The 121,896-nt window shown below is 40.5% G+C and overlaps 2 protein-coding genes across 2 annotated transcripts; both read right to left on the bottom strand.

Moving 5' to 3' along the window:
• Positions 1-1,603: 1,603 nt before the first annotated feature.
• On the bottom strand, positions 1,604-74,472 carry TYRO3 (TYRO3 protein tyrosine kinase). The gene is made up of 19 exons (XM_081313497.1): positions 74,268-74,472; positions 59,050-59,233; positions 54,102-54,202; positions 45,867-46,037; positions 41,899-41,985; positions 33,761-33,876; positions 27,323-27,500; positions 25,865-26,007; positions 23,506-23,650; positions 22,701-22,830; positions 21,729-21,826; positions 20,503-20,598; positions 19,002-19,082; positions 18,208-18,300; positions 17,397-17,518; positions 9,355-9,464; positions 5,417-5,576; positions 3,696-3,832; positions 1,604-2,386 (listed from the first exon to the last, which is right to left on the bottom strand). Exons 1-19 carry the CDS (start codon positions 74,359-74,361, stop codon positions 2,023-2,025), a joined length of 2,610 nt encoding a protein of 869 aa, XP_081169623.1. The 5' UTR covers positions 74,362-74,472; the 3' UTR covers positions 1,604-2,022.
• A 19,860-nt stretch (positions 74,473-94,332) lies between these two features.
• LOC308660483 (transmembrane protein 151B-like) lies at positions 94,333-115,660 on the bottom strand (the record flags this gene model as incomplete). Its single annotated transcript, XM_081314878.1, has 2 exons — positions 94,333-95,754; positions 115,565-115,660. The coding sequence occupies 2 exons, from the start codon at positions 115,658-115,660 to the stop codon at positions 94,333-94,335; spliced, it is 1,518 nt and encodes a 505-aa protein (XP_081171004.1).
• Between the last annotated feature and the right edge of the window lie 6,236 nt (positions 115,661-121,896).

Genomic DNA, 121,896 nt, shown 5'->3' with positions numbered 1-121,896 from the left:
CAATGCAGGTCTTTTTATTAGTTTTGCATTATTCCCATAAATTCTAACACTCCGTACATGGTCATTTTTGTTATAAACGGGAAAAAAAAATCTGTATGATTCAAATCAGAAGGGAAAAAAGTAGGCAAATAAGAACCTGTGCGGAAAGATGGAAATCAGAACACCCTTGCTCAATCTTCTTATCTTTCCAGGAGTGCTTTCCTCTGCCAACTAAACACCACTCTGGGAAAAAGCCCATTGTTTCTTCATTATAGAGAAGCCGCAATATAGAACCCAGTCTGAGGATCACTGAGGCAGTGGCGTAGCGTGGGGGGTGCAGGGGGGGCTGGCCGCACCGGGTGCAACATCTGGGGGGGCGCCCATTAAGCTCGCCGTAGGGGGACGATTCTGCTTCGCCGAGGGTCGGAGGAGCGAGCGAGTGGGCGGAGCATAGAAAGCAACCGCATTCGCTGCGCCCAGCCAGAGCGGGATCCCGTCCTCTCGCGGCTGCGGTTCGCCTCCTTTCTCGGGTGGGGGTGGGGAGGCTTGGCGGCGTCTCGCCTCCCTCTCTTTCTCCCGCCGCGGCTCTCCTCCGCTTGGCTCTCAACCTGCAAGCCCGCCCCCCCCGACCCAGCTCCCGCCCCCGTCTCCTCCTTTCCCGGAGGTAAAGGTAACAACTGCAGCCGCCGCACCTGCGGCTGCTTGCTGCTCCTCCTCCTCCTCCTCCTCCTCCTCCTGCCGTATTGACTCTCTGCGGCCACTCGGTTCCCCCTGCAGGAGGCGATCAGGACGCCCCCCCGACACACGTCGCCAGCAGCGAGAGTTTCCAGCCAGTCCGGCGAATCTTTGGGGCGAGGTGCCAAAGAGAAGGAGGCGGCTTGGCTTGGATAAGCAGCGTCTGAGCAGAAAATAGGTCAGGTGCCACAGCAAGTATGAACTCCTGGGGTTCAGCCTAAGCAGGCAAAGCTGCAGGGTGGGTTGGTTGGCTTTTCCGGCTTTGGAATAACCTTGGGAAGCTGAGGCATTGTAAGTTGGAAGTCATTGTTTGTTGCCTAACATGTTGGGTCACCCCACACCACATGCTAAGCCATAAACCGTGGTTGGTATCCAGGGTTTAGGACAAGATGGAGAAAACTAGCCAATTGTGGGATCATAAATCTTGATGAAGCCCATCATCGCTCCATGTGATGTATGCACTCAATCTACAAACGTAGTCCAAGCCTATTCACATCTGTTGTAAGGTCATTCTCTCGTGGGGTTTATCTTGACATCCACTAAGAGTGGAACAAACATGCCCCATTAACCATTTTCAATGCCATGTCCTCTCTTTGTCTCATCCTAAATCACAGCTGAGGCACCTTAAAGTTGCCTTGTTTCAGTTTTAAACTAGCATTTTCCCTCTTCTCCAGAGACCCTTTTTTGCCTTGAACCTAACTCAAGGGTAGGCAACCTTGGCTCTTTTATGACTCATGGACTTCAACTCCCAGAATTCCTGAGCTAGTGGAAGAGACTCGAGTGCTAAAATCCACGGGTTAGGGGGCGCAAATTACTTGCCTTGCCCCGGGTGCTGACAACCCACGCTACGCCACTGCACTGAGGTAGCTACTGCTAAATTAGGCTCTTTGTTTCTCATGCTCTGAAAGATAGTATCCGCTGTTTGGAGTATGCGGCACACGGCTCTTCTCTCATATCTGTTAGGGGGCAAAAAAACACCCTCACCCCAAAATATGCAGAGTACTTAACCCCAATTCCCAGGGAGAATACTGTGACTCAGCAGGCTGTCCAGAGGCCACTCCTACTCCTGCATTTCACAGACAATTGCAGGGTTTCCTTTGGAAGGCCAGGAGGTGATTCTATCAATTTGAGATGTTAGCTCCAAAACAGCTGTCAGAAGCCACAGATGCAGCTGACATTAATTATTACAACTTCTGTTGGTTAAAAGCAGCTTCCAACTGTCTCTGTTTGGTGATACCATAAGAGATACAATAAGATACACACATCTTATTGGAGGAAAAAGTAAAGTTTTTTGTTTGTTTGTTTAGGCTAACATAGTTTTGCTCCCATCTCCAGATCGTAAAGGAGGCTCTGAGCTTCTCCACCAGATAAATCCAGATGTCTTTCACTTTCTGCATCATTTCCAAGGCACAATGGGTTCATGATATAACGGTAGTCACTAGTCACAGCCGCAATTGCTCCTGTTTCCCCATTCAAGGTTCCAAAGGGACAATTCATGGCGACTTCGCTCCTGCAAGCTTCTTGGGATCTCCCAACATTGACATAAAGAGGGTCCTGACTGTTTGAAAGCAACGACAGTCTTGCCAAAATCATTTCAAGCTGCAGTTTCAGAGCTCCAAAGCTTGGACGTAGCCTGGGTTCCGAATGCCAGCATCTGCCCATGAGATCGTAGCTGCAAGGCAAGTCAGAGGACAGTGCTGAGACAAAACAAGCAGAGCCATCTGCAGTCCCTTCCCTCTTGAAAAATGGCTACTGATAATGAGCTCCATCATAGGGATGGGTATGGAGGCTAATGAATAATAGAAATGCATATTCTGTCCACTGGATGATTTCTCAAGATACTTAAAACTGAATGTACACCATTAATATTTTTGCATCTTTAATTTTCATTTACGTTATAATTCCATCATTGTTGTATTTAAGTTATCTACTCTTGTGTGTTTATTAAGCAGAAATCTATTTTTGGGGAATGCGGTATTTTTTTTTCTTCCTAGCATTTCCCCACAAGTGCAAGATCTGCTTTTTTTCAAATTAATCGAGTGCTGTATATAAATAAATATGACTGTGAAACAATCACACATACTTTAGGTGGAATTATCTATGGCAATAATAAATAAATATTAAAATAATGCAACAAGGATAACCTGCAATCTACATAGTTTTCAAATCATTATTTTTGATTCCTGGAATCCCTCTGATGGTGAATTTCATCGTAAATTTGTGAATTTTAGTCATTTGGAAAATATATTGCAATGCTATATTAAATCCTAGAATAGGCTTATCCTGTTTTAAAATTTCCAGAACTGGGAACTTTCAAAACTTGAGAACAAAAGAAAATTTTAGTCCTATGTATATATGAGGAAATAAGACTTCTGGACACTAAAATGCTGAACATCTTTGACATACTGGAACTCATTCCCAATAAATATCCATTATATATGCTCTAAAAGGAAATCAACCCTGACTGTTCTTTGGAATGACAGATACGGAAGCTAAGGCTCAAATACTTTGGCCACCAAATGAGATGAGAGGAGTCAAAGGAAAAGCCCCCAATGCTGGAAAAGATTGATGGTAAAAGGAGAAGGGGATGGCAGAGAATGAGATGGTTAGACATTGTAGGCATGGGCTTGGGACTGTGGAGATGGGGGGCTGGCATACTCTAGTCCATGGGGCCACAGAGACATGACTTTGTGATTGTACAACACAACATGTGCTGAGCATAGAGCATTTGTATAGTGGGGTACCTCCATGTCTGTCTAGGTTATAAATACTTGTTTAAAATAATTTAGAAACATTTCCTTGAAGCACACCAGATTTTTTTTCCAAATTAAAAGTGTGTGGATGCAATCACTCCTATAGGCATAATGCATTGGTAGGTAGGTAGGTTTTCAAAGAGTACTGAAATGTATGTGAACACTTGTTCAAAACATGACAATTTTTGCCAAGGCCTGGGTAAGAAAATAAGCAGGTCAGCCACTCACAGGTCTTCAAGGCACTCTGGCGGCTGCTTCAGTCTGTTCCCACCGATGAGGTAGTTGTAAATTTCTGCATTTTCAATGCCTGCATACGGAGTTTGTCCTCGGGTCACAATTTCCCACATAGTCACACCAAATGCCCACTGAAATGGAATTGAAACAGGTGGGGAAGAAAAGGAGTTACACATACAGCAAAAAAAGCATTTTCAACTGTGTCTGGTAATCAGTAGTGATTTGCATGAACAGGTTATTTTTTAGAACTCTTCAGCTTACATATATATACTCAGCTTACATGTACATGTACATAATAACCAAAGGAATACATGTGGAATAACAAAAGAGAGGCTTTACTTTCCTGTACAAACCACCTGGGTCATGGTTATACTTATGTTGACCACCAGAAGGCAGTATGTGGCAGTTTTCATTTTATTTGGAACAGTGGAATTCACACTCCTGGGAACTGAACTCCCAAAGACTTGTACTTTTAAGTGATTGTGTATAGCGCATTAGAAGCATCCAAGTCTTGATACTCATCACCACTGCAAGAAAGGACCTACAGAGACTTCAGATTAGGATATTGTATACAGTCCACCTTCCTTTTCATGTGAAGTCAGAGAAGTGTAGATGTTACATTTTAGGTAATTCTTGCTTTACGGCCATTTGTTCAGCGACTGATTGAAATTACAATGGAGATGAATGCATGTTTGGAACTCAAAGTTACAGCCATTGCAGCATTGCATTCCTGCAGTCACATGCTCAAAATTTAGCTAGGTATACGTCAGCAGGAGGAAGAAGAATGAACATCAGCTGGGGTTAGCAGAGGATGACAGAGGGTGGGGGGGCAGCAAATGAGCAGAGATTGGGGAAACATAAGAGGGGCGGAGAAAATTGAAGTGGAGGCAAGCATGGTAGGACAGGAGAAGTGTGAGGCCCTCACTTAATGGCCACAACTGTGACTACCGGAGTTGATGTCGCTAAGTGGTACAGTCACATGTTTCACATAATGACCGCTTCACTTAGAAATGTAATTCTTCTCTCAATTAGGGATTTAAACCTGTATTTCCTGTCCTGCTTTTACAAGATTTTGCATGATCAATATGATATAATTCATCATATTTGTGATTGTCTATATAGGACCCTTGATACCTATCAAGTTTAATGCTCTGTGTTTTTTAAAAAACTTTTAAATTTATATATATATATGTATGTGTGTGTATATATATATGTGTGTGTGTATGTATATGTATACATGTACATGTACGTACATACATATATACATATGTACACACACACACATATAGTTAAAAGTTTTTTTAAAAATGCAGAGCATTAAACTTGATAGGTATCAAGGGTCCTATATAAACAATCACAAATGCCATGTTAAAGATCTAAAATCTATTCTACCAATAAAACCTTTAATGCGCTGACTGGAGAAGATCCAGATCTCATTTCTGCCTATGTGTTTCAAAGGAAGGTGTGAATTCAGGTCAAAAACTAGCACATTCACTTTACATGATCTGGTTCATGATTATATGGCAGAATAAATCTGGTTGGTTTGTACTCTGACCTGTATCAGCACCTATAACAATTATGGTGCAAAGATCATCAAAAATAAACATGACTGTGATGACTGAATACCTAGCCAGCAAAATAGAATAATATATTTCTTCATCTCACTGATAAATATGAAAACAAAAGCAAAAGGACAAAAAAAAATCTTCACTCACCACATCACTATGAGTTGTATAGAGATTGTCCGCCAGGCTTTCCAATGCAAGCCACTTCACTGGCAGCTTTGAGGCAGAGCCCTGACGGTAATAATCTCCACTATAGATTTTCTTTGAAAGCCCAAAATCAGCAACACAGACATTCATGCTTTCATCCAGCCTAACAGAAACCAAAAAAGAAGGGGTGGGGGAAGATGTAGAAGAATGCACGTCAATTGAAAGAACATAGGAATAGTAGGTTTAGATTCTCTCCTTCAGACTAGAGCTCTTTGTGCCAACACAGCATGCTTGTCAGGAACAGTCAGAGAGATAAAAGTTGCTCAGGCTGTTGCTGAGCCAAAGTCTTCAGTGTTTAATGGCTGCCTGCTAGTGCTCAAAAGCTATGGCACTTTCCAGAGGGATTCTGGGGTTGGATCCTTGCCTTCAAGGGAGTGGCATTATGTATTTCTCATGCACAGTCTCAAAGAATTTGGTTATTCAATAATCTATCTATCTATCTATCTATCTATCTATCTATCTATCTATCTATCTATCTATCTATCTATCTATCTATCATCTATCTATCTTATCTGATTATTATCCCACTTTTATTATTTTATAAGTAATTCAGGGCAGCAAACATACATAGTACTTCCTAATTTCCAACTCCTAAGGTCCAACCCTGAATCAAGCAATATTCTTCCCTGGAACAGTCCAGTCTTTATCCAATGACTGGCTCAGTTTGAAAGAAATACTAAATCGAAACCTTCATGTTAAGAATAGAACAAAGCTGGGAGCAAGCATGCATCTATCAGCCCTTCAAAGTCATCGAAACAAGAAATGCAAGTACTAACTTATGTACTGGGCTCTTAAAGAATACCACGTGGCTTGCTGGAGCAGCTAACGGCTCTCCAGCAACCCAGACTACAAGTCTCCTGTGCTGCAGTTGGCTATCTCCAGGCGGCAATGGTTGATTCAAACCTATTGGCTGGAGTGAGTCCCTCCTCCTGAGATGTGGTTCTCGGGTTCAGATGAGCTTGTTGCTTACATACCTGGCGCCCAGCTGTGTGGCAACAGCTCTGCCCGAGCTGCTTGACACCCTCTCAGGGTTGGCGGTGGAGTTCCCCAAGCTCATAGTGCTGGGTGACTTCAACCTGCCTTCCCTGGGAGGGTCATCGGAGCTAGCCCGGGAGTTCATGGCCTCCATGACGGCCATGGACCTGACTCAGGTAATTCAAGGCCCGACTGTCTGGACAGTGTTTGGATGATTTGGGAGGGGGTTTACCAGTTGTTACTCCCCTGTCATGGTCCGACCATCATCTCCTGCGGCTGGTCTTCCGTTATGCCACCCCCCACTGCTGGGCGGCGGAACCAACTAGATGGTTCCGCCCCAGGCACCTAATGGACCCTGAATGGTTCCAGATGGCGCTTGGGTCTATACCTATCGCCCTCACTCACAGCCCAGCTGATGCCTTGGTGGATGCCTGGGAAAGGGCGGCCACTGAGGCACTCAACTGTGTTGTACCCTTGCGACCTCTGACCTGGCGCAGATCCCGTTGGGCTCCATGGTTTTCTGTGGAGCTCCGGGAGATGAAACGTCGGAGATGGGGTCTAGAGAGCAGTTGGAGGTCCAGCCGTTCCGAATCTGACCGATTGCAGTTAAGAACCTTTATAAGGTCTTATCTTGCTGCGATGAGGACGGCGAGGGCTAATTACTTCACCGCCCTCATCACGTCCGCAGATAATCGCCCAGCCGCCCTGTTTAGGGTGACTCGCTCCCTTCTTAACCAGGAGGTGAGGGAGGATCCCTTGCAGGGATGGGCCGAGGAATTTAGTCATCATCTGACGGACAAAATCGCTCAGATCTGGGCCGGTTTGGACTCTGACTGGGCGGAGTCTGATGTGGAGGAATTGGACGGTCTTGAGCATTTTATCTGGACTGAGTTCGATCCTGTTTCCCCTGATGATGTGGACAGGATCATGGGGAGGCTGAGCTCCACCACTTGTTTGTTGGATCCGTGCCCCTCCTGGCTGGTTTATGCGGCTCGGGAGGGGACACGAGGCTGGTTCCAGGCAGTAATAACTGCTTCTTTGAAGGAGGGTGTCTTCCCCGTCGCCTTGAAGGAGGCGGTGGTGAGACCCCTCCTCAAAAAGCCTGCCCTGGACCCGGCTGTTTTAAATAACTATCGTCCAGTCTCCAACGTTCACTTTCTGGCAAAGGTTGTTGAGAGCGTGGTGGCGCATCAGCTTCCTCTGTTCCTGGAGGAAACTGATTACCTGGACCCGTACCAATCGGGTTTCAGGCCCGGGCACAGCACGGAGATGGCATTGGTCGCGCTGGTGAATGATCTCTGGCGGGCTCGGGACAGGGGTTGCTCCTCTGTCCTAGCCCTATTAGATCTCTCAGCGGCTTTCGATACCATCGACCATGGTATCCTACTGCAGCGTCTCAGGGGGCTGGGTGTGGGAGGCACCGTTTTACGGTGGTTCTCCTATCTCCTGGGCCGCTCGCAGTCGGTGTTGATGGGAGGGCAGAGATCCACCCTGAGGCCTCTCGTTTGTGGAGTTCCTCAGGGGTCGGTTCTCTTTCCCCTCCTGTTCAACATCTATATGAAGCCGCTGGGCGAGGTCATTCGTGGTTTCGGGGTGGGGTATCATCAGTACGCTGATGATACCCAACTTTTTTTCTCCACCCCGAACCAACCCAGCGATGCCCTCGCCGTGATGTCCCGTTGCCTGAAGGCGGTCCAGGTCTGGATGGGGAGAAACAGGCTTCATCTCAATCCTGCCAAGACTGAGTGGCTGTGCGTATCGGCATCTCGGGCTAACCAAACTATTCCACCTTTAACGATGGGGGGTGAGGTGTTACTCCCCGTTGATAGGGCTCACAACCTGGGCGTCCTCCTGGACTGACGGATCAATTTTGAAGATCATATAGGAGCCGTGACCAGGGGGGCTTTTGCCCAGGTTCGCCTGGTGCGCCAGTTGCGACCCTACCTGGACCGAGATGCCCTACGCACACTCATGCGCTCGTGACCTCCCGTTTAGACTACTGCAACACTCTCTACATGGGGCTGCCCTTGAGGACCACTCGGAGGCTTCAACTGGTGCAGAATGCAGCCACGCGAGTTGTGATGGGGGTTTCCCGATACTCCCATGTAACACCTCTACTCCGTGAGCTACATTGGCTTCCATTTGCCCTCCGGGTGAGATTCAAGGTGCTGGTGATGACCTATAAAGCCCTGAATGGCTTGGGTCCGGGATATTTGAGGGAACACCTGCTGCCAGCATCAAGTTCCCTTCGTCCAGTGCGCTCGCACAGGGAGGGTCTTCTCTGGGTGCTGCCGGTAACAGATTGCCGGCGGATAACACCCAGGGGGAGGGCCTTCTCTGTGGGTGTGCCTGCCCTCTGGAACCAGCTGCCCATGGAGCTTAGGACTGCCCCTGACCTGCGTTCATTCCGCCGGGACCTGAAGACTTGGCTCTTTGAGCTCTCTGGCTCAGGCTGAGAATTTTAACTGGGGTTTTATTTTCAGGGATAATTTAATCTTTTTAATTGTCTTTTAACTTTTGTATTTTGTATTGGTGTGATTTTAAAATGCCCTGTAAACCGCCCTGAGTCCTTCGGGAAAGGGCGGTATATAAATCTAATTAAATTAAATTAAATTAAATTAAATTAACCATTGTAGTGATTCCCTTAACAACTGTGGAAAGAAAAGTTGTAAAATGGGGCAAAATTCACTTAAACTGTCTCACTTAACAACAGAAATGTTGGGCTCAATTGTGGTCATAACTCGAGGACTACCTGTATTTTAGAATAAGATTTCAAGTATTTTATTTTAACCTCAGCCCCAGTTCTTCCCCAAACAAGTACAGTTAGGCCTTCCCAATCCAGCGTCTCTAAATTTATTTATTTTTATGAACACTTTAACTCTTCTAAAAGGATGTTGTGGACTTACATGCAGTTCCGAGCAGCTAAATCCCTATGGATAAAGTTTTTGGAGCTCAGGTATTCCATGCCACTAGCAATGTGAATCATAAACTTTAAGAGGGTCTGAAGTGGCAAACTCTGTAAAAAAAAGAGAGAGAAGTACAGTGGAAGGTAGATTATTAGGGGGGGGAAAGCCATTATGAGTTCCAGAAATGATAAAAACAAAATTAGCATACTATAGTACAGCACTTAGAAAATAAAAAAGATCTTACATCTTAAATCCTACTGTGGAAAGAAGCAATTTTGGTCTTTCACTAAATGAATCAATATCACGTGGAAAGCAGAGAGGCTCTCTCCATTAGTAATTTTATAGGCCAAATGACAACAATTTCCCTGCACATAAGCAGCTGGACATCAGGAGAAGGAGCTTCTTTTCACTCTGTGCTGTATGCTTTCTCTACTGAGCAAAACGTGAATAGGAACCCTGCTCCTGGAAGAGCAAATAGCGTAATGTAGGAAAAGCCACCCAACAACTTTCTTCATTTAAATGATATCCATGTTTTTCTCCTAAAAAGAATTGCAGCTCTAAGAATCCATAAGCTGTTAATGTACAAATATGAATCTCAATTTTCAATTCAATTTACTGCAGTCAAAGACCCTTGCAAAGAAATAAAATTTAAGAGAGAATTAAAATTTAAAAGAGAGTTAGAATACATTTTAAAAATGACCTAACTAGCATCTAGTATGTTAAATCAAGGATATAGCCTATTATAATGTAAACATAAGGGGACGCGGTGGCTCAGTGGGTTAGGACGCTGAGCTTGTCGATCGGAAGGTCGGCAGTTTGGCGGGTCGAATCCCTAGTGCCGCGTAGCAGAGTGAGCGCCTGTTACTCGTCCCAGCTCCTGCCCACCTAGCAGTTCGAAAGCACGTAAAAATGCAAGTAGAAAAATAGGGACCACTCCGGTGGGAAGGTAACAGCGTTCCGTGCGCCTTTGGCGTCTAGTCATGCCGGCCACATGACCACGGAGATGTCCTCGGACAAGCGCTGGCTCTTCGGCTATGAAACGGAGATGAGCACCGGCCCCTAGAGTCGGAAACGACTAGCACACACATGTGCGGGGGAACCTTTACCTTTACCTTTAATGTAAACATTAAAATTATATGAGTATGATATCTAAAATTACAAGAAAATAAAGATATCTATTAATATCAGTGAAGTGGTAGCATGCATGTAACAAGGGGTATTTTGTCTATAAGTAGCATCCGGGTATAGGCCAAATCTGGGCGACCAGATATCTATAATGTCTCCGTAAAGAGAGCAGTGAAGAAGGACATATTCTGTAGTTTCTACCTCTCTGGAGTCACGGGGCCAAATGCTTTCAGCCAATGAAACTTTTTTATATTTAGCATCTAATACTGCAGAGGGGGAAACATGGCATCAGCAAGAGAGAAAGCTTTCCAATGGCTAGGTCCGTGGTGGCGAACCTATGGCACAGGTGCCACAGGTGGCATGCAGAGCCCTCTCTGTGGGCATGCATGCCGTCGCCCCAGTCTTAGGCAGTGCTTCTTTTTGTAAAAGAAAAAGGTGCCGGAACTCACACATGTCATACAATCCGCCTTGCCTACCCTACAAGGTTCCATCCAAAAAAGGTGCCAGAACTCCGTTCTGAGCATTCTATGAGGAAAAAAGCCCTGGTCTTAGGCCTTCAGCTGGGTTTTATAAAACCTTTTCGCTTTAGGCCTCTGCCGCCATGTACTAAAAAAAAAAAAAGGTTCAATTAATCAATTTCAACTTCTCTTGAGGAAAAAAAAGTTTTTGCAAAGTTGGAATTGATTGACTGAACTTTTTAGTCCCACCCAGTCTGCAGCTACTACTGCAGCCACGCTCACCCAAAGGGCCAAGCCCACCCAGCAATCGATGATACATAAGTGGGTTTTGGGTTGCAGTTTGGGCACTCGGTCTCTAAAAGGTTCGCCATCACTGGGCTTGGTGTTTCTAGCTGTGTAAGATAGCTGGCAACAGTGACAATATATTGGTTATGTACTGGTGACAGGTAGATTACAAATATCAATGAATGTGTTTTTTGTTTTTTAAAAAAAATCCTTTCCTGTATGTCCTTTAAAATCTTCCCAGTAAATATCTTACAGCCGAACCTTGTCCTTACAACTGTTCTAAGGGCCTGACTAAGCAAATCCAAGCATTGCATATGCTCTAACCTGGCTGAGAAAAATACTTCAATAAAAAACCCAAACAACACTACTGCAGCATTATCAGTCTGAGTGCAAAGACTTTGCAAAGGTCAATGCTAGCAAGTAACATTTTTTTTTCATCCTAGACCAAGCTAAGTCTGTGAATATTAAAGAATTCCTGGAAGCCTGACATGATGGATGACAAATCAGCAATCAAAACGTGTTGTTGTTGTTAGCTGTGAAGTCGTGTCCGACCCATCACGACCCTATGGACAATGTTCCTCCAGGCTTTCCTGTCCTCTACCATCTTCTGGAGTCCATTTAAGCTCACGCCTACTGCTTCAGTGACTCCATCCAGCCACCTCATTCTCTGTCGTCCTCTTCTTCTCTTGCCCTCAATCTTTCCCAGCATTAGGCTCTTCTCCAATGAGTCCTTCCTTCTCATTAGGTGGCCAAAGTATTTGAATTTCAACTTCAGGATCTGGCCTTCTAAAGAGCAGTCAGGGTTGATCTCCTCTAGGACTGACCGGTTTGATCGCCTTGCAGTCCAAGGGACTCGCAGGAGTCTTCTCCTGCACCATAGCTCAAAGGCCTCAATTCTTTGGTGCTCAGCCTTTCTTATGGTCCAACTTTCACAGCCATACATTGCAACTGGGAAGACCATAGCCTTGACTATACACACTTTTGTTGACAGGGTGATGTCTCTGCTTTTTAGTGTGCTGTCTAGATTTGTCATGGCTTTCCTCCCGAGGAGCAAGCGTCTTTTAATTTCTTGGCTACAGTCTCCATCTGCAGTGATCTTGGAGCCCAGGAAAATAAAATCTGTCACTACCTCCATTTCTTCCCCATCTATTTACCAGGAATTGAGAGGGCCGGATGCCATGATCATAGTTTTCTTAATGTTTAGTTTCAACCCAACCTTTGCACTCTCCTTCTTCACCCACAACAAGAGGCTCTTTAGTTCTTCTTCACTTTCTGCCATTAGAGTGGTATCATCTGCATATCTTAGGTTGTTGATATTTCTTCCGGCAATCTTAATTCCAACTTTTGATTCATCTAGCCCTGCTTTTCTCATGATGTGCTCTGCATATAAGTTAAATAGGCAGGGCGACAGTATACAGCCTTGCCGGACTCCTTCCCAATTTTGAACCAATCAGTGGTTCCGTGTCCAGTTCTCACTGTTGCTTCTTGGCCCGCATATAGGTTTCTCAAGAGACAAATAAGATGGTCTGGTACGGCCATGTCTTTAAGAACTTGCCACAGTTTGTTATGATCCACACAATCAAAGGCTTTAGCATAGTCAATGAAGCAGAAGTAGATGTTTTTCTGGAACTCTCTTTCTCCATGATCCAGCATATGTTGGCAATTTGATCTCTAGTTCCTCTGCCTCTTCAAAATCCTGCCTGTACTTCTGGTAGTTCTTGATCCACATACTGCTGGAGTCTAGCTTGTAGGAGTTTAAGCATAACTTTACTAGCATGAGAAATGGGTGCAATGGTGCGATAGTTTGAACATTCCTTGGCACTGCCTTTTTTTGGAATTGGAATGTAAACTGATCTTTTCCAATCCTGTGGCCACTGTTGAGTTTTCCAAATTTGCTGGCAAATTGAGTGTAGCACTTTTACTGCATTGTCTTTTAAGATTTTGAATAGCTCAGCTAGAATACTGTCACCTCCACTAGCTTTGTTGTTGCTCAGCTTTTCTAAGGCCCACTTCACTTCACATTCTAGGATGTCTGGCTTGAGGTCAGTGACCACCTCATTGTGATTATCAGGGACATTAAGCTCATTCTTGTATAGTTCTTCTGTGTAATTTTGCCACCTCTTCTTAATCTCTTCTGCCTCTGTTAGGTCCCTGCTGTTTTGGTCCTTTATCATACCCATTTTTGCATTAAACATTCCCTTTATCTCTCCAATTTTCTTGAAAAGATCTCTGGTCCTCCCTATTCTATTGTTTTCTTCTATTTCTTTGCACTGTTCATTTAAGAAGGCATTCTTATCTCTTCTAGCTATTCTCTGGAATTCTGCATTCAATTGGGTGTATCTTTCTTTTTCTCCCTTGCCTTTCACTTTCCTCCTTTCCTCAGCTATTTGCAAAGCTTCCTCAGACAGCCATTTTGCTTTCTTGCATTTCTTTTTCTTTGGGATGGTTTTGGATGCTACCTGTTGTACAATGTTGCGAACCTCTGTCCATAGTTCTTCAGGCACTCTGTCTATCAAATCTAATTCCTTAAATCTATTTGTCACCTCTACTGTATATTCAACAGGGATATGATTTAATTCATACCTGAGTGGCCTAGTGCTTTTCCCTACTTTCTTCAGTTTAAGCCTAAACTTTGCAAGGAGAAGCTCATGGTCTGAGTCACAGTCAGCTCCTGGTCTTGTTTTTACTGACTGTATAGAGGTTCTCCATCTTTGGCTGCAGAGCACATAGTCAATCTGATTTCTATGTTGACCGTCTGGTGATGTCCATGTGTAGAGCCGTCTCTTGGGTTGTTGGAAAAGAGTGTTTGCTATGACCATCGTATTCTCTTGACAAAATTCTATCAACCTGTGCCCTGCTTCATTTTGTACTCCAAGGCCAAACTTGCCTGTTATTCCGCTTATCTTTTGGCTTCCTACTTTAGCATTCCAATCCCCCATGATGATAAGGACATCATTTTTTGGTGTTAGTTCTATAAGGTGCTGTAGGGCTTCATAGAACCGGTCAATTTCATCCTCTTCAGCACCGGTGGTTGGGGCATAGACTTGGACTACTGTGATATTGAATGGTTTGCCTTGGATTCGAACTGAGATCATTCTGTCATTTTGAGGATTGTATCCCAGTATTGCTTTTCCTACTCTTTTATTGACTATGAAGGCTACTCCATTTCTTCTGAGGGATTCTTGCCCGCAGTAGTATACCTGATGGTCATCTGAATTAAATTCACCCACTCCTGTCCATTTTAGTTCGCCGATACCTAAGATGTCGATGTTCAGTCTTGTCATCTCTTGTTTGACTACGTCCAGCTTGCCTTGATTCATGGATCTTACATTACAGGTTCCTATGGAGAAAAAATCTTTACAGCATCGGACTTTCCTTTCACCACCAGACACATCCACAGCTGAGCGTCCTTTCGGCTTTGGCCCAGTCGCTTCATTCTTTCTGGCGCTACAAATACTAGCCCTCTGCTCTTCCCCAGTAGCATATTGGACGCCTTCCGACCTGAGGGGCTCATCTTCCAGCATCATATCATTTTGCCTTTTGGTACTGTCCATAGGGTTTTCATGGCAAAGATACTGGAGTGGGTTGCCATTTCCTTCTCCAGTGGATCACGTTTTGTCAGAACTCTCTGCTATGACCTGTCCGTCTTGGGTGGCCCTGCACGGCATAGCTCATAGCTTCATTGAATTATGCAAGCCCCTTCGCCACGACAAGGCAGTAATCCATGAAGGGGTAAACAACATCTACATACCATTCAAAAGAGACATTCAAAGAGAAAAAAGGAAAGAAAAAGACCAAAAATCTCCTCACCAGCAATCAACACCCAGATATGCAGAGATTAACACGAACATTAACACTAGATCAACAAGCAAGCTATAAACACCCCCCCCAATAAAGGTGTTGTTTACCAACTCAGACAATCAAACAGTAAAGAACAGCCTAATCAAGGAATCATCAAAAACATTCACACCAACACTGACAAGGAAGCCACTTGCATATAAACTGAGAGTAAACCCCACTCCCTTCTAGCATGGATGATGTTACTTAATCGAGTAATGAAACATCTGCAAGGAAATAACTAAAGTCAGAGAGCCCCATGGATTCCTTAGTTCAGCCCTGAGCTGCATATATTCACTTTTAGAGGCATACTTCCATGTCTTTTCTCCAGCACACATACAAAAATTAGCAAAGGGCACTTCTATGGCTATTGGCAACAAAATCCCACTGATCTTGACCACTGAAATGCACATTTAGCATTTCTGAAACTGAAATTTAACGGCAGATAGCAAAGGGGTTCTAAAAATAGTGATGACTTCCCACACATAGTTTACATGTTCAGAAGCTGTTAACAATTTTCATTGCATATAATTAAGAGCCCACGTAAGACTTAGATTACTATAACGTGCTTTACAAGGGGCTGCTCCTGATGACTACTCAGAAACTTCAACTGATTCAGAATACATCCTCTCAAAAATTGAATTTCTCCCAAGTTACACTCCTACTTTTGGAGCTGCACTGATTTTCTGTTGGGTTCCAGGTGGAATTCAGGGTGTTAATGATACTTTTAAAGCTCTACAGCGCTCAGGACTTGGTTATCTAATATAGCGCTTTCCTCCACTGGCCCAGTATGATATTACCTAAGAATAAATTCACTTTAGTTTTTTTCTCTCAAAGATGATCATCTTTTTTTAAATCAAATTTTGTTAGTTTATAGTACAAGATACCAAGAAAATACAAAAGCAAAGAGTAGGAAAGATAGGGAAGGGGAAAAGGAAGAGAGAAGTGGGGGAAAGCAAAGGGGGAAAAAAAGGCATTGACTTCCGTGAATGAACCTTTATTATCAAAGTACAACATGTGTACAGTGAGATTGGCTGAGCCTCTCTTCGTGCCCCACCCAACTCACAGTGACCACAAACCCACCATCTTGTTACACCATGTGAGCTAATTGCACAACACACCGGCCTCTCAAGTCAATCATACATAGAGTTATTTCCTGTTCAGGAGCCTGACAGGCCATGGATAGAAGCTGTTCTTCAGCCTGTTGGTGTGGCTGGCTATACTTCTATATCTCCTACCCGATGGTAGGAGAGTAAAGAGGTACCCACCAGGGTGTGAGTTGCCTTCCGACTTCCTTTGGTGCAGTAAAATAGAACTTTAACATAAAACCTCATCTTTTTTACTTTTACATAGCAGTATAAACTAGCCACTTCGATAACAACAAATCTATCTAATCGGTAAAGCCGATTTTTTTTCCACCTCAAGCACAAAGTCCAGAATGGATTCCACGTAGAAATAAAAGTGTTTGTGTTTTTTTCCTTTAATCAAAAGAGACAATTTAGCCATCTCTCAAGGATAAATCATCTTGAGGAGTCACGAGGTCAGGCTGTCTTAAATGTAGCCCCCTTTCCTTATTTGCGTATTTTGGGTTAGCTTCCCCCTTAAACTTTTACAAGCTTCCAGAAAGCCATTAACACTTGGATGTTTATGAAAACTCTGAGAGTAGAACTGATATAAGCTACAAGTCCTTTTATTGGTGTGCTTTGATGCTTGTCCCTTGGATGCTGAAATCTTTTATAACTTTAGTTGTAATTGTTAATAGTTGTTTTATTGTTTTGTTTTTAATTTTAATGTTTAACCATCTTACTGGAGGAGGAGAATGCCAGCTGTGCAGAACCCTTATGAATTGTAGCAGCAAATAGAGTAAGCAGCACAGCAAGCAAGCAAGCAACTAAACAAATCAATACATGACAACAATTACAGGGTAAGCAAGAGAAGATCAATTAATCTCAGTATTGCCTTAAGACAGACATGTCAAACACAAGGCCCGGGGGCCGGATCCGGCCCGCGAAGTGGTTTCCTGTGGCCCGCGAAGCCATCCTGGAAACAGTGAGGGAACGGCCCCCACTGCCTTGGCCCTGGCCCAGAGACCCTCCTTCTGCCAGAGACCCACAGATCTGTCCCACTCCTGCCCAGGCTCCCATAGGCACCCTTGATGCGAACGATGTAGAGCTGGCCACGCCCACCCAGTAGGCCATACACACTCTAGCCACTCCCACCCAGTAGGCCACGCCTACCCTGGCCACACCTACCCGGCCCCCTGAGGGCAACCGCAATGCTGATGCGGCCCTTAATGAAATTGAGTTTGACACCCCTGCCTTAAGAGAAAAAACTTACGAAGGGGTTTTCTCCAATCCTAGACATCAGTAGAAAAGAGTGAAGGTCTCCATGTTTCATGAAGGGCAGGACAACCATTGGGATTGGAAGGCGACCTTTAGGCCGATTACGCAAACTGACACCTTGTTCGAGAGAACAGAAATGTGCAATTAACAAGAATCACCACTATACCTGAAATAAATTATCATAAATAATTAGCCTACATCCCTCTTCACAAAATGCTGAAAATTACACTACATCCTGAGAGAGTAACGTTTCTAAACTCTTGGTTTGATCCAGTCCATGTATTAATCCCATCTATTCTTATTATGCTTCACAAGGTTATAATTCAGCAGTACAGGTAGTCTTCAACTTACGACCACAATTAAGCCCAACATTTCTGTTGTTAAGTGAGACATTTTTTAAGTGAGTTTTGCCCCATTTTACCACCTTCCTTGCTACAGTTGTTAAGTGAATCACCGCAGTTGATAAGTTAGTAACCTGGTTGTTAGGTGAATCTGGCTTTCTCATTGACTTTGCTTGTCAGGAGGTCACAGCAAAGGTCATAAATATGAACCAGTTGCCAAGCATATGATTGTGGGGATGCCCCTTGTTAAAAGTCTGTGATAATTCTTTTGTTTGGGTTTATTCTTGGTAACCCTTGTTGTTTTTTAAATTCTTTCCTAATCTTGCTTCTTTATTGTTTTAACAGCTTCCTAGCCATTCAGGGTTGGATTTGTGAGAAGGGCAGCCATATTGATTTAATAAAATAATAAATTTCCTTCTACAAATAAACTGTAAACTATATAGTTTGGGACCCTCTAGTGCTCACCTATTAATTTAGTAATGTGTGGATGGTCGAACTCCTTCATGCAAGCAGCTTCTTTCAGGAACTCCTCTATGTCATTGGAAGTGAAGATGTCAGCTAAAATAAAGGGAAATACTATTGAGATTTCTTTTAAACTCATTGGGGGCGTATTCAAGAAAAGGAGCAGAATGGACAAAGAACAGTTGGGAGTCTACAGGAAAAGCTGAAAAACTAGTAAAACAGGTGAAATGAATAAAAGTTCAAGACAGGCACACTGCAGTCTGTTTAGTCCATAGAACTGGCCATTAAATATAAGTCAAATAGATTAACAAACAGACTGGATATGAACAGTGTTACTAGTTATATTTTAATTTACCAGTGCTAATGTGCAGACTGTGAATCACATTTGTCAAACATTTAAGTTACAAAAAAATGGAATAGAAATGAAACCATAGAGTATAGCATCATTACACTATACTGAGTGGGGCATATGGGAATTAAAATCCCAACATATCTAGAGGGTGTCAGTCTGAAGGCTGTTGGTTTTGATGCTATGCTTTGGTTATGCTTATATCTCTACTTTTTATGCTTATATTGTTCACTGCCCAGAACTGCGCTGGTGAGAAGGGCGGCCATATACATTGAAATAAACAAATACCCATTCAAGGAATGTGTGTCAGTTATAGGCAATATGAAGAAAAGGGAAAAGGAAAAGCAAGGCCGACTATTGTTTGGTGAGAATACACAAACTCAGAAGATGGAAGGTTCATGGTGACAAAATGGCGTGGAGACAGTTCAAATAATGTAGAGTTACTCACCTTTTAGCATTTTCACTGCAACTTTCTGGAGAGAGCCATCAGGCATTTTCAACTGACCCTCCCTGACAGAACCAAATTCCCCTAATAAATTACACACAAAAAAAAGTAAGGTAAAGGAGGGTGGAAATTGGAAAAGCTCACTGCAGTTATTTTATTTTAGGATTTATTATTATTATTATTAAAGAGTTTTACCAAAAAAAATTTTTTTTTACAATACATATCCCCAAAACCCACCCACCCCAAACCACCCCCCTTTCCCCCCCCCCGCTTCCCAGAGCTAAATACAGGGTTATAGATATAATAATCATATTCTAACTAAAAATTATCCATAATATAAAATTAACCAAATTCATAATCCCATCAGGCTCAAGGTTGACTCAGCCTTCCATCCTTCCGAGGTAGGTAAAATGAGGACCCAGATTGTTGGGGGCAATTAAGCTGACTTTGTAATAATGCCGCTTGGGGGGTGGTGTGTGAAAGCCCTAATAAACAGGCATATACATAGAATGAAGGCTACTGCTAAGCTTGTAAGCCGCCCTGAGTCTTCGGAGAAGGGTGGGATATAAATGAAATTAAAATAAATAAAAATAAATAAATAATGTGCTTTAACTCCCCTTTAAGATAGATACATACAAAGTACTAACACTAAAATTAGTAACAATATCCCTCTAAAATCTACTCATAAGCTAAATGGAACTTTTTAGTCCCATATTTATTCTGAATATAATCTATCCATCTCCTCCAAACTGAAATATATCTTTCTTGTGAATGATCCTTCAAATAAGCAGAAATCTTAAGACATTTCTGCAAGATTCGTTTGTTTTAGGATTAAGAGTAGAATGTACAATGGAGGTTTGATAGGGTGCTAGTAAAAAGCTACAGCAATAATCTTCCTAAACCTCTCTTGATGCTCCAAAAATATTTCTGCTGCCATAACCCTTGTACTTTTTACTTCCATATTAGCTTTGTTTCTATTCATTTCCTGCAGCTTTCACACATTTTGTAAATGCATTCTCCCGTTCCACTATTATGCTATTCTTCTTCGTTTTTTCTAAGTCTCTCATATTCTTTGATATGGTAAGTTCCTTATGCCCTCAGAAATGCATTTAATAACCACAATTTACAGGCATCGAGTACTTGCATTTTTTAGCCCTATATAATTTAATCTGTCAGCCTCAGTTCTCTTCTAAAAGCACCTATGGAATGATAAGTATTCCCAGGGCTTTTTTTCTCATAGAATGCTCAGAACGGGGTTCCGGCACCTTTTTTGGATGGAACCTTGTAGGGTAGGCAAGGCGGGTTGGATGACATGTGTGAGTTCCGGCACCTTTTTCTTTTACAAAAAAAGCACTGAGTATTCCCGATCTAAAGCTCCAGTTCCTAGCTGCAATCAGTTGAAATTACTGCCATTTAGGGTGACTAAGTCCTTAGAAATCAGATATTTATAAACGACTGTATAGGATTGGGTTTAAACAAAGTAAAGCTTTGGATGACCACTCACCCTTGCCTAGCATTCTTCCCAGAGTAAACTGTTGCTCCTGAATTAGGACATCTTTCAGTTTGATCTTCAGTTCATCACTGATTCCTATATTGTCCACTGGATAAACAGAAGAGAACAAGGGCAACTTAACCAGGATTCAGTCTAGCTTTAATCACTGTCTTGATCCAAAATAAAGTTAATGTTATATAATTTAGAATAATGTTCCCTCAGCTTGGGCACTGAGATGTGTTAAATTACAAGCTCCCAATATATTTGGCTAGCACAAACTTTGATTCCATGACTGGAAAACATAGGAATTAAGGCTAGATGCACTGAAGGGTAGCAGGTTGAGGAACATTAAGTAAATGCGTGTGAAAAACGAACAAGCTTGTTTTGGAAATACAGTAAATTCACTCTTACTCTCTAGGACGTAATTCCTTTCTTTAGTCTCATAACAGATATAAAGCAACAAAGATACAATAAAGTTGCTTTTTTCAGTGCTATAAAATTTCAGAGTTTCATATTATTTGAACTACTTCCCTTGAATGATAAAAAATATGAGTTTAAAATCCAGCCATTCCCATTCTGGTCATCTCCACTTAATGACTGGCAATTCTGGGAGTTACAATCTGAAGAATACAAGTAGGAAAAGACTGCTTTAAGCAATATCTATGAATCAACCTCTAAGATAGCAATTTATGCTTCAGTCTGAAGATGGCAAGCCATAGTTTTTATGATATAATCAAGTTCCAAACAGTAGTACAATAGCTGAACTCTGATTTGAAATATAGTACAAAAGTGTATCACTACTTAAGAGTTTGATCATTTCCCCCCCCCCCCAGTTTATCTGAGAACAAAGGCCTCTGTTGTCAGCTGGATTTATATCCTAATGAATGTGCATAAGATATTCATTTTACTCATAAATAATTAGAGTCAGGATTCGGCTAAAAAGAAACAGAATGAAAATAAGGCCTTGATGACATGGAAATCCAGCTTTGTAGGACCTTCCCCCTATAGAGTTCAAAGGAACATGGGTACCAATTTTGCATAAGGCATAGTCTTATTTAGTCTTTTAATTTGGGAAATGAATAGGATATTACATGTATCATCATCATCATCATCATCATCATCATCATCATCATCGCAGTACTATTAGGAAATGGTTTAATGGAGGAAGAGAACAGCACTTTAGCTAAGAGAATGGAAATACACTTGCTGAGGGAAAGAGTCACATATATTTTACCTACATGTTACTTCAATAAGCTCTGGGACTTCTCGGTTGAATGATCGCACTGCTCTGAAATGGACTACAGGATCACCTCCAACCACGCTGCCAAAGGCTTGACTAAGTGGGGGGTGGGGAGGGGAAGGGAGGGAAGCAAAGAACATCTCATGAAATGTGCAAAGTACTACCAAACCTAAGTTGACTTATGTATTTACTACAGACAACAGCTAAGAACCTCTTTATCCTGGTAACTATTTCTTTTTTTTTTCTGAGGCAGTGCAAAATATCAGAACACCCAGGAAAACTCTTCCATACTTCCGAAGGGTTAGGATTAGGGTAAAAATTAGGGTAAAATTGGAGAACTCATGGCTGGCTCAAGAATTATTTGAACTACTTCCCTTGAATGGGAGTTACAATCTGGGAGTTACAAGTCCAAAGTCATAAAAGGATCGTAGTTCCCCACCCTTGCTCTAGGGCTTGCTCTACCACTTCTTCTTGGCTATGCCACTCTTTCATTATGGTTCTTTCTCTCCCTACCATCTTAGTGGCAGTGTGTTATACAGTCAGTGGCACAGGAAAGTCTTGAAGCCAATTCCACAAGTTGTTTATCTGGAGGGCAATTTGTTGACCTAATCAGTCTTTCCATTCTGCGAACCAGATATTTTAAGGTTGCAATTCTCAATCAGGAGGACAAAGACTATCATATTTTCCATACCCACGTGTGTGTGTTTGTGTGTGTGTATGTGTGTGTGTGTGTGTGTGTGTATGTGAAAGAGAGAAAGGGAGGAGGGAGAGGAAGAGAAAGAGAGAATATGAAAGAGAATATGAAAGAGTATACAAAACATCAAGTGAAAATGAAATGCTTTACATAGTTAAAGGCTATGCTGGCTAGGAATTCCCACTGACATATCAGGGGCCAACATTTTGAGGACCACTGCACAAAGGGATGCTGAAATTACAGTGGAGATGATAAACAGCAAAAGAAGACTTTTACCCAAATCGCGTTTCTTTTCTTCTTTTCCGTAGAAGGATTAGGGCTAAGGCAACTGCTGTAACCAGCGCAGTCAGAATTCCTAAAACCACAGGAACCCAGGATGTTCCATAAAGAGGCTGCCTTTGCCCCCCTGTTTAGAAAATAAAATCCTTGTGAAAAAAAAGCTAAATATGTTTAGCATATAGACATTTCTCTCCATGAAAGAGCTTTAGCTCTAGAAGGAGGTCCACTAGTCATATACTAAATAACTCTAAATTGATTTAGCAACACAGCCAAAGCTGCTGTTCTGCAAGGTTTGATGTGGCACATCTCCATCTGGTCAGTTTCTGGGCTAGCCATCATTAGAACAGAAGAGCCAAAACTGTCAGATACTTTGATCTGAGAATCCTTATAAACCATTTGGGGGGGGACTCAAATGCAGAAAATATTATTTCTATTAATCTAGGCCATATCACACAGATTTTATTTTAATTTATTTTCATTTTCATTTTTTTCATTTATTTTTTAATAATACATTAACATCAAACAAATGGTAAGGGAGCCATTTGTATTGTATTGATGTCAAACTTTCCTTTACACAGAAAATTTGTAATAGTCCCAGCCAGTCCCTGCTTCTGTTAGATTATTTGAAGCTATTTGGTTCTTATCTGTAAGAACATAATACAAATGCAGCTGGCAATACTGGAAAGAGCACAGCCAGAGAAATACAATAGTACCAGCTCCCTCACTATTCCTCATCTGATGCACCATATTAACAACAGCCCATTTTCCTCAAACACAAACGCTTCCTGCATTTGCCACTTACCTATTAAATCTTGGGATGAAAGCAATAAAGGCTCACTCCAAGGTCCACAACCAGCTGAACTGAGTATACAGACCTTGATCATAAGGTCTTTTAAGGGATTCCACATAGAAAGGTTAGCTCTTGCTTCCTTCACAATCATTTCCCCCTATAAACAAAAAAACATAAATGGTGTATCATCATTCAAGTGACACTTGTTCATTATTACCTCTGAATCAGAAAATCAATTTCTTCTGTTCCAAGTTATCCAATAATCCTGGAATTATGGTTCATTGCAGTCTATTATTATTGTTGTTGTTGTTGTTGTTGTTGTTGTTGTTGTTAGCGGTGGTGGCGCAGTGGTTAGAATGCAATATTGCAGGCTAATTCTGCCGACTGCCAGCAGTTTGATTATGACTGACTCAAGGTTGACTCAGCCTTCTATCCTTCCGAGGTCAGTAAAATGAGGATCCAGATTGTTGGGGGCAATATGCTGACTATGTAAACCGCTTAGAGAGGGCTGTAATGCATTGTGAAGTGGTATATAAATCTAAGTGCTAGTACTAGTGCTATTACTTCTATTACTACTACTACTGTATTTGTCCTGTCCAAAAGACGGTAGCTTGGATTAACTTAAGAAGTTATTTGTGCTTCCAGCATCTCCTGTACAGCCCATGCTTGCCTGCTCTGTCTGGGTTAATAAGCAAAGGCTATTCTATGGCAATTCAGTGGATGAATGCAGCTGGCTTGCTGTCATTGCCTAATTTCCCACCTTTATGAAATTCAGTGGTTTTCATAAAATAAATTCTTCAAAGCTTGGAAATCAAAACTCATGCACAGTCTTCATACAGTTACATAGTAAATAACTGATGGCTGGTTTTATACCAAATTGACGCATTATTTATTGCACAACTGAAATGCAGTCTCTGAGCAGAGCCTACTTTGTATCTATGTAAGAGTAGAATTACTACACAAAATATTATTTTCTAGTTTAGAAATAAAATGTCATCCACGCAATAATGGAAGTAATTCCATCATCATAAGAATTAAATCTCCCTTCCCAGATATCTCCTGGTTCTTCTCCAGGTCACATATGATTGGTGTATGTTTGACTGGGGCTACTTGATAGCTCAATTGTTTGCTGTATCAGCAAACTATTACTATTGTTATTAAAAGAAAGGAGCAGTCTAGCAACAGTTAACAGAACCCCGATTTGGTTTCCTAAAAATAGCTGACCAAACGCATTGGTAGGTAATAGTCCTATCATTCCTAAATTAAAAAACTTGGGTAAAAAATACTACTTATATCTGGCATTACAATTCACAAGAATCAGTAGTAGTAGATAACAGAACAAGTGATCATCAGTCTCTTACTGGTAAAAGAGAATGTGAAGTAGGGCATTCAGCCAGAAAGTTCACGTTGAGGCAGACAATTTTTTAGTCTTGCGGTCCTATTCCTTACACAGTTTTTGCAGTCCAAAGAGCAAATACAATATGCATGTCTAATATCTAAGCTGCAGTGAACAGAAGCCCATCCCAAGCATGAAAATATTAAGGCTTCCTACATTCAGGTATACCTTAAATTAAAAGAACTAGCATTACTTCTTCAATCCCTAATATTTCTTGCTTTCAGTCATACTAGCAAATCTATTCTATCAGGGTTGCTAGGTTTTTAATTTATGCTCCCCAAGACTAAATCCAAGTCTGTCTGTGACAATATGAACTATATCTGTGCAAGACAGTGTTACCCTTTTGGGGTCATGTTTGAAATGCCTCCACTTTTTTAAGTATTTCTTTTATTTTTTGAGGAGAGCATACTTCTCCAGCCTTAATCAACAAGTTAAATAAAACCAGATGCACACTAAATACACAAACAGTACACAAAGAAACATTTCTCACTGCAAAACTGAACACCACTACTCAATTTGTATGCAACAAACAGCAGCCATATATTTAGTGTGATAATTTTTGCAACTGCCAACATAAAAATACAAATCTGTGAATACACATCTTACCAACATGGAGACTCATCTGCTTTTATTGGCAGTTCATTCTAACCAAACTGGTCTTTTAATTGTTCAAATTATTTCTTTTTAGAACTCATTGCCACAAGATGCAGTGAAATCTATTAGCAGCATTTTCAATTTATGAAGGTAAGAACATTTATCACTGGTAATAAGGATCAATGGGTTATTTAAACTTCTGTGTTTGGGCATTTAAGCATATTGGACAGTCATTACTATATTTTCCTGCTTGACCACTAGCTAGCTAAAGGATGATGGGAATTGAAGAGCAATCCATCTGCAAGCTATAAGATTAGAAAATGTTCTCCTAAATAGACTTTGTCCTGCTCCACCAACATCATATGTTTCTCGGTTTATTACCTGAGTTATGTTATCTTGGCTCCATTCCAACCTGTATCCTAAGGCATTCTCCCCAAACATTTCTGGAGCTACTGCTTCCCATTCCAAAATCAGACAAGAGTCTCTTTGGATAATGTGTACATTTTGTGGAGTACAATTTGGAGCTGTAAGGGAAAGAAAATCACAATGTATATGTTGTGTTGTTTAAAAGAGCGCTACTGAATGGTAGGCCTCAAAGGACAGAAGAGTTTTAGGAAACTCAAATATCCTATATGCTAATAATAATCATTTATTAAATTCGTAGGGATGCAGTGGCTCAGTGGGTTAGTGTTAAGGAATTTGTTGTGCAGAGGTCTCCTTGTGCTACCAAAGAGTTGCACAGACAAGGAAGGGTACTGAGAGCAGCAAGAGTCACACACAGGAGTACACTGAGTTGTAAAAGCAAACAGTATTTTACTTTGAGGTGGTGTAAAAACAAAAATGCACAGTCAAAAATAAACAGTACAGGCCATAAACAATAGCAACAGTCCAAGGAGTAATCCAAAATACAAAGTCTTCTTACCGGTCCAGAGGTCAATACACAGTTCAGGTTTACAACAGTAGAAAACCAACAGCAGAGCAAAAACAGTAATAGTAGAGAGCAGTGAATTCAGAGAGAGAGAGAAGCTACGTTCCTAGCTTCCTCTTATGGCCATGAGAACACTTACACACCCATTGGCCAATTAACAACTTAAAGACATAGCATTATGGTTAATATATTTTCAACCCAACATTGTAGGCTAACACCATATGCCTAACAGTTAGGATGCTGAGCTTGTCGATCAGAAGGTTGGCAGTTTGGCAAGTCGAATCCCGAGTGCTGCGTAACAGAGTAAGCACCTGTTACTCATCCCAGCTTCTGCCAACCTAGCAGTTTGAAAGCACGTAAAAATGCAAGTAGAAAAATAGGGACCACTACGGTGGGAAGGTAACAACGTTCTGTGCGCCTTTGGCGTCTAGTCATGCCAGCCACATGACCATGGAGACATCCTCGGACAAGTGCTGGCTCTTCGGCTTTGAAACGGAGATGAGCACCGGCCCCTAGAGTTGGAAACGACTAGCACGCATGTGCGGGGGAACCTTTACCTTTATTAAATTCGTAGTTAAGTTCTACACAGTCTTCTAAAAGTTTTCCCACCTTTTCAACAAGCTCTAAACACTGAAACACCTATTTTATCCAGATGCTTAGAAGAACTAGTAACAGTTCCAGAGTTTCCAATTAACTGTACAATAGAAAGCAACAACCACAAAGGGAGATGATTGCTTGCTTGCTTGAAGCAGCACTGAGTTTTGCATGTCGCTTGCAATCTTAGTTTAACCAGACATGCAATACGGGTTGTTCAATTAATCAAAAAAGTTGCTGATATCCAAATGTTTTCTGATTCAACAGGGAAGAATATCTTTTAAGAGTTCCATGCACTCTAGCCCTCTAAGACTTACCTAATCCCAAGGTCTGAAAATAGACCCAATCTGAAAAAGGAGAGCTGCCCATCTCGTTAGAGCACTGGATTCGAACACTGTAATTGGTGGCGTGCTTTAAACCTGGTAAAGCCCTTGTAAAGGGAGGGACAGAGAAAACTTCTGTGACCACCTCATCCTCTTCCTGCAGCTCAGCTACCTGCTGAAAAAGGGACAAAGCCAAAAACATGAACAGATTCATGGATTTCACATAAAATGTGTCACTGAAGAAAGTCATAAATCCTTAGGAGAGTTGCATTAAATAAACGATGTATTTGAGACTAGAGTATTTCGAAAGCTACTGCCAATGTCTCATGGGTCTTGATGAACAAACAAATGTATTCTGTAAATACAACCTGAACCATGTCCTCCTCCCCATCTTAGAGCTCAGTAAAACTGCAACTAACTTCATTAATGGAAAAATGAGAAAACTCATATGTCTGCAATAGTTGTGAGATCTCACAGGTGAGGATTCTTGCATTTGCAGCCACCTATGGAGATCAGTAAGAGGAGGAAAGCTGCTACATGAAAATAAACCTTGCATCTAGGTTTATTTTTTATCTCTCTGGGCTTTGTACTTTGCTTTCTTTTTTTTTTAATTGATTCCCTTTTTCATAGCATACTTCTTTCTTATTTTCAAAGAGAAACCTGTTCAATTATTCAAACAATTATTGTTTAAAAAACACATTTATTTCACGCTGGGAGGGAATGCACACATATCTTTTATTCCAGCATCAACTCCAATGAAACAGACTCTGCAGTCTGCATACCTCTGTACTGTATGCATTATGGTTAGAGATATCAGTATGAGTGAGCCTGCTTTTCATAATGATGCCTTTACAAGAATGCGTTCAGCTCTTTTCTCCAGCCCTAGAAAAATAACAAACCTTCCTTTCCTGCAAGCACCAGGGACTGCTAGTAGTAGAAAGATGGCTCAGAGGGCAGCAATGTTTACAAATAAATGCATATTTGCCTTTCTTTGCTGTGGTAGCTCTTGTCTCCAGTTGATCTTTTTATGCCAGATCACTAAACTCCACAGATCAGAGAATGAAATGCTTCTTTGTTTCTCCCAGCATGGGACAGCAATGGATGTAAAGGGGGATGGGGATGGAATCCACTGTCTAAGAAGTTTGCAATTTGCTTCTCTCCCAGCTTCACCCGTGGGGGGGAAAAAGGTTGTGGGAAGGAGCCTGGAACTTAGAGAGATTAGCACTGTGTGCAGTGACAGATGGACGTGCACATTAGGAAGAATAGGCTGTACTTAGTACAAGCAGGCAGCATTCTAATGTGCAAGAGGAAATTCATTCTGATCTGTCAAGTGTCCCAAGAAAGCAGCAATAAACAAGATGCAGAGAGGGCTGCATGCAGGGAGTAGAGCGTAGTGCCATTAGCTCAAAGGGCTTTTTGGTTTCTTGAAAGTCATAGATAAGAGGGCATTCTGCATCTCTAATGAAACAGAATAAAATAGACAAATTACAGCCTCTACCTGGTTGTTCATGCTTTCAAAGTTACAGTTTTCTTTGTCCCTCAGGATTAAGCATAAGCGGCGGCCAAAAGCACCTAGAAAAATTGTGCTTAGCCCATGGCTCCATCACAGGACTGAGTTGAATCTAAAAAAAACCAAGGCTTTAAAAATAACCATTCTCTTTTTCTTTCTTTCTTCCCCAGTTCTGTTTCTGTAACATCACTCAAACACCTTGTTCTGTCAGCTTGACTAGCCCTAATCATAGTTGTGTCCATGCAGTCACCACAAATCAATGTCTCAAGGGAGACATTTTTATCTTAATCATGCAATCACTCAAATATTGGAAGAAGGCTTTTTTTAAAATTTAAGAATGCTGATTGCTATAACAACCCCCTGGAGAAGTCCAGGATAGCTACGTTAATCTATAGAGAGATGAGTCTGGTCATTTAGAATAAAAGATCTTGAATTCTCAGCTGAAATTCTCCTCTCTCCTTACAAATGCCCAGATTGAAGAACTAAATCCATAACAAATTTGCAGTCCTGAACTCATCTGTCGAGGCTGACTCATGGCTTTCCTCAGCAAGAAGTATAAAACATACTATTTACTTCAGTCTATATATATAGTATTTGCTTCAAGGATTGCAAAACGCCAGCCCAGCCATTTGGCTCAAAATCACAAGTAAACAGCTTCGTGCCAGACCAGAACATTTCCAAAACAAAACACAGGTGAAATTATCTTTCCTGCTTCTAGCCCACTGTACCCCATGAAAATTCCTGATTTTTTTTATAATGGCTTTATTAGCTCTTCAACAATAAATCTACTTAGCTGATTTTTCTGTCTCATTGGAAAGCTATTCTTGCCATTTCTTGCCTAGCCAATCAGAAGGATCTTTAGCCGTGCATTGGCACTAATAGTTTTTTTTTTACTACTTGTGTTACGCTAAAGGAAGAGATAAAAATCACAGCTAAAAATGTTAAGCTCAAAATTAATCATAGTGCTAAAAAAGAAGAAAATGGCTTGAATATTTTCTTGGGGGGAAAAAGACTGCTTCTAGCATGTGGATAGCTGAGTTGCTGCTGGAAGGGAAGAGTTAATTTTTACTTCCTCCTGGACTGCAATTGGTCTTCCAAAACTGTATTGTCAAAGAGGCTTGAAAAGCACTTTCTGTTGAGGACTATAGGAAGCTTTTCCAAACCTAACTCTTCGCAATCAGCATCTTTAGCAGTAGTGTCTACCATAAGCCATGATATCGTGGGTGTATAAGCTCATCATGTAAATTATGTACTTGCATCCCAATATCTGATACAAGTACATAAGTTGCAGCGATTGGTGGCCAACAGATCTAAATATATACTGTGTATACCTATATTTGTATATACCTATAAATTCCTGTGTATACCTATAAAGTTGGACCATAAAAAAGGCTGAGCGCCAAAGAATTGAGGCCTTTGAACTATGGTGCTGGAGAAGACTCCTGCGGGTCCCTTGGACTGCCAGGCGATCAAACAGGTCAGTCCTAGAGATCATCAACCCTGACTGTTCTTTAGAAGGCCAGATCCTGAAGCTAAAACTCAAATACTTTGGCCACCTAATGAGAAGGAAGGACTCACTGGAGAAGAGCCTCATGCTGGGAAAGATTGAGGGCAATAGAAGAAGGGGACGACAGAGAATGAGGTGGCTGGATGGAGTCACTGAAGCAGTAGGCGTGAGCTTAAATGGACTCCAGAAGATGGTAGAGGACAGGAAGGCCTGGAGGAACGTAGTCCATGGGGTTGCGATGGGTCAGACACGACTTTGCAGCTAACAACAACAATACCTATATTTGTATGATGCTATCATCAGACATTATCATTTACCAATCCTTTCTTCATTCTATGGTAAAACCTTTTCAGGCAATTTTTCAAGAATTCAAGAAATAGACATAGCAGAAATCTTCAATGCCTAAATAAGCTGTAGGAACTAGCAAATAAAATTTAATTGTCCAGTTTAAAAATCCAGGAAGAGTTACATTTATCATGCCAACTCAACAAGTTCAAGAGTAAGTCACTGGGAATAAGTGAGCTTTACAGGATTTCCCAGGCCTGAAAGGAAGGGATTTCACCCAACAGAAGACAGCTGAAAGGGATTTTCCCCTTGCATTTGTTTCAGAGTTAGGCAGCTCAGCATGGGGCTTTCAGACAAACCTTGTAAGTCTAAATGCAGATGAAAAATCCTTTGAAGAACGTGGCCTCAGACCATTTCAGTTTTAGAGCCTAACCAGTACTTTGAACCAAAATGAGAGTTCAATGGCAACCAGAGCAGCTAGTGAAAGTACCAGTGTCATCTGAACCCATTGTTACTTGGGTGACCAATGTGATGAAACAATAGAGTACTTACACCCTAGTAAGGCAAGTGAAGAGTTAAGTGAGAACGTCCTATAAGAGGACAGAAAGATAACAAACTGGAGAGATTCCTGTGCTGGCAAACCACGTAAAAAAAGAAAATAATTCTGACCATAAATGTGAAGTTCTGAACCTTTCAACAGAATAGAATAGAATAGAATAGAATAGAATAGAATAGAATAGAATAGAATAGAATAGAATAGAATAGAATAGAATAGAATAGAATAGAATAAACTTTATTGTCACTTTAAATGTATACTAATCAGCATACATGAAAGTGAAATTTCATTACATTCAGCCCTCAAAGAGTAACCACCTCCAATATATAAACATAACAAAAGATTATGCATATAACCATATACCACACATATATAACACAGAGAAACAACACAGTCTAGTTCAGATGTATACATATACATGGCGAGAAAAAAGAATCCTGCAAATTTACAAGATGGATGGCATAAGGAACAAAGCTGTTGTAGAAGCTAGTAGTCCTGCTAGAAATACTTCTAAACCTCCTCCCAGAGGGGAGCAACAGAAACAGACTGTGAAGTGGGCGTGCAGGGTCTCTAACAATGCTTCGAGCTCTAAGCACATAGCACTTATAAGCAGTTCCTGAATAATGGAAAGTGAGCTTCCTATAATCTTCTCAGCTGTCCTTACCACCCTCTGTATGGAACTTCTATCTGAAGCACTGCTACCACCAAACCAAGCAGTGATGCAGTTTGTTAAAAAGCTTCAGTTGTGCCTCTGTAAAAAGTTGCCAGGACAGAAGGAGAAAAATGTGCACTCCTTATCCAATGCAGGAAAAGCAGACGTTGGTTTGCACGAAAACCAGCAGAATCATATAATCTATTCAAACAATGTGCTCTTGTTAAACAAAATGTTGAATGATCCACTGACAGTAAACAAAGAGACTGGCTATAATACTCCTCTTTGCCTACCACAAGAAGAACTAGAGAGGGGACAACCTCAGTATACAAGGTCTAAATTTATAATTTTGGAGTAGTGGCAACGGGATTTTGAATTTATGCCCCACAAAACTTTGCAGAATACAGGCAACTTCTGACCAAATAAATCTAGCCACTTTCTCATCAGCAGAAAATTCCAAAACATCTTCAAAAACAAACCCAGGTAGAGTAAATTACAGTAGTCCAACCTAAATGTTAAATCCATGCATAGACCTTCTCTAGACAGGACCACAGTTGGTAGAACAGATCATCTCAGAAAAAATAACTGCTATCACCAAGGTTATCTCAACATTAAAAACTTAGGAGAACTTCTACAATGTATATTTGAATTTTAGAAGAAATCTAACAACTGCAAATGTTATTTCACATGGTCTTCTTTCCTGCAGACAGTATCTCCATGGTGTAAATTAAGTATCAGCTTCTTCATTTCAGAGTGAGTATAAGTATGAAAGGCATTCGTAGGTGTTGCTTTGGTCAACCCCAATTTTGGCTTTGACCTGCCCATTGCTGGAATGCAGCCACGGAATGAATGCACATCTTATGAGTGTATGTACTGTAAGCCTCAAAGTGAAAAAGATCTCCACCCTTGTTTTGCATGCTGCTTTTTCTTATTGTGGGGCCACACCCTCAGGATTTTGGCCCCTAGTATTTCTGCTTCAGGGACACCTGAAACTCAGTTTTGACAACAGCATATTGGAGAACTGTGTGAACTGGTTCAATCTGAGAAGCAATTACCACAATCAATTGTTCCAATGCATGATCAGGTTGCAAAGCCTGTTATTGCCTATTGTTCAGTGATTCCTGTTGGGACTGGCCTCAGAGTATTTGATGCTTGAGACATAGCAGGAGCAGGCACATGTTCCTCAGCCTTTCTGCAATATTCCCAACAACAACTGTACTTGAAGCAGAAAATCCCTTATGTTCTCTGTCTTCATCTGAAACTCAACACGAAATGTTTCGTTCGTGATTTATATATTTCTCCCTGGAGCTCCACAACAATATAGCTTCAGAAATGCCTTATAATGTTTCCTATGGAGTTATGGGCCAAATGTTTCTCACTGACAAGAACTCTTACATCCAGGAATGTTCTTGTTCCTCCCCTTTCCTGCAGTATAGTTTTAAAGATATACCAATTCCAATTTGGCTCAGGGTCCCCTCTTCCAAGAAAGAGCTTCATGTCATCTGTCTGTCTGCCTCTCTGTCCGTCCATCCATCCATCTCTCTCTTGCTCTCTCTCTCCCTTTCTCTCTCTCTCATCTATTTATCTTAGATTTTTTTAATGCCACCTTTATTATTTTTATAAATAATTCAAGGTGGTGAACATTCCCAATACTCTTTCCTCCTATTTTCCCCACAATAACTTCATTCTGATCCTTAGCATTTTATCAAAGGACTGGACACAGAATTAGAGGTCTGCTTGAATGCTGATTAGCTTTTTTACTAGTCTGCTGCTTGTGACAAAGTCAAGCAAATAACATTAGATTAATTAATGGGGACTTCATAAAGAACAGTGGAAACCCATACTGGAAAACTAGTTCTGTCGTGTAAAACTAAGGTTTAGCAGTTTAGTTTGGAGAGGACATATATGTAATCGTTTCATACCTGTACTGTACAAGAATGTAGGGGGGAAAGGCCATCGAATCCTGGTTGCCAAATGACACTGGCATTGTTGCTGGTGATCTTAGTGACTGTCACATTGAGAAGTGGAAAAGGGATCCCTGAAACAGAAGGAAGATTTTTAACATATGCAAAACTGAGCAATTATTTACATAGAAATGTGCAAGTGCTACAGTCTGGGAATTTGGACAACATCCCTTAGAGGTGCTAATTGAGCTATGAATGAACAGAGGTAGCCTGCTCATGACATTATAAATCCCGATTAACACTGAATATCTTTTTTCCAAGTTGATGGTTAAACAGAAAATAATGAACATTTGTTGCTTTCAAAAACATTCTGTTATGGAATTTGAGAGTCAAGTGATAGTAGTCTGACATTTCTTAAACCTTTCGAGTAACATGTTTTTTTTTTTCCGGCACAGTACTACCTCCATGTCATACTTGCATGTGTCTCCTATAACACACGCGCGCACGCGCACACACACACACACACACACACACACAAACAAACATTTTCTTCCATTCTGTTGTGTCCAACTCTTGGCGTGTCACTAGTACGTAGACAAATCCCTGCAGTTTTCTTGGCAAATCCTTGGCTGGCTTGCCGTTGCTTTCTTCCTAGGACTGAAAAAAGTGACTGGACCAAGGTCACCCAGGCGGCTTTATGCCTAAAATGGGCCTAGCACTCACATCTTTCGGTTCCTAATCTAATGATTTAATCACTACAGCAAACTAACTCTCATTACTTATATATTGGAATGCATTTAAATACTGGAAAAGAACAGGATTTAAAGAAAATCTACAGAAATTCAGAAAAGTTTGTTCAATTCTTATAAAAATGTTTCATGAAAATGCAAAATATGACATTTTTAATCTACGTCATTCACAATGCAGTTATTTACATTAATTCTGTTGAGATAATAGAGATAATCATCCCTTATAAAAACTTCTATCTCATTCTGAAGTTTATGAGGCTTGCAAAAATGTTGAGTATGTAATGAGATTTATCTGAGTGATACGTCACCCAATATCAGAACAATATCACTTTCCCTTAGTATCAGCAAACACAAAAGGGGATGCAATTGTTGCTGAAGTCATTGGAGTCACTAATGGTGCAGGCAAGCAAGTCTCATTTAGCTGGAAACCCTTAGTCCCCTGATTATGAGTCACAGTTGTTTGGGAAGTTCAATTACTGTAATTCCAATATTTTTAAGGTTGTATAAAAAATCTGGCACCAACTGAAGCTTCCTTGTGCATGTATCTGTACTATTGTATGGAAGCAGCTTTGACCTTTTCCATATTTTCCTGCCCAACTTTCTATATTCTCCAAATTAGGTTGTGTAATTCTCCCTCCACTTCCCTGATCAAGTGAGAAGATCTTTTGACACAGCACCCAATAATAAACTTAATTTACTAAGGAGATTTGTTTTTGTGCTTATTTTATAGCCTTTTTCAAAACAAGTTATTTTTTTTCTGTTTACTATTCTACTATTATTGATTACAGCTTTAAAATAATTTACGCTCCATAGTTTGATTTCTCAATTTGTAATCCATTTCCCTTCTGATTTAGTTTTTGTTGTTTTATATGTAATATTGAGCAGTTTTGGCAACTGCCCAGAGAACTTACATTAGTTGGTGATTAGGAAAACAAATCACATTAACGGATAAGAAGTCTACACCCCAACCCTTTGCACTACTTCAGAATTTCCACAGCCTTCCTGAACCAACTTTATTCATGCGTTATATATGCATATGGCATTCAGCGTCTTCCCAACATCATGTGCTTTTAATTACGCTATTACTCAATATCTGACAACTTCAGAACAGAAACCACTGTTCAGGAACGGTTTCTCTGACACATCTGCAAATAATGCACCAAGGAGACTAGCTCAGGGGCAAGACACACAGAGTAGAACCTATCATTCTTTGCCCTTATTTTACTCATTTCTGCTGTATATAAATATGACATGCCTTACAAAAATCAATGTCCTCTACACATTAGTGACACTACACACTAAATATTGCAGATACTATTTCCAGAGGCTACCTATGGATCTTATGAATACAAAAGCTTGCAACACAGAACCAAAAGAAGTTTGCAACTTCAGGAATGATACATCCCTCCAGGACCCTTTTGATTTAGATCATCCTGGACAATAGACTAAAAACTGCTACACCTCCTTGCTAATTACATTGCAAATGATGTTAGGAAACAACATGTCTTCACAGTTCAGTCTTGCTTGAAAAAGTTCCAGACAAGCTCTTTCCATAAGTATTCTGAGATTTATATTTCTTTTTTTCATTAGTACTTTATTGCTGTTGCCATCGTGACATTCCTTGGCAATATTTCATTAAAAGTATATAGGAAGACAGGATAAATTTGAAATGAGATGAAGTCACAATTTGGATGAGTCTTATAATAAAACACATGTTTGAAAGGAAGATGAGAAAGTACAAGGAACTGTCAATGAACAGGAAAAGAAAGGGGGAACACATAGGAGCAGTTGCCTAATCATGACACTTTTTTTTGTAAACACTAGAAATAAAAAAGGGTAAAGATTTTGATGACACTGCTGGTTTGAGAAAACCATTTCCAAATTCTTCCTTGGTTTGTTGTCTTTTTAAATATAAATTCAAGCTGGTTGCCTCTCATTTCTCTTGTTCTGGCCCATTTTCCCCTAATTTACTCTCAAGCTCCTTGCTCTCCATATGTTCTCTCAGATACACCCCTTCACTGCTCCCGTCATCTCCTGTTCCCACTCATAGCTCAATGGTTCCATTCATGTTGCCACTGATTCTTGAAACCAACTCCCACTCCTTCCTTGGCAAAGGCTTCCTCTTACCTTTAGATCATGCCTAGTAATTTGCTTGCCATTAGTTTCTAGAGCAGGAACTCATACTTAGTTTACTTGCAGTGCTTTCAAATATCTTACCTCAAAGTTCTAAATAAATCTGAGAATTCAGTCCAAGCTAGAAACCTAAATCTAGCTTCTCCTTATCTCATCAAAGCTTCAAAGCTTAGAAGCATGAATTACTCATTTTTGGTTACTATTAATAAGAGGGGACTCGGTTCAAATCCTTGCTGGGCAGTCTGTTGCCTCAAAACAGAGACAGTGCAGTTTTCTGTTAAGAGTGGAAGAGTTAAAGAATTAAATAACATCCCTTGGATCAGACCAGTTTCAAGAAATTTGGAATTCTTTCCCACAGTTATAGTGGGTCAAATCAATTAGAAAGTGGCATCTATAAATGAAATCAAGATTTTTTTCTTCTTCACTGTGATTTGTTGGAATCTAATGACCTGGTTTGAACGTAACACAGTGTCAGAATCCATTTATATCACATTCATAAATGTATGTTTAAAACATTATCCCCCCCCTTAAGGATTCCGCCATCTCCCGAGGAAGGAGGAGCATATGTGGATTCAGCCTGCCTTAGGTTATTTCAAAGACCAAGGGAACCTTTTGAACTGGGGGGATCAAAAGGGAGGGTTAGAGAAGAAGGTATCTGGCTTGTGTTTTCTTTTAATTCTGGAGAGGAAGAAGGCAATAACCCTAAAGATTCGAAGTTCCTTTTTTTCCCCCACGAAAGGGATGACACGAAGTAGAAGGATGGGGGCTGACCAAATGGGGTTGAGGGAAGGGGGGTTGAACCGGGTACCCTTTATAAAATTTCAGTTTGTAAAACAGTACTAAGTCCTGTCTTGTATTCCCACAACCAAGCATGTCCTAGTAAAGATTCCTTTTGGACTAGAACTGACTCTAAGAGTTTTTGTCTTCCTAAGACGTGGATTGGGGTGGGTCCTGACACACAGACTGTATAACACATAAATCTCCAAGGACACTTCAAAATTGCAGTGCCGAAATTCAGCGATGCTTGAGCAAGATCCACAGGATTGTCTGGGACGCTACACATCCTCTTCACGACCTGTTTTCTTTATTATATAGGCATAGCTAGCTCTCTCCCCCCCCCCCCTCTCTCTCTCTCTCTCTCTCTCTCTCTCTCTCTCTCTCTCTCTCTCTCTCTCTCTCTCTCTCTCTCTCTCAAGGTTATCTCATTTTATCTCATTTCATCTAATTCAGCAATTAAATTATTGATTTTCAGCAGCAGTTTTGGAGATTTGGAACCACACAACCTCTGTGAGGAAAAAATGCTCTCATTCTGACTCTGATGCCCACCTATTTCCAGAGCTGAGCAGGAAATTGCTCATTTCTTTGAGGCTCATCTTCTCAGCTTATGCCATCATTTCACTATACAGTAAGGCTTTTAATACCCGGCCAGGTTGAGAAGCTGAATTCCAGCTCTTGACCTAGAAGACAATGCCCATCCCAATATAACAGAAAGCCTGTTCAGGTCAGCACTGGCTTACAGCACCAAATATCCCTCCTTCCAAATCATTCTGTAAATGTAAAGCTTTGCACAGGTGGAAGGTGGCCCAGGGGGCATCATATACCCTTCAGCTGGCACAGCATTAAGCAGTAATGGGTTGGTTCACAGATAATTCTAAACCAATAAAACCTAAACAAATTACTGAACTATGGGTGAACCTCAGTATTTTCTTTCTTAGTGTCACTCTACACCTGCCCTTTTCAACCCATCAGTTCTGTATTTGACTTCCAACTTGGCCTTAACAAAAAGTACAACATACCAGCAATAATGCAAGATGGAAAATCACTACTGTGATTTTCTGTGTGGAAAGAGTTTCCTCCTTTAAATTTCTGGGAGTCTACCTCTGTGTAGATCTTACCTGGAAAGTTAATACAACCCAGGTGGCCAGAAAGGCCCAACAGAGACTCCACTTCCTCAGGGTCTTATGGAAGAACAGGGTAGAACAACGGCTAATGACCCTCTTTTACCGGTCTACTATAGAGAGCGTCCTCTCGTACTGTATTGTGGTTTGGTATGCTGGTATGACAGCCGCAGATAGGAAAGTATTACAGAGGGTGGTGAGCACAGCACAAGACATTGTGGGCTGTCCCCTGACACCACTGGATGACATCGCCAGGGCTCGCTGCCTTGGAAGAGTGAGGAAAATTCTCAGGGATGACTCACACCCTGGACGGTATCTCTTTACTCTCCTACCATCGGCTAGAGATATAGGAGTATAGCCAGCCGTACCAACAGGCTGAAGAACAGCTTTTATCCATGGGCTGTTAGGCTCTTGAATGGGAAATAATTTTATAAACTTTATGTATGATTGACTTGCGAGGCTGGTGTGTTGTGCAATTAGCTCACATGGTGTAATAAGATGGAGGGTTTGTTGTCACTGTGAGTTGGGGGTGGGGGCACGAAGGGAGGCTCAGCCAATCTCAATGTATACATGGTTGTACTTTAACAATAAAGGTTCATTCATACAAGTAGTCCTCACTTAACAACCTCAGTTGAACTAGGAATTTTGGTCACAAATCATTGTAGTTGCTATGCGGGTCGCCACCTGTCTTGAGTATATTTTATGACTATATTTACGCTGGTCAAAAAGCAGGTCATTGCAGTAGTTAAATGAACAATGTGGTTGTTAACCAAATCCATTCTCCCAAATAGGTGGTTTTTGTCAATTTCTGGCAAAAAAATGGCAGAAACCAGAAAAAAGTTGCAAATTGTAGTCACATAACCCCAGGACACTGCAACCAGTTGTAAATGCAAGCCAAGTGCCAAGTGCAGGACATGTGACACATCAACCCCAGCAAGGGGTATGGGTATGTAGTAGTCATAACTCTGAGGAAGGGTTGTAAGTAACTTTTGGGGGACCTGCTGGAATTTCAAAAATTCTTTAGGCCAGGGGTCCTCAACCTTGGCAACTTTAAGACTTTTGGACTTCAACTCACAGCCAGCTTTGCTGAGGAAAACTTGCATAGGCAATATAGAGTTTGAAGGCATGGAAGACAAAAAAATTGAGATAACCAATATGGTAATACAAAAGACAAATCAGGATCTGGACATGGGGCAGATGCAATAAGAAATTTTGGACAATGCCTTTTTTGGGATTTACAAAGTAGGTCGCTGTAGGAATGAAAGGTCAATTTAAATCGAGTAGAGCAAAAAGAAGGAATATAAAGTTGGACTATTTGACCAGGGATAAGCTATTTGTCTGATATTTCTGTTAACTTCTAATGAATTTTTTGCTGAACTAAGATTAAAAAGATGATTTCCGGATTGCATATCGATAAAAGTTAGGTTATGGAGAGAACAGAGTATTTTATATGTAATATTAAAAAAGGATGAAAAGTTAATAAATCAGCTTATGCACAATGTGATGAAGTTTGAAAGCTTCTTTATTCTTGCCTATGGTGCCTTTTTGTTTTCTTTTTTTTTCTGTACCTTCTGGACCTTTTTTCTTCTAGTTTAGCTGTATTCAGTTCATTAAAAACTTCAATAAGACTATTTTTAAAAAGGAAAGAAATCGGATCTTCTCATTAATTCAACTTGCTCATAACAGTGTATTCTTATATATTCTATTTTGCATAACAAGGAATGCAGTTAACCAAGTTATCTAATAACAAGGAATGCAGTTAACCAGTTATCTAATTTCCCTGCCATACAAAAGTAATAATTATTCTTAGCCTACACATTTAGTTTCTTGTTAAATAAGAGAACAAACTGGGAGGAGAAAAAGAATTACTTACTTTAGAAGCAAAACCTTGTTATGCTTTAAATGAAAGTTTAGTGCTGCGAAGTATAGAAAGATATAAAAGCAGTATTTTCCTGAAATGTAATTGTTCCAAGCAGTAGCCTGCACCTTTTAGTTTTCAATAGCTCATGAAAAGCCAGTTGATTTGAGCAAAAGGATGACGGGAGACACTTTGGCTGCCAAAACACCAAATCTACAGTACATCTGCCAAAAAGGATGCTGTTCTCATTTACACATTGTAGACCAGACATGTCAAACACAAGGCCCGGGGGCCGGATCCGGCCCACAAAGTGGTTTCATGTGGCCTGCAAAGCCATCCTGGAAACAGAGAGGGAACGGCCCCCACTGCCTTGGCCCTGGCCCAGAGATCCTCCTTCTGCCAGAGACCCTCAGATCTGTCCCACTCCTGCCCAGGCCCCCATAGTCACCCTTGATGTGAACGATGTAGAGCTGGCCACGCCCACCCAATAGGCCATATGCAGTCTAGCCACGCCCACCCAGTAGGCCACGCCCACCCTGGCCATACCCACCCGGCCCCTTGAGGGCAACCGCAATGCTGATGCGGCCCTCAATGAAATTGAGTTTGACACCCCTGTTGTAGACAATGTCATGATCATCCATAGGAGAGACTAATGATGAAGCATGCATTGCACTGTTGTGACACCAACCACTTAATTGACTTTCTATATATAATGTCATGACACAAGAACAAAAGACTGGAGTTTGTGCTGTGACATCCTGACTCATATTCCATCATCTTACATTTTTATACCTGATGTCTATAGTTACAGCACCCTTTTCCTTCTAGAAAGACCTTTGATGCCCTAGCCCTAACCTTCCTAAGTTAAAACAAGGTTTGTTCCCTTGTATCTCATTCCTTTCTTGAGCTGCTGGTGGTTTATTTTTAATCAGCAAATTTTCCTGCTAAAGGGATTGGCCTGCATAAAAACATTGTAAATAATTTTTCTGAGTTTTATTTAATCTGTTGAGAGCATGAATAGTCAGCTAAGAAGTCACGTGTGAGGGTTGAGGGTAGCAGTTTTAAAAGGTGGAGAAAAAAACTAGTGTTTTTAGTAGTTTAGATCAGGGGTCTCTAACCTGTGGTCTGCGGCCCAGTACCTGATGGCCACTGGGCCACGGGAATGGTTGGCGAGTGCTAGTGGTGCCGCACATGCTAGCAGCCCATTTGCGCAAGCACACAGGTGCTAGCTTCCCCCTTGCTCATGCGTGCATGCACCAGTGCTGACACCAGCACTGCTGCAGGTGCGCACGGCCTACTTGTGCATGCGTGCAGATGCTAGCGGTGCCGCTGTGCACGGACCTGTTTGCGCACATGCACACACACACACACATTTCGCTACTCCTCCCTTTCCCTCTGGGCCACCAACCCAGAAAGGTTGGGGAGCTCTGGTTTAGATTACTTTTTCCCTTTTCCTGTGAGGGAATGTGCCTCTTTTCTATGTTTTCATCTGTGGAAGGATAGGAACTGATTTCTCACCTTTAATCTGTACAATGGCCGTCCGAGATGAAGATAATCCCTTTATGTTGTGGGCTTCACAGGAGAAAACTGTACTTTGATTAATACCTAGAAATTGGTTGAGAAAAAAGAATACTGAAAAAAACCCTAGAAAACAATCTAAATATTTAATAACCTGTAAGTAGAATTTCACAGGTTTCACACATCGCTCAGATTTTATTAATACAACTCAAAAGACTGAACTGAAAGCAGAACAAAAATTATGTGGGTCAAAAGGTGTTTTTTGTACACGCTGGTATTATTTATTATTTGTTATAGTCACCCAATTCCAAAGGAGACTGGGTGGCATACAAAACCAAAAAATCCCAATGAAACAATTAAAACATAAAACTACATAGACTGGACTAAAATAATCTTAAAAGGAACACAACAGCCACCCCACCTCCCACCCCCTAAATTACACCGATACATGAATTCCAGGCCTGGAACCAAAGCTAGGTTTTAACAACTTTCTAGGATCCCAAAAGGGAAGGTACTGTACTGGGGGTGGGGGGGAAGAGAAGGCCATTCCAGATGCATGATGGAGAAAGCACGTTTCCTCAGTGAAGTGAATAATCTATTTCAAAGGCAAACTTACAACAGTTTCCAGGAAAGGGATCACAAACATAGTTTAACAAATGACTGTTTCTTTTCTAAATTTTGCAAATTTAGTTTCACAAAATGTGCACATGAATGATGACTATGTATCTGGGAGTATATCTTGGCTTTACTATTAGATTACAGAAATAAAAGCTGCAGAAGGAAAAGCTTTCAACTAGAAACAGCACACTAGCTGTTCAGAGCCATTTTCTATACAGTACAGCCTGGGAAGAAAGACAAACTTCTTTCAGAGTTGCGTTTTTAATCCATATTTTGGGCTGAATTTTATTGAGCCATGGCGGGCAGGGGTAAGAATGTAGGCTAATTCTGGTAACTGCCAGGGGTTCGATCCTCACCGGCTCAAGGTTGCCTCAGCCTTCCATCCTTCCGAGGTCGGTAAAATGAGGGCCCAGATTGTTGGGGGCAATATGCTGACTCTGTAAATTGCTTTTAGAGGTCTGCAAAGACCTATGAAGCGGTATATAAATCTAAGTGCTATTGCTTTATCTAGAGAGCAAAATATTGCATGCACATGTGAAGGAAGTTTTTCCCCCCCAACCCAGAATAGGTCAAATTAGGAGCATGGTTGAGAAACAAAATAAACTATGCCTTCAAATCAAAATGGAATTTCCACTTCATTTTGAGCTTGTAAAACTCCAGGTAATCATGCTTAAAGAGCAATCTGTAACTTATTTAAAGGAAGTTTTATATGATTCCATAAACAAGCTTCCTGGTAGTACGAAAATCCTGTAAAATGATCCCTCCATATCATAGGTTAGAAGAACTTCTAGGTAGTTTACAGGTAGTCCTGTATACATATATAATATAAGTATGTACGTATGTATATATGTATGTATTATAAATCAATTTAAAACTGCAGTTGCAAGACGCAGAATAAAAACCTTAAAACAATGCAAAAACAGTATCAACAACATATTTAAAAAATACCAATGAGGGTTGAGAAGAAACCCCATAAGAACTTAATAGCACAAGAACATCACACCTCACAGACCATCTAATCCCCAAACCCTGGAGCATACTGTATCTGGGTCTTCAATGCTTTGAGAAAGGTCAGCAGGGTCAGGATTAATTCAGCCACAAAGAGTATGGTGTTCCAGAGGGCAGGGACTGCTGTAGAAAAAGCCTGCTTCCAATGTCCCAGTAGATGGTATTTTTTAGGGTGTGCTCCTCCTTTCAGACTAGGTGGGATGGATAGAAACAACCAGTCCCTTACATAACTCCCCCCCCCGTGCATCCTAACCATCAACCATGATTTACAAATTCCAATAGTTAAATCTGGAAAACCAAAAAACCTACATGATAGCTTAGTATTATATGTGAACAAATTACCAGCTCCCACAATAAAGATCACCAAGAACATGGGATGCCTACTGAATCCAGAAGTTGGGAAGTTCTAAGTTCAGTGAACCCAATACCATTAGCCCCAACCTTCAATAAAGAGGTTATCCAAATGAGAGGTTCTGATAATTAACAATTAGCTTTACCGGTCCTACAATTATTTATGATAAAACAATGGGATGGAAGCCTAGCCAGTCAAAAAGGGAATGTTTCTTGGAATGTTTATTTTGTCCCAATGATAAGAAGCAAGGCCTCTCTCTGACTGGAGCTTAATGAGCAATCTCCCTCAGGCAAAAGCATTGACTTTTTGTTGTTTTTGCAGTTTTGTTGACATCATGCTGGTTGGAAGCACAGAACTATTGTGACTGGGGAAATGTATTTTTAAGCTACGTGCAGAAGACTTAGAGGAGCAATGAGATTTTGAATGAGTTTATAAGCTTACTTTTCAATGTCCAATTTGCTCCACTGCACATATTTTTCATTTTGATTTTTGTAATTACTTGTGGCATTGCTTGTGAAAGAAACCCAACTGACACCGCTAAGTTTCCATTACTTAGAAAAGTGGAAGTGGGGAGCTTTGAGGAAAATACATCTGTGGAAACTGCTCCCTGGAGTTTTTAATCTCATTTTCAGCTTGTCTTATAGTACTCATTTCAAAATATGCTTAAGTCTGAATTGCAGCTGTGGCTGCCTTTCAGGAAAGTACGGTGAACTGTCAAAACTTGTCTGGAGCAATCTTTATATTACTTTTACAAAAGCTGAAGTTAACAAGCCAGGAGTAGATAAAAAGACAAATGAAGAGATGTCAACAAGTTTTAAAAGCTTCTTACAAAACCTCAGAGTTGCATGTTTTACATTAACTGATTAAACAAGGAAAACATTCTTGTTGCTCTTTCAGACAACACCCAGCATGTCCCCAATATCTTCTAGGTATAGGAGGATATAAACAGAAAAGCCAGACTGTGCCCTGAAAAGGTAATCAACTTTTTAATATAAATCAGTGTAATCACTGAAAGCGTTGCCTCTTCCCACCCCACTGTCTTCCTGGCCTATTATTACTTTCTTTTAGCATTTCTGTGCTCTTCACTGCTGATGCCAGGCTTTTTTCCCTTCCTCATATGCGATGCCAGGCTTTTTTCCCTTCCTCATATGCCTTTGTTCTTGTATGCCTAAGGAACTATAACTTTTTATAAGATCTTAGTAGATTCATCTGATCCTTTCACTTCCTCCTTAGTGTTTGTGCAGAACAGGCAATGAAAAAGGCATGTTAGGGCTTAGTTAAGGGCTTTCCAACCACATATATATATATACACACACACCTGTTTGAGGAAGCAATACTTCCTTTCAGTTTTAAGATAAATATCAACAGGAAATTCTCCTTTGCAGGTCTCCTATTTTCTCTTAAATCTAGAATGTCTTTTATTTGCTCCTAAACGTAGGAAAAATATTCACTACAGATATATCTTTAAATTTGTCTTGAAGATCTCAAAGTTCTCGGTGGCAATTGTTTAATCTCCATCGTATTAACTTTTGTGGTATTATATTTTTTTTGAACATCGAAAGTAATAAAGAAATCCAAGGATTTTTACAACATTCCATCAACTGCACATGATTTTTCAGGGTGGGCCATTTCCCCAACATTGTAAGTTCAATCCTGTTTTCTTTCACCTACTACAAGCTGGTGCACGTAGTGGGCTTTTGATATTTTGTAGAAAACAGAAGCATTTATACAAGCCATTACAAACAATAAGCAATTCTTTTGGTGGGGGAGAATCTTGCCAAAAAAATACTGGGATGTAAGGAGAGAGAAATGTACACTTGTTTTTGAATTATCTGTTGTAGTTGTTGTTGTTTTCCCTCTTTTTAACATACCTGACACAAAATTCTTACACTGGGTCAGAAACTGGGTATTATCGTTGTTTATACCTTTGCCCCATTAGCCATCCTACTCCTGTATGGATAGTTTTATTTATCAGAGGAAGAAGTCTTACCTGACACATTTAGTGTGGAGGGAGAGATGTCTGGATGTCCAAGCCTGGAATCACCCATCCACCAGACAATTGTCACTGGCTCAGGTGGTCCTACAGCAGCACAGGCCATCTGGAAAGGCGCACCAGGGATAACTGACTGGTCTTTTGGCTCAACAGTGAAATAAGGAACACCTTGAATAATAAAATGGGAGACTTTTGCATGTTATTAGCTGAAACAGATGCATTTAATTCTTTCTTAGCAGTTTATATTTAACAAAGCACTAACTTCTCTTGCTCTCGCCGAATATGTTTTGATATTTATGGCCAGTTTTGTCATTTTTCTTCAGAAAGAAGAGTCCGCTATCATTTACAAGATCAAACGTGTCCTTGTATATTTTGTTTGCTGAAGGGATAATTTGATCATTGAATGGGAGAAAGAGAGGAACAATTATTTTGATACACTGCCAGGTAATTTTTGAAATTTTTGAAGGATTAGTCTTTTCTCTTTTGCTGTATAAACTGTATGATGAGCATTATTCAGTGACAGCGTTTTACTATGAGCCTAGATGCACATCTGAGAAATAATTAAAAGATACCAACGTAATTAAATGCATGCGTATCGAAAGCACTGAAATAGCAGGTTTAGAAGCTAACAGAAAATATATTCCTATTTTGAATTCTAACTCTGAACACCTTTCTTTAGTTACATATTAAAAATGTATTCAGAGATATACAGGGCTTTTTTTGTCATAGAACGCTCAGAACAGAGTTCCAGCACCTTTTTTGGATGGAATCTTGTAGGATAGGCAAGGCAGGTTGTATGACATGTGTGAGTTCTGGCACCTTTTTCTTTTACAAAAAAAGCACTGGAGATATAAAAAGGTAAAGGCTCCCCCGCACATGCGTGCTAGTCGTTTCCGACTCTAGGGGCCGGTGCTCATCTCCGTTTCAAAGCCGAAGAGCCAGCGCTTGTCCAAGGACGTCTCCGTGGTCATGTGGCCGGCATGACTAGACGCCAAAGGCGCACGGAACGCTGTTACCTTCCCACCGTAGTGGTCCCTATTTTTCTACTTGCATTTTTACGTGCTTTCGAACTGCTAGGTCGGCAGAAGCTGGGACGAGTAACAGGCGCTCACTCTGTTACGCGGCACTCGGGATTCGACCCGCCAAACTGCCGACCTTCTGATCGACAAGCTCAGCGTCCTAACCCACTGAGCCACCGCGTCCCTACTGGAGATATAGCTGGCCCTTATTCTAAACTAATAAAAAAATAATAAAATCTACAGTGAAGAAAAACAAATAAATGTTTGCCCTATAGTTCTTTTCATGATGTCTCTATGCTATATGCTAGAGTACCTAATTAATCCTAAGTGACTCTTGATAACTGAAGGGGAGAAATGGTACCAATGTTGATATATTCATAATAAAACTACATTTATTACCAATGCCTGAAAGATTAAAAATGTTCTTCAGTGATAAATACACAATTTTCTGCCAATCTAAACATTTCATACTCACCAAATATCTGAAAATGTATTTAACATATATTTCAAAGTTTACTTGGGTTTTTCAAAATAGCTTTGAGAAAAATGTAATTTTTATAGAAAAACCACAGCTTCTCTTGCTGTGATACTATTTTCAAATCAATCTTAGATATGAGTGGTTGTCCATCCAGCTTTTCTTGTCTGTCTTTTATATACTCTTTCAGTGTATTTTCAAATAGGTTTTTATCCATAATTGACTGTTGCTCACCATAAATTATGCAAGTAACATATTAACATATACTTGCTTGATGTTTTGAATATGTTTGGATTTATTTTAAATTCTAACCACTTGTTTGCATTTGAAGATAATAACTTTGGACAAAACCCCCTGTGTTTAGCAATTTTTGTGGGAAGAATGCAAAATCTAAACTTCTGGAAATCACTGATACTTACCAGTGTTTAACTCTGATAGGATTATATCACAAACTGATATCTACACAATGGCATCACAATCAGATAAAGAAAAATAAGCCCCAACAGAGTCCTAACTATGCAGGAATGTTCGTTCTTACTTTTAAGTCATTTGACCTCTGATTAGCTGCCTGATCTTAAACAAATATCCCAATCCTTTAAAACATTTTCTAAGTGATATCTAAAAACAATTTGACACAGCTTTTTTCAAGTATATAAATTGCTTGCAATATCTTGTGGATATGATTCTAAATCAGAGATGAATTTTCTTGATTGATCTCAATGTATCACTCAATGTTCACTGAACAATGTTAGCTAAAACTTAAAGACAGCAAGATACAGAAGGATATGGCAAAGTCCAAATCTCCTGAATAAACACTACTAGACAACATGACCTTCCAGAGAACTGATTAGAACAGGAACTACTCCATGGCCAATAGAAAAGGCCCTATCATCAAATGCTACGAATATCAGGACTTAAATAAGCAAATCTAAATAATAGACAAGAAGAATGTGGGTTCATATCCTTTCCTGTGGACGTATTGTGACTCTTTTTCCATTGCCGGCAATGGGGTAGGCGTGGCTTCAGTATGATGAAACCAGCCCACAAGCTGTCAGTTTGACACCCCTGCTTTAAATGAACACATTTGATCTGTAGGACCCCAAAACATTCAGTTTGTGTTGCCCAGCAAAAAAAATTACATCCCGGCCAATGTACTTTAAAATTCTTTTTCATGTTATAAGCACCTGAAAAGATTTAAAAATAATAAAAAAACCTAATGTTAGTTACTAAGTTAGCTACTTCATTCTAATGATATAATACATGCTCCCAGCTTCAGGGTTCACTCAAGCTCTTTAATATTTTGGGTTTAATCATCCAATTTTCTTTATGGCTGTGGACACAAAGACTGTGATCACCTCCTAAAAAAACTTTCAAATCATCTAACAGGTCTCATCCTTCTATATTTTTAATTATGAGAGGACTAACATGCAGGGGGAAAGCATCTGAGTTATGAATCATGAACTCCCTGATCTGTCCTCTTCTCAACAAGAAATTCACCAAGTGCCAATTCTAAGATCTGGTGCAAATATATTATATGAAGCTTAGCAAAATGAACGCAAGCTTGCTTCACATAATATGCTACACCAGGATATGGGTTCTTTCATTTTGGCTTAGCACAAAAGTGGCTATTTTTCTGCTTTTGAGGACTATGTTTCATTTTTTACCCTTGAATACACAATTTAATAGTATGTAAATGAAGCCATTTATTAGGTTGGTATATAATGTTGACCTTGGGCTAGTCACTTTCTCTCAGCCCTAGAGAGGAAGCAATGGCAAATCACTTCTGAAAAACTGCCAAGAAAACGGCTGGGACTTGTCCAGGTAGTAACCAAGAATTGAATGGAAGAAAAAAAAATTCATGGTATATGGCTTAGTGTTTGATATCACATCAGTAATTACTGTTTATTCAATAAACAATGCAGGAGTTAAATAAATTAAGATTTAGTTCAGAGCTATTATTGTAGCTCTGAACTATATTAGAAAAAAGGGAGAAATAGATGTCACAGATTCAAACGGTGTTTAAATGACATAACATGAAATTCAGTTGTAAAAGGTTGCAAGTATGAACACAGGCTGCTCTGAATTTCCTTTCATTCTTCTTCCATTCTAATCTTCTTTCCCACTTCCACTAATATTCTCACAGGAAAAAGGCAGCCAAAGAGGTTGTGTCAGCCCTTTCAAAGTCCAAACTAGAAGCACCAACCATGAGTACAGTAAGAGAATCTTGCAAGTTTGAATGTATTATCTCTCTCAGCTTGCCTTTACAATGCAGTTCAAGAAACTACGGAGGATTCCTTTTGAGAATTTGGCCATGCCCCCATTCTTTCTGCAAGCTCAGCTGCCTCTTCTTTGACAATTGCCTCATCTGTGGTTCTTCCTCCTCCCCCTCCTATTTTTCAAGGATATTTGCACAGACCTTTATGAGTTGTCTCCATCCCTTCGCTCAAATGCCCTAAGTTTGCTCAGGTACACCACCATTCCACCATCACTTTTCCAGTGCCCACCAGATTACAAGCATCATTGATTTTTATTTTACTTAGGTTACTTTGAAATAAATATATACTGCTCAAAAAAAAATAAAGGGAACATTAAACAACACAATGTACTGTATTTAATAGTAGGATGTCTTATCTTGTGTTCCCTTTATTTTTTTGAGCAGTATATGAAAAGTCTGCAAGCTGTAAAGCAAAATACCAGACTCAAGTATCCTTCATATTCCCAACTATATCTCCTGATCCCTTTAGAAAAAAATGTGCTTTGTTTAGAGATGAGGCTACCTGAACAGAAAAACAATGGCCGAGGTAAGCTGGGATATCTGAAAATATCCTGAAGGATTGAAAGAATGTTAGGAAACACCCACTGTGGGACTGTTCTCATTCTGAGAGAGTTCTCCTAATTTGCTATGTATATTCTATCTGCTTCAAAGTTAGGGAATCCTTGCACTAACTACTCTTGTGTTCTCCTGGGGCTGCTTTTCATTTTAGAAGTTGGAACAGTATTTTAGGACACACATCTGCCATAAGATGGCTTAATAATATTCTTTCAGATATTCAATAACTCACAAGGTTGACATAAGAGAGAGTAATAAGTAATAATTTTAAATGACAGCTTGTTTTGTTTTCATTCTTAAATAAACAATTGTTCAAAATCCATATCAAATAGCTCTTTAGCTCTGTTGGCTTTAAACTTGATATTTTTTTTGTTTTAGTAAAGTAAAAACAATACTGTTTGACCTTCAGAGTTTAAGTTATGTCAACAGAAGCATTTAGCTGTAAATTTCCTGGAAAAAATTCTATTTTCTATGTAAGTGAAATATTACTTACAAGGAAGCAAAAGGTAGTGACAGTTCTTTATATATAAATTCTGCTGCACCCCTGATGTAGGGGTGCTAGTGGTCTTCAATAAACAGGAACAGGACCACAATGAGAATGAGCATGACCAAGTGACCCACAGTCCTTGCTCCGATGTTAATTGTGAATGGGTAACTACAAACATAAGACAGCGCTCTGCAAAGTAAGTTATAGGATCATCCTAGTTCTAATGGTAAGGTCCAGACTAGAGGGATGGAGATTAAATAGCCAATTACTCAGCAATACAGTTGTAACCCCTCATCTTTATTTGTACATGGAACATTGATGCATGTATAAAATGGGCCAGCCATTACCAAGACAAGAGTCAGATCCACTGTTTTGGTGTTTTATATTTTGATATACATTTTACATGCTGTTTCTGTGAATCCTTATGCACAAATGTTATGCCATATGAAACAACAATAAGTCAGATAAAAGAGAGTTGAGTCCAGGATAAAAATGTAACCTGAGAAGACATCTCAGACAAGATCCTCCCTTCTTCTTATGAAAAAGGAAGGAAGGAGAAAACACACTGAGATTTCCAAAATGCTGCTACTATATATCTACAGTTAAAAGAGTCTCGGCACACATAACGTTGGATTCCTAGGCTGGTCTGCCTTTAAGAGCTGGCACCTATAGTCAGAATTTTCCTTTCCCTTCTGACACTAAAGACAACTGTTCCCTTTTTACACTAGGAAAGGAGAGGGAAGATAGAGAATATGCTCGAGACAGAAAGATTGGAGGAGGTGTAGCTCAGTGTATGACTGAGTAAGCCTGGCTGCTTCAACTTTACAAAGATGTGCTTAGTTGGCATCAGGGTATATGTCTCTGTCTCTCTCTCTGTCTCTCTCTGTCTCTCTGTCTCTGTCTCTCTGTCTCTCTGTCTCTCTCTGTCTCTCTGTCTCTCTCTCTGTCTCTCTCTCTCTCTCTCTCTCTCTCTCTCTCTCTCTCTCTCTCTCTCTCGTCTTTGATATATCCTGAAGAAATTCAAACACCCAATTTTTCTTACCTAAGTTCTCTACTATCGATTTTTCCAGTGATTGCATTTTCTTAAAATGACATCTAGCCTCTCCCCTCCCCCTTTCCTTTTTCTTTTAAAAAAATCCAGAAGATAGTAAAGAAAAGCAGAGGCTTCATTGTTCTCAATGTGGCTGGCACAGCTCATGCATCCCTCCTGTATTGTTTCTATCTGCTTACTGCCACATCTCATTATTTCTTCCTGAAGGATAGGGGGAAAAACAGTATTGCAAATATTTTTGTGCATATATATATATATATATATATATATATATATATATATATATATATATATACACAAATAGTTATAGTCTAAATAGTTAACAAGCATTTTATATATATATATATATATATATATATATATATATATATATATATATATATATATATATATATATATATATATATATATATATATATATATATATATATATATATATATATATATATATATAAAATAAAAATATCTAAAGAGCACGGTACTCTGAGCCCATGCTGGGGCTCTGATTCAGCCATGAGTCAGAACAGCAAGCGTTGCTTGCTGCATTAGAATGTAGCCCTGCCGCAGAATCCTTTCCAGTTATTATACAAGCTGACACCGATAGCGTGGTCAGATCCACAGCCATAATTACAGCCCATACAGATCCTCCCAAGGTAAGCTGAAGGAAGCCACCCATTCTTTATGAATCATGTAACTTCGAACTTCACAGATGTACAGTTACTAGACCAAAGGCTCTCTAATATGTCCTCCATCCAATCTGCATAAACTACCAAGTATCCATCTAAACAGAAGTAATGAATGAATAAAATCCTATATGCTACTCCCACACACTTCACTACAGTTAAAAGCACAGGTGCATTAATAAGCAGCTAAGATCCTATTACATTCATCAACTATCAAAATATTTTGTTCTTGTTGTTAGTTGCGAAGTCATGTCTGACCCATCGCGACCCCATGGACAACATTCCTCCAGGCCTTCCTGTCTTCTACCATCTTCTGGAGTCCTTTTAAGCTCATGCCTACTGCTTCAGTGACTCCATCCAGCTACCTCATTCTCTGTCGTCCCCTTCTCTTGCCCTCAATCTTTCCCAGCATTAGACTCTTCTCCAGTGAGTCCTTCCTTCTCATTAGGTGGCCAAATAATTTTAGTTTCAATTTCAGGATCTGGCCTTCTAAAGAGCAGTCAGGGTTGATCTCCTATAGGACTGACCGCTTTGAACGCCTTGCAGTCCAAGGGACTTGCAGGAGTCTTCTCCAGCACCATAGTTCAAAGACCTCAATTCTTTGGGGCTAAGCAGTGATACCAGGAGGGGGGAAAAAACCCACAACCATCAAAAATTAATGTGCAGTAAGACATCATGAGAGATATTTAATCAGAGCCTCCAACAGACAATCTCCCTCCTGGGTCATCAGCCTTCTGGTTCCTGAGCCAGCCAAGCAGACTGCAGCACTTACTTATAAGAACTATCTATCCAAACCATTTAGCTTGTCTGACTTTATCTAACATTAATTCTCCAGCCCAGTTTTCCACTAAACCTCATCCTCTGTCTCTTTGATTATGATCTACCAAATTTAATGCTCGACTTCAACTTCTGCCTGATCATAGCTATTGACCTTTGAACACATCCCTAGCTTGTGTTTAACTAGTCTCCTGCCTCTCCTTAATCTGATTAACATTTCTCTGTAACTGACTGGGATCCTTTGGAATTTCCTAACAAAGCTAAGCCATATATTTAAAATCAATGCCACAGGCAATAATATGTGATCTCCCTATCCCCCTATTTTCATAACATATATCTAAGACCCAGTGCTTTTTTTGTAAAAGAAAAAGGTGCCGGAACTCACACATGTCATACAACCCGCCTTGCCTACCCTACAAGGTTCCATCCAAAAAAGGTGCCAGAACTCCGTTCTGAGCGTTCTATGACAAAAAAAGCCCTGCTAAGACCTAAAACACAGAAAGACACCAATCTCTCCTCACACAGAAGTGGCAAGTCAGGATCTTGAAAGATTCTCTGGACTTTCCTCCACATTTGATATAATCACCAACATATTCATCTCATTATTCTATTGCAAAGACATAGACCGACTGCCATGTTCTAGCAATTTCCTATGCACATTTTCAAATACAAGTCTGGAAATAACACTGGAAATGCTCCACATACTGTACTACCAAAGATTGCAAAAATTATGTAATAGCCCACAGCTGCCCCCTTCCACCACTTGGATCTTTATTGGCTCATTATGAAAGTATTCTTGCTTTGGTCATAGATGCACAAAGCTAACATTAATCAAGGCAAACTCTTCTCGCAGCCTTCATGTACAGTTATTACAACTGCCTCAGAAGAAGTCAGCAACATGGCCCCTTACCTTCCACAATAAGCCATACATGCTGTGATTCCTCTTTCTTCCCATTGGTCTCCACTTGGCACCAATATTTTCCAGAATCTGTCCGATCTACAGATTTCAAGCTAGAAAGTTTGAAAGGGAATATAAAATGGTAAATAACACTGTATACGAACAAAAATTTGTAGATATAAAATATCTCTCAACTTTTGTTTTTCCAGAATTTTTAAATTTGTGACAAGTTGAAAAATGTAGCCTTTTTAGTGTTATTGTTTTTCCCTACCCCAAACATTTTAAAAAGGAGGAAAGGGAACTGCATCAATGAAATAAATTAAACATTTTGCATGTGTGTGCCTTCAAGTCAATTTTGACTTTTGGCAACTAGACTAGGCCCCGTAGTTTTCTTGGCAAGATTTCAGAAGTAGCTTGTCATTGCTTGATTCCTAGGGCTGTGAGAAAGTGATTGGCCCAAGATCATCCAGTTAGCTAAGACTAGGACTAGGACTCACAGTCTCCCGCTTCTAGCCTGATGTCTTAGCTACTACATCAAACTGGATCTCAAAATAAAATCTAGTCAATTACTATCTCCTCCGACTAGCAGATTCTACCTGGAAGACATTTCCAGCTTAGCCATCTAGACTAAAATTGCCAAGCGTTAAATTTGCGACCATTTTGCAAAGAAGACATTTTCATTGCCGCTGAATTAATCCTATAACATTGTAAACTGCCCAGAATCACCTTGTGGCTGAGATGGGTGACAAACAAACAAACAAACAAACAAACAAACACATAAACAAAGTTGTTCCCCTTCAGGTGGTTTCACCCAAAAATGTTTCTGTGAATAGATCAGAAAGCAGAGCGAGCTTTTTGGAGGACATTAGCTAAGCAATTATCCCTTGGAACTATGCAGCAGTGATAAAACTATGTTCCCGAACAGCCTTCCCTAACACAGCTTCCAAGTGTTGACTATGCTGGCCAGAAATTATGGGATCCCAAAACATTTGGAGGACATTTGGTTGGGGAAATTTTCTCTAGAAACAAAAACAGTGCAATGAATGAAGTGGAAGATTTTTCCCCAAAAGGGTTTAGGAAAAATTGGCACCAATGGAAGATAAGTAATAATCTAGGATTACTACCCACATGAATTACGGTAACTGTGCAATTCCTGTCTGAAGATTTTGAGAAACTTAAAATCATTCACTGGTTCCAGGAAGTCTGATGTTGCCAAGCTATCCAGCCCTAAACCTGAAGTTTGGAAATATACAGAGAAAGCAAATGTTTGTTTTACAAGAGTGAATGGGACACCGCAAATGTTCCTTCATAAAAAAATTACTTAAGGATCTGTGATTTTTTGAACTTACTCAGCATAGCTCAAATTTAATAAGCCTCCTAACAAACTAATCATTTTCTTATCAGGAAGAAAGGGAAATATTATACTTTGGGAGTATAACTCATTTCACTGGGATGTGATATAGCCATGGACGTCCGCAGGAGATACAAGGGGTGGTGGTGGTGAGGCAAGGCAATAAATGATGAAGCATGCGTGATGTCATGATGCAAATATTGTGACTTATATACTTGTCTCAGATGTCAGGTAAATAATAACATTTAGGAAATGCATCACTTCAATTCGTTGTAGAAGCTTTTAGGGGCGACATCTTAAAAACCTCATCCAAGAGAAATATTCTACTCTCAGCTATTAGTTCATATGGTAATATATATCATTTTCTCTAGGAGGTCAGGTGGATTTTCATGGGCAGCTACCTTTATTTTATCCATGCCACAATAACCCAGTAAAGTAGGCTGAACCAAGAGAAAGTGAGTGGTAAAAAAAATGTGCCAGAATTTTCATGGTTGAGGATGGATTTGGATCTTAATCTCCCCAGCCCTAGTTCAATGCCTTATCCACCACTCAGCACTAGCTCTTAAAATTATCAAACTTTCTACTAGGGACAGTGTCCAGCTTTGTAATAACTAAACCCATATTCTAGACATTAAGACCAGACGTCTACTCTCCTATTTAGGTTTCCCTAATTTTCCTATTAATTTGCTGTCTGCCCTGCCCTGGCCTTCCATACGGTATTATTCACCCAACGTAACCCGATGTCTACAATGCAGATTTTAGTTAGGATTGCAAACGTTAATGCTTGTCACTGTAGAGCACTGAAATATTAATTTCCTGCAAACACTGAGATATCAATTTCATTACAGAAGCACAATAAAATTTCAAGGGCTATGCTGACAATTTACAAATCTCAAGAAACTATTTATTCGGAAGGCCTCGGAAGGCCTCGGAAGGGATATTTCCAGATAGCTTCTTCTCAAGTACATCTGGCAAAAGCACCAGGAAAACTGGTTTAAGTTTTTTTATACACATACTCAGAAGCACACTAAGCATCTTTTCTATGTTTTATATCAACTGTCTGAAGTATTGCATGCTTGGCTTAAGGTAAATGATGGAGTAAATACACTGGGACATTACTTGTGGGAGATGACTAAGGCTTGGTTTGTATGACACATCTTTTTCTCTCAACAGAACCCAGATTTGATCTACGAAGTGCAGGCTGATTTAAACTCTCTCCTTTTAATCAAAGTCAAGGAGAAAAGAATGGGAAGGGGGGAAAAACAATGTCAAGGAAATGTTTAATTATATCGCAGAAGCAAATTCTCTTTCACGCACTTAAGAGTTGGAGGGAAATGAAAGTTTTTTTCTGGATTCCTTAGCTAGTAAAGCTAAGAGGTTGGGAATGGACAATTCAATGTCAATTTGCATTCTTGCACTGGAATATTCTGCCCCTCTATTACTTATAAAAATGACCCCTTATTTTATGCATGAATCCAGGATGTAAAAAACAAGAGCCCTGGTTAAAAAATACACAGTAAGTAGCAGCATCCATACAACTGGGTCTGGGTTTAGAAGTTAAGTAGGGCTAGGCCTGGTTAGAACGTGGGTGGGAGACTGCCAGGAAGACTGCTGTGTTTAGTCAAACTGGGAAGTTAAAAAGTAGCCCCAGAGGGCATGAAAAGCCGCATTTCTCCTGTTGCCAAGAAAACTGCATCTATATATCCACTTTTATCTTTATTTTTCAGGTATTTGCAAAACATATTCTGCTTCCAGTGATTGCAATAGGTTATCCACAGCCACAAATGTGCTACAGATAAGTTGTTTGGCACCCACCAAACCTTCTACCTTATCAAAACATTTTTGTTTCTTCCTTTCTTAAATTCCTAGGCCTGCAAGTGCCATCCAGAAATTCTAATAAATGGAAAGGATGTGTGGTACAGAAAAGAAAAAGATTGGGTAATTGATAGAGAGATGGTAAAGGTAAAGAAAGGTAAAGGTTCCCCCGCACATGTGTGCTAGTCGTTTCCGACTCTAGGGGCCTGTGCTCATCTCCGTTTCAAAGCCGAAGAGCCAGCGCTTGTCCAAGGACATCTCCGTGGTCATGTGGCTGGCATGACTAGACGCCAAAGGCGCACGGAACGCTGTTACCTTCCCACCGGAGTGGTCCCTATTTTTCTACTTGCATTTTTACGTGCTTTCGAACTGCTAGGTTGGCAGAAGCTGGGACGAGTAACAGGTGCTCACTCTGTTACGCGGCACTCAGGATTCGACCCGCCAAACTGCCGACCTTCTGATCGACAAGCTCAGCGTCCTAACCCACTAAGCCACCGTGTCCCCTGCGGAGAGATGGTACTGTGCAGTTTTACCAGTTGGACGTGTAGTTGGACGTATTTTAAATGGGCTTCTTAAGACCAGGTTGCAAAAATAGTTTTCCTTAGGCCACAGAGATGAATAAAATCTCCAAAAGCTCCCTTTTTGTGACTCCAAGGATATCTGCAGTATGTGTGTGTATGTGTTGTAAAAGTCATAATGGCAGTAGTAGCCATGAAATCAAAGCTCTGTGAGTTGTAACTATCATATTGACTTTTCTGACATCTCCCCTTCTCATGGATGCCCCAGTATGTCCCTCGAGTCCCTCTACCGTAATTTTGAAAAACAGTAATACCATTTGTTCCAAAGGTGCTTTTTCAAGAGGCAACTATACTTTCTTGTTTTAATTCGAAGACATCAGAGCTGAAGAAGGTCCTTGGATGAAAAACAAAAGGTCTTCAAAAGACAAAAAAAACAAAAACCCAAGGAAGTCCAGTTGCCTCTTGAAAAAGCACTTCAGGACCTGGATGACTGAGAATCTCTATAGACAGTAACACCATTTACCATTATTTTGCTGCAGGCACAAATCCCCTAAAATAAGCTTAACAAACCAACAAAAAACAAAGAGGCTTTCCTCTCCTACAACAAAGGAAGAAATTGAAAATCCACCCACTTAGCATTCTCACCCCACTCACGGGTAGTTTTGTCCCTCCAAAATGCAGTCCTTAAAAAGCTGCCCACTTTTGCCTATAGCAAATAATTCTCACTCAGGCTCAGGCTGTCACATGGGAGGAGGGGGCAATTATATTGAACTTGTTCAGTATGTGTCATAAGCATTGCTACTAAATAATGAATGCATGGTGCCTTAAGCATTTCAGTATTATGTACAAATGTTATACATTATTAGCAACGAAAATGGGGAAAGAACTAGAAAGCATGAAAAGTTTAGATCAGTGTTTCTAATCTCGGCAACATCAAGATTTGCAGACTTCAACTTCCAGAATTCCATACTGGATGTGAAAGTCTGCCCATCTTAGAGTTGTTGAGAAACACCGGCTACGATTCATGATATATTAAGCAAATGAAGAATAAATCCAGGAAACAAATTGCCCAGTTGGATATTTTGCCTGTTGCCTTTTGCTCAACCTAAATTATTTCATGGGACCACTGTGAAAATAAATAAGGGAGGACGAGAGAATCACAAATGCCCTTCCCCACATACAATGTTTCACAGAAAATGTCAAAATAAACTAATTTTTAATATTAGCATTAATCATACATTAATCTAGCATATCCTGTTCTATATGTCGTTCTTACCTGAGGAAGCCTATCCAGTGTTCTTCGTTTACTGGAATGTACACCTGGTCTATACCCTGCACCACAGCTCCATCCTTGATCCATAGCATCTCCGGTTCTTCCATTCCCTCCAGGCTACAGTTCAGCTTTACTGGCTGCCCCTGGGACACAGTCAGTTTGATTGGCATTCCAATCCCTTTTGCTTCTAGAAAGAAGAAAGGAAAGGTTGGGAATACAGCAGATCAATATCAAGGTTACTGAACTGTAGGGTGACACAGTCAAAGAACTAAATGCACAACCATTCCAATGCACCTCATCTGAATCTTTTTATAGATATTGGGATAATTACAGGATAAAGATAAAGGTAAAGGTTCCCCTGCACATACGTGCTACTCGTTTCCAACTCTAGGGGCCGGTGCTCATCTCTGTTTCAAAGCCGAAGAGTCCAAGGACGTCTCCGTGGTCATGTGGCCGGCATGACTAGATGCCAAAGGCGCACGGAACGCTGTTACCTTCCCACCGTAGTGGTCCCTAGTTTTCTACTTGCATTTTTACGTGCTTTCGAACTGCTAAGTGGGCAGAAGCTGGGATGAGTAACAGGTGCTCACTCTGCTATGCGGCACTCGGGATTCGACCTGCCAAACTGCCGACAAACTGCTGACGCAGTGGCTCAGTGGGTTAGGACGCTGAGCTTGTCAATTACAGGATAGGAACACTGAATTTCCAGTTAGGAAAGGAGAATAAAACTATGCAGGACTTCTTCGTTGTTGTTGTTAGTTGCGAAGTCGTGTCCGACCCATCGCGACCCTATGGACAATGTTCCTCCAGGCCTTCCTGTCCTCTACCATCTTCTGGAGTCCATCTAGGCTCACACATACTGCTTCAGTGACTCCATCCAGCCACCTCATTCTCTGTCGTCCCCTTCTTCTATTGCCCTCAATCTTTCCCAGCATTAGGCTCTTCTCCAGTGAGTCCTTCCTTCTCATTAAGTGGCCAAAGTATTTGAGTTTTAGCTTCAGGATCTGGCCTTCTAAAGAGCAGTCAGGGTTGATCTCCTCTAGGACTGACCGGTTTGATCGCCTTGCAGTCCAAGGGACTCGCAGGAGTCTTCTCCAGCACCATAGTTCAAAGGCCTCAATTCTTTGGCGCTCAGCCTTTCTGATGGTCCAACTTTCACTGCCATACATTGCAACTGGGAAGACCATAGCCTTGACTATACGCACTTTTGTTGGCAGGGTGATGTCTCTGCTTTTTAGTGTGCTGTCTAGATTTGCCATGGCTTTCCTCCCCAGGAGCAAGCGTCTTTTAATTTCTTGGCTACAGTCCCCATCTGCAGTGATCTTGGAGCCCAGGAAAATAAAATCTGTCACTACCTCCATTTCTTCCCCATCTATTTGCCAGGAGTTGAGAGGGCCGGATGCCATGATCTTGGTTTTCTTAATGTTTAGTTTCAACCCAAGTTTTGCACTCTCCTTCTTCACCTGCAACAAGAGGCTCTTTAGTTCTTCTTCACTTTCTGCCATTAGAGTGGTATCATCTGCATATCTTAGGTTGTTGATGTTTCTTCCGGCAATCTTAATTCCAACTTTTGATTCATCTAGCCCTGCCTTTCTCATGATGTGCTCTGCATATAAGTTAAATAGGCAAGGCGACAGTATACAGCCTTGCCGGACTCCTTTCCCAATTTTGAACCAATCAGTGGTTCCGTGTCCAGTTCTCACTGTTGCTTCTTGACCCGCATATAGATTTCTCAAGAGACAAATAAGATGGTCTGGTATGCCCATCTCTTTAAGGACTTGCCAGAGTTTGTTATGATCCACACAATCAAAGGCTTTAGCATAGTCAATGAAGCAGAAGTAGATGTTTTTCTGGAACTCTCTAGCTTTCTCCATGATCCAGCGTATGTTAGCAATTTGATCTCTAGTTCCTCTGCCTCTTCGAAATCCTGCCTGTACTTCTGGTAGTTCTCGATCCACATACTGCTGGAGTCTAGCTTGTAGAATTTTAAGCATAACTTTACTAGCATGAGAAATGAGTGCAATGGTGCGATAGTTTGAACATTCTTTGGCACTGCCTTTCTTTGGAATTGGAATGTAAACTGATCTTTTCCAATCCTGTGGCCACTGTTGAGTTTTCCAAATTTGCTGGCAAATTGAGTGTAGCACTTTTACTGCATCGTCTTTTAAGATTTTGAATAGCTCAGCTGGAATACTGTCACCTCCACTAGCTTTGTTGTTGCTCAGCTTTTCTAAGGCCCACTTCACTTCACATTCTAGGATGTCTGGCTCGAGGTCAGTGACCACCTCATTGTGATTATCAGGGACGTTAAGCTCATTCTTGTATAGTTCTTCTGTGTAATTTTGCCACCTCTTCTTAATCTCTTCTGCCTCTGTTAGGTCCCTGCCATTTTGGTCCTTTATCATGCCCATTTTTGCATGAAACGTTCCTTTCATCTCTCCAATTTTCTTGAAAAGATCTCTGGTCCTCCCTATTCTATTGTTTTCTTCTATTTCTTTGCATTGTTCATTTAAGAAGGCATTCTTATCTCTTCTAGCTATTCTTTGGAATTCTGCATTTAATTGGGCGTATCTTTCTTTTTCTCCCTTGCCTTTCGCTTCCCTCCTTTCCTCAGCTATTTGCAAAGCTTCCTCAGACAGCCATTTTGCTTTCTTGCATTTCTTTTTCTTTGGGATGGTTTTGGTTGCTACCTGTTGTACAATGTCGCGAACCTCTGTCCATAGTTCTTCAGGCACTCTGTCTATCAGATCTAATTCCTTAAATCTATTTGTCACCTCTACTGTATATTCAACAGGGATATGATTTAATTCATACCTGACTGGCCTAGCGCTTTTCCCTACTTTCTTTAATTTAAGCCTAAACTTTGCAACAAGAAGCTCATGGTCTGAGCCACAGTCAGCTCCTGGTCTTGTTTTTACTGACTGTATAGAGCTTCTCCATCTTTGGCTGCAGAGCATATAGTCAATCTGATTTCTGTGTTGACCGTCTGGTGATGTCCATGTGTAAAGCCGTCTCTTGGGTTGTTGGAAAAGAGTGTTTGCTATGACCATCGTATTCTCTTGACAAAATTCTATCAGCCTGTGCCCTGCTTCATTTTGTACTCCAAGGCCAAACTTGCCTGTTATTCCCGTTATCTTTTGGCTTCCTACTTTAGCATTCCAATCCCCCATGATGATAAGGACATCATTTTTGGGTGTTAGTTCTATAAGGTGCTGTAGGGCTTCATAGAACCGGTCAATTTCATCCTCTTCAGCACTGGTGGTTGGGGCATAGACTTGGACTACTGTGATATTGAATGGTTTGCCTTGGATTCGAACTGAGATCATTCTGTCATTTTGAGGATTGTATCCCAGTACTGCTTTTCCTATTTTTTTATTGACTATGAAGGCTACTCCATTTCTTCTGAGGGATTCTTGCCCGCAGTAGTATACCTGATGGTCATCTGAATTAAATTCACCCATTCCTGTCCATTTTAGTTCGCTGATACCTAAGATGTCAATGTTTAGTCTTGTCATCTCTTGTTTGACCACGTCCAGCTTTCCTTGATTCATGGATCTTACATTCCAGGTTCCTATGGAGAAAAAATCTTTACAGCATCGGACTTTCCTTTCACCACCAGACATATCCACAGCTGAGCGTCCTTTCGGCTTTGGCCCAGTCGCTTCATTCTTTCTGGCGCTACTAGTACTAGTCCTCTGCTCTTCCCCAGTAGCATATTGGACGCCTTCCGACCTGAGGGGCTCATCTTCCAGCATCATATCGTTTTGCCTTTTAGTACTGTCCATAGGGTTTTCATGGCAAAGATACTGGAGTGGTTTGCCATTTCCTTCTCCAGTGGATCACGTTTTGTCAGAACTCTCTGCTATGACCTTTCCGTCTTGGGTGGCCCTGCACGGCATAGCTCATAGCTTCATTGAATTACGCAAGCCCCTTCGCCACGACAAGGCAGTAATCCATGAAGGGGAGGACTTCTTCAACAATGTGCTAATTTGGAAATCAGCAGGGTGAAGCCCAGTAGCAAATTTTTCAGCAGTACATGCAGATGAAGTAGGTATCCTGGCAAGACTGCACAGTTAATGCTTTTGAAAGAATTATTCTCAAAAAAATAGAACAATTCCACCCAAATTCCCTCTGGATGCTTTTTGACTCCCAGGTAATATTCATTCTTTTAAAGAAAGCACAGCTTTGAATTATTCTTATGGGAAGAAAAAAAAATCATTCACATAGACATAGAGGGTCATTCAGTTCATAGCTTTTCTTAATTGCAAAAGCTTTTAAACTGTGTGAAAACTCTATGGATAGAAAAGTATGATTGAATGCATAGCCCTGAAAGGAAACCAGCCACTTTCAGAATATGTTTCTCTCTCTCCTTTTCTCTTCCTTCTCCCCACCCCCACACCCCATGTGTAGTGAGAAGTTAGTTGAACCAGTAGCCAGGCAACCCCCAAACTCAGGATGCATGCCAAATGCTGATCTCATCTCTCTTTGGAAAGGTGTCACTAATTCATTTGCAGGTGGTGACGTTTCTCCATTTTCTGTTGGAATAAATGTATTCTTCAGGATATATTTCAGGGCCATCAGACACTTTTAAAGTCAGTGGAGGAGACATGAACACGTAGGTATAAGGAAGACCTTTAACAGACCACATATTCTGAAGTGTAGTGTATTAAGCATTGGTGGAAAAGATATACTGCAAGGAAGAAAATGAACTAGATGATAACTAAGCTTCAAGACAGAAGAGATTTCAGCCACTAGAGACTATTGCCTGTCATTATTAGATCCTTGGTAGCTTTATATTATCTTGGTTACTTTTGGAACTATTTTGTATAATACGATATAACTGAACAATGTTATTTTTTTTATACTTCAGGCATACTGATGGCAAAAATATACCATGATAGATATAATAACAATAACAACATTTTTGTTGTTATTGTTATTATATCTATCATGGTATATTTTTGCCATCAGTATGCCTGAAGTATAAAAAAATAACATTGTTCAGTTATATCGTATTATACAATTGGATTGGCAATTTTTGATGAAAGTATTAGAGAAAATGGAATTTGGGGAAATTTTTTTACAACCTATTAGGGCAATATATCAAAAGCAAACAGCCCGTATAATAGTAAATAACAGTTTGACGGAACCATGTAATATTGAAAAGGGTATAAGGCAGGGGTGTCCGCTGTCACCTTTATTATTTGTTTTAACATTGGAAATATTACTGAATAAAATACGAGATTCGAATAAAATCAGGGGAATCCAAATAAGAGATCAGGATTATAGACTGAGGGCGTTTGCGGACGACCTGGTTATTACAGTAACTCAGCCGGATTATTCAGTTGTAGAATTGATGGAGATAATAATGTTATATGGGAAAGTTTCTGGATTTAAGATAAACATACAAAAAACCAAAATATTGTCTAAGAATATGACTGTATTACAAAAGGCTGTTTTAGAAGAGCTAACGGGATTTGAAATAGTTAAAAAGATTAAATATTTGGGGATATATCTGTCAGCCTCAGATGTGAAGTTATATAAAAATAATTATGAAATGTTATGGGGAAAAATACAAAAATTAGATAGTTAGAATTAGAATTAGAATTAGATAGTTGGAAAAAATTACAATTATCTTTATTGGGAAGAATTGCAGCAGTGAAAATGAATGTTTTGCCAAAATTTTTATTTTTATTTCAAATGATACCTATACTTAAAAAGGATTTAAATTTGGAGGAATGGCAAAAAGGAATTAATAAATTTGTTTGGGCAGGGAAAAAGCCACGAGTTAAATTTAAGATAATGCAAGATACGCGTGAAAGAGGCGGTCTTAAAATGCCTAATTTTAAATTATATTATGAGGCTGCTGCTTTGTCATCGATAAGTGACTGGTTTAATTTAACACAAGGGAGATTATTAAATCTTGAGGGTCATGATTTGTTATTTGGTTGGCATGCATATTTATTGTATGATAAGAAGGTGGATAATGTAAGATACATATTTTAAGGTATGCTCTGTTGCGAGTTTGGAAAAAGTATAGACATAAGTTAAACTACAAGATACCAATTTGGGCAATACCTAAACATGCAATAGAAAATATAAATGTGGGATTTAAACATGATGAGACTACATATAAGGAAATCTTAAGTTTAGAAAGGAATGTATGGCAATTAAAGCCATATAATATTTTAAAAGAAGAAAAGATTGTACAAACTTTGTTCCAGTATGGGCAATTACAGGCAAGAGGGAAAGAGGACCAGAAAGTTGGTTTCTCGATGATTGATGAAAATTTGGTAAAACAAATTAGAGATCAAGGTCAAGCACATATAAAAAGGATATATAATGCATTGATAGAAATTGATTCAGAAATGGAACTTGTTAAAGATTGTATGATAAAGTGGGCCCAGAATTTTCAAGAAGTTATAACAATGGACATTTGGGAAAAGATTTGGGTTAGAAATGTAAAATTTACACAGGCCCAAAATTTAAGAGAGAATTTTTATAAAATGTTTTATAGGTGGCACTTAGATCCTAAAAAATTAGCAACTACCGTATGTATCTGAACTGCCAGCCCAAATGTTGGAGGTGTGGCTGTGAGGATGCAACGTATTTTCATATATGGTGGACTTGTAAAAAGGTTAAAGCTTTTTGGATTAAAATTTGGTGGAATATGCAAAAGATATTTAAGAAAAGGATAAAGTTTTCTCCGCAATTGTTTTTACTGGGTATTATTACAGATACTACTGTTATAGATACAAAGTTGATGTTGAATTTAATTACGGCAGCGAGACTTTTAGTAGCACAATATTGGAAGAAGGAAGAACTGCCGACTGTAGAAGAGTGGACTTTGAAAGTTTCTAATTTGGCGGAAATGGCAAAGATTTCAGCATATTTGAAAGACCAATCGCAACAGAGATATATTGTGGAATGGAGAAGATGGATTGAATATATTCAGAATAAATATGGGACTAAAAAGTATCATTTAGCATTTGAATAAGTAGCGGATCTTTATGACGTATAATTAGTTAGTAGTTATTTTATTAATATTTTGATTATGGAGAGTTAAAGTGTGATAGAATTTGATGTTTTATTATTGTTGTTAGCATATTTTAGTTTATGCTTGTTTGTATTATTATACCCTGTATTCAGCTCTGGGAAGTCGGGGAAGGGGGAGGGGAGGGTTGAGGGGGGTTGGGGAGAGGGGAGGGGAGGAGGGGGTTTTTTGTATTCAAAAATGTATTGTAAAACTTTTCAATAAAAAAAACCAATAACAACATTTTTAAAATAAATTCAAATGATTGTAATTTATTAATTTATTTATTTGTTTGTTTCGATTTATATACCGCCCTTTTCCCGAGGGACTCAGGGCGGTTTACAGGGCAAATTAAAACAGTACAATATATACAGGTTAAAATAAAATTAAATTAAATAGCCCCAAAATAATTAAAAATTAAAACCTTAACCCAAAACCCTCAGTCCAGGCCAGCAAGCTCGAATAGCCAAGTTTTTAGGTCCTGGCGAAATGAGCGAAGGTCGGGGGCCATCCGGAGTTCCACAGGCAGCTGATTCCAAAGGGCAGGTGCGCCCACCAAGAACGCTCTCCCCCTGGGGGCCGCCAGCCGGCACTCCCTGACCGGTGGCACCCTGGGGAGGCCCTCCCTGTGGGAGCACACAGGATGATGGGAAGTTGATGCTGGCAGCAGGTGCTCCCAAAGATAGTCCGGACCCATGCCATTTAGGGCTCTATAGGTCATCACCAGCACCTTGAATCTCACCCGGAGGGCAACTGGAAGCCAATGCAGCTTGCGGAGAAGAGGCGTTACATGGGAGTATCGGGAAACCCCCATCACAACTCACGCGGCCGCATTCTGCACCAGCTGAAGCCTTCCATTCTATTTAGCAGTGTATAGTTATTAACATATTCCAAAAAAATTCTTCAAATTGTATCAAGTGGAATGGTAAGTCTTAGAATCAATCCAACTGCTCTTGGGATGATGGAGAAGAAATAATTACATAAATATAGTGTTACCAGTGGAATTCCACTAGCAGAAAAATATAGAATACAGTATAAGAGTCGGAAGGCACCTTGAAGATCTTCTAGTCTAACTCCCTGCTTAAGCAGGAGACCATATACAATTCTGGACAAATGGCTGTCTAATCTCTTCTTAAAAACCACTATAGTTAAATTCATTCCATACTCTAAGAATAGCCCACCTGAGGTAAAAGAATTTTAAAATCTATATTTATGCGAATGCCACTCAAATTTCAATCGTGACCTTCTAAATCCAATACCTTCTATTTCTTAATAACACCCACTTTTCATTCAAATCAAACAGCAGGCTGCAAAATATAGCTTCAAATCTGCTAGGCCCAAATTTTCTTTTTCCTTCACATCTTGTAATACCTTATATTTAACTCGTGTTTTTCCCCCCTTGCCATACAAATTTAGATGTATCCTTCTGTCATTGTTTAAATGCTACATCAGGTATTGTCTGAAACAAAAATAACATTCTAGATAAAATATTCATCTTAGTCACAGAAATTCTATCTAACAATGACAATTGTAATTGATCCCATCTTAACATGTCTTTTTGACTTCATTAACTTAACAGTTATTTTGAAATAAGAAAACATTCATATTTGTCAAAGTTATACTGAATATTTTACCAAAACCAAATCTTCTACAAAAATTGTCAACTTGTATGACACCCATGATCCCCTCATCCTATTGTATACCTTTATTTGATATTTCAAAAACTGAAATAAACAAAACAGAGACTGTGGGCAACTTTGTCTTGTATCTTTTTGTATCTCACATTGGTTTGGTTAATTCTCCATTAACTATTGTTTGTGTGGTCTGTGGATTGGCTGTCCAATCTCTTCTTAAAAACCTCCAGTGATGGAAGACCCACAACTTCTGAAGGCAAACCATTCCTCTGATTAATTAATCTCACTGACAGGAATTTTCTCCTTGATTGTAGGTTGGATCTCTCTTCAATAAACTTTCATCCATTACTTCTTGTCCTGTCCCCAGGGACTTTGGAGAATAGGTTGACTCCCTCTTTCTGTGACAGGCACTCAAATATTGGAAAACTGCTATCATTTCAGCCCTAGTTCTTCTCTTTGTTAGACTAGACATACCCAGTTCCTGCAACAATTCATCATATATTTTAGTTTCCACCCTCTAATCATCTTTGTTGCTCTTCTCTGCATTCTTTCCAGAGTCTCAGCATCTTTTTTTGTATTACTGTGATCAAAAAATTCCAAATGTGGTTTTACCAAAGCAGCATATTGTGATACTAGTCTTTCCTGTGGCTTTGATACTATCTCTGTGCTGATATACCCTAGGACTGTATTGACTTTTTTGGCAGTGCAGCACACCGCTGGCTCATATTTAAGTGGTTGTCCACTAGGATTCCTAGATCCCTCTCAGGGTTACTGCTGTTGAGCCATGTACTACCTTTTTCTATATCTGTGCCTTTGTTTTTTTGCCTATGTGAAACCTTACATTTCTCACCACTGAACTGCATTTTGCTAAATAGGGCCCAGTGTTCAAAACTGTCAAGATCCTTCTGGATCTTGAGCCAATTTTCTAAAGTATTGGCTATTCCCAGGGCTTTTTTTGTCATAGAATGCTCAGAACGGAGTTCCGGCACCTTTTTTTGGATGTAACCTTGTAGGGTAGGCAAGGCGGGTTGTATAACATGTGTGAGTTCCGGCACCTTTTTCTTTTACAAAAAAAGCACTGGCTATTCCCCTCAGCTTGGTGTCATCTGCAAATTTATAAACTTATATTAACTTGCCTCCAACATTCATACCTTCCAAAACTTTGAACAAAAAAATCCAGTTCAAATTATCAAGTGACACGATCTAAGAAAATGCTTGCCTTGCTAATATTGGTGGCAGTTTTCTCCTTGGAAGTGTATTTCTTTATTAAACAAATTTACATGGTCACCCAATTCAGACATGGTGACTCTAACTGGCTTACAACATTTAAAATTTATTGTATACAAAAACCTGAAATCCCCACTCCCCTTTGATTAGAGTATTGTTTTCTGCTTGATTGTTTTGGCTGGTATTAATTCTTGCTCATTTGGGTGTTGGCTGCTGGAGAGAACGTGTTCTCCAGTTTCTCTCCAGCAGCCAACACCTCAAAAAAGGACCTACCAAGGAGAAACCACACCCCCACTAAAATGGAAGGGCAAGCTACTGTATATAAACAGGGAGCAAACCCCATACTCACTAGCACTGATGATGTTATCTAGTTGAGTAATGAAATGTCTGCAAGCAAACAACCAAATTCAGAAAACACCAAGGACTCACCATTCAACCTTGAGCTACATATATTCTCTTCTATTGGAAGTAATAATGTTTTCCATCAAGCATCTAGTTAAACATTTCCATTTAACCAATATTAAAATTTTAATTTAATCAATATTAATTTTTTTCTGATTCCTATTGGTTTGTTTATATCTGAATTTTTATTTCATTTTCAGTTGTAAGGCTTTGCCAAACAGATTGCAAGGAAGTGTATAAGAGGGAGGAAGGAAGGAAGGAAGGAAGGAAGGAAGGAAGGAAGGAAGGAAGGAAGGAAGGAAGGAAGGAAGGAAGGAAGGAACTACATTATAACTGAGGGTAATGTTGTAGCATCTGTAGCATATTCTATCAAAATTTTCCATCCACTGTCCAGAACATTTTTGCTGAAGTTCTAACATGGCATGCTACAAAGTTTAGCACTGACTACATGGTAAGATTTGGTGGAGAGCCTTTTTCATTAAGATACCTGAATTGCAGATTGCTTTCTTCAGAAATGTGCACCAGGCAACCACATTATAGTTCTTCAAGTGGAAAATGGAATATAATATCCCCAGTTTTTTCAACCATAAAACCTTTTAGGGGTTTTAAATGCTTTGTACTAATCTCCTGTTGTAGTTATTTTATATTGCAGCCAGTTTTGCTCTTTTTTCAGTTCATATTTGTATTTTATTTCATATATTGCTTTATGTTATTTTACTATAGCATTGTAAATTGTTTAAAGTATATTGGTATGCAATATAAATAAAAATTTAAAAATCCACACTTGTGTAACTAAGGAACCTCTGCAGAATAAAAGCATTTTGTTCTATTAAGGATTTCTACCTGCTTAACAGCCAGTAAAACCAGTAGTTCCCAAGCCATTTTCTTTGTAATGTTTTCTTTGTTGTTCGTTTAACTTAGGTAAATTGCTAAGAGCAGTGAAGCTGGCAAAATATACAACATTTAGACACAGCACTTTTTGGTACTGGGCTAAGGAATTAATCACACACTCGGAAACAAGCTCTAACCCCTTATTATTTAATTCAACAAATTAGATTAAATTGTGTGTGCTTATGCATGCGGGCACGTTGCAGAAAACATCCTGCCTCTCAGTGTGCATCATTTTGAAGCAATAGAGCCCTGTGCTACTTGCTCTATGACCATGCCATACATATAAAAAAGTGGCCTTATAAAATCATAGTCTTATGAAATAAAGGCAATATTTTGCAATAACAAAACTGCTCAGCTTTTCAGCAATCCACTTGCTAAAACAGATAACCATGAACAAATAGAGCTATCTTTGCAGACAACTTCAGATTTAAGTCACCGTACTTGCTGAAATCTTAAGTAAGCAAAGTGTATTTCACATTTGAAGGAGAGCCCTGCACAAAGAACAAAAAAGAAAGAAAGAAAAGGAAAAATAAGGTTCAGTATATTTTTGGCTTTTTATGGGAAATGAATAACCTCTAAGTCATAGGTAATTTTGGAAAAATTATAGGGTATGTATATATTTTCTATGGAAAAACACAGCATTCATTCACAACTGTTGCTTAACTGAAGCATGGTCAATAATGTATCATTACAGTGTAATGATTATAGAAATAAGAAGTTGCTCAGTTAGCAATAACTGAACAATTCTTTTGCATTCAAGGATCTTTAATTCTAAACCTTTCTTAACCATATAAAAGCTGTCTAAACGGTTGGGTGTAGGTATGAGAAATACACAAAAGAAGTTGCACAATGCAATGAACTCCCTACCAGTTTTACTTTTGCCAACCTTGATTCCAATTGGTCTAATCATCAGTAAACCACTATTCTCTCTCAAAGTAGGAAAGAAATTTCAGTTTACTTATGCAGCTATCAGCTAAATATAACTAGTAACTACCAAAGTCCTTCTAGATGTCTTTGCAATGTAGCATATTAACTTTCTGTTTCTGCAAACACTGTCTACTGATAGCAAGTACTGAGATTCTTAAAAGGGGTGAAAAGAAAATAGAAATGTATGTCTATCAGAGGAATATTCCCCTAACTCCCATTGTATTAGGCGCCAGATATATATGACTACAATGTAGGTTTGCTTGAATTTGGAACAGGCATCTTTTACCTAGCTCATCATGCTATATTGCAAATGTAATTCCCAGAATTCTGAAAAGGATACTGTGACCACATCAATGGTATATCAGGCTGGGGAAAGCTGACTTGGAAAGTATTTTGAAGTTGATGACTCCATGCTACAGATGTAAAACTGATCAGCCTGCTTGTACAGTGAGAGTTTTTGCTAATTTCACACATTATCAGTGGCAACTAAAACTGATGGACACTTCTTAGTCAAAAAGATGCATGGTTCAAGTTCTTACATTTAGAGGAACTTCAAAAACCTCCGCATTTTCAACATGCTCTCATAGTGACTCTAATTAGTCTATCTATCTATCTATCTATCTATCTATCTATCTATCTATCTATCTATCTATCTATCTATCATGTATATTCCGCCTTTATTATTTTTATAGATAACTCAAGTCAACAAATACATAAAATGCTCCTTCTTCTATTTTCTGCACAGCAATCTTGTAAGGCAGGTTATGCTGACAGAGAATGACTGGCCCAAATTCACCCAGCCAGCTTTTGTTCTAAGGTGGGACTAGAACTCACAGTCTCCTGGTTTCTAGCCCGGTGCCTTAATCACTACACCGATTGTGCTACCCCAAAGAGGTACAACTGAGGACTGCAGTTACAGAGTCCATAGAAATGGAAGGATCTCCATGCTTTCCAGATACTATGATCTAGGTCTGCAAGTAAGATAAGATCCACATTAATTCTCAAAAATATTTTCCCAGAAGAAAATATCCAGGATGGTTTTTGACCCACAAACCTAAATTATGCCAAAGAATCAGCATTACTGCTTTCCTTTCAGATTGATTTTTTTATTTTTTTAAAATTCTATCTATTTATGTCCACTTCATATTTTCTGCCCACAGATTATTTTGACTCAGTACTGACATCAGCCTTCAGTCAGTCACACTAACCAGCTAATTTTGGAAACTGGTAACACCTGGAATTATTAGTTCATGACCCAGTGACAACATTTATGGTTTCAAACTGCAATAATTCACCAATACAGTGGGAGGGTGAGGGATTATAATAACAGAGTTGCTCCCTAAATAAATGACTTCCGAATTTTAACCTGTTCTGAATTAGAAAACAAAATATTAATTTCAATAATTTTACAAATGTCACTGATTCATTGGAAAATCTATTTGTGAATTGTGATATTTCAGTAGAGATCTTGATATAACATTATTTCTATCAGTATTTCACAAAAACATTAATGAAGCATATAAAGGGTGATGTATAGACATCCAAGTCCTACAAAACATTGTGACAGTGTTATATTTATTACCACTTGTAGAAGAAGTAAACAGTTTTTTTAACCTCCTGTCTTTCCATAAAGATGAATCCCTGGGATAAAGTCACAGAGAAAAAAAGGATAGCCTTATGTTCAAGAGCTGTAGCCAATATTCAATTATGGAAATAGAAATAGAGCTGCCAAAGACCTCAAATATGTTTATGATGTTGACGCAATAAAGAAGTACTAAAATAGCCAATGATTCTTATTCTAATAGATGGCGGGCCAAGATATTTTGCTGCCTGAGATATAATGTCAAAGCATGCTTGCAACTTCCCATGGACCTTAGCCAGCCATAGTGCCTGAAGTCATTATTTTGGTACATGGACAGAAAACTCCACAAGTATCTTTCCCTTCTGCCATACCGGTAAAACATACAATAAAAACCAACGTCACTGCCCTTTTACCATCCACAACTTAATCTACCTGGGACAGCTGCCTGAGGAATCTATGGCATTCCAGGTATTGATGAACTACAACTCTCAACACCCTGGTGGACTGGTGCAACAACTGAAATTACAGTTCCAAACTACTAGAGAGTCACAGATTACCCACTCTGACTTGATGAAAGAGCCTGGTTTTAAGGGCAAAACATTTAAATATATTTTACACTAAATATCTGTGAATGAAGATTGTGACTTTTTCAACCTTCATGTGTGCTAATCCACTCAAATCCTCACTTAAAACCTCTACAAAGATAATGAGGCCATCCTGCAGGGACCATAAGAGCGTCTTATTGGACATTTCATTTAGAACTGGCTGAATCCATCAAATTAGGAAGCCTTTAATGGGAAGGATCTCCACAGCAGTGAAGTCCTAACTCTCCCAAGGACTCTCCAAATAATGTTAGAATTGGAGAATTGGGAAAGCAGGCAATGGAGTGGAATGGAAGAATCAAATTCTTGGCATGCAAACTGTTGGTTCAACTTGACATGTACAAAGATGGGCATGAAATCACTATCACCCACAAAATAATCATAACAACAACAAAAAAAAATAACACCAGGGATTAAACAAGTATAAACAATGAAACACATTTTCCTTCAGTTTTATCATTTGTTTCAGCTCCAATGAGGAAAGATGCAAGCCAGTCACACAGCGCTGGGAGCAGATGGGAAAAATCATTGTAACTACTGCGCTTACCCCGGGGCAGCATGGAAAGCTTATCTTCTGGAAGAAGAGGAAAACTATCCGCGGGAGTTTACTATTCGCCACTATTGCAAATCTACCTGAGTCTGTTTGTTTGTTTTTCAAGAAGGGATGTCGGGACAAGAGTGCCGGAAGGCGAAGGGATCCCACCACGCCACAAAGAAACCCGGGACCCGGTTGCGCCGCTCCATCCACTCGGTTGCAGAACAGAAGTGACCCATAGCCCAACAAGAAACTCGAACCGGGAGCACACCCACTTGGGAAACGTCCAATCCAGCCGGCGGGAGAGCGTGAAAGGGGCAAGAACCGGTAAAAATCAAGTCGAGAGTCTTGGACCGAGAGGGAACTCGGCGGAGCGGAATCTCCTTACCTGTTACAGCCCTGAAGTCCCGCGAAAACAGAGCCCATAGTGCCGGCAACAGCAACAGGAGTCCCCGCATCTGCATAGTCTGCTTCATCTCCATCTCTTCCCCTTCATCATCTTTCTCACCATCCTCCTAGCGACCTCCAAAGCGGTTGTCTCGCCTCGGCCCCCCAAATTTTAACGACGGGGAGGAAAGCAAGGGGGAGGAAAAAGAAAGAACGGGAGGACGGGCGGGCGGCAAAGCAACAAGGGAGGGGGGGAAAGGGGGAAAGGGAAACCAACGACGCCCCTTCCTCGAAAGAAAAGCTGGCGGTCCGCGCCCCCTCGAGCTGGGCGCGAAGAGGGGCTCGGCGCCCACGCGATCGCGCCCGGCAAGCCAGGAAAAGAAGCGGCTGGAGATGGCAGCGCCAGGCACTGCACCGGCGCTGGCTCGGCCGGCGGCTCTGCTCCCTTTCCCCGAGCTTGTGATCGCAAGTCGGGAAGGTCCCCCCCTGCCGGCCTCCCTCCCGCAGTGCACAGAGTTCATCGGGCCGCCGAGCCCGCCGAGTTGAGCTCTTTGGCCCCGACGCGGAGCTCCCTCCTTCGGCCGCCGCGACTTCCTTCTGCGAGTCTTGGACTCGGGCTTCTTGCCTTCTCCCTCCAGGAAATGGCGCTTTCAGGAGGCCACAGCTCTCCTCCTCATGACATCACCGGCTTCATGAATATTAATCCGTCGACGGCCGATCCTATTGCTTTCCCGAACTTTGTTGTTTCATTCTCCCGCGAAGTGGAAAATAACAGGCCTGCGGCAGAACCAACGTGGTTTTCCCGCGAAGGGAGCTGTTTTCAAGGAGAGGGGAAGGCGCGGATGCGACCTTTTTCTCTTGCGCGCAGGTTAGTCAGCGAGCCGCAGTCTCTACTCAAGGAGGAGCTCATCCCAAATCAAAAGAGGGTCGTGATTTGAAAAGAGAGAGATGGATAGAAGGCAGAAGGGTCTGTGACAGAAGCGGACAAGTAATGAAGGATAACCTTTGATCAATCCTCATCTATAGAAGGACGCCAGTAGATCGATGCATCCATCCTAATAAATAATGTTTACAAAGGCAGACAGCAACGATGTGGATTTTCCGGTAAAAATCCCAACAGTGAGAATGTAGTCTCCTCTTTCTTTTTCTTTTGAACAGATTTTTACGTTTTATATTCAGTTTTTTTCAGACGTTCTTCACGGAATGTTTTCCATGGAACCAAAGCGTTGTATTCAGTTTCATTGGACATTGTGAAATAAGTGAATGTGGGAATTTCTTCATTATGAACGTTATACAGAATGTATGGTTCAGATATTTTATTTAGCTAACTTGTTTGAGCTCAGTTTTGCTCCAGGTCCTCATGGCAGCTGCATAGTATTTCTTAGTCCAAGACCATTTCTATAGCAAAAACATTTCTATAGCAAAAACCTTGAAAGTTAAGGTGGACTAAGTATAGTGATTGGCCCAAAGTTATTAAACTAAATGCAGGCTTGAACCAGTCTCCTCAGTCCTGTGTGATATCCTACCTTGTAATTAGGACCATTGACCAATCCGCATTATGTCTAACTAAGCTGGGGAATCTGAGTTATAGACTCTCTCTCATAGACCATCTTGGAGGTTCTACGTTTTTACTACATTTACTTGGTGTTTATGGGAGGAAGTAAATTTGCTTCTTGCTTGTTTGTACTGTGAACCTCTATGTAAGGTTGTTACGTTTGGATTGCCTTGTTCAGTGGAAATTCATCCAAAATGTCACTACCTTTTACTGGAAATTAAAGCCAACAGAGAAAAACAAGAATTGGGTTTTGGTTGCAAATTGGGCAGCAGAGAGATGTAGTAACTCTTAACTCTATGTTGCTTAACTGGTTGCACAGTAACTGGAAAAAAGGAGTGTGTAACTGTACATTCCCTAGTTCTCTGTGTATGGCTGGCCTAAGATATCTGGCTGCCTGAGGTATGGCCAATTATTTTGATACAAAATATGAGAAAATATCACAACACCTCTCCTGCCAGTAATACCATAATAATAATAAATTACATAATATTTGCTGTTGCTTCACAGCTGTCCAAATATAGCAGGTCATTTCACATTGCCCAAATTAGGTCCATAAAGAGCTATGTACCAATAGTATAATAATAGTATTAAAAACTAAGAGATAATTAAAAAAATAGTGAAACCCAGTAAATATGTCAATATCAGCATTAACAAATTTATTATCAGTCAATTGCAAAAGGCAGCTTTAATCGGAACAGCTTACATCCTGTGATGATATCTGTAAAACTATCAAACATCCATATCTGCCTATCCCTTGGGAAGGATTCAATAGGTGGGCAAAAATGCCAAAATCCAGTCTGAACATCTGGCTGATTGTGTGATGAACAGTAATAATAATAAAGGAGACAATTTTTCTGAATATTGTAATCAATAAACAATTGCCAAACTCTAAGAAAGCCATGCTAGTGTATGATGATAAAAAAAAAATCAGGAATCTGATAGCATCTTTTCTAACTAACAAATCTAAGCTCACAAAAATCTGTTAACCAGAAAAGGCACTACCATATTTTTGATCTTTTGCCAAACTTTATTGAGTTGGGTTGGGTAATGAAACATCTCCAAGAAAACAACCAAGCTCAGAGAGCACCAAATACTCCGCAGTTCAACCTTGAGTACACATACTCACTTCTGTTGAATTGGTTAATTCTTTTTTATCTCAGTTGTGTTGTAAAGTTAAACATGGAAGCTGCCTCTCCAAATTCAAATTCCTCTCCAAATTCCAGCTGTAACTTCCTCAGAAAATGGTTTATTACTTCCTTTAGCTACTTTGTTAGTATTTCCTTTATGAAACATGATGACAGGTGTTGTTGTTGTTAGTTGCGAAGTCGTGTCCGACCCATCGCGACCCTATGGACAACGCTCCTCCAGGCCTTCCTGTCCTCTACCACTTCTGGAGTCCATTTAAGCTCATGCCTACTGCTTCAGTGACTCCATCCAGCCACCTCATTCTCTGTCGTCCCCTTCTTCTATTGCCCTCAATCTTTCCCAGCATTAGGCTCTTCTCCAGTGAGTCCTTCCTTCCCCAGCTCCTGTAGGTTTGTTACTGCCTGCATGCATGGTTAGCTATTGTTATGTCCGGATTGACGAGCAGAGACAGCGAGGTTTAGCAAGGAACATTTATTGAACTCACATATGTCAACTGACTAACTAACGGTTAAACACTACCTTATATACTAACCGTTATTCAAACGTAACCAATCCCCGGCTTTGAATCTGTCACCGAGAAGTAACAGCCAATGGCTGCTCTGAGTTTTCCCTCCGAAGGAGAACCCTCCGTAACTAAGGACACAACACCCCTTCCCCGCTGGATGAAATTTACCATTGGATATAGTCCTTCAAGTACCCAGGAGGGTTATGCTTCCTGACTGGGTATCTGCTGACCATACTAGTTGCTGAATGGGTTTCAGTTCCACCATCGCCAATTGCCTCTGACCCAGGTGTGTGTATTGGTGTTTCAGATGGTGAATCCCTATCGGGCTGTTGTTGTTGATGCTGTTGTTGGGGTTCACTGGACTGACTGGACGACTCTGTTGGGCTGTCAGGGAACGCAATTTCTGTTTCAGCATTGAGAATCTGGGGGGTTGCTTCTATTGACCTGAATTGTATTTCCCTCCCATTACCCCCTGGTGCTGTGTTTACCCTGGCTGGGGAAGGAACAGTGTCTGCTGTGGTGTTCTCACCTACTTTGTTGGCTAGTACACATTCGGGGGCCCTTTTCCTTAACTGATCAATGTGTCTCCTAAGCAGTTGCCTCCCTTCCCCCTCAATTAAATATGACAGTGGTCCAGTTTTGTCAATTACTACCCCAGGAACCCATTTGTCCCCTTGTCCATAATTCCTAGCCCACACCATATCCCCAATGTTCAGAGACCGGGTTGAAGCGTCCAGCTCTTGTTCAGCAGGTAGCCTGTCAGGGTGCAGCCTGTCCAGTTTTGTTGTTAAACGTCTGCCCCACCTCATTTCGGCTGGGCTCTTTCCTGTGGCCGTGCAGGGTGTGGTATGTTGGGCCAACAGGAACTGAGCCAGTCTCTGATGCCAGTTGCCGTGGATGAGTCTTCAAAGGGCGTCCTTGGCTGTCCTGACGTTTCGTTCTGCCAATCCGTTGGAGGAGGGGTGGAAGGGTGCCGATGTCGCGTGCCTAATCCAGTTGGCCTTGAGGAAGTCCTGAAATTCATTAGATGTGAATTGGGGCCCATTGTCAGAAACAATCACGTCAGGTAACCCATGAATGGCAAAGAGTCCCCTTAAGACCTGTATGGTTTTGGCTGATGTCATGGACTTAACAGGCATGACCTCCAACCAGCGGGAGTAGCTGTCCACTACTACAAGGAATGTGAGGCCCTGGAATGGGCCAGCGAAGTCAATATGGATCCTAGACCACGGGTTTCTTGCCTCTTCCCATTTATGTACTGTTGTATGTGCTAGCTCTGGTCTGGATCTCTGGCACTGATAGCACCCCGCAACTTTGACCTCAATGGCGTTGTCCAACCCTGGCCACCATAAATGGCTTCTAGCAAGAGCTTTCATACGCACAATACCTGGGTGCCCTTCATGAAGTTCCCCAATCACTGTGTTCCTATGATACTCTGGAATCACAACCCTGTTTCCCCATAAGATACACCCTAAGTGAGATGACAATTCATCCTTCCTTCTAAAGTACGGTGTGAACTTGGGGTCAGGATTTTTGTTGGGCCATCCCCCTTGTACCCATGCTGCTATCCTGCTGAGTATGGGGTCTCTTCTGGTAGCTGCTGCAATGTCTCTAGCCGTCAGGGGGCACTCAGGAAGTTCTTGTAGGGACATGATCTGTCCCACAGGTGCAGGGTCTGTGTCCCTATCCTCTAATGGTAGCCTGCTGAGGGCATCAGCGTGCCCCATCTCTTTGCCTGGCCTGTGTTTAATTGAGAATGTATAAGCCGATAGGAAGATTGACCATCTGAGCATTCTTGGAGACATAATTTGTGGTGTTTGTCTATCAGTAGTGAATAATCCTAGCAGGGGTTTATGGTCAGTGTAAATGGTGAAGTCCCTACCGTACAGGTAATCGTGGAACTTTTTTACGCCTGCCACGATGGCCAATGCTTCCCGGTCAATCTGTGCATAATTCTGTTCTGCCTTTGTTAAGGTTCGGGAATAGTAAGCTATAGGCCTCTGTTGACCCAGATCATCCATGTGACTGATGACAGCTCCCACGCCATAAGGGGAAGCATCACAGGCTAAGAATATGGGTTTATTTTCTATAAAGTGAGTGACAGTGGAGTTACTGGACAATATGTCTTTTAGTGTTTGAAAACTGGTCCTGTGTTTTTTCTGCCACTGCCACAGGGTCTTCCTATCTAAGAGTCTGTGTAGGGGCTCAGCTATAGCTGCTTTGTGAGGCAGGAATGTGTGATAAAAATTAATCAAGCCAAGGAAGGCTTGTAATTCCGCCTTGTTCTTAGGTTCTGGAGCTAATTTAATTGCTCTAATTTTTCCTTCTGTTGGGTGGATGCCCTGGGCATCAATCCTGAACCCTAAGAATTCTGTTGATTTTACCCCTATGCAACACTTATCTTTTTTTAATTTCAACCCTGCCTCTCTAAATTTCCCCAGTACCTGTTCTAGCCTCTCCGCTAGGATGTCCTCAGTTTTTGCAGCGATGAGGACATCGTCAAAGTAAGGGCATACACCTGGAATGTCCTTCAAGGTCCTCTCCATCACCTCCTGGAAGATGCCTGGAGCTGCAGCTATCCCGAACTGAAGTCTGTGAACGCGGAACGCCCCCTTGTGGGTAACTATCGTTTGAGCCTCGGCGGCTTCCTTAGACACAGTAAGTTGCAAGTACGCCTGCGCCAAGTCAAGCTTGGCGAAAATGGCGCCGTTCTGGATCGTCGCGAGGACCTGCTTCACCGTCGGGACCGGGTAAGCGTGTTTTTTCATTGCGAGGTTTAGGGTGGCTTTATAGTCGGCACAGATCCTCACATCCCCGTTCGGTTTCAGGGGTGTGATGATCGGTGTCTCCCAAAGGCCCCCTTCAACTGGTTCTAAAACGCCCTGGCCTACTAGCTTATCTAGTTCGGCCTCGATTTTCTGTTTAAGGGCGAAAGGCACCCTCCGGGCCTTAAGCCTAATGGGCCTGACTGCTGGGTCTAAATTAAAGTTAATGGGGGGTCCTTTGTACCTCCCTAATGACCCTTCAAATACATCTGCGAAGTTATCGCAGACGGATTTGAGGGTCTTCCTTTGTATAGAGTTAATTCCCCCAACCCAGATGCCCAAGGCCGAGAACCAATTAAGGCCTATAAGACTAGTTCTCTGGCCTTCAGTGACTAGAACAGTTAATACTCCTCTAAACCCCTTGTATTTAACCATAATGCTAGCCTCTCCCACTAATTCAATAGGTGTTTTTTGGAAGTCAGCTAGTTGCAGTTCTGTGGGTTTAAGGGGAATTCTATGGCCACTTCTCCTTTCTATGTAACTCAGGGTGTCCCTTGAAATTATTGATACAGAGGCCCCTGAGTCCACTTCCATCTTGCAAGGAATGCCTTGCATTTGGACTTCTATCCTCAATTTAGGCCTCAATATGTGGTTGATTCTTGGGGTGTAATTAAATTTAGGGTTTCCCACGTGGTTGACCCTCGCCCCAGCCCCCGGGTTGGAAAAGCGCGCCACTAGTCTAGGGACTTCTCTACCACTCCGATCGGGGGTTACCTCACCTGTGGGCCAAACATCAAGCTCGTGGAGACGGTTGTCGCGCGGTCGGCTTCGGCAGATGGCCTGGATGTGGCCCGTTTTTCCGCAGCCTCGACATTTTGCATTTCTGAATCTGCATGTCGAGCGTTGGTGATTTCCCCCGCAGCTTCCACACTTCGTTTCTGGGTCGCGAGGTCTGTTTGGAATGTCCCTCTGGGATCGTTGGTACGCGGGCGGATGCTGTCTTCTGCTTTGGTCGGGTCCGTCGGCGCGTGATGGTCTCGGCGCCATCTTCCCGAACCTTCGGGTGATCTCCGCAATATCAGCTTCCCACTGGTAATCCACCTCCCCACCGTCCACATGGCTCTCAAGGTTTACTTCGGCTGAGGCAGCCATGCTGTTGTAGGGGGGGTCGCGTCTGCCGGTAGATTCGTATGTCAGAAGCTCATCTAGAACTTCTTGGAGGTTGCCAGTAGGTTTTGAGATGATACAGTTTTGCAATTGTTCGTCACGAAGTCCCAAAACCACTCTGTCCCTAATACGAATCTCCAGATTGTCGTATTTGCAGCGCAGGGCTGCTTCTCTGACCGCCGCCACAAACTGTTGAATAGATTCACCCGGCCGTTGGTTCCGCTTCTCGAAAATCCGCCGCCAAAACAGCTCCGACCTTTTAGGGGTGAAATGGACCTTCAGCTTGGCCAACAGGTCAGCGTACGATACGCTGGAGACTGGCAGGGGTTGGCACAGGCCTACGGCTACCCGGTAAACCGGTGTGCCGCTGATTGTTAGGAGAGCCGCCGCCTTTTTCCTGTCCTCCGTGATCCCGTTGACCAGCATGAACCCCTCGACTTGACCGACATACTCCTCCCAGTCTTCGGGGTAATTAGGGTCGAACTCCTTCAGAGACCCCACTTGCGCCATCCTTAAGGTCTAATTGCTTGCTGCTCGGTTGACTGTGGTTCAAATTTCCTGCTTTTCGCCCGGTCGGGGTTTTTTTTTTATTTATTTATTTACCCCCGGCTCCTTTGCTGATCTGCCATCAGATCCCATCCTCGTCGCCACTGTTATGTCCGGATTGACGAGCAGAGACAGCGAGGTTTAGCAAGGAACATTTATTGAACTCACATATGTCAACTGACTAACTAACGGTTAAACACTACCTTATATACTAACTGTTATTCAAACGTAACTAATCCCCGGCTTTGAATCTGTCACCGAGAAGTAACAGCCAATGGCTGCTCTGAGTTTTCCCTCCAAAGGAGAACCCTCCGTAACTAAGGACACAACAGCTATGGCTATTTGAATCATAATTCAGACCCAATGTTTTACTTATTTCTGGTTTGGTACAATTAATTTTTTTATTTCTTATCACAATGAAGGGCTTTATCCAAATCTTGCTTACATAAAAAGAAATTGAGAGACACTCCAAATAAATTATTATCAAATGTATTCATTTCAGCAAACTTTAAGATAAAGTCCCTTTCAACTTAAACCCCACTTCTGGTGATTTTATGGATGCATCCATTCAATTTTCATACCAACAATGGGGAAGTGATGGTTGCTGCCTTAGCTTACACATGCCAAGGGGGGGGGGAAACAGGATTTTTTTAATAGGGAAGAAATTATAATCTCATAAAACATCTGGTTTGTAGTAATATATATTAATCCAACTAGAGGTGCACAAAATAGTTGACTACTGCATCCAGTTTTGGTCACTACCATGTAAAAAGGATGTTGAGACTCTAGAAAGAGTACAGAGAAGAGCAACAAATGATTAGGGGACTGGAGGCTAAAACATATAAGGAACGGCTGCTGGAATTGGGTATTTATTTATTAATTTAATTTGTATACCGCCCTTCTCCCTAGGGACTCAGTATGTCCAGTTTAATGAAGAGAAGGACAAAGGGTGACATGATAGCAGTGTTCCAATATCTCAGGGGCTGCCACAAAGAAGAGGGAGTCAAGCTATTCTCCAAAGCACCTGAAGGCAGGACAAGAAGCAATGGATGGAAACTAACCAAGGAGAGAAGAAACCTAGAACTAAGGAGAAACTTCCTGACAGTTAGAACAATTAATCAGTGGAACAACCTGCCTCCAGAAGCTGTGAATGCTCCAACACTGGAAGTTTTTAGAAGAGACTGGACAACCATTTGTCTGAAATGGTATAGGGTTTCCTGCCTGAGCAGGGGGTTGGACTAGAAGACCTCCAAGGTCCCTTCCAACTTATTATTACTGTTATTGTTATTATCATTGTTATTGTTGTTGTTGTTGTTGTTATTAAGATCCCAAGAACTGCTCTTCAGACAGGATGTGCAAAAAACTATTTCCATCAGAAATGCTGACTGGATGTCAAGAAGTCATAAGATATCCTTATCAGTATTGTAAGAGTGTTTAATTAATATTATCCCTTCCTGCCAGCATGAGATTTTGGCCTGCAAAGCAACCTACTGATTCAAGCCCTTAGGAGCATCATGAAAGTTCTGCTAATTAAAAGTGCTGTTCTACTGCCTATGAAAGTATAGTGGGATATTTATATAGCAGGATGAAATTGCTTTGCTTATTTATCCTTTAAATATCTGTTTAACATGCTTTTCATTTAGCTTTGGGGGAAAAAATAATTCCACAATTCTTGTAATTCTTCAGTAATAAACCTTGTTTCCCATCTGTTATACTTCAAGAAAGGCAATTTGTGTTTTATCATGTTTTTTAAAAAAATCCCCTTTATTACATTTGAAATCTGGTGTCCAACATTAAATCTATTATTTTATTTTATTGAGGTAATGTGTGGCTATTAATAAAATTCCTGTGTGTTTAAAGTGTCCTGTTGAGTTTTCTGTTTCATAAAACTTTTTCTTAATTTCCGTATTAAATGACACAAAGGCAACTTGAAAAGTATTCATTTTAAAATATAAATTATTAGGAAAAATAGCTGGTAATTCTGCAATCAGAGTATGCTGAAATACTTGGACTAAAACTAGTCTAATAGTAGTTTGAATCTAAATGAGATACTTATTCGTGAGAGCCCAGCCTGGGCACCAGTAAGATATACTGTCTTTAACTTCCAGAATTCCGTAATTAGTATAATAACTACTAGGACTTTTGAGTGCATCTCAAGAACGTAGTAAAAAGATTGTTGTAAACTGCCAGTGAAAAGTATCGAGCCATGGAATTGGGGGTCTCGGCTAAGTCACATTTGGAATGTGTGTTTGGGTGAATGCATGGATGGATTGTGAATGAGTTTAAAAGTGAACAGGATGAATGTGCCTGAGAATATTTGTGTGAGAAGAGTGACTTAGTGAGCGTGGTTTCACTAACATAGTGATATTCATTTCTGCTTCACTTGAGTTGCCAAAGGGTTAGGCTATTATTTGCCGCTGGTTAAAAATTAACAAATGTTATTCAATATCATTTTTATAATTATAAAATATATAGTGGAAAAAATGTTCAAAAAGTATTTTCCTGATTCCCTCCCCCCCCAGTGTGTATTTAACCAGTAGCAGAAATACCACCTACAATGCTAGCTGTATTTCTTTGTTATATGCCTAGTCACTGGAGCTCTCTGGGTAGTTCAGAGAAAACAGTTACAACTATGGAAGAGAAGAACAAGGGAACATAACATAAGTAAACTGGTTAAATCAGCACAGGAGTCTAGTAGGAAAGTAAAATCAGACTGTTTTCTATAAGCAATGAAGCTATAGCTTAAGTATTTTGGATTCATAATATGAAGAATTGTATGCCTGGGAAAAACTCAAGGGCAATTGAAAAAGAGGCTGACAGAAGTCAAGGTAGCTAGATGCTGTCACTGATGACACAAGCAGGAGCTTACAAGAACTGAGTTACAACAATCAGACCTGGCAAAATGATGTCCACAAAGTAACAAAGAGACGGAAATGACTGAACAGTTGCACAGCAAGAAACCATGATTTCTAGCCTTAAAATGAAGGTTTTGTGATGTCACTATAACCTCCACAGTCATCCTTAAGGAGCCTTTTCTGTGCTTGCTGAAGAGTGTTTCTCAATACAAGGAACCACCTGCTTCTCCTGCCTTACACATTTGTTGAGAATGTGAATTGTGCAGCAGCATCTTCAAGCCACTCCTGCAAACGTGGCCTCTGTTCATCTTTGTTCCACTTCACAAATGTGCCAGCTTCTGCCACCGTAAGCCACGCTGAACAGAGTCTTTCAATTCAGGGCGGGGACCTGCCTCACTGTTGTTGGCTACCTGATGTCTATGGGTGTGCCACCCTTCTAGTCCTGGGCGTCTGATTACCATTTGTCCTTTGACAGCAGGAGAATCAGAGCTCTCTCGATATTTTTATTTTATTTATTTATTTTAATTCCATTTATATCCCGCCCTTCTCCGAAGACTCAGGGCGGCTTACAAGCTTAGCAGTAGCCTTCATTCTATGTATATGCCTGCTTATTAGGGCTTTCACACACACCCCCAAGCGGAATTATTACAAAGTCAGCTTGATTGCCCCCAACAATCTGGGTCCTCATTTTACCTACCTCGGAAGGATGGAAGGCTGAGTCAACCTTGAGCCTGGTGGGATGCGAACCTGCACTAATTGCAGGCAGCTGGTGTTACTTAAGGAGGCATTAGCCCACTGCTCCACCAAGGCTCCAAACCCATATGCTCCAAACCCATCTCCCCAATTTGCCTGGTCAAGCTATGGTTGGCAGGAAAAGCAGAGTGAGAAGGAAGGGAAGTGGGGCTTTTGATTCTGGTTCTCCTTTCTTTCCACAGAAGGTTTGCTTTTCCATAGGAAGGTCACTTGCAGGGATATCTCCCCACCTCCCACCCCCCAACAGCAAGGTGCTATTTTCCACCCTCAGTGCTTAAGTTGTAGAGGGGCTTTTATAGTCATGTAGCACTGAAGCCATAAGGGGGCAGCTGAACCGTGGAGAAAGCAGCCAGCACCCTTGCAGTAAAGTCACCCAACCTCTTCAGGGCTTCGCTGCAGTTGCCAAAATTACAGCGGTGTTCTTGATGCGTGTCCAGCAGGCTTCCAGTAGACCTATGGATACATGTAGAAAAAGTCCTGGCTTGCACTTTAGGCATTGTAGCAGCTAAGCTGCAGGAGTACTTTAAGCGCTAGTCCAGCAGTCATAGCCTGGAGTGCTAGACACATTTAAAACACCCCTCTGCAAATTTGCCAGTGGCAAACTTAAATGGGGGAAAGCAGTTGCAGAGAATACCTCCTTTGTTGCAAGGTGACCTATCCCATAGACAAACAATAGCAAAAATCCCAAAGGTCTTTTGCTGCTGGCAACTGGTACTACAAGACCTGTTTTCCACCTGCTGTCCTCCCTTGAAGGAAGTCATAACCTCTGTTCTGCTTTGTTGCCCAATAAAGTTCCTAAGGCAATGTTTCTCAACCTTGACAACTTGTAGATGTGCTTGCTTGAAACTGAATTGAATTGTTTGAAGTTTGCTAGCTGGAGAATTCTGGCAGTTGAAGTCCACACATCTTCAAGTTGAGAAACACTGTCCTAAGGTTAGCCAGCATGGCTTGGAGCTCTTGCAAAGGATAACAGAATAACTCTTTATGTGGTTTAAGTAAACTTTGGTACCTTCTTCAGATACAGAGAAATTTTCAAAGGTTAAAGAAGGAAAAAAAGGAGTGAAGGAAAATCAGGAATAAGCTGATGAAATTTCTGCAAATAAGAATGGCAAATGCAGTGATCTCAGCAAGTAGCTATTCTGTTCTACCCTCTGATTTCAACAGTGGGATTATTTATTTAGTCTCTTAAGATTCTATTTACACTCCTTTTTTCATATACAACTCAAGGTGGCAAACATACCAATACTTCTTCTTCCTCCTATTTTCCCAACAGCCCCCACCCTGTGAGCTCACCTGAGAGAGGGTAACTGGTCCAAAGTCACCCAGCCAGTTTTTCAAGCCATAGGCCGGTCTAGAATTCACAGCCTCCTGATATCTAGGCCAACACTTTAACCCCTACACTGTTTGTGCATGTTGTGTAACAATATTGCATGACAACTCTTACCAGGGATTTAGTTTTAGCATAAAATCCTTTTGATGTAGCAACATCTTGAAATTATGTAAATTCTTCCAATAGATCTTGCTTGAAGCATGTTGTTCTAGATGACTTGAATTCTTGGGCAGCTGGCAAGGCATGCTGACAGGGCCAACTACAATCTTGCAACCCCCTTAAGTAATATCTTTTTGTAGCATTTTAATTTTTAGTGTTCCTTCTGCTATGTAATTCTAGAGCAGGCATGTCAAACTCACAATGTCACATGACATGGCACAATATATCGTGACTTTTTCCCCATTGTTGGCAATGGGGTGGGTGCGGTTTCAGCGTGTTTGACATGCCTGTTCTAGAGCATGGTAAGAAATTACAATTATTTGAAACAGCTGAACAGCAATGATATTTGCTGGGATCACTGCTCTATGACTATACAGGAGGCAGTTCATCACATCAGGGCTGGCCCACAATGATTTCACACTTAAATTAAATGATACTTTGCAACACCTTCCACTCCACCCTGACTCAGATTCTCCCAAATTAGGAGATTAGGTAATCTTTGCTAATATTAGGGTTGGTCTGCCATGGATTCCCTAAAAAAAACAAGGAATTGGCTCTGCCACTCTAATTAAGTGAGCCTTTGACTTGTTCAGACAAAATATCTCATTTAATTAAGAGAAGACCCCCTAATAAGGGTGGGTTTTGTTTGTTTGTTTCTTTGGTTGGTTTTTTGGGTGATGTCCTCAGCACTGACATTAGGGAATGCAAGAATGGCCTGCTGAATTTTTGCCATTACCGGTTGGTCTTTGCAGATAACGCTGCTCCCCTCCTCACATCCAATTGCTAAGTGAGAATAGTAGTTTCCTCAAAGGTGAGCAGATAACTGCAGACAAGGAAAGGAAAGTAAATCAACAAAGTCTCTTGGAGAGAAACCTTCCCTCCGTAGTTTCACTTTCCAACAGAAGAGAATATATGTACTTCAGAGTCCAACTGTGGAGTGTTGCTGAGATGGGTAATGAAACACCTGCAAACACTCAAGCTCAGAGAGCACCGAGGATTCCACAGTTTGCACTTTCAACAGGAATACACAGAACAGCATTTAAAATCAGAGTTTGAAGTTCAGAGAGCCAGATCAGTCCAAAGGACAATTTTACAAGTAAGAATTCACAGGAATGATACACTAGAGCAGGAGGTTAGCCAGTTGTTTCCAATGTAGAAACATAGGTCAAATCTGCCTCTTAAATCAGGCTGCAGCCAGCTACCTTCAATTAAGTTGGTCTCTCCTTGCTTGACAGGGACCCTCATTGAATGTCTTCATTCTGTTCTCAGCTCTGCTTACTGAGTCTGGGGGGTGGGGGAAGGGGCATGCTTCATTATGTGACTACTAAAGCTGTTTTATGGTGCCTGTGTTTGATCAGCATTAGTTGATTCCTGAGGCTGATACTCCATAGGTTCAGTGGGAACAGCTTAGTCCTGTGCCATGATACCTCTTGTGGTATCCCCAAGGTCACCCATGTCTCAAAATGCAGTTATATTATTGACTTGTATGGCATTGGTTTCTTATTCTTATGTATAAGGCTGACAGCAATCTCCCAAAGTATTGTCTGCCTCACTCTTGTGGGGATTTTGTTGGAAAATGCACAGCAGTATTGTATTTTCTCCATTTGTGTACTGTTCACTATTTGCCTAACTATGTATTCTTTTTGGCAATGATTTTGTAGCCTTTTCTAACCTTATGAGTATCTTGATCTACTGGAATCTTTTTCAATTCACATCCATAAACCTGTGTCATGAATAACAGACTCTGTTGATGGCAATCAATATCTGTGTGCATTTTTTTAGGGAAGTGTGCCCCTCAAACTTACACCTGTTTGTCATTTCTTGCATAGGAAAGTTTGACTCAATTTACCTTGTTTGGAGAGCTGAGTATCCTAGGGCTCCTCATACTTTTCCTAAGAAGCAGAGCGAATGTTAGCTCTGTGTGTTCCATAAAGGCATGGCACACAACACGGTTTTTATGTTGTTTGTTTAACCAGAATCTCTTTATCCATTGATAGAACTTAGAGGAAGCTCTGAGCACACCTACATCACAGCATTTCAGAATGATGGGTAGTTCTAAAGAATTCACAAGCTTTCTGTTGGTGCTATAAATACAGCTTGCTCTACGGTTAGTGACTGCAGCTTCGATGTTCTACCCTTTGTATTATAGTCACATGATAGATTTACACATTCTAGGAATTGGGTAATTCATTTGTGTTTGGTAAATAGTTCTGTATCTGCTGCCGCATGTAGTGTACCTCAGAGTGTAGCATTTCTCAGCTTCCGGGTTCTGCTTTCCATGAGCTGATTAGATTAGAGCTGGCCACAAATTTTTCTGAGCCCCACTGTAAAGATAGTATGGAGTGACATGCTGGGTGGGTGGACTATAGTCAGGAACCAAAATTACAGTTCTCATATATGAATCTCCTAGGATTGTAAAAGGAATGAAGATCGTTAAGGCAACATGATAACGTTCTACTGAATTCAATTGTGCTTTTGTTAGGTAAATTCAGACTGACTACTAGATAGCAGCAAATGTAGGTCATTTAGCATAACCCCACAGGGATCAGCAGCAATGGGCACTGGCTTGAAAATTATGGGTGTGACTGGGTGATCAAAGCCCCACCCTCTTTTTAATGTGTTTTGCATGCATATAAAGAGGAGTAGGACTTTGCTTGCCTGGTTGTGTTTTCCAGTATGACAGTTGCTGTGAGTGCCTCTGCACAACATCACTGCCTTCATGTAGTCCTGAATGGGGCTAGTGAATAATAAAGATGTTAAGTCATTTAATTTATTTTTTAAAAAAACAAAATCATATTGCTATGTTTCTGAAGTATATCTGGAGTTTTGAAAAATGCTATTTGTCAGTTCTGGGGTCCAGTATTGTCCCCCTCACCGTTTTGCTTTAGGAAGAGACTGCAATTTTGGGGCAGAAAATGGAAAAGAGGCTTTACCGCGGAGCTCAAAGCATCTCTCTTCCATGCATTTATGTTGAGTGGCAGATCCATGAGAAAAAAAATGGGCATATCATAGTTATATACTGTATGTAAATGTAAAACACACAACACATTAGAAGCCCATTAGGAGCACCAGTTTTATAACTGAACAGCAACAGCAAAACATTTCTACCCATTTAATTATCAATAAAGCAAGAAAGCTAAAAAGATATTCTCCACTGAAAGCAGTGATCATCTTGTACATCCAGTGAAATACGCATAGTGGAAATTAATTTCTGTATAGCTGATAATGAAATGTACACATTAAGATTTATAAAATATTTATATTTCAGGTAGTAAACAGTCAGTGCCATCAAAAACAATTACAGTATGCAGGCGCTAGATACGTCTGTGTATAATAAAGGCTGAGAGTTGACTTAAATAATTTCATAGGCATGTTCATGCAGGGATTTTTTTTTGGCAATGCTGGCAATGCTGCTTTGCTACTGCCTTTTTTCTAGGATATTATTTCACTTCCCAATGAAAACTACAGCCTTGGGATCCTGTGAAGTCTCCTATCCAAATACTAAAGAGGCCTGACTCTGCTTAGCTTCAGAAGTCAGAAAAGTGTTGCTACCTTCGTAAGGCATCTATGTATTCACAGATTATGCAACATATGACTAAATAAAGGAGAATACTTGTAGCTCAGGGTTGAAATGACGGGTTCTTGGTGCTTGCTAAGCTTGCTTGTTTTCTTGCAGATATTTCATTACCCTAATTGGTAACATCATCAGTGCTGATGTCTGCAAGAAAACAAGCAAGCTCAGAGAGCACCAAAGACCTCTCATATGGCTAAATAAAGGGCAGTGTAGTCTTAGTCCTTAACTCATGCCTTCTTCATTCATAGATCATTAGACGACAGATTCCATGTTTTTGTCAGCATGATGGCCAACAGCCAATACCTCTGAGGAACTGAAGAAGATTGTTCTAATTCAACGTTGTTAATAATTTATTTTCTTTACACTGGCATATGCATTGGCGTTTATAAAAGATAATAATACAGTTTGGCAGTCTGTTGCAGTTCAGGAATCATGTATTTGAGGGAACACCTGCTGCCAGCATCAAGCTCCCTTCGTCCAGTGCGCTCACACAGGGAGGGTCTTCTCAGGGTGCCGCCAGTAAAAGATTGCCGGCGGATAACACCCAGGGGGAGGGCCTTCTCTGTGGGTGTGCCTGCCCTCTGGAACCAGCTGCCTGTGGAGCTTAGGACTGCCCCTGACGGTTCATTCCACCGGGACCTGAAGACCTGGCTCTTTGAGCTCTCCGGCCCAGGTTGAGAATTTTTTAACTGGGGTTTTTATTTTTAGGGATAATTTAATCTTTTTTAATTGTTTTTTAACTTTTGTATTTTGTATTGGTTTGGTTTTTAAATACCCTGTAAACCGCCCTGTGTCCTTCGGGAAAGGGCGGTATATAAATCTAATAAAATAAAATAAAAAATAAAATAAATGTACACATGCAGCCCACACCCATATTCCTTCTGAAGATTTCTTCAATATGTGTATGTGTGTGTGTGTGTGTATGTATTTGCATGCCCACAGACTGCTGATGTGAAGCTACTGAAAGTATAATTTTACCTGAGGAAAAAGGGAGGAAGGTGAATGCCTTGGTTGTTAAGGGTACCTGCAAGATGTACAGACTTTTAAGAATCATTTTGCTCAGTAGAAATATATTAAAAACATAAAAATAGATTTCCAGCACAGAAACAAAAATGCCTCTTTTGTTCTGCCATTCTGTTCAAGCCTATTTTAATAGAACCTTATATTTTCTCAAGCTCCTTTGTATGTTAAGCAAATAATTGGCATATATTGTAAAAATATTCATTTTGGACTGCTCTTTATGAAAAGCACAGAACTGGATGTGCAGCAGTGCAAATCACTGCTTTAGCCAATAGTGCTAAGGCATGCTAGTTACCTCTCTGGAAAGATGCCCTGTTAAAGCTGTGTGGGAGAGAAATATACTTCATCAGCACCAGCAGATTACAGTATATTGTAAAATAATAATAATAATGAGATGGATACTTGGACTCACCTTGAAAAATTGGCCAAAAGGAAAGCCAACAGAGGGAGGTTAAGGAACTGAAGAAAGGGGGTAAGGAACTATCTGGGGGGTGGGGACTCAATGAAAGTCAAGCACATTTTGGTAAGAGAAGGAGATGAATGAAGAGAATATTAGACAGTGAGACATGGCAGATACATCTGTGATGAACCTGGGAAAGATCTTGTTAAATCTCTCAATTCACATGTTTTGCCTCTTTTTCTTGCATATTGGAAATAGAAAATAAGATATTTTCCTATTTCCACCCCACCCGCCCTTGTATTTCAGGCTTTGGAACATTTGAAGAAACAAGAAGAATTACATTAGATGTGCTATTCAATCATGATACTGAGATAGCATTCTACAAAATCTGGTGCATTGTTTTGGAGTAGAACTCTTACATATATCTGCTGGATATCAGATTGGTAAAAGCTAGACATAAGAATCTAGTGACTTCCTAATATTTTAATAATTGAACTTCCAGAATCCTTTATCACTGACTGTACTAATGATAACTTTATTGTCACTTTGAATGTACACCAATCGGCATACATCAAAATGAGATTTCGTTGCATACAGCTCTCAAAAGGTCACCACCTCCGATATATACTCCTTGTTCGTGGCCCGCTCAAATTTCACATTGTCCATTTTAGTCTCTAGGGAGTGAACGATGGCAAACAGGACAGATGGAAATGGGGCTCCATGTGGATTAGCCCTCAAATTCACTTGTATTCTGACAACCTTGCCTTCTTTCCTTTTTCTGATCCTGACTCTTCCACCTTTTCCTTAAAGAGGCCTTGCTTCTTTTCGCCCCTGGAGCACACTGCCGCTGCCACCAACTCCTGTCAATAGATGTTATCAAAAAAACATCTGGAGAGGATTAGATTGTTAACTTCTGAAGTAAACCACTTGTTATGAGCATGGGGTGGGGTTGGAAGTGACGTCTCTTCTAAGAACTTCTCTTAAGATATCTCTCTCTCTCTCTCTCTCTCTCTCTCTCACACACACACACACACACACACACACACGTTTGTAAATATGTAAATATTTATGAACCTAACCCCCCCCCCTTTCATTCATTTGTCTCCAATTTTCAGACTGCCTGGAGAAGTCCCTGCAGTTCTCTTGGCATGAGTTTTCAGAAGAGATTTGCTATTGCCTTATTTCTAGGGCTGAGAGAAAGTATAGTCCTTGACTTACAACTGTTTCTTTAGTGACCATTTGAAGTTGCAACAACTCTGAAAAAAAATTGATAGTTTTTCACACTTGGGGCATCATCATGGTCACATAATCAAAATTCAGACATTTGGCAACTGACTTGTATTTATGACAGTTGCAGTGTCCCGGGGTCATATGCGACCATCCCTTTTGCGACCTTCTGACAAGCAAAATCATTGGGGAAGCCAGATTCACTTAACAACTGCGTTACTAACTTAACTTCAGCGATTCCCTTAACAAATGTGACGAGAAAAATAAAAATGGGACAACATTCACTTAACAAATGTCTAACTCAGCAACAGAATTTGGGCTCAATTGTAGTCATAAGTTGAGGATTACCTGTAATTGGACCAAAGTCACTCAGCTAGCTTTGTGCTATAGATTGCTACCACCTGGATTTAAGATAGGGTCTTTGCAGATATTTCTTTAATAGTTTAAATTTAAAGTAGGAGAGGAAGCGATATTTGATTCTATCTGTTTTATGAGAGAGAGAGAGAGAGAGAGAGAGAGAGAGAGAGAGAGAGAGAGAGAGAGAGAGAGAGAGAGAGAGAGAGAGAAGAAAAGTGAAATGAAGCAAATAGCATAGAAAAGGTATGGGATGATTTCAGGGATAATCATTTTTATTATGTCTTATGAATCACGCACAATATTTTTATTTAAAAATTAGATAATAAAATCAGGAATCTGGGTCTTACCACCATGTAGCACATACGGGAACGAGATTAGTATGGCTAATGAGTATGAGTTGAAGTTTATGAAGCTTTTCAGTAAATTCAGTAAAGTTCACAGGATGGTCTTAGAAATTTCTCTTATCCTAGCCGTGAGCTTTAGATTAACTGGAGATAACCCTATAAACTGTAAAAATCCCTGAAGAAGCAATCATATCACAATAACCTCCTAACTAACCAACCTACAGCCTTTATTGACTCTTTGATTCAGAGTTGACATTTCTTAGATTTCTAGATGAATATGTCTCTTTTCTTGGAGAAATGAACAATTGAGACATTACTGTATGTATTGCTGTTACTGGCAAACAAGGAGTTGCCCTTAAAAAGTCAGAGTGAGGTCTCCAGGCAGGAAGCACGGCGAAGACAGAAGTGCCTCCTTTCCTGACCCTCTGACCTATGCACAATTAGTACTGGGAAAAAACGAGCTTCGTGGTAAGTGGGTGGGTTTTCATTGATAACCAGTTGGCTAGAGTGGGAGCAGCACTGGTCATCCTGGCAACCGCGGTCAGTGATGCTGCTGCTGTGACTTCTCCAAAGTCCTGTCCTGTGAGAGCCATGAAGCTGGCATAAGGAGAAGTGGCTAGTGTTCAGAGAGACCTGTGAGTTTGCACTTCCATTGTGGTGAGAAAAGATAGAGGAGGTACTGGAGGCATGACGGCAAGTATCACAGCCATGAGTGATTTCATTGTACCTGCAAATGGAGTAACTGTTGCATATGGGAGAATGGGTCAGGTCCATGAGCATGGCCTCAGAATAGCTGGGGATCAGCTGGCGATTGGTGCAGATGTGCCACTCAAGCTCAGTACTGTCCTGAGTGCTTACCCTGGGGATTCGGTATCTGTAGAGGGGCTCCTCTGCCACAGGCGGCACGTTGTACTCCACCCCAACAAGTTTCTCCACATGGTAGTGTACGTGTGCAGTCTGATATTCTATGAAGACTCTCAGTGGCCATGAAATCATCATCAGAGCAGCCACCCAGAAAGCATAGTGGGATGCATACCAGGGAAGATTCCCGGGGTCTCCATAAGCCATCATGACTTCTTTGAAGTCTATATTTTTGAGTTTCATGCCTTCTCTAATCTCCATGTAATCATCCAGCCCTTCTATTTCTGTGAAGAAATGAGCTCTCTGTGCCAAGTAAGAGTTCTCAGATTCCATGTTGGCAAAGCTGAAACATTTCGTGAACTTTAGCCTTGTGGTGGAATACCATTCCAGGCCCATGAGTTCCTTAGATATGTCTTTGAATCCACAGTGGGAGTAGTCAAACTCTGCTTCAGCCACATGGGTGTTGACTCTCTCATGGTAAACCTGTGTTGTTGTATAAGCGTCACCATTGCGATACCGAGTCACTTGCCTTGTCCGTCGGACAAAGTGGTAGCTTATGGCTTTCCACCATATACATGGTGTGGCCTGTTTCATTCTGGCAATTCGGTCATAGACACTTTCCACATCAGCTTTGTATTGAAGTTCACTTCTGGTATGGCAGTGCCAACACTCCACCAAATAAACCACATAAAGAATAACAAGGAATGATAATGGAATATACACATAGCCATCCGAGCAAGGACTGTCATGGTAAATCATAGACTTGCCTTTGAAAGAACTATCAAAACTGAGCTTAGTGACTTGTGTGAGTTGGCACCAAGCTACAGCCCCCAGGCAACTATATATCAGAATTGAGAGAAGGAGACACTTCCAGTGAGATTCTCTGCACAGTGAAGAGCTCAAAGATTGCTTGATTGGTCTTTGCTGAAAATCAGACAACAGAGAAGAAAAAAAAGAAAGAAAGAACAGAAATGAAAAGAGAGAAAGAGCATTTTTGGTGAAATAATACAGAAAATAATCTTACACATTTTAAAATTTCACATTTCAATGATAAAAGGCACATTTCATCAAGATTTTCAGGTAGACCTTGCAATATGTCCCAGGTTGCCTCCTTCAATAAATAAACAAATAATTGCTTTGAAGTAATTCAGCAAAGTGGAAGAACTATTGTAAGCACATTTTACTAAAACTAAGACTTAGTATTGTTTCTAAAACAATAGTGTATTATGTAATTATTTTTAAGAAAATATATGTAATTTATCTAGTTACTTGAAGAGTTCTTGGTATACAAGTCTCAGATAACTATATTTTTATACAGTTTTCAGTATAGGTACATCAACCTAAGTAAAAACTTTCAGTAAATTTAGCGTACCTCTTGGCCTTGAAGTTGGAAAATAGTTTATTCTTGACACAATTGGCATCTCTTCCCTGACAAATTCTGGCTTACATTTAAAGCCCATGTAAACTTAGTTACTTTTACCTTGCTTAGATTGGGGGTGAGGGGGCATTATACGATGTAGAAAATGCTAATCCAACATGTAGAAAGCTGGAGATTTCAAATCTCCTGCCTTCACCCAGAAACCTTCTGGGTTTTCACTCCAGGGCCCCTCCCCTGTATGGGGGAGGGGCAGATAGGCATTCTTACTGCCACTATACATCTTCTTTGGGGCACCTCACCTAATGTCTTGCCCCTAATTTGGGAGTGTGAGACAAAGTGATTTCTCACACACTATGTGGTTTTTTTAAGGTAAAATGAAAAAGTAAAATCCTTTCAGTAATGTAACCTCCTGACTGTATGGAGCAGGGATAGGCAACCTCGGCTCTTTTATTTATTTTTATTTTTATTTTAATTCCATTTATATCCCGCCCTTCTCCGAAGACTCAGGGCGGCTTACAAGCTTAGCAGTAGCCTTCATTCTATGTATGTGCCTGCTTATTAGGGCTTTCACACACACCCCAAGCGGCATTATTACAAAGTCAGCTTAATTGCCCCCAACAATCTGGGTCCTCATTTTACCTACCTCGGAAGGATGGAAGGCTGAGTCAACCTTGAGCCTGGTGGGATGCGAACCTGCACTAATTGCAGGCAGCTGGTGTTACTTAAGGAGGCATTAGCCCACTGCTCCACCAAGGCTCTTTATGACTCATGGACTTCAACTCCCAGAATTCCTGAGTCAATTCTGGGAGTTGAAGTCCATGAGTCATAAAAGAGCCGAGGTTGCCTACCCCTGGTATAGAGAAAGGTGTATGTTTAATGGTTTTATCCCTTCCTCCCATTCTTGGGAGAGAGAACAATCTCATAAGAGATCAACAAAATGAAATTTTCAGAAAGTGATTAACAAAGTCAAACACTGCAGCCTGGAAAAAACCAGCAAGCGAACTATTTCACAACAATAATTTGCTCAAATCCATTCTGCTTTCTTCTGACTATAGTTGTCTATTTTGTGAATAGAAAAAATGGTTTTATTCAATAATTAAATGTATGCAAATGGTACAAAGACAGTTAGGCATATCCCGTAATTTGGGACATGCGTATGTAACTAAAGTACTGACTTCAACTCTTATAAACCCGATAGGAGGATCACAAGCCTTCTTCATTTCCACAGCCTAATTTAGGTAGAAAAGTAGCATTCTTGTCACTATTGCAGCTTGTTGTTGCTTGTTAATCCACTGCAGATCTCTCAAGGATAGATTAAGAGACTGTCATTTCCCTTCAGTCCACTTTTGCTTTAAAGAATCTAATACTTGAAGAAATCCTTTAGAAATGTCTCCAAGTTCTTAAATTCTATTCAGCTTCCTTCAAAATCCAGAGAGGGTAGCCTATATCTTTCTTCTGAGCTCCTAGTCATAATATATATAAAAAAATACAGTTGCCTTGAACCGCGAGATGGGTAGCAAATAAATTAAATAAATAAGTAAATCAATAAATAAAATAACTACTGTATATGAAAATAAGATTGGACGCACATCCTGAAGTGACCACAATTGGAGCAGTTTTTAAACAAACAAAACTGATGGCAAAGTGCCTAAATTGGAGGACCCTTTTCAGTTGAGGGTTCCTGACCAAATGGTCTTTCTGCTTTCTTTGCACTCAGCTAGTTGTAATTATTGTAACTATTCAGAATCTGGTGAAATTGGAAGGTAGTAAGTTGCTATCATGTTTGCCAAATTATTTTTAGATAAGATTCTCACATTATTAATATAGGTTAGTTTAATTGATTATAGATTGGGACATCACTGTCCTAACTGATCCTCAGTATTAGGTCATCTACAATAGTTGTCGAATTTCTCTCTCAGTTCTTCAAGGAAGTTAAGTCAGGAACAGATCCTACAAGAACTTTATATACTATTAAAGGTAAAGGTAAAGGATCCCCCGCACATGTGTGCTAGTTGTTTCTGACTCTAGGGGCCGGTGCTCATCTCCGTTTCAAAGCTGAAGAGCCAGCACTTGTCTGAAGACGTCTCCGTGGTCATGTGGCCGGCATGACTAGAAGCCAAAGGCACACGGAACGCTGTTACCTTCCCACCGTAGTGGTCCCTATTTTTCTACTTGCATTTTTACGTGCTTTCGAACTGCTAGGTTGGCAGAAGCTGGGACAAGTAACAGGCGCTCACTCTGTTACACGGCACTCGGGATTCGACCTGCCAAACTGCCGACCTTCTGATCGACAAGCTCAGCGTCCTAACCCACTGAGCCACCAGATACAATAAGATAATTTTGAAAGTCTGTTTCGCTCTGTCTTCCTCCTATACCTATACCAAAGAAGTTTCTTCCTCATCCTCTTCTGGCTCTCCAGTCAATGCTGATGTTTTTGTAAATGTTCCATACCTTCTTAAAAGTTATCTTCATAGTCCTCTAAGTTTTTTCTCCAAATCGTTCAGAATCTGGACCAGGAGCTTCTCACTTTTTTTTTTTTCAAAACAGGAATTTTTCATCTATCTGACTTGAAATATCTCATGTTCCTAAAAGGCTATATACGAATATCACTGATTCAACCCAGCTGCAAGTTTGAAATACAGTTGCATAATTTTACATTTCTTGAACCAGCTTCTGATATTGAAGCTACTATTAATGTTTAAAAATATTTTGGGTTTTCAAAGAATCAAATATTTTTCCATTGTAGTCCTAGTCATCACACCAGTTTCTATCATATCAGTTTTTGTTAGCAGAACACAGTACTTTACAATTACCGAATCTAATAACACAATCTGAAACAGGAGAGAAATTTATATAAAGCTTGTTATGAACTATTATAAATGAATTCATCACTTGCAAATCTTATAAACAATTTTCCAGGCTTAATTCTTTAGAAGTTAATTAAGATAGTAATAAATTACTCATGGATTGAGTTCTTCATATGGTGTAAAGCAGGGGCGTCAAACTGCCAGCCCGCGGGCTGGATGCGTCATGCAGAAGCCGCGCCCACCCCATTGCCGGCAATGGCAAAACCGTCCCAATATGTTGTGCGACATCACGTGACATCACGGGTTTGACATGTCTGGTGTAAAGCATCTTGTGCTACTTTGTTTAGGAAGATAATTCAAATTAACTATCACTCTAGTATTTGCAGATTTAGAACTGGAATTTTTGATACACATCTTGCCAAGTTGACAACAGCAGAGAAAATCTGATAACTCTGATTTAGTGTGTTTAAAGGGCAATTCATGCTCAATTAAGGAGCTATTCTTTCCAAGCTATGTAACCTTAGATGTGCATTAGTTTGCGTTTTGTAAATATGTAAGTATGGGTCAATTGCACAATTGATTACCAATCAGTCATAGCATTTCAAAATTTCCAGCAAAGTGGTGGTATAAGGATCAAAACCAAAAAGGCCTGTACATGATACTTGGGTTGGAATGTATTGTATTATGAATAAGTATGTCTTATTAATGCTTCTACATTATTATTTTTGCCATCAACTCCTGGTTGAGTTTTTAATAGCTGTTAATTAGCCATCCAACCAACAAACCAACTAAGGTTAGCCTGAAAATGCAAGAAAATGTTAACTAATATAACTGAAATAGCTGTTGAATGGTGTCACATTGAGATTTTAGAATAAAATGAAGAGACTGTACTTCTAAAAACTACTACTACTAAAAACTACTACTACTACTAGACCCTATAATTTGATAAAATTGATCCTGAGAGACAGCAATAAGATTTAAAAAACACAGTTAAAGGTACTTTTAAGCTTGCTGTGCAGTCTCTGAACTACTGAGCTATTTTTCTATGAGGCACTAAATGTTGTCCCAGCATAAGGACTGAACTAAACTTTAATGGTCATTTCAGTTGATGTTTTTAAGTGAAAAGCAACTATCTTATTCTTTGCCTCTAGCAAGTAATGATTTGAATCTACCGTGCTGTATTTTCTAACTTTTAAAAAAAATATAATGCCTAAAGGGGGATAAAATTCTCACTCTCCTAATTTCTATTTTTTTTATTAAAAAGTTTTACAGTACATTTTATTTTTAACAAAACAAAACCTTTCCCAACCCCCTCCCCTCTCCCCAACCCTCCCCAACACCTCCCTCCCTCCCCCTCCCCCCTCCCCGACTTCCCAGAGCTAAATACAGGGTGTAAAAATACAAACAATCATAATCTACCTTATGCAAACAACAATAAGCTATTAAATCTATCGCACTTTAACTCTTATAAAATAACTACAAGCAATATAAATATCACGTCAATACTTATTCAAATGCTAAATGAAACTTTTTAGTCCCATATTTATTCTGGATGTAATCACTCTCCTAATTTCTAGTTTGATGCCTTAACCAATGCAGAAAACTGGTTTTCATAATAAATTATAATACTATTCATTTTCGTTTATGAATATTAAAGAAAAAAACCCCAAAAAGTAAAAAAGTAAAAAGCAACCTTGAAAAAAATAATAATGTCCCCTTTCTTTATATTCCAACTAATTTGCAGTATTCACAAACATTTAGACTGTCGTAGAAACCATATTGTCACTGCTTGTGGTTTTTTTTTGTTTTTTTTCATTCTACCTTATATTTAGTATAACTTTTCTTCTGGATGTATGCTGTCAATTTTGCCATTGCTGCATATCTTCCAGGTTTGAGTTTCCAGTCAGATATTGTTGATGTTGTATGTTTCGTTCAATATTGGACAAAATTTAAAAGTACTATTAAGTAAAAAGTACTATTAAGAATCCATCTAAACATTTCAAGAACTATGATCAGTCAAACTTAAGTCCTGTTCAGATTCAGGTACATATCACTGATTTTCCTCAACATTTATATATGAGCTAAAAGAAATGAATATATCTATATATGTCCTGTGCCGTTTAGCCTTACAATGTTCTTGTTTTTTATACATATTCTGCTTATTTGGCTCAATTTCCTCTTTGCTCAGTCCTTTTGCATTGTGTCCTATGCTTCTGCATCATTATTTACTATTTATCTTACATCAAATTACCACTTCCACTCTTCACCATGTCACGTTTGGAAAAAAGATAAATTTCATACATGCCCACATTTTTCATACTTGGAAAGCCTTTGATATCCTCATGGAGCCAAAGTGAAATAGATAGAGCCCCCTCCAAATTGTTAGCTGTAAACAATGACAAGGTACTTAGCCTGGAATGCCCTTTGCCAGAATAGGATCTGAGCTGGAAAGGCAGATTAATATATCTTTATTTATGCGTAAGTAAAAAGCAATACAGGTAGTCCTTGACTTGCGACCACAATTGAGCCCAACATTTCTGTCGCTAAGTGAAACAGTTGTTAAGTGAATTTTGTCCCATTTTACGATCTTTCTTGCCATAGTTGTTAAGTTGTCAATTGAGGGAGGGGCTATTCTGATTTGGGGAAGAAGGGAACATTGAAGAATAGAGCAGGCATGAAGAAAACTTTTCTGCTGATGTCACCCAAAACTTTGGAGAGAAGGAATGTGTAGGGTGGAAAGAATCTCCTTTAAAAAAATGGTCCATAAAAATTGATGCCCCAAGACAGGGGTGTCAAACCCAATCGCATCGTGGGCCGTATTGTGATGTATCAGGATTTGTTTTGCCCTTGCATGGCCTGCCCCAAGACATTAAGAGATCTATAAATAATAATGAGGACTTTGAATTGTATCTGAACTTCAGGCAGCTCTTATTAAATGGCATAAAGCTGCTGAACTGTGATCAGTCCTTCTGCATTTGGACCATTCAGTTTTTAAGTAACTTTCAAAGGCAATGCACCCTGAATAAAGCACATTACAAAACTATAATCCAGGTGTGAGATGATGAAGACATGAGTGACAGTTCCCAGTATATCCTGTTCCAAAAATGGCCACATCTAATGTAGCAGCTATAGCTTGTTTCAGCAAGACCCAATGAGTCCAGGAAATCTCCCAAAATTTGGGCTGGCTTCCCCATGGGACTGCAATCAGTCAGACTGGTTTGCTAGAAAGTAGATTAGAATTAGATAACCTTAAACCCAATGAAATAAATGGGGTTTAAATCTTATTCTGTTCCTGCTCATCACCTACACTAGTTTTATATGAGTTATTTTAGAATTAAGACCAACAAAATTATTTTAAGCATATTAGTACATAAATGTGATTAAGGTTTTGGGCAAAATGATATGGCCTTAGACAAAACTTTGCCTTGATTTATTTCATTAAGCCATGATTTATTTAAGCATATTGCGCTGAATAAATCTCAGCTATTTATTATAAATAAATAATTTATAAATCACAATGGCCTATAAATAGGCCATACAGTGCATTTTATAACATGCTGTATCAAAACCCAATAAACCATATTTTGGCTGTACACAATATGTGAATTTAAGCACTACCTCCTTCTATAATTGGAACTATGTACAAAGGTCTCCCCCCTTCATGGATTACTGCCTTGTCGTGGCGAAGGGGCTTGCGTAATTCAATGAAGCTATGAGCTATGCCGTGCAGGGCCACCCAAGACGGAAAGGTCATAGCAGAGAGTTCTGACAAAACGTGATCCACTGGAGAAGGAAATGGCAACCCACTCCAGTATCTTTGCCATGAAAACCCTATGGACAGTATCAAAAGGCAAAACGATATGACACTGGAAGATGAGCCCCTCAGGTCGGAAGGCGTCCAATATGCTACTGGGGAAGAGCAGAGGGCTAGTACTAGTAGCGCCAGAAAGAATGAAGCGACTGGGCCAAAGCCGAAAGGACGCTCAGCTGTGGATATGTCTGGTGGTGAAAGGAAAGTCCGATGCTGTAAAGATTTTTTCTCCATAGGAACCTGGAATGTAAGATCCATGAATCAAGGAAAGCTGGACGTGGTCAAACAAGAGATGACAAGACTAAACATTGACATCTTAGGTATCAGCGAACTAAAATGGACAGGAATGGGTGAATTTAATTCAGATGACCATCAGGTATACTACTGCGGGCAAGAATCCCTCAGAAGAAATGGAGTAGCCTTCATAGTCAATAAAAATTAGGAAAAGCAATACTGGGATACAATCCTCAAAATGACAGAATTATCTCAGTTCGAATCCAAGGCAAACCATTCAATATCACAGTAGTCCAAGTCTATGCCCCAACCACCGGTGCTGAAGAGGATGAAATTGACCAGTTCTATGAAGCCCCACAGCACCTTATAGAACTAACACCCAAAAATGATGTCCTTATCATCATGGGGGATTGGAATGCTAAAGTAGGAAGCCAAAAGATAACTGGAATAACAGGCAAGTTTGGTCTTGGAGTACAAAATGAAGCAGGGCACAGGCTGATAGAATTTTGTCAAGAGAATACGATGGTCATAGCAAACACTCTTTTCCAACAACCCAAGAGACGGCTTTACACATGGACATCACCAGACGGTCAACACAGAAATCAGATTGACTACATGCTCTGCAGCCAAAGATGGAGAAGCTCTATACAGTCAGTAAAAACAAGACCAGGAGCTGACTGTGGCTCAGACCATGAGCTTCTTGTTGCAAAGTTTAGGCTTAAACTGAAGAAAGTAGGGAAAAGTGCTAGGCCAGTCAGGTATGAATTAAATCATATCCCTGTTGAATATACAGTAGAGGTGACAAATAGATTTAAGGAATTAGATCTGATAGACAGAGTGCCTGAAGAACTATGGACAGAGGTTCGCAACACTGTACAACAGGTAGTAACCAAAACCATCCCAAAGAAAAAGAAATGCAAGAAAGCAAAATGGCTGTCTGAGGAAGCTTTGCAAATAGCTGAGGAAAGGAGGGAAGCGAAAGGCAAGGGAGAAAAAGAAAGATATGCCCAATTAAATGCAGAATTCCAAAGAATAGCTAGAAGAGATAAGAATGCCTTCTTAAATGAACAATGCAAAGAAATAGAAGAAAACAATAGAATAGGGAGGACCAGAGATCTTTTCAAGAAAATTGGAGAGATGAAAGGAATGTTTCATGCAAAAATGGGCATGATAAAGGACCAAAATGGCAGGGACCTAACAGAGGCAGAAGAGATTAAGAAGAGGTGGCAAAATTACACAGAAGAACTATACAAGAATGAGCTTAACGTCCCTGATAATCACAATGAGGTGGTCACTGACCTCGAGCCAGACATCCTAGAATGTGAAGTGAAGTGGGCCTTAGAAAAGCTGAGCAACAACAAAGCTAGTGGAGGTGACAGTATTCCAGCTGAGCTATTCAAAATCTTAAAAGACGATGCAGTAAAAGTGCTACACTCAATTTGCCAGCAAATTTGGAAAACTCAAGAGTGGCCACAGGATTGGAAAAGATCAGTTTACATTCCAATTCCAAAGAAAGGCAGTGCCAAAGAATGTTCAAACTATCGCACCATTGCACTCATTTCTCATGCTAGTAAAGTTATGCTTAAAATTCTACAAGCTAGACTCCAGCAGTATGTGGATCGAGAACTACCAGAAGTACAGGCAGGATTTCGAAGAGGCAGAGGAACTAGAGATCAAATTGCTAACATACGCTGGATCATGGAGAAAGCTAGAGAGTTTCAGAAAAACATCTACTTCTGCTTCATTGACTATGCTAAAGCCTTTGATTGTGTGGATCATAACAAACTCTGGCAAGTCCTTAAAGAGATGGGCATACCAGACCATCTTATTTGTCTCTTGAGAAATCTATATGCGGGCCAAGAAGCAACAGTGAGAACTGGACACGAAACCACTGATTGGTTCAAAATTGGGAAAGGAGTCCGGCAAGGCTGTATACTGTCGCCTTGCCTATTTAACTTATATGCAGAGCACATCATGAGAAAGGCAGGGCTAGATGAATCAAAAGTTGGAATTAAGATTGCCGGAAGAAATATCAACAACCTAAGATATGCAGATGATACCACACTAATGGCAGAAAGTGAAGAAGAACTAAAGAGCCTCTTGTTGCGGGTGAAGAAGGAGAGTGCAAAACCTGGGTTGAAACTAAACATTAAGAAAACCAAGATCATGGCATCTGGCCCTCTCAATTCCTGTCAAATAGATGGGGAAGAAATGGAGGTAGTGACAGATTTTATTTTCCTGGGCTCCAAGATCACTGCAGATGGGGACTGTAGCCAAGAAATTAAAAGACGCTTGCTCCTTGGGAGGAAAGCCATGGCAAATCTAGACAGCACACTAAAAAGCAGAGACATCACCCTGTCAACAAAAGTGCGTATAGTCAAGGCTATGGTCTTCCCAGTTGCAATGTATGGCAGTGAAAGCTGGACCATAAGAAAGGCTGAGCGCCAAAGAATTGAAGCCTTTGAACTATGGTGCTGGAGAAGACTCCTGCGAGTTCCTTGGACTGCAAGGCGATCAAACCGGTCAGTCCTAGAGGAGATCAACCCTGACTGCTCTTTAGAAGGCCAGATCCTGAAGCTAAAACTCAAATACTTTGGCCACCTAATGAGAAGGAAGGACTCACTGGAGAAGAGCCTAATGCTGGGGAAAATTGAGGGCAATAGAAGAAGGGGACGACAGAGAATGAGGTGGCTGGATGGAGTCACTGAAGCAGTAGGCATGAGCCTAGATGGACTCCAGAAGACGGTAGAGGACAGGAAGGCCTGGAGGAACATTGTCCATAGGGTCGCGATGGGTCGGACACGACTTCGCAACTAACAACAACAACAACAACAACAAAGGTCTACCTTACATTTTTTTAAAAAATATATATAGGGTGCTTATTGAAAATCAGCTACATTCATGCTGAGGATTATTAATACACAGCTTGCTGGAGCAATGATCAAAGACCATTAATTTTCAGCCTGCAATGGAAGATTTTGCATAATCTAACAGGTCATCAAAAAGCAAACACTTCAGTGCAGAGAGATACCAAACAATCATAGGGAAGAAAAAAGAAAGCAGAAATTAGGAGGAACAATTTACAAATGCAGCAATCAGGATAAAAAAAATGAAATCAGTCCTTGTCCAGAAATAGACAATCAGGATGGCACAGCTCTGAAAATTAAGTTCCCATTTAAAAACAGTGTCTAACCTTTTTCTTTTTCTTTTCTTCAGTAAACTAGACCTTTCTCAACATTATTACGTTGGATCAACTCAATTCTGAGAAAGTCTTTTTTAAAAAAACAATGCAGATTTATCTTATGGTGCTTCTTGAGAGTTTATTCAACTTAAGCATTTGCTTTTTGAATTATTTGTCACTGCTTCTGAAATTCCACAGTGGTGGGCGCTTTGGGAAGAATTACCGTAACCCTTGCTTCAAAATTAGTAACTTTTCTTGTTTAAAGAAGTTGAAGATGATGTAATGAATTTTAATTGATATTAGTTACTTACATGACCTCTGGAATTATGATCTTGAAAGTCCCATCCTGATAAACCAGTAGATGATCACTTTAAAGAATTTTAAATCCATTTCTTATTACCTTAAAATGAAGTTAATAAATCTTTAAGTATTGGCTACTCTAATTGGGCTGTCATATTTTATGCTGAAACCAACAAGATTGTTAACATAATTCTGGGTTGCTAGGTATTTAAACGTTATTTTTAGCCTATGTTAAGAAACTATCAAAATTTAAAGATTGTAGGGTTGGTATGGAGACTAGCTAAAACATATAAAACTGAAGAAGTAATATGTTGGTGATTTGTAGAAACATATTTAAATACAATAATAGGCAACATTTGCATGCTTTCCAGCAAAGAAACAAAATAGAACGTTTTCAAATAATTCGGTCAAATTCTTAAAAGTTGTTCCAATTATATATTTTTTCATGCTATTATCATTATTATTAAAGGTATACTATTTTGCAATAATGTTGTAACTAGTTATACTTTTTTCTGATAAGTAGTTTAACATTTTCTTTTTAAAACGTTCCATGAATCCGTAAAGTTTATAATTACTTTCTGTATATTAACTTACTACAGCCTAATACAGGCTCCTTTTTTGGTTGCTTTCACATCAGTCTTGAGTCGTGATGATTGCCTGGACAAGTCCCTGCAGTTTTTCTTTTACCAGATTTGAGAAAGTGGTATGCCATTGTTTCCTTCCTAGGGCTCAGAAAAAATGACTGGCCTAAGGTCACCCAGCTGCCTTCATGTCTAAATCAGAATTAGAATTCATCATATCCCGATTTCTAGCCTGCTGCCTTAACCACTTATGCCAAATTAGCTCTCATTATAAATCATTGTCCTCTTATTTCTCCCCTGCAGTTCTCTCCTTTTTTTATGTTTTGCTTTATAATATCTCCTAAATTTGCCTTGTTTCCCCTTGTTCTCCTTACTGATTCAGTGACCAAGACCAGCATTACACATAAGGACAGTGTTTATCTGAGAGCAATGAGCAATATTTCTGAGGTTTTTATATTATAGGAAATATGATTACCTTGGGTCTCCATTTTGGCAAAAGGATGCAAGTTAAGTTAATTTGAAACTTCCATTTTTATATTTGCAGCATCACTTGCCCAATAGCTTGTCTCATGGAATAGATTTCAACAATAAGGTTTCTTGTAACCTTAAACCACCTTGCTTTCATCTACTTCCATTAACTAAGCTCATTTACTTTCATTAACTAAACATCCATTTGCACTGAAACATAGGAGGTATGTTAAAAGGCTCTTTGGATATAGCCATTTAATGCTGCAATCACAAAGGACTAATTTTAATTAAAGACTCCAAAGAGTTATAGGCAGAGATTTTCTCTACGGAAAAAAATTACTTCAGAATCTGCAAAAACAAATCTTCTTAAATAAAACAAGCACCCTCCCGCACAAATAAATATTCTTATTAAGTCATGTTTTGGGAGGGTTGTTTCTTATTAATCTTGTAAGCTGGTTAGAATCACTTATGTGAGGTGGATAGCCATATAAATCATATAAATAAAAATAAATTAATAGAAAAATAAATTAATAGAACAGGATTGTAGTTTTGTACCAAAGAAACAGGAACAAACAGTAGACGATAAAAAGGGAGATCTTGGAGCACAAATTTGTAATAACATCAAGACTGTCAAAAAAAGTAACATGATTAGATACGTCAGAAATACTGTAAGCGTTTGCATAATCAGATAACAAGGACATAACAATATTAAAAGAGGTGAGATTGCTCAGGAACTGAATATTTTGCATCTGACTTTTTTGTAAAAGATAACAGTATAAACCCATGCTGAAATGTCATTTTCAGGAAGGGAACCTGTAGAGCACAGGCAATTTTCAGTGAACCCGGTAGACTTATTGATCTACTTAAAATAAATACATTACGACTCCAGATGCTGTCCATTTGAAAAGTTCTTGAAAGAAGTGTGGGGACAAAAAGTAACCAATGGAAGCAGATCAAGCATAACAACTGTCTCCTTGAAGCTGGCCTACTGTGTCATCAAACCTGTGTCGTTAGCTAAAAGGACTGATACAGAAATAAATCTTTCTTGGAAGATACATTCCCAATGACATAACCTTCCAACCCTGTAAACACTGATTTGTAAGTAATTGCCTGGTAATTGTGATTATTTCAAGGAAACAGATAGTAAATTTCACTAACTTGCCACCCCCTACTACAGAGTGTGAAAAAAAACATTTTATTATCATAGTAAAGTCTAAACAATTGATAATTGAAGTGTTTATGCCTTTGATGTGCTGTTCATGGTATACAGAGAACAATTTCCTGCTGCAGCAGACAACAAGAAGAAGAGACTAGCTTCCTTTTGGTCATATCTGTATTTCTTATCTATAGTTGTAAACTAACTCTGTAATCTTTCTAAGACTAGAGGCTGGAGCCCTTCGCTTGGTTCCCTAGGAATGTGGCGATCACAGTATTCTAATAAAACAAAAAACAGTTTATACTTCTCCAATCCTTTAACTCAATTCCTTAAGGTGAGATTTCTATCACAGAAGTCAGGTAGAGAATTGCTGTCCTTTTGAGAAATATATATAATATTGTCCTAACATTAGCTTTCTATCAAAGGATATAAAAATGATCAATTTAAACTGTTTTTTAAAAAAAGATCAGAGGGGGTAATAGAGAATTAAAAGCTTCTCGATAAAATGATAGAGCCTTGCTGAAGAGAAAACAGGGCAACTTTTGTGAAGGTAGATATTGCTTTTAATAATCTTTTAGAGGTCTGTGAGACTGCCACTAGACAGGCAGACATCAATGACCCATGAAAGTGTTTATGTGCACTTTAAAAGATTTATCCCTTAGCAGACAAGGGAACTAGAGGAAATCTCAAGTTATGGACTGGGAACTAGTGCAGAAAAAGAAAGTGTCGGAATAAAGAGATATTTGTGCAGTGAAAGAGTACCTTAGGTCTGTTTGTTGCCTTGAGTTGATACATACACACACACACACACACAACAACAACAACAGAGAGATTCCACAAGAATTTGTATTGAAAGCAATGTTTTTAAACTTGTTTATAAATTAACTGGATAATTAGGATAGGGGATCAACTAATTTTTAAGAATGGCCAAAGCCTCTAGATCACGGGTGTCAAACTTGCCATGTCATGTGACGTGTTGTGATGTAATGCAACTCTTTTTGCATTGCCGGCAATGGGGTGGGCGTGGCTTTGGTATGATGAAACCGGCCGGCAGTTTGACACCCCTGCTCTAGATGAGCTGCGCGACACACAAATCAAATCAATTAATCAATCTTTTTTCAAGAACTACAAGAAATCAGTGGAATAAGGATTAAAATGGCAAATATAATAGTATAAACAATTATCAAAGGAGAGAAGTCCATTTATGTCTCCCCTCCTCTCTGGAATTGGAAGTGATTACCCAGCAGAGTGATGCTATAAAACTTGATTAAAACACTGACCCATTTTAAAGCTACTGTGAAAAAGACAGATTTTACTTGGGTATCATTACAGTATTACTAGGAAAATAATATTTTCAAAATCAGGGCAACTAAACCACAATCTGTTCAACTACAGTTGAGATAATGTCTAACATTCTGGTCACGGGACCTTAAAAAAGTTACCATATAGATGGAAAAGTGTAGAAAGCAATAACAACACTCTAAACACTTTAATAACTTTCATGAAAGGCAAAATAACAATTTAAAGGGCCTTTTTAACCTTTAAAAAGGATGGGAGGAGTGACAGAGATCTCACAATATTAGAACGAAGGATTTTTTTAAAGTAAGCTGCTGTTGGGAATTTCAGACCAAATGAAAGAAAACTTTATTGCACTATTCCAATACAAAGGATTGGTGTCTACTAAATGTAAAGTTTGTTGTTGTTGTTGTTGTTGTTAGCTGCGAAGTCGTGTCCGACCCATCGCGACCCTATGGACAACATTCCTCCAGGCCTTCCTGTCCTCTACCATCTTCTGGAGTCCATTTAAGCTCGCGCCTACTGCTTCAGTGACTCCATCCAGCCACCTCATTCTCTGTCGTCCCCTTCTTCTATTGCCCTCGATCTTTCCCAGCATTAGGCTCTTCTCCAGTGAGTCCTTCCTTCTCATTAGGTGGCCAAAGTACTTGAGTTTTAGCTTCAGAATCTGGCCTTCTAAAGAGCAGTCAGGATTGATCTCCTCTAGGACTGACCGGTTTGATCGCCTTGCAGTCCAAGGGACTCGCAGGAGTCTTCTCCAGCACCACAATTCAAAGGACTCAATTCTTTGGCGCTCAGCCTTTCTTATGGTCCAACTTTCACTGCCATACATTGCAACTGGGAAGACCATAGCCTTGACTATACGCACTTTTGTTGACAGGGTGATGTCTCTGCTTTTTAGTGTGCTGTCTAGATTTGCCATGGCTTTCCTCCCCAGGAGCAAGCGTCTTTTAATTTCTTGGCTACAGTCCCCGTCTGCAGTGATCTTGGAGCCCAGGAAAATAAAATCTGTCACTACCTCCATTTCTTCCCCATCTATTTGCCAGGAATTGAGAGGGCCAGATGCCATGATCTTGGTTTTCTTAATGTTAAGTTTCAACCCAAGTTTTGCACTCTCCTTCTTCACCTGCAACAAGAGGCTCTTTAGTTCTTCTTCACTTTCTGCCATTAGAGTGGTATCATCTGCGTATCTTAGGTTGTTGATATTTCTTCCGGCAATCTTAATTCCAACTTTTGATTCATCTAGCCCTGCCTTTCTCATGATGTGCTCTGCATATAAGTTAAATAGGCAGGGCGACAGTATACAGCCTTGCCGGACTCCTTTCCCAATTTTGAACCAATCAGTGGTTCCGTGTCCAGTTCTCACTGTTGCTTCTTGACCCGCATATAGGTTTCTCAAGAGACAAATAAAATGGTCTGGTACTCCCATCTCTTTAAGAACTTGCCACAGTTTGTTGTGATCCACACAATCAAAGGCTTTAGCATAGTCAATGAAGCAGAAGTAGATGTTTTTCTGGAACTCCCTAGCTTTCTCCATGATCCAGCGTATGTTGGCAATTTGATCTCTAGTTCCTCTGCCTCTTCGAAATCCTGCCTGTACTTCTGGTAGTTCTCGATCCACATACTGCTGAAGTCTAGCTTGTAGGATTTTAAGCATGACTTTACTAGCATGAGAAATGAGTGCAATGGTGCGATAGTTTGAACATTCTTTGGCACTGCCTTTCTTTGGAATTGGAATGTAAACTGATCTTTTCCAATCCTGTGGCCACTGTTGAGTTTTCCAAATTTGCTGGCAAATTGAGTGTAGCACTTTTACTGCATTGTCTTTTAAGATTTTGAATAGCTCAGCTGGAATACTGTCACTTCCACTAGCTTTGTTGTTGCTCAGTTTTTCTAAGGCCCACTTCACTTCACATTCTAGGATGTCTGGCTCGAGGTCAGTGACCACCTCATTGTGATTATCAGGGACGTTAAGCTCATTCTTGTATAGTTCTTCTGTGTAATTTTGCCACCTCTTCTTAATCTCTTCTGCCTCTGTTAGGTCCCTGCCATTTTGGTCCTTTATCATGCCCATTTTTGCATTAAACGTTCCCTTCATTTCTCCAATTTTCTTGAAAAGATCTCTGGTCCTCCCTATTCTATTGTTTTCTTCTATTTCTTTGCACTGTTCATTTAAGAAGGCATTCTTATCTCTTCTAGCTATTCTCTGGAATTCTGCATTCAATTGGGCGTATCTTTCTTTTTCTCCCTTGCCTTTCGCTTCCCTCCTTTCCTCAGCTATTTGCAAAGCTTCCTCAGACAGCCATTTTGCTTTCTTGCATTTCTTTTTCTTTGGGATGGTTTTGGTTGCTACCTCTTGTACAATGTCGCGAACCTCTGTCCATAGTTCTTCAGGCACTCTGTCTATCAGATCTAATTCCTTAAATCTATTTGTCACCTCTACTGTATATTCAACAGGGATATGATTTAATTCATACCTGAGTGGCCTAGTGCTTTTCCCTACTTTCTTCAGTTTAAGCCTAAACTTTGCAAGGAGAAGCTCATGGTCTGAGCCACAGTCAGCTCCTGGTCTTGTTTTTACTGACTGTATAGAGCTTCTCCATCTTTGGCTGCAGAGCATATAGTCAATCTGATTTCTGTGTTGACCATCTGGTGATGTCCATGTGTAGAGCCGTCTCTTGGGTTGTTGGAAAAGAGTGTTTGCTATGACCATCGCATTCTCTTGACAGAATTCTATCAGCCTGTGCCCTGCTTCATTTTGCACTCCAAGGCCAAACTTGCCTGTTATTCCAGTTATCTTTTGGCTTCCTACTTTAGCATTCCAATCCCCCATGATGATAAGAACATCATTTTTTGGTGTTAGTTCTATAAGGTGCTGTAGTGCTTCATAGAACTGGTCAATTTCATCCTCTTCAGCACTGGTGGTTGGGGCATAGACTTGGACTACTGTGATATTGAATGGTTTGCCTTGGATTCGAACTGAGATCATTCTGTCATTTTGAGGATTGTATCCCAGTATTGCTTTTCCTACTCTTTTATTGACTATGAAGGCTACTCCATTTCTTCTGAAGGATTCTTGCCCACAGTAGTATACCTGATGGTCATCTGAATTAAATTCACCCATTCCTGTCCATTTTAGTTCGCTGATACCTAAGATGTCAATGTTCAGTCTTGTCATCTCTTGTTTGACCACGTCCAGCTTTCCTTGATTCATGGATCTTACATTCCAGGTTCCTATGGAGAAAAAATCTTTACAGCATTGGACTTTCCTTTCACCACCAGACACATCCACAGCTGAGCGTCCTTTCGGCTTTGGCCCAGTCGCTTCATTCTTTCTGGCGCTACTAGTACTAGCCCTCTGCTCTTCCCCAGTAGCATATTGGACGCCTTCCGACCTGAGGGGCTCATCTTCCAGCGTCATATCGTTTTGCCTTTTGGTACTGTCCATAGGGTTTTCATGGCAAAGATACTGGAGTGGGTTGCCATTTCCTTCTCCAGTGGATCACGTTTTGTCAGAACTCTCTGCTATGACCTGTCCGTCTTGGGTGGCCCTGCACGGCATAGCTCATAGCTTCATTGAATTACGCAAGCCCCTTCGCCACGACAAGGCAGTAATCCATGAAGGGGAATGTAAAGTTACAGTAGATCAATTTGTCTACAGATACTAAAATGATGGTTTATTACTATGCTACTATAGTACAGTAGTGTTTATTTTTATTGTTGTTCAGTTGCTAAATTATGTCTACTTTTGCAACCCAATTTGACCATAGCATGCCAGCCCCCCACTCCCCACCACTATCTCCTGGAATTTGCCCAATTTTTTGTTCATTGCATTATTGACATTGTAACCATCTCATCCTATGCCATCCCCTTCTCCTTTTGCCTTCAATCATTCCCAACATCAGGGTCTTTTCCAGTGACTCCTCTCATTAGATAGCCAAAGTATTCGAGCTTCAGATTCGGCATCTGTCCTCCCAAAAACCAGTCAGGGTTGATTTCTTTTAGGGATAGCATTTATTACTAATGCTATTTCTATAGCATTAGAAAAATATGTCTCTAAGTACTAATTATTGGGCACATAAGGGAAGTAGTATGGGCCAGTATTTAAAGAATTGTACTGGAACTGGGAAGACCCACTTCATGTTGGCTGAAATCACTGGATGACCTTGGCCAGGCACTGCTTCAGCTGAATGTATTTTACAGAGTTGCGGGGATAAAACTGGAGGCAGAAGTACTAAATACACTGGCTTAAGCTCCTGGAGAAAAAAGCAAGGAATACATTAACACATAAAAAATGAATGTAGTGAGATAATGGTGTTGTGCTCACATCCAACAAGGATTTGGCAGGGTTCTCTGAGTGGCCACTGAGGAATCCCTATGTTAGGCTAGATAAGCCCTTGATTTGATTCAGCAGCATTCTTTTTTTAGATCTTATTCTTTGCCTTGTATGCCATGCAGGCCTTTGAATTTACAACATCAAATTTATGATTACAAAATCATTTACAAGTTGATTCTATTGGCATTTGGTTGTTACAGTTAGCAGTTTGCACCACGACAGACGGATACATCTGCAGTATGTTTTGTGGACCCAGGTGGAAAACAGATTGGTTATGCTCCATCTACCAGATCAGCACATTACAGTTTGGAAGCCCAGTGGTATGAAATGTCACTCAAACAGCAGCAAAACAGTGAGTGAGAGAGCACTTGTTTATCAGAGAAAACTTACTCTGGATATATTCATAAAAAAAATCTGGAACAAAAAAAACAAAACCCCCCCCAGAGAAACTCAAGTTATAGTTTTTATAGATCCTTGAACCTAAGAGAATCATATATTCATTCTTACTCCAGAGAAAGGTTTTCAGAACATTGGAGATCTCCTTTCCCTGCTATTGGAAATGGCTTTAAACTTGGTAACCTCTGACTGGCAAAATAGTACATTTTGGTTGGCTGGTTACTGCCCCAGGTATGCCCCAGGTACTGCTCGAAGGAAGTCTACACAACACAACGTAACATAAAATTTCTCTTGCACACCCTTCTTATCATAAGAAAAAGATGAGTGTACACACACCAATGGACATGCACGCACACACACACACAAGTTAGAGATTACCACTACAGATCTCCAAATCCAAGTTTTCGACCATTTCTACAAAAGAACATGAAAATGACTCCATCATACCTTATTATTGTTTTCCTTGACCTGCATATTTTTAACAAGACTTTCCTATGAGTTTAATGAAGGCCTAATCTGAAAGAATCCCAGTGATGTTTGTGGGTTTGGTTCCCCCTTCCCCTCCTTGATCAGTTTTTCCTAGGGCCACAAGCAAGTTGCATAGATACACAAAAGTCCCTTCATTCTGGGTGCGAATATATTCTTTCGTGCTCGCTCTTTGGACGATGGGCGCAGCTGTACACGCATCCTCAGGTACAGACAGCTCGGTTTCCCCGACTCCGTCCGCCTGGCATTGCCTACACACAACGCCTTAGACCCACCCACCCCCCAGACGCCCTTGGCTTCTCACCTCCTCGTTAGCATCTGTAGTTGCAGCCGCCGCAGCCGCCACTGCTGCTTCTGGACTATTTCCAGCGGAAGGCTCCGGTTCCCCTTCCGAAGACATCCTTGGCCATTACGGATCTCGCAGCCCAGCTCCCGCGTCCAACGGAAGGGAAAGTTCCTCCGTTCCGCTCCAGAGCAGCAGACCCGGGCCCTCTAAGGCTTGGCGGGGGGGGGGGGGGGAGAGAAAGCGCGGGGGGGGGGGAGGATTGGTGAGGAGAGAGCAGAGAGAATCCACCGGACTCTGCATCCGGCTGCAGCTTCCCCTTCAGTTGGTCCCGCTTTCCCCGCTTTCCCAGCCTGCCTGCCTGCCCGCCCGGCTCCCGAGTCAGGTGTGCCCTCAGGGCTAAGGGGCTGCTCCGGCTGCTGCGTTCCCCGCCTGCTTTTCAAGTCGGGATAGACTGCGGCTGCTCTTCAACTTCGGAAGGGAAAGACGCTGGAGACGCCTCTGGGAGACGCTGGAGAGGCGGCCGAGCCAAAGCAAGGTCCCTCTTGCTGGGCACGGTGCCGGCTGTCTCCCCCCCCCCCGCCCGCCCGCGCTCTTTGGCCAGGAATCCTCCGCAGCCCCCCAACTCTGCAGTGGAACTAGTTGGCTGCCCACTTCGGGCTTCTCTCTATTTTTGTCCCTCGGCATTCCCGGCGGCCAGTCAGGAAGACGGGAGGGAAAGCAAGATCTCTCTGCCTGAGGGCATTCCCTGGGGAAAGCCCTCTCTAGCCTCCTCTGCATACCTCTTGAGTGACACAGGTTCTTCCTTCCCGATAAGTGATAAGCCAGTGATAAGCTTAGGAGTGGCACAGAAAGAGATCAATCTTCTCTGGAACCAGGTAGCCACAAAAGTCTATTCTGTCCTATCCTGACACCTGAACTAGGTATTCCAGGGTTTGACCTGTTCCTCAATGTTGGCTGTTTGATGGGGGCGGGGGGGGGGAGATGTAGTGTATGCGGGTTTTGCATACACGTGAGGGTCAGTGAATTAAGGAGGTGGGGAGCTGGACAGCTCCAAGCAGGAACAGCGTGTTGGCGGGAAGCCAGAACAAGGGGACAGCGTTCAGCGGGAGAGCAGGATTTAAAGGGATTGGCTGACCAGCCAGCAGGATGCTTGGATTATACCCATTGGCCAGGCAGTTACCTGACCAGGTATAAGTGAGGGCTCAAATCCTTTGTTTCCCAGTTCGGCCATGTTCCTCAATAAAACAACTTAGCTCCTGAAGCTGTGTCGCCTCTGATTCTGGGTCCAACACAATAGGAGAGAAATAGAATCGGAAGGAGGGATCCATGGAAGGCATCTTAGAGCTCTTTTGATCCAGCCTCCTAACCAAAGCAGGAAGCCTAATAATGGCTGTCTAACCTGACTTATGACCTCAGGATGAGGTGTTAAATACATTTAATGCCTAACACTGACATCCTAAACATAATTTAGCAACTGGCCACTAACTAGCCCTCTATGCAAAGGTTATTCTTGACCTTCCAGATTAGAACATAACCACATCTGAAATTTATTATTTCCGCTAATATATATGATTCAGTTACCAATAGAATCATAAGGAATTGTCTTCTGTTTTTATCTGCTGTGTAGATGTAAGTGTATTATATTAAAAAAATAGCACTGAATTGTCAATGGCATTAACGGATTGATTCCAAACGACAGTGGGAATTTTGTAATACAGTAGAAGGATTCGTATAAGATAAAATTCATGGCAAACTGGCAGAAATCAAGTAAAAAGCTGAAACTACAAAAAAAGAAAGAAAGAAATTGGAATGGGGTTCATCAGATCATCAGAAAGTACAAAGAAATTGGAGAGTAGCAAGCAGTGGTGAGAAAACCAGGAGATTCAGGAAAAATGGATTGGGGAAATAAAGAATCCCCCTATGATTTGTGATCTGTTACATATCTTTTCCTATTTCTTGTTGGAGGCCTAAAAAGAGTTTTGGGGGGGTCAGGCAAGAAAAACCTATATCAGTTCATTTTGACTGTTCGTTTTTTTTTAAAAATAGAGATGACAGTCTGATAGATCATGGAGACGCTTGGGCAACATTTGTTTTGATTTCAGCAAAGCACATGAAAAGATCTATGATTTTCTTGCTGACAAGATAGTACAACGTAAGCCAGGGAGTTCTAAAATAGACCCACAGCTGGTTGAGTTACCATACTGAATAAATACTCATTAATGGAGTCCAAATTGCAAATTAATGGAGGATGCAAATTGCAAATGGCTCCTTTAGAGATAGCATATCAGTACTAAATCTATCCTTAGACATAAAGCCGGTTCATTAGAAAAACTAGATACATCTCAGTTTTAACAAAGAAATATCCTGATCGAATCTCAGTCAGTTTGTGCTGAAATACAATGCACCTTCTGCAATAGCCAAATGCAGGCCGGTTATATGTTAGCACAGTGGGAGTTTGAGGGTTCTTGCAGTATCTTAGCTGTTCCTAGCACTGCATCTTCTGGCTGGAAAGCTCTGATGTCATTCCTGGGATTTGTTGGAGACAGTCTCCAGCTTAAGAGTCACAGCCCTGAGTGCTTCTGCCACGGCTGGGACCACTTTGGCCTTTACTTTCCACATATTCTCTCATTTCTTCTTCAGGCCCTAGTACTTCTCCAGCTTTTCATAACCCTTCTTTCAGATGTTGCTCACTTGGCATTGCTACATCTATCACCATTGTGGTTTGTCTGGTCCTTATACTACAACCACAATGTCTGGTTGATTGGTCAGAACTTGCCTGGCCATTTGAATCTGGGAGTCCCACAGAATCTTAGCCTGTTATTCTCCATGACTTTCTGGACTTGGGAGGATCTAGCCCATATATTATGCAAATGTTCCTGCACACAATACCAGCTACTTGCTCGTGCTCTTCAGTGTATGCTATTCCTGCCTGCATCTTACACCCTGTCCCTGTGAGTTGGACAGGCTGTGAGATTTCTCTGCATAGTCTACACTTCAGGTCCTATCTAGACCCAAGTTTCTGTAGATCTGATGTGTAGTGCCTATTCTTGTGCTGCTATGACCAGTGCCTCAGTTCTGTCTTTTAGTCCAGCCCTTTTAGCCACTGGTAAAATTTCCTGATGTCTGCCACCTCAGCTATCTATCTCTTGATGGTACATTCCACACAGGGTTTTCTCTCACTATAGCACTTACTCTGCTTGATCTTCCTCCCATATCTCCCATGTCTGTTGCTGCCTTGGGGATTCTCTTAGCAGCTCATCTTTGGATGTTATCATACTGATGTGGGTTTCATTCAAGACAGTGACTTTGACACTCAACAAGCCCCTCCCACACTTTTTCCAACTAGTATACAATCTCTGGGTGCTGGACTTTGGATGGAAATCTCTATACATTGTGAGGAGCTTCTTGGTCTTCACATTGGCAGCTTCTAGGTCCTTCTTTAGCCAGTTCACTATATAGCAGCAGGTTATCTGATGATTCGCGAAGTGTAAATGTGGGTGATGTGGATTTTATTCTTCCCATTGAGTTGGCTCTTTAAGACCTGTTTTATCATTTGTTGGTACTTGGATGTTGCTGTCTGTCTTGCCTCCTCCTCATGGTTCTCGTGTTTCTCTGGGTTACCAAAGTACTTGTAGCTGGTCTATATATTTGCTATGTAGCCCACTGGTAGTTCCACCCCATCAGTCTTAACTGCCTTCCTTCTCTTGATTACCATCTGATCATACTTCTCCTAGTCCAAATGACACCTCAATGTAGATCCATATTAGGTAGATCACTGAGTCAATGTCTCATTCATTCTTAGCATACATCGTAATGTCATCCATGTAGAGAAGGTGGCATATGATAGTTCCATTCTTGAACTTGTATCCATATCTAGTTTTTGTGATTATTGATGGGGTTCAAGCCTATGCGGAACAGCAGTAGGACAGTGGATCACCTTGGTATTTGCTGCATCTGATAGCCAGTTATGTGTGGTGTCTTAAGTTGAGATATCCAGTGTTGTCTTCCACAGTCCTGCTAAGTACTTGAGGAAAGTCCTTAGTGTCCTGTTGATCTTATATAGCACCAGGCATTCACAGATCCATATGTGTGACATTGAGTTGTTGGCTTTCCTGACGTCAGTCCAGGATGTGCTCAGATTGGTCTGTCTTGATCTTTAATCTTGGGTGACTGCTCTATCTATGAGCAACTGATGCTGCCTCCAGTGTTGTTCCCAATGCCCTTCTGAGATTGCTCATGTACTGGTCCATATAGTCCTGTAGCTTAACAGCTATGATGCCGGATAGGACTTTCCATGTTGTGGGGAGGAGGGTTATTGGCTGGTAGTTATTGTGAGAACACACACACACTATCCCTCTTCATTGATGACCTTCAAGCATACAAAGATTTTTGGTACCACTGCAGTTTAGTGAATGATAAACTGGGGCATCATAAGATGTTTTTAGATTTAGACCAAAGCCTCAAGGCAGCAGTTTTCATTTGAGTGAAATGTCATGGCCACAGTTGGTACAAAATACACCCAATCAGTGATATAAATTGGTTCTCAATATTAAATGCATTTTTCTGCAAAAGCATTATAAAGGAAATTAACATATTATGGAAAGAAAACACAATACCCCTTTTAAAACTGAAAACAACAGATGAGTTGTTTTAGAAATAGCTCACATTTTGCAATTATGATTGGTTTTAGCATCCCAAGGGTAGAAAGCAGTCTAAAAATTCATGTTCCAGAAAAAGTATTCAATATTCACGTTAAGAAGATAATTCTGGGATTTCACCAATGGGATGTCTTATCAGAAGTACTTGCAGCTTACTTACTCTTTTCTCCAGAAGGTCTTCTTCCTATTCTTATGCACATTAATTATATATTCCATGCTAAATGTTTGATAGATGCTTTATGTACCGGCATATCATACTCAAATGCCCTCTGCTAATTTTATCTCTTAATAGCAGAACATCAGAGTTAGGCAATTTTTCACATGAGTAGCAAATGAGGATGTGGGATTAATTCTACCGATGCTTTCAGAGCATTACATAGCTGGTGCAAACTGTTATCTTCCTCAGCTTCTTCAAAACTACAGCTGACAATTTAACTGGAAAGGGAGAAATAATTAAAATAATAACTGCAAAGAACTTTCTGACATTTCTCATTTTCGTTCCTTGATCAAAGAGTGAAGATTTAGTGTTAAGCCTTCAAACTACTTTAATCTTGCCTGTTTTCACCCATGCATACTAAAAAGGTGAAATACTAATATGAGCCTGTTCCACATCTTACCATAACTCTGAAACCAAATGTATTCTGTCTTCTTAGTAGTGGTCTTATGATGGAGTTTCCAGGGAGGGAGGAAAGGAGAGAATCCATTTTCTAACTTTTAGGCTATTTATATAGGTTCCTAATTTGATTAACACATCAGTGCTGGAGCTGCTCTGTACAAGTGTAACGATACCAAACATTAAGAACTGTAGACTTTGCTTACTCACTCCATGAAGTTCCTCTCCTATTAACAGATGCAAGGAAAGGACTTAAGAAAGTGAGCAGTCTCTGTAGGAGTGCCACTCCGTTGGAAGAGGTGGCCCCTTATGGCACTATTGTGGACATCTGAAAACTCAATAAGACCTAGTTGCTTCAGAGAACCTTCAGGAACCGATGAATTCAAAGTTAAATAGTAAATTGTTTTATCTAGTGCTATTGAATTTGATGTAGTCTTTTAAATTTTGCATTGGTATATCACACATATCATTGCTCTAATGGTATTGTCAGGACCCACCTCAATCCACATCTTAGGAAATAAGAACTCTTGGATGCAAGTTTAGTCCAAAAGGAAAATGTTTACTAGGATGCAATCGATTGTGGCAATACAAGACGGAATCTAACAAAGTTACATTTCAATCCTATATAAAGCATTCCCATTTCAGCCCCTCCCCTCATCCATTTGGTCAGGCTCTCATCATTTGCTTAGATGTCAGGCCCTTTCATGGGAAAGGGAACTCTCCTTGGTTTTATGGTTATTGCTTTCCTTTTTAGTTGTAAATGAAGATGCAATCCAGATCTGTCTCTCCCCCTCCCTCCCCCAGTTCAAATGTTCCCTGTTGTTTGAAGATCGCCTAAAGTCTATCCTCTCCCCCCCCCCTTCGGAGAGATGGCAGAATCCCCAGAATAAGCACATTGTTCTACCTATACATTTATGAAATGTGATATAAATGGATTCTGACAGGTATATTGCTTACAGTTGCCCAGCCTAAAGTGGTATGCATAATACAAAACAAAACAATGAAATGATTAATATCACAACTTTTCAGGGCTGTGTCAGAGACTGATGGAAAGATGCCTCCAAACATGCATGTACCTG

The sequence above is a fragment of the Vipera berus genome, assembly GCF_964194415.1.
Source record: "Vipera berus genome assembly, chromosome: 1".
Classification (NCBI taxonomy): Eukaryota; Metazoa; Chordata; class Lepidosauria; order Squamata; family Viperidae; genus Vipera; species Vipera berus.
This window is presented reverse-complemented; position numbering and strand designations above follow the sequence as displayed.

Coding starts and splice junctions, on each gene's coding strand:
- TYRO3 (XM_081313497.1), bottom strand. CDS start 74,361: ATGGAGATGAAGCAGACTATGCAGATGCGGGGACTCCTGTTGCTGTTG. Junction 59,234..74,267: donor GGACTTCAGGGCTGTAACAG/GTAAGGAGATTC, acceptor TCTTCTTTCTAG/AAGCAAAAGGGATTGGAATG. Junction 26,008..27,322: donor TTTTCAGACCTTGGGATTAG/GTAAGTCTTAGA, acceptor TTTCCCTTACAG/CTCCAAATTGTACTCCACAA.